General features: G+C 32.7%; 4 protein-coding genes across 7 annotated transcripts; 2 read left to right on the top strand and 2 right to left on the bottom strand.

Moving 5' to 3' along the window:
• Window positions 1-3,496: 3,496 nt before the first annotated feature.
• Window positions 3,497-14,616, bottom strand: LOC129222003 (protein LZIC-like). The gene is made up of 5 exons (XM_054856419.1): window positions 14,398-14,616; window positions 13,240-13,375; window positions 9,210-9,308; window positions 6,595-6,772; window positions 3,497-5,718 (listed from the first exon to the last, which is right to left on the bottom strand). Exons 1-5 carry the CDS (start codon window positions 14,496-14,498, stop codon window positions 5,666-5,668), a joined length of 567 nt encoding a protein of 188 aa, XP_054712394.1. The 5' UTR covers window positions 14,499-14,616; the 3' UTR covers window positions 3,497-5,665.
• Window positions 14,617-20,805: 6,189 nt separating this feature from the next.
• On the top strand, window positions 20,806-59,806 carry LOC129221870 (vesicle-associated membrane protein 3-like). 4 transcript variants are annotated; one of them, XM_054856230.1, is made up of 6 exons: window positions 20,806-20,936; window positions 29,346-29,451; window positions 41,338-41,416; window positions 43,924-44,003; window positions 49,758-49,809; window positions 55,462-59,806. In XM_054856230.1, coding segments are annotated over exons 1-6 (336 nt in total). In that variant the 5' UTR covers window positions 20,806-20,934; the 3' UTR covers window positions 55,479-59,806. The 4 variants fall into 4 exon arrangements, with proteins under 4 accessions (XP_054712205.1, XP_054712207.1, XP_054712206.1 ...); XM_054856232.1 differs by lacking the exon at window positions 41,338-41,416 and adding an exon at window positions 31,806-31,884 and having other exon boundaries at window positions 55,462-55,983; XM_054856231.1 differs by lacking the exon at window positions 55,462-59,806 and adding an exon at window positions 51,399-51,567.
• Window positions 59,807-61,062: 1,256 nt separating this feature from the next.
• LOC129221869 (mitochondrial genome maintenance exonuclease 1-like) lies at window positions 61,063-67,787 on the bottom strand. Its single transcript, XM_054856228.1, has 4 exons — window positions 66,846-67,787; window positions 63,424-63,640; window positions 62,560-62,692; window positions 61,063-61,487 (listed from the first exon to the last, which is right to left on the bottom strand). The coding sequence occupies exons 1-4, from the start codon at window positions 67,486-67,488 to the stop codon at window positions 61,344-61,346; spliced, it is 1,137 nt and encodes a 378-aa protein (XP_054712203.1). The 5' UTR covers window positions 67,489-67,787; the 3' UTR covers window positions 61,063-61,343.
• A 339-nt stretch (window positions 67,788-68,126) lies between these two features.
• Window positions 68,127-83,106, top strand: LOC129222665 (exosome complex component RRP46-like). Its single transcript, XM_054857196.1, has 5 exons — window positions 68,127-68,690; window positions 71,431-71,544; window positions 72,418-72,539; window positions 74,233-74,370; window positions 82,812-83,106. Exons 1-5 carry the CDS (start codon window positions 68,630-68,632, stop codon window positions 82,998-83,000), a joined length of 624 nt encoding a protein of 207 aa, XP_054713171.1. The 5' UTR covers window positions 68,127-68,629; the 3' UTR covers window positions 83,001-83,106.
• The last annotated feature ends 38,790 nt before the right edge of the window (window positions 83,107-121,896 follow it).

Here is a 121,896-nt window from a genome sequence, read left to right as displayed (position 1 = left end):
ATATTTGATTTACCCCCAGTTTTAAATTGTGAGCTGGATGTCCGCTTTGATAGGTAAAATAATGATATCCACGTGAAATTTACCGAAAGTAATCCTCCAATTCTATGTTGCATCAACTCTTTTTCTGTATATATAAGTGACAGTGGCGTATATATGTTTTTATTTTGGTGGGGGCCCATATAACCAAGATTAGCCTCCCCCCGCCACTTTTTTTTTGGGGGGGGGGAGCCAACAATGCCTTGACCTTTTCATTTTTTTTTTTTTCGAAGTGGGGCAAGGATTTCATACTGTTACCCAGTGGCCCAAACAAAAAAGTTTTAGGAGGGCACTTAAAATGTTCTCACTTCTGGTTGACGGAAGAGGGGGGGGGGGGGTACGGAGGTTCCCCCTGGAAATTTTTTGGAATTGTAGTCCAAAGAACGCAGTTTTAGGCGGTCTTTGGTGATGCTACGGGGAAAGATTCGGAAGGCCTTCTGCGGAAATTTTTAGAAATTGAAATCTTAAAAACGCCATTATAAGCTATATTTGTTGACGTTAGTGTAATGAAAGGAAAGAGTCTTTTTGAAGTTGCCCCTGATGGCCTTTTTAAAAAAATAGAGCGAAATTCGTCACCCCTCCGCCCAATTTTTCGAAATTGAAGTTCTAAAAACCCAATTTCAGACTAATTTCGATGATGTACGGGCAGGGAGGTTCTGGAACTCTCCCCAAAAACTATTTTGAAATTAAAGTCCTAAAAACCGCAGTTTTAAAGAGATATTCAATAATATTAGGTGGAGGGATGTAAACGCTCTCCATCTTGAAAATTTTTCGAAATTGTAGTTTTTCCTTTTCCGATTTCATACGGGAGCAGTCGGACCCTCATACAAAATTCTTTCGTAATAGAAATCTTAAAAGCGCGACTGTGGACTATATTTGGTAATGTTAGGAGTTCAGCCGTTTTTCAAAATTGAAGCTCCATAAAAGCAATCTTAAACGATTTTTGATGCTTTCAGAAGGCAAGGCGTTAGATAATTGTCCGTTAGAAATTTTCGAACATTGAAGCCCTGAAAACGAGGTTTGAGAAGCTCTTTAATGGTTTTAGTGGTTGAATGGGGCTTGCGAAGTATAGCATTTTGAAGACTTGCTTATTTTTAGACCGATAGGGAAAAAAAAAGGGACGGAGACCGGTGGAAGAAATAGGGGTAGTTGGCCGTAATTACCAAATCAATAGTCAGTACCTTTTGATTTTTACCCCGGACGGTGGAACCTAAGACTTACAGCTAAGTGGTGGGGTGTGTGAGGAGAAAAGTACCTTTTGATTTTTTTGTTATTTTAATGTTATTTTAAAAATCTATTCAAATTTTTTTCCCAACATCAGGCAATTTTCGGGAAGGAGGAGTTCGAAAATCCTCCCCTGAAAGGTAAAAAGCAATTCCAGGTCGTCTTTGGAGTCGTTTAAAGGTAAGGAACGGTTTTAGGAATCTTCCTCCAAAACTATTCAAAATTGAAATCTTAAAGGCACAATTTCAGATTAAAGGTTGTGGTTTCGGGGACCCTCTTCCAGAAATGTTTTGAAATTGATGTCCGAAAAAGGCCTAATAAATGCGTTTTTAGGACATCTATTTCCATTGTCACTCAACCCAATTAAAACTTATTTTAAATTTCTTGCAGGGGACGAGAGTTTACAAAAGAAACATTTTGAAGACCCTTCTTTTCAAACCGACTTGTTGTTAAAATTACTTCGCTTTCCCAAGACATGTTCTTTTCGTGAGTGAGGGGTAAAGATCCAATGACCCTTTCTGAACAACACTGCCTGGTGCCGTCAAATACAGGGTTCCCAAACTTTAACGATTCGCGGCACCCAGAGAAGAACTAAAATTTTCTCACGGCATCCTCGTCTAGTTTTATGTACATTGTTACCAAGGACACTTCGCGTCACCCCTCACCTCGCCCTGTGGCACCCAGTGCAGAAATCTCTGATCTAACATATTATAATTATTATTACCACTATCATAGTTATTTATTCATTATCATTGTTATTATTATTATTTTTTGTAGCTAAAAGTTTAGAAATTATTTGTGAGCAACTAAACCAAAATTAACTACCTTCATTTAATATTTTTCCAGATTTTGGAGGAGGCATGGGCCCCCTCAGCACCTCCCTTATATGCGCCCTTGATAAGTGATGTCGTTCAAAAACTTGAATGAGACTTATCCTCAAGGCGTCCTAGACGCCTTTTTGGAGAGTTATTTTTGTGGAAAGGAGTCGCCTATCAATGATGTCATGTTTCGAGAGTGGGAAAGGGGTTCATTCATGAAGTTGAGACAGCTTGTGACAGCGAGTGGGCGGGGGGGGGGGGGGAGAAATGGGGTAACGGGAAGTGTGACATAAAAATTTGTTCATAACTATTATGTTTATGAAAAACAGTCTGACATATGACAAACGGAAGGGAGAGGTTAGGTCAGGCACAGATACAGGGGAGGAGAAAAAGGGCGCTATCAAAAAGGAGCTCCGAAGACGGTCGCTCGCTACTGCTTTCCCACAGACTTATGTAAATCCTAAGCACTCAAAAATAATTTTCATAAAGGAAAGATAAATTAATAAATCAACTTTTGCTTTCAACAAATGTGGATAAAAGGCCAGACAATGGACAAGTGCACTCCCCTGAGAGTCAAGTATATATGAATAACCGACTAAAACTTTTTAAACAAAATTAATTATTGAAATAACGAATAAAATAAGCCGACTTGAGACAGCTATGCCAACCAACTTCAAAAATAGTTGAAACCATTCACAGGATACAAAAAGATTGAAATCACAGACAAAACACGCAATTTTCGGCAATGTAAGTGTTTTTGTGATGGCATGTTTCCAAAAAATACGTTTTTCAGCAAATATCACAGCGTTTGAAGTGAAGATTAAGTCGGAAAAATGAGATTCAAGGAATCAGAGATTAAAAAATAGAATTATAGGAAAATAGAAATGCTTTTCAGATTTATAGGAAAATATAGGAATATAAGAACACTGCAAATCATGAAAGAATTTAATCATTTTACTAGGGGGCACCGCCTCCTGCTTTGCCACCAGAGGAGGCTCAATGCTACCAGCAGTGGGTAACAATTGATAATTTTATTGCCTTTTGTCCGGATGTTTTGAAGACATCCTGGATTTCCTGTGGACTTTTGATCAATTCATATCTCTGGTCCCTTAAGATTTAGAGGGGTGAGACAGGGCAGATTGGCTTTCCCTGGGTGTCCTGTATCCAACGCTACCAGTATTTAACCTACTGGTAGACATTGACAGTCCAGAGGAGATAGAGTTACAGACAAACAGACAGATGGGCACAGATTTTAATAGTATACTATAGATTATCTTCTTCCTTATCGCCAAACAGTATAAACTGTCGTGCTTTCGATTTTCAGTTTGTAATAACAATCACAACTGCAGGTTTTTCCATTTACAGATCCCATTATTCGAACTGTCTTGATATTTACAAAATCAACACAAATGCTCCATGCAGACATAATATTTTATTTACACAGAATTCTAAGTATAAAAAAAATACACAGGTAAAAATTGTAAAATTATCTGGGCAACAAATATACATCTGAAATAATATGAATCAGTGGGTGCCCAACATTTTTTACTTTCCTCTAATAATTTAATATATTCAAGAAAGTATTGAATTGTGAAAATTTTGGAGTTTCGATTTCGATAGATTTGAACGTTTTGAGGTGTGTTGAGTCCATTTTGACCATTTTTGCAAATTGTGTGCGAATGTTTTTTTCTCTGGTCACTCTAGAGCAAAAACTACTGCATGAAATCAAACGAAATTTGATGCACATATGTACGCCGATGTAAATTGGTGCCCATTAGATTTTGCCGCTAATCCCTCTGGGGGGGGGGGGTTATCGAACATTTTATTTGTTATATGTGAGTGCTATACATCAGGATGAAATAGGCAGAATAAAAAAAAAGGTCCTCAAGTAGATCTTAATCGGTACATCTACTGATTCAATTTTTGTGTCAATATCTCAAAAGGGGTTGGGGGGGGGGGGATTGAATCATTTTCTAGCTACTTCTGACTGCTTTATCTTAAGAAGTAATAAATGGAATCAATCAAAAATTGGTTCACAGATAGGTCCAACAATCAGTTCTTAGGGTACAAGAGCTTATTGGTGCCAATAGCTTCAAGGGGTGCAGTGCAATCAAACGTTTTTCCTTGTTTATTGTGACTTCTATATCTCAAGACTATTTAGAAAAAAAGGGAACCTACACAGAAACAGGCACTAATTCAACTTTGCCGCTAATCACTCCAAGAGGGCTGATTTTATTTATCTTTTATGCTTAATAATATGAATATGAAAGATACATCACATTAAAATATTTTCCCTTGTATGCAAGCCTTTGATGAGAACCAACTGTTGCAGACAATTGGAGAAATCTCAATTATTTAAAATGAGGCTTTTAAAATGATTTTAAGTTTCCGCTCTTGGATTCTGCTTTTGAGGGGATATTTTGATAATTGGGAAGTTTGCACAGTTGTCGAATTTTTGTGTGAGAAGTATTGTTTTGATAACCTTGTTGTTTTATGGTAACTCAATGCAAATAGATATTTTATAATATTTGTTTATGTATGCAAAGGAGAAACATTCTTTGCACAGGCATTGGTGCCAAAAATTAAAACGCTAAACTAAGATCATCAATTTCCCATTTATCATAATCTTCATGTTTTCACCATTTTCATGAATGTTGTAGCAATTACATGAGCAGTTATATGTTAGATCCAAGAATTCATAATACAGAAGAAAGTTTCATGATGTTCACTACATGGTAGTTTTTATCTGAGGGTCACAAGTCATATTAAGATGAATCTTGCAAGTCAGAACATATCACATATTAAAATATACATTTTTTCGAACTAACACAGGAAACAAAAGAAAAATACTAACAAAGAATTGCTGTGTTATCGTTTCAACATGATTATTCTATGTTGCAGTAATCATTCTTAAAACCAAAAAACGATGGTTGGCTGTCTTGAAAGGTTCTATACGAGCCTAGATCTGCATATCCAGAACCCACTGTGTGAGAGGTGGGGGGGGGGGGGGGGGTGCACGTCTTTAAAAGGATTAAGAGTTCAAGAAATTGAACAAAAAAGTTGAAAAAACTAGTAGCATGGCTTAACATTGCAAATTTACACTGCTGGCCTCTGGAGAGGGGACCTACAGATTTTGTTGCAGGGGAGCCCAAATTTTATAGTTTCGGGCTTGGTTCCGGAACATACTTTTTCACCTGTAACATTGACTATAACAATGGGCAACAGGGAGCAGCTTTGTGGGTCTCACATGGTCTGCTGGTTGTAGGTTGGGTACCACTGAAAAAACCATTGCTACCATAAAAATGCAACAGATAATGTGTTTTCATAAAAAAAAAAAAATACAACTTCTAAGAGCATTTGAAATGGCAAGTATTTATGAAAATAGGCAGGGTAAAAAATGCTTTTCAAAAGATAAGACTATTGCAGAAGGCACTTATTGGAGATGATTTAAAAATATTATATAACAGTTTTATTAACATCATCTCAAAATTCAATTGTAGCATATTAAAATTTAAAAGGTTAAAAAAAAAAAAAAACTTAGAAAACCAACAGGTTGTTAGCAGTTTGTAAACATCTCATTGGTGAATTCACAAATTTTTCAACTGAGACGATACAGCTTCTAAAACTTTTTCACTTGTGCCTAGAAGAAAAGAAATCAATATTACAATGTTAAAAGTCATTATTTTATTTTTAACACTTTCAATCTCAAACAAAATCTTTAACATTGGCAATAAAAAAAAAAAAAAAAAAAAGAGTCCTCAGACATGGTGCGGTTCGACTCTTAAATGGGGCTGAAACTAACTGCGAAATACCGAAGCTTTGCCTTTAATTTTTGAGTTGATTTGCACCATGTCTGCGGACTCTTGCTGGTGAGAATAATTATATTTATAACTCAATCAAATTCCTATTTTGTTTGTTAGCTTTTGTCTAAAATTTCTATTCAGGCTATAAAGTTTTTAAGTAAACAGAAATTATACCAAATCTTTCATAAAAGACTACTAAAAGCTGGAGAAAAAAAAATCAAAACATTGTTGGAATTCGAGATAAATCTAGGAATTTTTTCCAATGCGCAAAAATACTTCTCGACATTTTTTTAAAGGGAAATTCCTATTGGGGGAATGAAATAGAGAAAAACAGTGAAGAATAATTACAACCAGTTGCATCAAAAAAAAAAAAAAAAAAAAAAAAAAAAAAATCTTTTTAAAGATAAAATGGAAAATTATAGTGAAAGAAGATATTTGAACTATTTTGATTTTTAATACTTAGAGTGCTTGACATTCTGTATTTTGAGGCATATTTCTGATTTTCAATGTATGAAATACGTTTGCAGAGGGGCTAAAAATATTTTTGACTAGAATAATGATTATTTGTCAGAAATGTAAAACAAAACATCATTTTACTCAACAAACATTATTTTATAGCAACAAAGCACAAAATCACAGTACAATAAATTTCAAAATGCAAAAAATAATAATGTAAGCTAAAAAAAAAGAACTATATATAAAAAACAAGCTACCTGTTTCACTTGACAGTTGTTCAAACTCACGCATAGTAGCGGTGGAGTAACGCTGAAGGAAATCCAATTCACCAGAACTTAAATCTTCTCCTAATTTTTTCAGTGCAAATAATATTTCTATTTTTTGTTCATTAAGAGTGCCTTCAGATATTTTCCCTAATTTGGCTTCCTGCTGCAACTAGAATTATAAGATGAGAATTTACTTTTACATCAAAGTGTACTTCAACTAAAAGAATGTAAAAGAGTTTATATTCCTATTTAGATTATACTAGTATCGCATAAAGCAATAGTATTACCTATTCAAATAGTACACTTCCAATTATCTGCGGAATAGGTTGGCACAGTAACTGCGGATAAGCAAATTCGGGGATAATTCGTTAACTAGGTAAAAACGATGCCAGATAAAAAATATCAATACCACACACACATTTAAAATATAGACAAAAATAACAGTTTGTGTAAAAATGCATGTAAAAGCTTTAAAAGGATTGCTCAGCATTGAAAACGGATTATACGCATATGGCAATAAATCGTGCAACCAGATAACCTGCAACAGATGAAACTAGGTTACACCAAAAATGCACAGAGGGGGGGTTGGAGAATTTTTTCAAGACTGGTCCAGTCACTTGTTTACACACAAAAATAGTGTAGATATATAATTCAGTAAGTGGAGTATACCTAAAATCAGTAAGTAGTGTAAACCTATAGTAGTATGTAGTCTGGGTTTAAATATCTGGTTTCAACTAGATAGATTTTGCTGATCTTGGAAGGTTTGATAATATTGGATAGGAGGGGTAATAATGAAATAGGAATATCTAAATCTAGATTTTGAACTTGTTAAGTTGAAATGTGTGCATTTATCTACATTTAGTCAATCATTGTCGATTTTTTTTTTCTTTTTTAAACAGTGCGAAAGGAGCGAAATATCTGGCTTACAGATAAATCGCCCGCAGATAATTAAGAGTAGAGTGATTCAGGGTAGATTTGAGCCATTCTGGTTAATTTTGCACCACTGTTAGTATATTTTACTTTAAAAACAAAAACATGAAGGCCCAGTGCTGCATTCACCTGGCACGGTTATGAAATAATTTTTTCTACTTGTAGTTTTACAAAAAGAAAGCTGTCAATATTGTACATGCATCATTATATTATTGAATCATTGTGAAGTAACTGTTTGGAAGCCATTGTTGAAGTTGTTGACAGAAGCACTTCTATGGGAGCCCACCAAGACCTCCCAAAACTGCTCTTATTCATAGATTTTGTCTGATGATTTGGAAAATTTGGAAACACTATTGAAACACTGGAACTGTGCTTTGTTTTGGGTATGATGCCTAATTTCTATTCTCATTACATGTTAGTCTACTCAGGTTTTTCAATTATCATTCTGCAAAACTCAGGTTTCATTCAGTAAATTGAGAATTCCCCCCTTCCCCAAAACTGAAGATCCGAGTTAGTTGAAAGTGATTTTTCTAAATTGCAACAATCTAGAAATATCATATACAATAGAACGCCAAAAAAATCCAAACTAATTGGGATCATAGATAGTTCGGATTTTGAAATTGTTTGGGTTTTTGAAAACAACCAAGAAAACAGGGTTGCCCACCTACTGCGCAGACTGTGACATTGAAATTCTTTGGGGGGGGGGGGACTCCAGGTTTGAGGGGCGTGTTTGTAGCATTTGGGGGTAGGGGTTGTACCCCTGAAGAAAATGACATTTGGGAAAAGAATGATTTCATCAAACAAAAAGATTACAAAATATGAAGTTTATAACGTACAATGGAGCATTTTTCCCTCTTTTTAAAATAGTTTATTTTCCGTGATATGTGGTAAACCATTAAAAAAAAACATTGTATGCATCACACCTGTTGTATCCACTGCATCTGCAATCTGAAAACTTCTTTCTTGTTAGCGCCGAGGCGCTTACGCCCGAAAATGCGAAACACTTGTTAACATGAAGGGACACATTTATTGCTCTGCAGATATATTTAAGAGAGGTAATTTTCAGAATTTATTTTCATGAAATACATCAAAGAGCCTTTAAGAGGAACAATAATGAACAAAGATTTTAGGTCAAACAATGGTATCACAAACTGAAAACCTTTTGAACAGAAATATGCAATTTTTAAAACAAAATTAACAGAATCAACAGCTATAAATGCAACCCTGATCCAATAGCGAGAGGCATGAAAAGGTTTTCAAAATACCACGATTGTGTTCGTCAGAGTGCTAACTGGTCTTAGAGAAAGTAGTTATGTAAACAATAGAATACATTTGTGGTGAATATTTTTTCATTTATTTTTTTTTCTAGAGAATTTTTGTATATTTTAATCATTTAATTTGGTAATTCATATATTAACTAGAAATGCATTCAGAAAAATTAATCACTGATGGGCAAGAGCAAATCAAGTTGAAAAAAATGTCTCCTTTATGTCTCACATTATGGTTCTACAATGCAAAGACTTAATAGAATTTTATGTATGAAAATTTATCGCAGATAAATGCATTCATATGAAACAGTGGAATTTCTTGTTGGTTTGACTGTTGAACTTTCAGTTTAAAACTCAAAATCTCTTATAAAAAAAGAAATACATTTTAAAACGGAAAATGAGTTGTACTTCTGTTAGTTTGTCCCGAAGCTGGCCAGGTTGTTTCTTTGCAAACATTCGAATGACTTCTGGAGTTTGAAAAGCGTTGCTGATAGCTGCTTGTATTGCCTTAAAAAAAGAAGTTCCTATTTAGAATACATTAAAATGAAAAAAAAAAAAAAAAAAGCAAATCATATTTTGAAAAGATAAATTATCTACTACTTAACAAGGTGTATATATAAATGTACTTCAATTTTCTTTCACATGAAATACATACTGGTGTCTGAAATAAGGTCACAGACATAAACATAGGTACTCATATGAGTAATTTTAATGGGGGGTGGGAGGATTAAGAACCTTTTTTAGGCTTTATGGCTTAATTGACAGATTTTTTAATTAACTTTCTACCCACTAACTCCCTTCTTACCTTACTTCATTGAGAACTTTTGGGATCTATATTCCTCATTATAATAATTATTTATACGGAGTATTGTCCGTATCCTGATGGGGATTTTAAATCCGTGTTGTCGTCATTACAATCTTGGACATATTTTACAATAGTTAGAGGCAAATAGGAAAATAATGCTTCCAATCACTATGTCGGAGAGACAAATTTGCTAACTAAAATGCATTGTTACAAAAATTAATTCAGTGTAGATAAAATTACATTAGTTTTTAAGTAAAGAATTTTTAAAAACAGTCATTTATTAATGGTTCTTGCTGAAAAGTTTTGATATCTATGCACAAAATTTATCTTTAAAATTGTCGCTTCTAATGTCTAGAGGCGGACTCGAGCTCCCTCTGCCTCCCCATGGGTGCCCACTATCCATGGATACAAAATTTGTGATTACAAAAGAGTGTTTGAAGTGACAGAGCAGCAAGTAGTACTTCCGGCAGATATATTCTTAGAGAGTTTTTACAAAGGCTGAAAATATTCCTTGACATATCTTAGTGAAATATATGGAAACAATATTGACCATTATAGTGACCCATTTCATTAAAAAAATCAACATTCTAAGGGTGATATAGAAGATGGTAGGGAAAGAAGAGGTGCATACTATTTTTATTTTGAATGTTTGACACTTATTCAAAACAATAACAAAACATTCAAGTAAAATATTATAAAATCCAATTACTTCTTACATGTCTTTTTCTGTGAAGATAAATTTTTATTTAGAACACAAAGTATGAAAATACACTTGACTAAATTTTAGGGCAAATTTAAGATTTTCAAAGCATAAAATATGTATGTAGAAGCATTAAAAATGTCTCAAAACTATGAGAGAAATCATATAACAATGTAAAAATGCAGAAAAGAGGTCAAGTGTTAGTTATGAAGAGTAAGAGGGAGTTGGCCCATTATTTAGGAGGACAGGGGGATTGATTGCCCCACCTGGTTTTGGAATATTAATATATTTACAAGTAAATGGGCATGGCTTTTGCAGGGATTTTACAGGTGTTGGTATAATTTGCATTGGGTTTATGCCATTTGGTCATGGAAAAATTTGAAATGTTGGACATAAGGAGGGGAGGGGAGGGAAGGGGGAGATGGAATAAAAACATGCTGCCACAGCTCATGATGGTTCTTTGGCTGAAACCCATTGATGAACTATCTTTTGCATATATATTTGGATAAAAAATATAAAGAGGAAGTGTACTACTGAAAGATTTACAGCTTAAAGGGGTTTGGACACTCATATCTTGTCAAGTTAAAATTAATCATGGCTTCAATACCTCAAGAAGCAATTAAAAGAATAGATTAAAATTTTCAATTATTATTTTCTACACATCTTTATACAATTTAAGAAAGATCTAAAATTCGAATTTTTGAGCAAACGGCATCTTCAATCGGGAGACCAAATATAAATCTCTTCCAAGATTTATATTTCGAGACAGGACCATGATTTAGGGGGCTGAGGGCCATCAATTATAACCCCCCCCCCCCCCCCTGGATTTGAAAAGTCAATGCTTTTACGTGTAAGTAGGAGTGCGTTTTGTTGTTTTCCGATAATATTTGCACTGAGGGGTGCACACTAGGGTGGAGTAAAAAGAATCAAAATTTGGCAAACGTGAAGTAATAGTGCAGAAAACTTGTCTTTTGTAGAGATCAAGGTCGGATCCAGAAAATGTTCAAAGAGGGGCGATTTATCTCAGATGCTTACCCTTTTATGAATTCCCAAATCTCCGCCTCCTAACATTATAAAAAATCATCTTAAAAAAAGTTTTTTTTTTGAACTTCCATGTCTTGAAGGTTTGTCATCAAAGGGGTATTATAATTGCCTCTTTCAGCTGCAATTTAAAAAAACTTTCCAGAGGAGAGCCCTTGAATTCCATCTATCATCTAGGATTGTCTAGAATTGAGTTTTTGGAATTTAAAACTTTCTGTACAAAGTTCCGATCCCTATCACGAAAGTATTAAGAGATGTTCAACTTGCTACAATTGCATTTTCAAGATTTCAGTTCTGAAAAAAATTTCAAGGGAAAATTAAAGGGAAAAAATGCCCTCTATTGCTTCTTACTGACACATTGCATTATTGATATCGTTTTTGGAACTTCAGTATCGAAAGTATACAGAGGGAGAGTTTCCTGCATCTAGGATTTTTATGTAGATTACACAGGGGCGTGCAAGGGGGGGGGGGGGGTGCTGGAAATGGGACACCTGTTTTCCCCGAGTTTGAACCTTAAGGGGGGCTGAGATTTTTAAAATGAGGGGGAAATATATATAGGTACGTAGGTCTAAACAATATGAAGGAGGCCAGTAAAAGTCATTTGTGATGGGCCTCAAAATTTCTGTGCATGCCCCTGAGATTACACACCACACATGATCAGTTCATTTCCCCCAAAACTAGACAGTAATTACAAAAGAGTCAAAAAGAGAAACCATTAGTTTCTCATAACATTATTTTAATAAGAATTTCAAAAACTGTACTAGCTATTGAAGTTAGATTCTCAGGTCTACAATTACGTGACTCAGCTTAAAATTTCTAGACACTAATGATCTGAAGCTAAGTCTAGATGTAAACACATCTTAGTTATAAATATTAATAAGCCTGAGTCTAAGAGTAGAGTGGATAAAAAGATATTTTTGAAAACTTAGCATTGAATGAAAACACATGATTTTATTACTTTAGCCTAGAGATGTATATTTTCTAGATTTTTTTTTTCGTTTTTGATTTTTTCTGGAAAAAAAAAAAAGATTTTTATGAGTTAAAATAGTTCAGTACTTATAATTTCTGAAAAACTTAAGCAGTGTTAAATATTTCAAAATAAATGCAGTATATATAATGCTTCTTAGAAATATATGCATAACACTTTTACACTATTAAAAATACTCTTTCTATTTTTATATTGCCAGTGTATTTCGAAGTTCAAAATACTAAAAACTATCCAAATTAGTCCAATCATCACTCAATATTTTATTTTTAGAGGGCGATATTTATATTACAAAATTAACTTTTTCACTGAAACTTGATTTTTTTTTTTTTTTTTGTAAATTGTGAGATTTTAAACTAATTATTTTTTTCACCTATAAAAATTTGGTTCATGCATTTAGATACATTGAAAGAAAATATATTAAAGCTTTAACTAAAAAATCTCTGCTGACTGTGATGTTATTGATATTATTATGTCCTATATATAAACTTACAAGTTATCCTTAAGTTGTCCAATAATATAAGTTAAGTTGTCCTATATAATACTTAAGTTATCCTATATTAAACTCATAAACCCTTACATAAACTTACAGTTTTAGTGAGAAAAGTAACATGTAATACTTTGGTGTACAAGGAACTTAAAGTACCTTTTAGCTTGTAAAATCAAAGTTAGTGCTTTTGTGTGGGCTACTGAACATGAAAAACAAACAAACATCGGGATGTAAATATTATGCCCCCCCCCCTCAACCATTCTCAGTTCTCATTACTACTTTTCCCCTCACTTACACAATATTTTTCTGAAAAACCAATGTTTTGTTTAGTGCAAATTTAGTAACCAAAGAATTCGAAAATACATGCAGGCTAAGAGCTAAAACAAATTCAAATTGCAAGAAAATTTTATGTCATACCAATTGCATACTTCCAAGTTCATCAACTAATGTCATATTGCCAGATATTATTCTGCTGAGAGATGCATTAAATTGTCGTAGCTGGTCCACAGTTTCTGCCTTGGTTTCTTCATATTCATCAGTGTCCAACTGATCTCTAAAGTGAATAGACAAACTGATTATTGAATTGAATTACATACAATATATTTTTGACTTTTGTATTTGGAGATATTTTGTTTATTTTCAAATAGTGATGTGAATTTTTAAAATAATCAACTTTTAACAATTGCTTTAAAAATCTCTGAATGTTTTGGCAGATAAAATAAACAAATAGTAAAGTCAGATCATTTTTTCTTCAAAATGTAAACAACTATTGCATTAAAATTAATAAAAAACACATCATCAAACACTCAATTATAATTGAACTTGGCTTACAGCTGAACTTGAACCGTTTGTTTCAGAAACCAGTCAAACGAAAAATTTGTTGCTTAGAGAAATGCAAGAAAATCTATTCAGCTGCACACTATGTTTCTACAAAGATGTTAATTTATTTCTGTTTAAAATACTTTATTTGTATACAATGCGGACAAAAGTTCATTCTCTTACAAAAACTTTTACATTTGACTTGCTTCTGCAATAAACAAACTGTTTAGATGCATTATTGGATTTTTGTTATCAATAACAATAGCAACAAATTTGTTTGAAGACAATTTTTCTGCAGAAAATATTTCAAGTACAAAACAGCAGCTAAATTTCAACATTTCAGATTCACTATTTTTTACACATAATACGGTATGTTACAAACCTGTGACATATCGCAAGGTGGAAAATCTTTAAAAATGTCAGACTACAGCTAAAGTCGTGTTGTCGTTTCTAAAATCTTAGTGCCACAGCCATTCAAAAATTGCACTAAACTGTAGAATTTCCTCCAACTAAATCAAAATGATCAAGAGTTCTATGAAAATTTAAAATTATCCACCAAATTGCTAAAACAAGCCATTAGATAACGTTGAAAGTTCCATTAAAATGCAAATTTTTTCAACCACATTAAACAACGTTAAATCGCAATTATCTACTATCTCCAATGTCTGAATCAAACAAACGTATTGCGAGTTAAAAATTAAGCTATAAGTTGCATACTAAAAAATGTATTTGTTTAATTCATCCGAGTATTCATACTTGCATTCTTCCAAATCAGCTAACTGTGCTACAAGACGGTCCAACTGTTGTTCTAAAATGTTTTTTAATTTATTCGTTTCTGATAATCCACGAGAAGACATATCAAATATAAACAGTGGATTACTAATTGAGCAATTATACTTTCCTAAATCAAGTAAACGAGTGATCACACTAATTGAATGATAAACAGACGGAAGAAAACATCAATTTTGATGATAAACAAACAGATACCGTCACGGTTGTGGCAAGCGAAGTTCCTTTGAGGGAACGCATGTTTAAAGGTGCGTTCAGAAACAATCACTAAGGGCCGCCATTCACGGGCGCTCCATCCATCCGAAAGGCGCGGCAACACTCCAAAATCCGCCCGTGAATGCCGAACTCCTCATCCATTTGGATGGCATGGCGCGGCTCGCTGGATATCCAACCGAGCCGAAATCCACCGCACCGCGCCGATTTTCGACCGCTCCATCGCATCGTGAATGTGATAACCCGTTGGAGTGGAGAGTCGAGATAGGAAATAGTGGTCGATGATAATCTCATGTACCTGACGCGACTAACTAATATCAACCAATTAGAGTATTTGGTTTGAGCTCCCTGGGTTTGAGAGAGGGAGAGGGGTGAAAATCGTGATGCAATGTTTGTTTTCGGTAGTGAAATCATGTTTCCTCGCGTAATGGATGTAATTGTTTTTTTCCAACTTTTAGCTCTACAATTGGAAAAGAAAGCAAATTGAATTTAAAAAAAAATTTTGCCGTTTAAGAAATGCATCATATGTTCTACATGCATATTGTATTTGTTTCGAATAAAACGCATGATGTTTAAAGAAAAATGACAATTTGAGAATCATCGGTTAAGAATGAATCTCTGACAAGGCAAAGATTTTCCAATAATTTACTCACAACAACAACTGAATAATACTTAAGAGAATTTTGAATTTAAATTGCAAAATAAAACAACAGTATTATTTAAACCAATTATTGTTTGAAAATGTGTTTCGTTAACAGAGAGGTAGGAGAACAAAAAATTGGAAATGAAAAAGATTAACTGGTGTGACTTCTACTCTCAAATATTAGAGCCTATAAAAGTAAGAAAATAAAGTAATACTTATATTAATAGGTTTTATTTACAGTTGTTAGGTTCAGTAGATTGTACTCAAGGTGTGGGTTTTTTTTATAAGGCTAAAACTTTATTGCGCAGCACATTATTCATACTTGTCAAAAAAAATAATAAAAATTTTGTACATATCTGTTTATCAACTTTAGTTAGTAATAACTAAACTGACTTTTTTTACACCATACTTTAAATATATTTTTCATAACTGTAATGTAAGCATTTTTTAGTGCAGCATAATGCAGCACTAAAAACTGCATATTCTGATATGTTTCAGTTTCATTAATTTAAAAAGAAAAAAAAATCCTACATGCCTAAATTCTTCAATTCAAAAAAAAAAAAAAAAAAAAAAGAAAAGAAAGTCAGTCTAATATTTTGAACCCAAACAAAACAATATGAATTCTTTTTTTCTTAGTGATAGAAAGATTTCATTGAAATTAATAGTAATAGCAAATATTAATGGTTCTTAGCGCTCAGCTAAATTTTCCTACAAAGACTTTATTTAAGAGGTTCTTGCAATTAAATGAATAATCAAGTGTATATTTTCATGTTAAGAAATACATATGTTATAAATTTTGCACTAGTGCAGATAGAATTTACCTTCTGCGGGCATTTTTTTGGTCATAACAGTTTAGGATTGACAATATACATTAAAACCATATGTTCCTGTGTGGGGGGGGGGAGAAGGGGCACAACTTTCTTTGCATCACTACAGTTATGACAAACCTAACCTGGCAGCATTGTAATAGTAGGATTGAGATTTGCGTAGCCTTTACAATGCTGCCAGGTTAGGTTTGCCCTAACTATTTGTCTTTGATTGATAGTGATGTGGCAGATAGATCCGAAAGAAAAAAGATCTGTATCCGTATCATGATTGGTAGATCTTAAATGGATTTTTAGTCATAAACTCTTATTACATATTTGAAATTCTACATGTGGATAGCCTATAAAATAACATACAATCAGTAACGTAACTATGGGGTCTAGCACCCCAGGCGAACTAAAGAAATTGCACTCCCTTCCCCTAGGGTGGCCCACATGGGAAGTCACCGTGACCTCCAAAAGAATTTTTTTTGGAACATTGATATATTGATTTGACAAGTAGGAGGCAGCATTGTAATTTTTTTTCTTATTTTCTTTTTTAGAATTGTTTTCAATGATTCCCAATATTCATTCTCAGTAGATGTTATGTATGTGTATACCCCTCTAATGCCGATACTAACAGGACAAATATTTTTATCCATAATAGAGGGGTGTCCGCAGGACAGGGGTTTAATGTTATTCGCATTGGAATCGGGGGGGAATTAAAAAAATGTCCGTATAAGAGGGGTGTCCGCACTTGAAGGGTGTTCGTTAGGAGAGGTTTTACTTTATATATATACCCACTCTAGCTCATTTAAGCTAAATTTAAATTTTTATTTAGCATTTTTTAAATTTTTATTTAGCATTTTTCAAATTCTCTGGTCAAAAAAAACCTCTTAATTTTTTTTTTTAAATAGTTGAAATGCCGCCCCCCTGGCAAGAGCCACTCCTGCTTACCCCTAGTTACACCACTACATACAATTAAAATTAAATCAGCTTCCCTTTTTTTATGAAATTATAAGGTAACATTTAAGCATTTTTTTTAAATATTGATTTAGGAATTGCATTCTTCCTCTTTTCGTCTTTTCCAGGCATTCTTCGAAAAATTGAGGCTAAATTCTCTGATTACCCTTTGTAAAGATGTTCTCGGCTGAGTAATTATGTCAGTAAAGGCAAGCCGAGAGGAATGGAAGAGCGGCATTTATGTGCCGAAATATTATTTCTAGCCAGCAGGTGTAGCAGCTACTACTATAGCGACAGAACAAGCAAGAAATAATTTTTCACATTTTATTTCGGCTTAAATGCAACGTGGTCTCATTCTTATCGGCTCACACCTACCACTCTTGTTAGAAAAAAATTGAAATAAGAAAACATCTCATAACAACGAAATAACTTTATTTGTACAGCATTTATATACATTCAATTTTAAAAGCGAACATTAAGGGCAGGTGGTGTTAACTTGCGCACATCAAATAGAAGACTATATTATTGACAGATAAATAGTGGAATAAATGTAAAATTTTTATTTAGAGTTTATCAATAAGGAATTAAATTTTAAATTCCAAATTTTACTGCAGGCAATTCTTTACTTAGTGAACGCAATGGTTTTATTTACTTATACAACATTTTAAAATCTGAACGGTATAATTTTCTCTCAAATTTTGTAGAATTTTCATTAAATTGAATGTGTAGAAAGCTTCACGTGGTACTTAGGACCTTGGGGGATGGAAAACTAGGGTGTCCTAAAAAAATTAAAGTAGATCTTTTTTGTCGCATTCCCTCTTATTTTCTTTTCTTTGATATCCAAAGAAAAGAAATGTTATGTAATTTGAACAACGACAACCTGTGCCAACTTGCATCCAAAAGCATGAACCAGTATGCCTTATGTACTACACCAACCTTGGGGTAAACCTTGCGTACTAAGCCAAATCGAAAATTTTTTTTTTGAAGATTCAAAATTCAAAGTACATAAAAAGTTACCCTTATAAACCCCGCATGTACTACAAAATCATTAATATCCAAAAAAAAAAAATTTAGGCATCTCGCACAAAGCCTAAAATTGATCATCTTCCTTCAAAATATTATTTCTTCCTATTTTCTTTTTTTTTAATCAAACATACTAAAGAAAATATCAAGTTGAAAAATACATTAGCTAACAAACTTGCGAATCAACATTTGCAAATGAATAATAAAAAAACAATGCGTTAAAAATGAAAAAATTAGCTGAAACTTACAGAAATCAATATTTTTGAGCACTATGTGGAAGACTTAAATACTGCGTGAGAGCAAAAGTTTCTATTTAACATTAATTATGTAACTGCAAATAGTCAAGATAATCAGTTACTACTCACTGTTTTTTTTTTTGGGGGGGGGGGGGCAATCACGATTGCTTATTGTTCTCATTTGACTGTCCTTGATGTTACGTTGATTTTAATTTTCCTCCAGCCTTCCTCTGCAGCACTCCCACCCACCGTCCTTTGCAGGCGTGGCTCCTCTGATCCTGAGCACTGTCCTTCAGAATCTGCTTCTTCTGGTCGGTGGCGTCCATGTCTTGCACACACGCACACTCGTACACATACACATACACCTACGTGCATACACATAGGTTTATGCACACACACAACTATACACATGTAACCACCCAGGGGCAGGCTTGGGGGGACAGGAGCCTTTTCTAGAAACAATAACTCCAATGAGTAGGGCCCAAAGGCAACCATATAGGGGGGGGGGATTCAAATTGTACTGAAATCGGTTTCCATGGGGAAAATATTTTGTAAACCATGGGGCAAATTTTTGAGCCCCCCCCCCCTTAAAATTTTGCATATGAGTCATTTTGCATGAGTATGTACATCTATTGTTTAACATGACCACCTTGCCCAATGTACCACTTCTTAGCGTAAAGTGGTCATAACTACGTATGAAAAAGAAAAAGAATAAAATATTTTTTTTCTTCCAAAAACTTAATGGAATGTGTTCTTAATGCAATGTTTCAAAACAACAAAACATATAATCTTAAATATTTATTATCTACATGAGTTGAAAAGCAGGATTTTATGACAATTCCCCATCCCCTCCTGATCGTAATAAATGAAACAATTTCATAGACAAAAATAATGAAGTACATACACTAAATTAATTTTTTTAAAAAATTAAAACCAAAATTGGCATTGCATAAAAATAGTTTTTGTAAATATCCTATTTTCAATCACAAGTGATCAGAGTCCTGCCACAAACTAAAGGAAACATAAAATTATAAAAGATAATTTTATGTGCAGAAATCATTAAACGAAGAAAAACTGTTTTCCTGGAAATTAAAATTGCATAACTTCAACATTTCAAAACATTAAATATAAAAGTAGTATGAAAGTACATGATAAAAGCAAAGGAATTATTGCAATGCAAAAATTATACAAACCGTTCTTCTTTTTTTTACTTCCACTACTGAGGGATATATCCTAAAAGCCAACAAAAGCGAAAGTCAAATTTTCATTAACAGGCAATCACCCTCATATGACCATTGGGACGAATTCCCTTTATGTTACTTACTATAAACGTGTTATGTATATTTAAAGTTACATACACACAGAGAACAATATTGTCCTTAAAAACATAATACTGCTGCAGACGGGAAGGCTCTGTTCACATAAATTTGCAACATTTTCATCTCAAGAAATCACCCACGTCGTCATTTCCACAAAAATTTGCAGCTTAGGAAAATAAATCCTTTCACAGTAATGAGAAGAACAAACCCCTGAACTTGAACCGAATTCATTCTTATTCGTGTAGCTGTATTAAATAAAAATTAATGAGCGCACACCTGGTTTAATCAAGAAAGCCTGCGTTTTCAGTTTGTTTACAAGAATAAAGCTTTTTAAACAATTTAAATCTTTGCGATTTGTGAAATAAGTTGTCAGAGTTTGAAAGGTTAATCTATCTTTTCGAATTTTTAAAAATACGAAATAAAAATCATAATTACTTAATGAAGTAAAAACTTTTACTTTAGTCGAGTAACTCAATATTAACAACTTATATTTTACAGCATTAAAGCAAATGTGACAAGCTGTTTGCTTTTTTGAGTGATTGTAAATATATATGTACATATGTGTCAGGTTTTTCAAATGGATAATAAAAGAAAGAGATGAATTTTTTTATGAAGTTAGCGCACACGATAAGAACTTAGAAAATGCTTCTCACTTAATGATAATTGTTGGTTGTTATAAAACTATGAAATAAATTATCGTAAAATCGGCAATATAAGATTTTTCTACCTTCAAATGACTGTTAACCAAAATTTTTGGTACTTCACGGTTACTATTCATTTCTAGCAAGCTTGAATTCAGTCCTCCATCCCACGTCCCTATGTAGTTTTGTAGGGGGTGTTTAACGGAAAGTTGGAGGAGGATGGAAGTAATTTTTAGGCTTAAATAGGGGGTATAGGATAAGTTTTTCGAAATATTAGTCCCCAAAATGAAACTTTGGTCTATATTTGGTAGCTTAAGGGGGTCATGGGGCTATAATATCCCCTCTGAATTTTCACCCTATTTCTAGTCTGATTGTAATCCAAGTCCTATGCCAAAATTAAAACACAGAATCTTCCGGAAACCATCCATAATCTCCGAAAATCATCAATACTTCAAAGGATTCTGCATTTTTGCCGATTATTTGCGGCATTTAAATATCAATTTTTTGACGATAGTATCTGGCAACAATAAATATGTCTTATTTGATTAATTTTGTGGGCGAAGTCGACCGCCATAGGAGCCGCGCAGTATTAGAAATATTATCCTAAAGTTGATTATTTAAAATATATTTTATCCTCAAGCACTTTTGTTCAACAGTCTCATCATGTAAGCTGAAAAAATAACTTGTTTTGTTTCCGACTCTTATCAAACATATGTTTAAAATGGGGGTTTGTAGCTGTGCCCTGTCATCGTGACTCATGGGAAGACTTGTCACCCGGAAACTTTTAGATTCGATAGCTTGTTTTGTGATTTGGGAAAAGAGACTGTTGATGTTATTGAAAGTTTTATTTGGATAGAAAGCTTCTTATTTCTGATTTGTCTTTTTTTTGAATTAATACTAAAACCTGTTTGGATATTGAAAATAATCCTAGATCGAAAAATTCAGTTTACAAGATTAATATTATGTAAAATGCGTAAATTTTGTTCAGAAGCGCTACATATACATTTATGCCCGTGTTTCTGTTCTTTCAACCAGTTTTTATGTAATCATTATCATTAAAATATTTGCGAGGAGTATAAGTCAGTCTCTGAATTGCTGATATATTTTCTACCTCCTATACAAGCATCACACTTTTATCATCATTTTATTACTGCTCACCTTTTCGCATCAATAGTTTAATGATGAGAGACTCACTGATTATAATACAGATCCTGCTCTTGTGATGCTTAAACATGAAAGGGTGGGGGGATTTATATAAACAAAGTACTTATAGAAGTACTATTGTGCATTTGTCATTTTATGAAGTTGCTTTTGGTTAAGTTCCTAATTTTTCAGTTGTATGAACTCTTTAGAGGACCAAAAGCTTTGCTGTAGAATGTAGGAGTTTGCAATGTTAAGATTCTGATGTCTGAAATAACATCAAAAAATATTTATGTATGATTAGTATTTAATGTTGTAAAATATATACCTTCAACTTGGGAGACGTATGTGCTGCAACAGTCCTGAGGGACTAATAAATTCAAAATACTATAGTAAAAAAAGGGGGGGGGGGCACATTTTTCTTGGACATTTTATTCTGAAATGTATTTAAATGAAATTTCAATATATTTTGAGCTCAAAATGCTTTTTTTGTGTAAAATGTATTTGAATAAGCTAGTATTCCAAGTTCATATAATTTGAAATAAGTTAAAGAGAATAATTAGGTACTTGTGTGTGTGTCCTAATTTATAAGTTAAGATAAAAGTGTGCATCACGTAAATTTCCATAAGTTTTAAATTTTTGAATGAACTGATAATTCTACACTTTTAGAACTATTTAAAAATTAACTCAAGCCTAACTAAACAAAATTTAAGTTCAGTTAAATTCAGAGATAAAAATCTTTGAACCAGGGTTGTTTGGTTTAAACCACGTTGATTTAAACCATAGTTTAAACCAATTGGTTTTTTAAAAAAAAACCATGCAATTTTTTTAAAAAATGTTTTTTTTTTTTTTTAAAAGCCAAAAAAAAAAAAAAAAAAATCCATTTAAACAGGTTTACATTGATTTCCCCACACAAATGTTGAATGAGAAACAAATTAGGATTGGAAAAAGCTTCAAAGCTAGTCTTTTTGTTCAAGGCTTTCAACTAAATGAATTTTTTCCAAAGACTGTTGGAGAAAACAACGGTTCTTTTGGTTTAAAGCAAAATATTTTTAATCTGTTACAAACAAAAACTGTAAAATTACATTTATAAATAAATATACAGGGTGTCCGAAAAGTCCTTGACACATTTAACCTAAAATACCATTGTTATGTGTCAAGGACTTTTTGGACACCCTGTATATGTAATGTATTCAACTCATTTCATAAATATGTGTATAAATCTTTTTACAATTACATAAAATCAACTTTACACCACAATACAGTAGAAGACCATTATAATGCACACCTTAATACCAGAGCTTTTGCGTTATACAGGTTTTTGCGTTATATAGATCATTTCATAAATTTTGAAACAAATATTCAGAATATATCTATATATTAGCACTTCAGAATGAGTATTAAAGCACCAATATTACAATTAGTTATTCACAAATAAATATGTTTCACAATCAAAATCCTGCACTTCTGCTAGCTTCATGGTTTGCATAACAGCTGCATTTTCAAGAGCCATCTAGTATTTTCTGTTTACTTTGAGTACTAATTTTCAATTGGAATAAGATGGAAAGATGAAAAACTTTCAAAATTTAATTTGCCTAACAATTTTTATTTTTGCAAAGCAAAACAGAGAGATTTTTTAAATTTCAAAACCTATTGTTTACTTCTGAAAAGTAGTGCGGTTTATAGAGAATTGCGTTATATAGGTCGGCATTATAACAATCTTCTACTGTAACATATGCATAAATACATAGCAACTTTTACACTATAAATTAATATAATTTTTATGTTATTTAGTACTTTGAACAAAAAGCAATTTTTGAAGTTTTTCCAGAGCCTAATCAATTTTTGAGTTATGAATGATATCTAAATGACGAAAATATATGCATTGCACTTTTCTGAAGCTGGTTTTAGTAATGTTGAAGACTTTTAAAGACGGTTGCATTGCATTTTTCAAATTCTTTTTCCTGGCTTTTCCACCACTCAGTCACTCTTGCAGAAGATATAACGTGTTTGGCAAAAAAAATTTCTTGAAATAGAATTTGCTACACATTTATTTGTTCTAAAGAGTTTGCATTTAATATTTTTTGAACTTCAATGCTGGATGCAACATGTATGTCAGTAAATAAGCTGTAATTTAAGCCATGTTACACCAATTTTTGTATTTTTGATTTGGTTCTTTGTTTTAGTGATAGTCTATCCAGGGGTCTGGCCAGAGGATATTTGGGTCCGTTAACGGACCCTTCACAAAAATCCGATCAACCAAAATGGACCTTTCACAAAATCCCGATCAACCAAAACGGACCCTTCACAAAATTCTGATAAACAAGATCCACAAAATTCTGTTAAACAAGATCGGATCTTTCACAAATTGTTTTTTAAGGAGCAAATCTGAAAGCAAAGTAAAGCATATTAAACCGATAATTTTTGGAACCTTTCTTAAAGTCAAATTAGAGGGATCAGCTTATACAAAATCTGCTAATTTTGCAAAGAAAAAAAAATTGGCACTCTTGTGATGCTCCTGCAAGAGATAAATTGCTACTGCCAAATAAATATAATGCTTGTTGTTTGCTTCTTGGAAAGAAATTAACAGCTGGAAATAAGTTTGGTTTCAAATAATTTTGTTTGTTTTATCACAGCTAATTAGCAGCAGTGTTGTTGTAAACTTTTCTAAAAAGGCATTTGGTAAGCACTTTTCTCCTCCCTGATGAGCTGATGATGTAACCTTTATAATGACTTGATTAGAAAATATTCTCATCATTTTACCAGCTTGTCAATATTTGTGTTCTATGGTGCAGTGGTGGGATGTTCAACTGTTATTTTGGGAGAAAATTATATGGGTTTGATTTTTCAATGCTAACAAGGATGATTAACTTTAAATAAACTGTTTTACTTGCCTTTTTTTTTTCTTTAGATGTCTACATTTTTAAAAATACAATCTTTTAACATCCGATATAAGAATCATATTTTGTTCATTTTTCAAGCTAACTTCGTTTTATTAGGATGCAAATAAATGAAAAGTCTATTTTTGTTAGAACACGCACTTCAAGTTTTTAAAGCAAAATTCCATTTTTTTATGAGTCAAATTAAAATGCTGAATCAATGATTTAATTTTATTTTTGCTTTAGCTGTGTCCACAGATATTAATGATATGTTTATCATAGGACTCTAAAATGCAATTTAAAAATAATTTTATCAAAAATATTTCTTTTACAAGCCGTTTTTATACCTTTGATGCCTTCACTTTGAGAATTGCGATCTCTTTGCATCCGCTATGGGATTCCGATTTTTTGAATTTTTGATGTTTAGTATGCTTTGTTAAGAAGTAAACAAATAAAATCTATTTTTATTTTTGTTAAAATCACGGAATTTATAAGTTTTAAACAAAATTTTGTGCAATTTTAAGAGTGTCTTGAGTCAAAAAGTTAAATGCTGAACCCCCTTGTCTGAATTTTATTTATTTATTTTTTTTTTGTTACAATTATTTTAAATGCTGTACAGAAATATTTCTAGTATAATTTAACATAATGTAGAATGGTAGATAAATATTGCTACTTGAGTTAGCGATGCCTCCACCCCCCCGCTAAATACTAGAAAAACACCCCAGAATGATATTCTCAACATAGAAGAGGAAAACACTCTACTTTAAGTTTAAATGATGTAGTTTGTGCCTGCTCTAAATTCTAAAATTTTGATTTAACAAAAAAAATTTTTTTTTTGCAAAATTATTTTATTTTTCACAAAAATAATTCACTTTTCACAAAATTATTTTATTTTTCACAAAAAACGGACCCTGTGAAAAATCCTGGACAGACCCCTGCTATCTTTTCCAAGTCTTTCCAAAATAAGAACGGAGTCGAATATAGAGCAGCACTTTTTTTTTAAACTTTGTCAGTACAACAGCAATCAATTTTTTGAATGTTCCATCATGTACTGTTGTACATTTTGCTTTACTTCAATATTTTGCAACATTGTGTATATAAAAATCAGCGTTATGTAAGATCAGAATGAAAAAATATGAAAATTGTTCTTTTGAAAAGATTATGCTTAAAAATATAACTTTTACCTTTATTCGATAATTATTCATATTATGTTGGTTTTATAAGGTTTTTTTCTTGGATCTTCATCATATTTTATCTTAACCCGCATCACAACCACTTCTTGAAGTATTTCGTATCATAAAGGGTCTATATATACATGCATACTAATATGTTAATCAAGTCAAACATTTCAATCAATATTTCCCCGCAGAAAGCTATTTTAATTATTTAATTTAGTTACAAAATTTTGTTCTTATCTCTTTAATTAATCAAGAAATTAGGTATAATGTGACTATTGAGTAACTGTTAATTACATGGAACCGTAATTACCTTCCAAAAATTAATTATTTTTCTCGCAAATAGTATTTAAACCAAAAAAAACCCGGTTTAAACCAAAAAACCTGGTTTTAAACCAAAAAAAAAAAGTTTTTTTTTGAAAAACTGTTTTTTTACCAACCCTGCTTTGAATCCCAGATTTTCCACAATGTTGGTTTTGACTTTTATTTTAGTGTTATTTCTCTTTTTCATCACTCAATTTTTCTCAAGCACTACTATTTCATACTAAGTTACCATCCTTAAGCCAGGACTGTCTGGTATAGTGAACGTGCTAATATTTGAGTTCAGTAAAACGGGTTGATTTTCGTTAAAACACAGGGTTTTTAGATATTGCTATCATCCTCTCCTGATCATGAAGAAATAGTAGAGCCTTATAATGTGGGCAGGGGAGAAAAAGTGTTTTTAATCTGCCCACGTTCAAGGTAGGCATATTCCTGAATACCTAACTCAGGTTGCTTTCTACCTAAATTCCAGAAGTTTGGGGTGGTTGCCTTACTAAAAGGGTTTTTGAAATGTCGTTTTATACTATATGCGAGGACAGATACAAGGGAGGGATGATCGCCCTCTCTTTAAGCTGAGGTACAGGAACTTTCTTCAAGTATATAGTATTAAAGTTCCAAAGATGCAATTTTACATTATCTTCAATCACTTTAAGAGAAAGGGAATTCTATCCCAAAATTCAAGTTTTGAAAATTGAATCATAGTCCCCCTCTTATTACTAGTCTAGAGTTAGGAACTGGAATATTCTACAGGAATTTTGTTTTCGAGATTCAAGTTCCAAAACCTTAATTTTTGACGATATTTTTCGAAAGAAACAGGATACCTTTGATTACCAAAAGGTAAACGATGGGGTTTTGTACACTCCTCCGAATTTATTTTAGAAATTGAAGTTCCATAGAGTAAAAAGTAAAAAATAATCGCCCCTTCCTTGAAAACTTTCTTTATCCGTCCTTGACTACGGTGCTTTTCCGTTATAGGTGCGTCATTTGTAGAATATTTAATATTGCCGACTGTTTTTAATTTGGTTTATTGCTATCATGTTTGGTGACAATTACAAAAAACGTAATCATTTGGCGATACCATACGTTTGGGGCCTTGCCCCCACACTTTCCAGAGTTATAAATTACTGATCAATTGTAAAATGATTTTTTATAGGATGAATTGATTTATTTCCCGAAAGTAAAAACTAAAAATTCTAAACAAATGAACCTTTCTCACCTTATTTCATTAGAATAAAACATCAGAGGTCTGTCCAGGGTTTTTCACAGGGTCCGTTTTTTGTGAAAAGTCAAATATTTTTGTGAAAAACGAAATTTTTTTGTGAAAAATCAAAAAAAAAAAAAAAATTATGAAAGATCGTTTTTTTTTTTTTGTAAAATAAAATTATTTTGTAAAAACGAAAAATTTTAATTTATAAACATTAATAAATGCGTTTGGGGGAGGGGGAGGCTCATGGAGCAAACTACGGCATTGAAATAATTTGTTGGAAGTTTTGCAGTATTTTTTGTCTTTTCTAGGGCATTTTCGAAGGTTATCATAGCAATAGGGAGGTATCATTCTCCAGCGGATGGTCAACCTAGATGTATCAGTATCTATATACCGTTCCATATCTTGTTAAATTGTACTAGAAATTTTTTCTGAAGATTTTGTATAAAGAGTAAAATCATAAAATAATTGAAAAAAAAAAAAAAATCAGGCAGTTGTTCAGTATTTAGCTTTTTGGCGCATGAAATTTTTACAGAGCACGAAATTTCGTTTTAAATTTGTAATTTTAACAAAAATAAGTATAAATTTTTTTTGTTTACCTCTGAATAAAGCGTAGTAAGCATTTAAAAAAAAAATGCAAAAAATTCCATTCCTGTAGTGGATGCAAAAAGATTGAAATTTTTGAAGTGAAGGCATCACAAGTATAAGAACGGAATATAAAAGAATTTATATTAGTAAAATCTTTTCAAATTGCATATTAAAGGTTAATGATAAACATATTGATAATGTCTATCGACATAGTTGAAGCAAAAATAAAATTAAACCATCGAACCGTCTTGACACTTTTAAAAGAACACGAAATTCTGCTTAAACTAATGATTTCACTAAAAATAATGAGAATTTTTATTTATTTGCCTCGTAACAAAGCTTAGTTAGCATAAAAATTGAGTAAGATTTGATTGTCACACCGGATGCAAAGAGATCGCGTTTTTCAAAATGAAGGCATCAAGAGTGAAAAACAGCAAATAAAAGAGTTTATTTAAGTAAAACAATTTTAGAATTGCATTTTAAAAGGTTTACATGATGAATATTATTGATAACCACCGACATTTTCGCCGAAAATTCGTAGTTACAAAAGAAAAAAAAAAGGTGTGGTAATGTAAAACAATGGACAATACCAGATTCCCGATACGGACATATAAAAAAAATACAGGAATTCCGGTTTATAACCGATACACGAGCACCCCTGTTAGCATAAAAAATTCAAAACTAATATAATTTCTTCTTAAGATAACGTTAAAACATCACACCATAAAGGCACAAAAATTGCCAAGCTGGAAAATGTTAGGAATATTTTCCAAGTCCCTGTGAAAGGTTTACTAGACGTTTATTTATTTAGCATTAATGTTAATTTTATAGTTGGTAACCATATCTGAAGCGATCACATTTCTTCCCTAACCTATAGCTATTCTATTTGTTAGCTGTACCAAGTTCAATTCGCTGATATGTGTTATTATTGTTAAGATTAAGAGCAGAGGGAGAAAGGTGCTGAGGCAGCAATATCAATATGCAGAGGCCATAACATTTTCAGAAAAATCTATAACAACAACATCGTTGCAGGCTATTTTTATTCTGTTGTGATAAAAGAAACAGTAAGCATCACAGAAATATGCAGACATTTCTTTTGAAAAATTAGCCCTTATTTTGATTTTAAATTTGCTTTTACAGTAAATGATTTGTGAAAGATCCTTTTTTGTTGATTAGAATTTTGTGAAGGGTCCGTTTTGGTTGATTGGAATTTTGTGAAGGGTCCGTTTTGGTTGATCGGAATTTTGTGAAGGGTCCATTTTGAGTAATCGTATTTTTGTGAAGGGTCCGTTTTGAGTGATCGTATTTTTGTGAAGGATCCGTTAACAGACCCAAATTTCCCCTGAACATAAAAATGGAAAGGGGAAAGTCTACAGTGGCACCCCTTTTCACAATTTTCGATGCCATATTTCACATTTTTAGTAGTTTTTAAACTAGTAATATTAAAAGCCCTACACTTCTTTTGACTCCCCACTTTTTTGGGGCAATAGCCATCTATGCACTATGTGTGGAAACAAGAAGTTACATTAAATTGAATAATTGCCAAATAATTAAATAAGGCCATTAAAGAGTAAACATTCGGCTAAATAAAAAAATAAGCCATTAAATAAAAAAAAGTTTGATTCAAATAGCAATTAAAGTACGTTTTTTGCTAAATAAAACAAAACTTATGTATACTAAGTATGTAACTTGGACTTTTGTAATAAATCATCAGAGTATCAGATATTGAATTTATTTTGACTTAATCAGTTTTTTTTTTGTAATTAGGTCTACTGAAGGAAATGAAGCTGGATCCCCTCCCACTAGGCAACCAAATCCTCAACAGACAGCTGCGTCCAAGAGGCTGCAACAAACACAAGCCCAAGTGGATGAGGTCAGCTCCTCCCATTACTTTCATTTGTGTTACTCTGAATCATAATGTGAAGTAAATCTCCTTCAAGCCGAATTTCAATGCTGCTAGATGTAACAATAATATTCCCATGATTCATGTATTATTATACGCTACAACATTGAAAATAAGAACGACATCGGTTATTAGGACTGTTTGAATTTTTGATTTTTTTCTGGATTTTAAGTATATTAATTAGAAAAAGAAAAAAAAAATCTTAATGTTGGTTTTAAAAGGTCCTGATGAAAAAACTCTTGATCTTGGACCAGTTAATTTATGTTCTGGTTGAAAGAGAAGCGGCACGACACCAATTGACAACACAAGCCGGCTCTCCTCACCCATATTTTAAAATGGAATCATTTCTGGCTTCGGCCATCTACGATTGTCTAAGCAGAGCCAGACTTTCCTCCCCCCCCCCTGATGTTTTCGAACAAATGTCTGGCATAACTCATCTTAGAGACTGAAATAATTTTGGTAAGAGCATAATTTTTGAAAAATGTAGTAAATGGGAAAAAAATAATCACAGTGAATCTTAAATTTTATTAAAGGTATTTTAGTCTGTCATGCTGGATTATCTTAAAAATAACAATTAACTATGGTATACAAAACTCAAATAGCTATGAACATTTAAAAGGACCAAATTAAAAAAAATACAACTTTTTGTATTTTTAAAAATAAATAATGAGTACAATTACTTTAGAAATCACAATTATAAAACTGGAATAGAAAACTCCAATTTGTTATGGAAATGATCATTTAAGTTAAATAGGGGATGAATAGAAGTCAAATTGTTTTTTGTTTAAATTTTTGTTTCAAGGTGTCAAATCCATGTTGTGACTAAAATATTTTATTTGAATTTCAATGAAAATTTTAGTGCATATGATTCAAACTCAAACAATTATCTAAAGACCCTGATAAAACTGTGTTCACATTGGAAAAAAGAAAAAAAAAAACTTCAAATAAACAGAAATCGAAATGTTACAGTTTATTGGAAGATTATAGAATGATAGACTGAAATTGAAATGAGAATGATGAATTGAATTTGAATAAAACAAGTTTAAGGAATTTGAAGTTTTGCTTCATGAACTGAATTGCATATAAGAAAAAAACAATAGAGTTTTTAGTAAATTCATCAAAAGCTTCAATGATACAAGAGCAAAGTTTATTAAAAAAGCATTCAAATATAAAATTTTAAAAATTCCAATTGTTCCGCCACACACCTTCCACAATGCCAAATTTAATTATTGTTAAAATATGCTTGATAAGGTATGGGGGTTTTTCAGAAATCTTACCAGCCGATATTCAATAATTTATAAACAGTAGAAAAGCAGTATTAAAAAATGTTAAGAATATTTTTGGTAGGGTAATGTGTATTTTATTTTCTTAAAATATATGGTTTTATAGGTTTTTTTTGTAGCTATTTATTGTTATTTTGATACTATTAGTATTTTAAAGTATTTCACGTTCAAATTTCACTTGAATGTTCACATATTTAAATGTTGAGTGCTTTTGTACAAGTGAATTTGTAGTTCAGGAAGATAATGTATACTCTATTGAAAACTTCAAGTAAAAACTAATAATCTGTGAAGATATGCTCAAAATATTGTCTGAATAAAGTTTACCAGAACTTCCTTTTTCCATTCATTTAAGAAATGTTTTTTTTTTGGTTTTAATTTGACGAAATAGTGCTTTTTTGAAGACCTTGAACTTAAAGTGGCATTTCACCAGTGCAGTTTTGAAAACTAAATCATGAGCGGAATTCCAACAATTCCGAGAATTCTTGAACTTACAATTCACTTGTTCTTTTCAAACTAGCTTTGGATCTTTTAAAACAGGAGACTTACACCTTGGTAAAAAATGAAAGTATAACTGGTGGAGGAGGGGGGAGCATCTAAAAAAAATTAGTTAACAGTGGTAAAGCATAATAAAATAAACGTCTAGAAAAAGTCCTTCCAATATTTTTGATGCAGGGTTTCCCTTATGTTTGGGGTATCATTATGTGGACAGTGCCCTTGCAACTTTTAGGAGTGTGATTATAGAGCTAGTTTTCTCTTATTTTGAGGACTCCTGGTATTTGGGGGGAAGGGTGCAGTGCTTGCTCCTGAGAAGATAGGCACCCCTCATTAGTATAAATATCAAAAATCAGTCAAACTTTATTCATTTGAAGGAGCATAATCAAACAGGTTTTTTGGTTCTAAGACCTATGAATATTCAAATTGTTATGAACTTACCAACTTCATTCATTCACTCGCTGTGTTGCCACCCAATTGATCTTCATTTCAAAGCAGCTAATTTATCTCAAATATATGGAAAAAGAACACAATTTTATTACTATGTAGGTTGTTGGAATAATGCGTGTGAATGTAGAAAAAGTTCTGGAACGAGATCACAAGCTGTCGGAACTGGACGAAAGAACAGGTGAGAGTACCGGATAATATTGTGTAAAAGAATGAACTTGGTTTTGATTTGGAAAAGATATGAAGTAATTTGTGAACAACAATACTCTCACTCAATTATTTTGAACACTTTTTGCAGTAATGATTTTGTACGTTATATTATGTATGTGTAAAAATGGTATAGTTTGTTTGTCAGTCTTATGTACCACATGAACGCAGATTTTTTTCTTTTTCTAGATGTGATTTAAGAATGAGAAAAGTCTTTGTAAATTCTTAATTGATATTGCACTGTACGTGGTAGTAGTTGAAGCCACTGATAGCTGAAGTTCCCATACATACTTGCGTATAAGTTGATTTTGCACATAAGTCAACCCCCCTACTTTTAGGAAAAAAATCGTGAAAAAAAATCTAAAACCCACGTATAAATACAAATATAAATGTGACGACCAGCAACAGGCTCTTGGCCCAGCTAGGCTGGTCCTAGTCAATTTATAAGTCCCCAATGGATATCAATGGCCGTCTTAAAGCTATACACCCCCTTGCTCATTACCACCTCTTCCGGTAAGCTGTTCCAAGTGCCCACAACCCTACTAAAGTAGTAGTTTTTCCTTATTTTCAGGTTAGCCTGATATTTGAATAGCTTAAAACAATGAACCCTCGTCTTGCTTTCAGTGCAAAAATGTAATACATTAACATTTTGATAAATTTAAACAACTGAATCATGTCCCCTCTGATCTTCCTTTGCTCTAGGCTATATACATATTAAGCCTATTAAGTCTGGTATCATAATCTAAATCTGAAAGTTCCCTTACTAGTCTAGCTACCTTTCTTTGAACCCTTTCCAATGCACAAATATATTTCCTCAGATAAGGCGACCAAAACTGCACAGCATACTCCAAATGGAATCTTACTAAACTCTATAAAGGCAGAAGAACCTTCTTAGATTTGTTTGAAATAGATCTATTGATAAATCGAAGCATTCTGTTGGTTTTGTTACTTGCAATGCTGCACTGTTGACTAGATTAAACTTGAAGTCCTGATTTATTAAGATACCCAGATCAATAACATTTTCTGCCTGAGTAAAAATTGAACCCTGTAAACAATAACTCATACGCTTATTTCCGTGACCTGAGTGTAACACTTGACATTTCCCTACATCAACTGCCATACCCCATTTATCTGCCCATTTAGTAATATGATCTAAATCCTCTTGAAGCTGTTTTACTTGTTCTTCATTTTCGACACTCCCCATCACTTTTACATCATCAGCAAAACAATTCATGCTTCCAGAAATATTATCATTGATGTCATTCATGAAAATAATAAACAAGAGAGGCCCCAAAACTGAACCCTGAGGAACCCCGCTTAAAACATCATTCCATTTAGAATGATTTCCCCTCACAACTACTCTTTGTTTCCTTCCAGTCAGCCAATTCTTACCAAAAGTCACTTTTTTCCTCGTATTCCTATATCGGCTAATTTGCGGAGAAGAGCAACATGCGATACCTTATCAAAAGCTTTTTGAAAATCAATATAAACATGCACACACTTTTTGTTATCTAAAGCCAAGGTAACCTTATCGTAGAAATGCAATAAATTAGTAGCATACGATTTACCTTTCCTGAACCCATACTACAAACTAGTCAACAGAGTATTAGTCTTTAAGAAATTCATATTATTAATTTTGATCAAAGTTTCAAAAATCTTGCAAACCATTGAAGTCAGACTTACAGGTCTATAATTCCCAGCATTACATTTAGACTCTTTCTTGAAGAGCGGCGTTATGTTAGCCAGTTTCCAGTCCTCTGGCACTGTCCTTGAGTTATAAGAAGCGTTGAAAATATTTAAAGTAACATCAACCAATTCCTCTGCACATTCAACTAAAATGTTTGGATAAATATTATCTGGTCCTGGCTCTTTAGTTGCTTTAATCTTTTTCAAATGAAATAAAACCTCCTCCCTGGAAAACACAAAATCCTCAAGCTGCATTTTCTTCCGGATTGGACAATAGCGATGTGAATCTTGAGTGGGCAGAGTTTAAGGAAAATCTAGCAAAAACAATTGGGTATCATGTTCCCTTTAGGAGAAAGGGTGTCAACACTAAATTTTGGCCAGTGTGGTTCTCCAGGGAAACTAAAGACGCTCTAAATTGCAAGCAAGCCGCTTTTCATAGGTTTAAAGAAACTGGTCACAGTGCAGATAGGCTCTAATATTGTAAGTCAAGGCGTAAATTTAAGTATTTGGTACGGATTCAGAAAAGAGAGTTGGAGCAGAGATGGCAGATAACATAAACAGGAATCCTAAGAGATTTTTTGTATACGCTAATTCAGGGAAAGTTCAAAATAGTCATATTGGACCACTAGTTGGTGAGCACAGAATTTTAATTCAGGATGATAGTGATATTGCTAATGTTCTTAATAACTTTTGTCGAGTGATTTTAATGATAACTGTATCTCAACAGTTGACACCAACAAGACACAAGCTATAGTACAGCTTGAGGACTTTGTATTTTCCAGGGATGACATTTTACTTCATTTGAAAAAAATTAAAGAGACTAAGGCTTCTGGACCAGATAATATTTATCCAAATATTTTAGTTGAATGTGCAGAGGAATTAGCAGATGTAATTGTAAATATTTTCAATGCTTATAACTCGGGGACAGTGCCAGAGGACTGGAAGCTGGCTAACATTACACCACTCTTCAAGAAAGGGTCTAAAGAGAGTGCGGGAAATTATAGACCTGTGAGAGTCTAACTTCGGTGGTTTGCAAAATTTTTGAAACATTGATAAAAATTAAGATAGTAAATTTTTTAGAGACAAATAATCCATTGACTAGTTTTTAATACAGTCGGACCTCCATATATCGAAGTAGCAAATTGCCGGAAAAAAATTCGATATATAGAAATTTCGATATATAGAAACACAATCTTATTTTATCATAAAAATATCCTAAAACATTAAAATTAAAACTAATTTTCGTGCATGAAACCCAACTTCTAATTTAAACGAGCATCGGATCAAATGAAAGTTAATAATTAAAAATTTAACAGAAATTACATTTTTGCTCCTTCATACACCTTCATTCTTCGGAAATTCAACTTGAACCGCCACATTAGGGGATTTTCGTGTTAACAATGTAATCGAGAGAAAAGTAAAATATCAATCTACTTAACTTGAATGATTTTTACTGCAACAGACAAAAAGGATAACTTGAAACCGATTTTACAGTGTTACTGGTTTCAACTAAGATTTGAAATAAACTTGAGGGAACTTAAGAACTCCAGAACGGAACAACGACCCTATCTACACACCCTTGAACCCCCTATTCCTTATGAATTTCGTAGCAACCTTTAGTGATCATAATTTGCTCTGCTAACCTTCATTTTTCATGAGACATACAGTCTAAAGTGGAAAAAAACCTACGAATGTCTCGCAAAAAATTTCGATATATAGAGACTTTTTCGATATATAGAAACAATTTTTCTATGTAATGAACATAGAAATGTGATGGGATTTCGATATATAGAAAATTTCGATATGTGGAAGTTCGATATATGGAGGTCCGACTGTATATGGTTTCAGGAAAGGTAAATCTTGTGCAACTAATTTATTACATTTCTATGACAAAGTTACCATGGCTTTGGACAATAAGAAACCTGTAGATGTTGTTTACATTGATTTTCAAAAAGCAATAGACAAGGTACCGCATGTTGCTCTACTTAGCAAATTAGCTGATATAGGAATAGGAGGGAAAACTTTCATTTGAGTAAAAAACTGGCTGACCAGAAATAAACAAAGGGTAGTTGTAAGAGGAAATTTTTCTAATTGAAGTGAGGTTTTAAGCGGGGTTCCTCAAGGATCAGTGTTTGGGCCTGTTTTGTTCATTGTTTTGATGAACGATATTCATAAAAATATTTCTGGGAACATGAATTGTTTTGCTGATGATGTCAAAGTTATGGGGAGTGTGGAAAGTGAAAAGCAAACAAATCAGCTGCAAGAAGATCTAGATCATATTACGGAGTGGGCTGATAAATGGGGTATGGCTGTTAATGTTGGGAAATGTCAAGTGCTATATTTAGGGCATGGAAATAAGTGTACAAGTTATTATTTACAAGGTTCAGTCATTAGTCAGGCAGATAAAGTTACTGATCTGGGCATCTTAATAAGTCAGGATTTAAAGTTTAGCCAACAGTGCAGCATAGCTAGTAACAAAGCCAATAATATGCTTGGGTTTATCAATAGATCTATTTCAAACAAATCTAAAGAAGTTCTTCTGCCCTTATATAGAAGTTTGGTAAGACCTTATTTGGAGTATGCTGTTCAGTTTTGGTCTCCTTATCTTAAGAAAGATATCAATGTATTGGAAAGGGTTCAAAGGCAGGCTACAAGGCTAATAAATGGACTTTCTCATTTAGACTATGATTCCAGGCACAGAAGGTTAAAAATGTACAGTCTTGAGCAAAGAAGAGACCGAGGGAACATGATTCAGTTGTTGAAATTTATTAAAGTGAAAGATGTTACGGGGCTGAAGTTCAGCACTGAAAACAGGACAAGGGGTCAATGTTTTAAGCTATTTAAATCTCAGGCTAACATGGATATTAGGAAAAATTATTATTTTAGCAGGGTAGTGGAACCTTGGAACAGCTTATCGGAAGAAGTGGTAATGAGCAAGGGAGTAGATAGTTTTAAGAGGACCATTGATCTTCACTGGGGATTGTAAATTAACTAGGACCTGTCTAGCTGGGCCCAGAGCCTGTTGCTGGTCGTCACTTTTGTATTTGTATTCTGAAATTTCCCAAATCACAATTGTTAAAATTACAACTCTTATAAGTAAATATCCGATTTTTATTCTTTTGCACCAAAAGGTTTCACTTTTGCGATCGCAATTTTTGTAAAGGGTTCGAATTTACTGTTATAATTTTTTTTTACTGGTTGCTTTTATTTTGATTTTATATCAATAAAATTTTATGTTGTAGCCATATTATATTATGTTTTAAAAAATGAGCAATAATTTGCAACTATCAGGAAAATTTGCAAATATGGCGATCCCAGCACTTTTCACAGAGTCTGCCTTTTACTTTAATTATGTATTCTTATATTTCACAGTCAGACCATGTTAAATCATAGCAGAATGTTTAAGTATTTACTTCTTAGCATCTGCTTAAAAAGGATGGACTAAAATCGGAAAAGTGTTAAAGTTTTCAAGTGTTTTCTTTTTCAAAGAAAAAAATCAGGGAAATTTTTTGGAAATTCTGCCCCATTTATAATTTAACTTAAAACAGAATTTTTTTAAATTAGTTTCTCAACTTATATGCGAGTGTATATGGTATGTGATTAGTTCAAACTAAATTGCAGAAGTTGTATTGAGTTTTAAATTTTCTAATCATTTGTAACTTTTTTACTCAGAAAGTGATTTTTTAGGTTGCTTTGTTTATATTGTTAGAAAAAAGGCCTTTTACAAAAAATATCACTTACTTTTTAATGTTTGCCTGGTATACATGACTTAAAAAAGGAGAAAATTTAGTGTTTGAATGCACAAAAATGATAGCATTTCAATCGAATTATAACTACTGTTCTCATTCTTTTATCACAAAATGTTTAGTTTAGAATATATGGAGTTTATTTTATTTTCTTCAATTCAAAATTTGTTTCAAATGTTTTTTAAAATTAGTGATTGCAGGGGTGCCCACTAGGGTGGGGCGAAAAATGAAAAGTTTTTCCGATCAACTAGTAATAGTTGCCAAAAGTTGTCTTATGTGATAGTTAGCTAATGTGCAAAATTTGACGAAAATCGGTTAATATCTGCAGGAGGCGCTGCGATCGCAAAGTTTTAACATTGTTTTTTTCCTATAATATCATGGTTTCAATGTAAAAATCATGCTTTTTTCTAACTTTAATTTCACCTTTTTTAATTCTAAAGGATATGTATGTATTAAGAACATATAGAATAGCTTCCAAAAGAAATTTGGTCACTAAACATTAGCATTAAAAGAAAGCAATGCATGGTTTTGTTGTAAAAACTCCGTAATTTGAAGAGACACTGCCGTCGAGCTCTTAGAATCATGTGAAATGCCATTTAAATACGTCATACAACCTTGAACTCTAACCGAGAAAAGTTCCAGACGCATTTCTACAGCATCGAGTGCACAGCACAGTGTATGTTATATTTTCAGTGCATTGAAACGCCATCTCTAACACCATAATGAGCGGAAAACATTCGAAGGATTATTGTGCTGGATCGAATGTAAAAACAAGGAAAATGTTAAAAGATTCCATTTTCGGAACACCAAAAAATTTGTCTGATTCTGTGTTACCTACACATGAAGATGTATTTAAGTATTATTTATTTCTTGCACACGAAAAGAAACAGTTTAGTTCTTCCAAGGAGCCCACAGTGACTGAGATAGGAGAAGACGTAGCCACGAAGTTAGAAGAGATATGGCATCGTTCCTCTATTCTTATAGTTTCACATAAATGAATCGTTCAAATGATTCGAAATTTTCACTTCAAATATAAAAACCTGAAGAAAACTATGAACAAAAAATCTGTTAAAACAAATGCGTTTAACGCAAAGATGCAGTTATTTTCATCCGAAGCTCGAGAAAAACTTTTCGACATCGCTTGTTGTAAATGCCGTTTCAGTGCGTGTAACTGCGACAAGACTCGCAAAGTTCCTTCCAAAGAACAACTTTTTCTTTTTGATCAGCGTGGTGATAGAAAAATGTTTATTGGAAACATTGATATTCAAACCACAAGAAAATTAAAACTGAGTTTTGAACGAAAAAAGAAAGAAGAATCAAGAGCGAAGAGGGAAAGCATAGTTAATACCCGTGAAGAAGGTTCTGAAGAAACAGAAATTGATAAAGAATATTCAATAGAAGGTACGGACGAAAAGGATCCTGAATTTATAGTTATAAATTATAAAGCAAGCACTTTGCAAGCAAGAGTCAGTTTGAACAAATTTTCTAAAACGTGTGACCGATACGGTGTTTCGAATAGATCAGCGGCCGCGTTGGCATCATCCATATTAGAAGACGTGGGCTTAATTTCTCCTGAAACATCTTCAAATATAATCGATCCAAGCAAAGTGAAACGAGAGCGTAAAAAAGTGAGAAAAAATCTGCAAGCTCATCACCAAGGGCCAAAATGTGCTGATGTACAAGGTCTGTACTTTGATGGCCGAAAGGATAGTACATTGTTCTTGGAACAATCTGTGTCCGGCAGTTATCATCGAAAAATAATTATTGAAGAACATGTAACACTGGTTATGCTGCCAGATAATAAATACTTAGGACATATTTCGCCAAATCGATCAAACGCAGAAGGAATTGCAAACGGCATATTGGATTTCGTTGTCGAAAACAAAATTGATATTACTCAGTTGTACGCCGTCGGATGTGACGGTACTGCAGTAAATACCGGAAGAAAAAGTGGCGTGATTTTACGCCTTGAAACATTCTTTCACAGACCATTGCAGTGGTTAATATGTCAGCTTCATGGCAACGAATTGCTGCTTCGCCATTTAGTAGAATACTTGGATGGACCAAGTACTAATCCCCGAGGATTCAGCGGTCCTATTGGCAAAATGTTGATAGGCTGCGAATCACTACCGATAGTGAAATATAAAGCCGTTGAGTGCAATATTCAAAACATGCCAACTATCGACCGAGGGGACCTAAATACTGACCAGAAATATCTACTGGAAATATTTGAAGCCGTTATTAGTGGCAACTGCTCCGTACACCTTTCTGAAAGAGTACCTGGTTCCTTGAGTCATTCTAGATGGCTCACGACAGCCAGTCCGATTTTGCGTTTGTACATCGGCACAGAATATCCAACAGCAAATTTAAAAATGCTTGTTTCATTCGTTATTAAAGTTTATACACCTTGCTGGTTTTTAATTAAGTGCAACTCAGCATGCAAGGATGGTGCACGAAACTTGTGGCACGTTATTCATCTGTCGCGTTATTTGCCAGACGACCTGTTACATGTCATCGATCCAGTCATTCAGCGGAACGCCTTTTTTGCACATCCTGAAAACATCTTGCTGGCGATGTTAAATGATGATCGAAGGCATGTACGGCAGTTAGCTGCTCGTCGGATTTTGAGAGTACGAGACACTAATTCTGTGAACAATGATATCCGTACTTTTACCATCCCTGAGCTTAACTTTTCTTCTTCCGACTATGCCGACTTGATCAATTGGCAGTGTGAAGAAGTGCTTATAACAAAACCTCCTATAACAAATATACTAACTGAGGACGAGCTACATGACTTAGTGAAAACCGGAGATGTTCCTCATTTTCTTCAAAACATGTGCAAATTTCCTTGTCATACTCAGTCTGTGGAGCGCTGCGTAAAGTTGGTGACGGATGCATCTCTGGCCGTAAGTGGAATAGAAGCCAGGGATGGTTTCATTCGTGCACGTTTAGAGGCTCGAAAGGAACTGCCTTTCTTTGAAAGTAAAAAAGACTATTTTCGTAAAAGCTCTAACTGTAACACATAAATTTGTATCACGTATGTAGTGTAAATTTTTACAGATTTTTAAAATTGTTTATTATTGTTTCAATAGGGCTGTTTAATTTTATTTGTCTAATATATTTGCATTTTCATAATTTTTGTGTCACATTTTGTAAAATTCATCAGTTTTTACTTAGTATTGTCCTAAAAGTCACTATTTTTTACTTTTTTGTTTCTTTTTAAGATGCTGGAAATATAAATAAATAACGTAAAAGAACTTTTATGGGTTATTTCATATGCTTTCAGTGCATAAATAAATCTTATGAGTAAAAAAATGCAATGATATAAGTTAACAGCATTATTTTTCGTATTTTAACCATGAAATCCGGGAAAAAATCTATAATAAAACTTTGTGACCACAGCGCCCCCTGAAGATATTACCCGATCTTCATCAAATTTTGCACTTTTGCTAACTATCACCAAAGACAACGTTTGGCAACTATTACTAGTTGATCGGAAAAACTTTTTATTTTTCGCCCCACCCTAGTGCCCACCTAATGGTGCAGACTGCGGCATTGAAATTTGGGGGGAGGGGGGTTGAAGGGTATTTTTCCCTTTTGGGGGATCTTTGGAATTTTTAAGGTGGGTGGTGGGGAGTGCACCCTTGCTCTTGGGAGGGGAGGCACCCCTGGTGATTCTTTATGTTAATGTTGATCAATTTCCATTAAGTTACCATTTCTAGTTTGTGTAAGACACAAGCTAGAAATAGAAAATAATGGAAATCTTGATGCTAAAAATTGCCATTGAATAGTAAAAGCAGTGAGACAACTTTTTGCAGATAAAGCATTATATTATGATGTGTTTTTGAACAGACTTCAAATATGGAAACGTTCTTAATATTGTATCTTTTTCTCTCAGTACCCAAGTTCATTCTTTCATATGTAATAATTAATTGTGTCGTCTTCTCTTTTTGTTTCTGTGCTGCTTGTGTTTGGACCCACTTCCCCTTTGATAGGTTGTGGATATCATGCGTACAAATGTGGAAAAAGTCTTAGAAAGAGATCAGAAATTATCGGAGCTCGATGATCGTGCAGGTAAACACTCCAGCAATTGAGTAAGAGATTGTTAGCCCATATTTTTTTTCCATTAAAAAAAAAAAACATATAAATTAGGCTTGTTTAAATGAAAAGGTACTAAGCAATACTCTGGATCTAAATGAAGATTTTGTTTAAAGTATATACCATAGGCCTAGCCACCACGATCTCACTGGTTAAGTGACTGAAGGATTTCTTATTCCCTGAATTTTTGTGGCCGATACGAGACTCGGTCTTTCGCAGTGTAATTGAGTTAGTCGTCAGACTTGAAGTGCTTCCTTTTCAAATGTTGTTATAAAGGATCAAACATATGGAAATCGCAGGGCGACTTGTACGGGTTGTTGGGCAGATGGTCAAGCTGCTCCCTTGGTGAATTCCTTGAGCACAAAAGAATCATTAACTCTGATGTGTACTGTGAGACACTCCAAAGCCTATGTAGGTTTTGTAGGCAAGAACAAAAGACCAGGACTGCTCACGAAGAGTGGTTCTGCTCCGTGGTGAAGCGGATCCTCGGGTCTCCAGGGTCACTTCTCCAGGATCAAAAAAGCACACCCAAATTAAAAAGCACAACCCTTTGTGCTTTTAAAAGTGGGATTAGCTTAACCATCTGCACTACTACCCAGACAAGTTGCCCTGCACTCTCCATGTGTTTGATCCTTTGAAAAAACATTTAAAAGGGAAGCGCTTTAACTTGGATGACGAACTCGAGAACACTGAAGGACTGGGTCCCGTCACGGCCACAAAAATTCAGGGAATAAGAAATCCTTCAGTCAGTTAATCAGTGGGATCGTGGTTCTCAGGCCTATGGTGCATACTCTAAATAATGTCTTCATTTAGACCTACAATATTGTTTGGTACCTCTTCATTTGAACAACCCTTATATATTAGTCAAAAAGTAGTCTCATATATTTATTTGGTGATGTGCCTGCAGTATAACTATTTGTTTTTAGGTATGTAATTCTCAAAAATTAGGATATATGAGAATTTTGTCATATTCATAATGCATTCTTAAAGTGTGCAGAAACGTATAATCAGATGTAGGTCCTCTTTAGCAAACTTAATTATTCAATTATATGTTAGAAATACCGGAAGCCATAACAGCTATCCCTGAACTATTTTTCAGATTATAACCTTTTTATTGTAGACTTTAGTGTTACTTTTTTCTGTGGTTTTAAAATTGTATCCTTTGTTAGTTCTATCCCTTGTGTGCAATTATCTTTAATTGTTTAATATGCTGCCTCAATTACTTGAATTACACTAAGCCTATAAAATACCTGGTTGCTTCTTGTGTTTTTAAAACTCATTTAATGGATTTCATGTCGGATAAAATAGTATTTAACTGGAATGAATTTTATCTTTCAACATATTTAAAAATATGAAAAAAAAAGCTAGTCTAGAAAGCATTGTATTAAAATATTAAATATGGACAATTTCAGAGGCTAGTCTTATGATGACCATGTTGCCAACATGTCTGAAATATATTATGGGTTTGTTGTTAAAAATCAACAAATTTACTATAAGTGCCCGACAGAGCACAGACTCAAAATTTTGGGAGAAATCATCTCAATATGTATATATAAAATTAATAAATAAAATAAAAATAATTGAATTACTATTGTTTCTAATGCTTTTGTGTAAGTTAAGGACTCCTAGTTTATTGTAGTCGGTATTAAAAGTGATTTTTTTTAGTGTTGATTAATTCAGTTATAATGTGCTTTGTATTATTCCAAAAAAAAAAGATTGAAAGCACCAGTTTTATAACTTAATCTTCTACTTCAATCAGTATCCTCATATTTTCTGTGGCATAATAAAAGTGTTCTATTGCAAAAATTATTTATTGTTAGTCTAATATTTTTCTGAAGGAATGTTCCCCCCCCTCCCCATGAGAGATCAATGTGAATTACTATTTTAATGTGATTATAAGCGAGTAACAAATAAAGTTGCTCGTACATGTCTGTTGAGACAAAACATACTTTGAGAACGTCAAACAGACAAATGGCACATTAGTAAATGTTTGCTATCTGCCTTCCAAATTCTTAGTAGAGGGCACTACTTTAGAGTCTGTCTCATTTTCATTTGACTGTTCATTTATATTTTGAAGTTTGCTTCTCAAATCTTCAAAATTTACTCAATTTTTTAATTGAGTAAATTGTGCTGATGTATCGTTTTTGTTGTAGAACAAATATAATTGAATCTCATTATTGTTCTAATTAGAATAATAAACTTCCCCCTTTTCTACTTAGAAGAAATATATTGTAATGACTGGGAATTTATACATGTTTCAAGAATTTTCATATTTTAGTTTAAAAAATATATACATAATTTCTCATGTGTAGAACATATGCATGTCTGTTCTTGAAGTGTATGATTTCATAATTTGTTTTTAAACAAAATAAAATAAAAAATAAATAATTTCCTTTTATGAGAGGATCCTTTTAAAGTTGCTATCAAAAAAATCATTAATTCTTTTATTTTTTAACTTATACTATGCACTTTTCTTGTTTTAGATGCCTTGCAGCAAGGTGCATCACAGTTTGAACAACAAGCTGGTAAACTTAAAAGAAAATTTTGGTGGAAAAATTGTAAAGTAAGCGTTTGTTCTTTTTTATTTTTATGAGTAAATTACAAGTAAATAAAATAATTTTTTTAGCAAGATTGTTAGAGTGTGTGTCCTATTATTAGCCAGAAGCAGAGAGAGAAAATCTTTAAAATGTTTCCAACATTTAAAAGATATTAATTGAATGTCCCCCAAAAATGTTATACCACCTCAGGAATGAATGTCTGTGAGATTGAAAGTCTTTGACTTTTTACTTTACCTTAAATATTTAATGCTAAATTTTAAACATTTGTAAAAAGTATGGTTAGAGGTTAAAATATGAGAAAAAAGGAGGGGAGGGGGAGCAACTGCTGTAGGTAATTTGACTGTCAGTATAGAATGAAACAAGCAGTCTTTACAAAGTTATGTTGAAACATTATAAAGCTCTTCAAGACTTCATTTCAATTTCCCTTTTTATTTTATTAGGTGCACCCTTGCTCTTGATGAGAAAACTTAAATCATTCTGGATCATTAATTCCAATGATTTTCTCAGAAAAGTTGATTTTTAATTTTGAAAATTAGTTACTATAACAAATCACCTCTTTTAAGAACTGCAGTAGACTCCATTCAGTGTGGGACAGAATGATTTTGATAACATCTACTGATTGATGACAATAAACAAATCTCAAAGTTACTTAAATTTACCAATTTTATCCACAGGTACTGAATTTCAAAACAAATTTAAAAGTACAAATCTTATGTTTAAGTGTTGTATCTTTTCAGCCAAACATAAAAAGTATACATTCTTTACAAAAATGTCACTTATTTACTGTCTCCTGTTTTCAAAAGTTTATTTATAAATTACTCGTAATCAAAGCTTTTTCAATCATCAGCGTAGTGATGTATAGTGGTGGAAAAACCAATTCTTTTTAGTGAGTTATGCAGAGTGACTTGCTCACTCGAGAACTGATACTTTTTAGCAATTCAGGGATTCACTTTAAAAAAAAAAGGTAATTAGAGGAATATAAAGAAAGTGGCTTCTTGAGCATCAATAGACCCCTGTGCCAAATTTGCAAAGATCTGCGGTAAACTGAATTTGTATCCAGAAAACTCTAGGGGTTAAGCCCCCATAGAAAAAGAGAAACCCTCTCTGAATTCCTGAGCATCAAAAGACCTCAGTGCCAAGTGAGGCAAAAATCTGACGAAAGCAGTTTTTTGCATGAGGAAAAATTCCAAGGGGGTGGAGATCCCCAAAAGAGCAAAAATCCCCTTTTATAAATTCTTGGGCATGAATGCACCTCTGGGGCAAAGATCCGACGTAAGCAGTGGATATGTATAAAGGAAACCCCCCAGAGAGAACAAACCCCTCAAATTAATAAAAACATCTTTATATTAATTCTAGATCACCAAAGGACCCTTGTGCTAATTTTGGCAAAGATCCGACATAAACTCAATTTGAATGGCAAAACAAAATGGAGAACGACCATGGGAGGGGGGCTCAAAAACCTACCTTCATGAATTCCTGATCTTCAAAAGACCTTTACGCCAATTTGACATAGATCTGACATTAAATCCCCATGTGGGTATATTAAGCCCGTCATGAGGTCAAAAATACTCCAATGTGAATAGATGTACATCGAAGGACCTTGGTGCCACATATGCCAAAGATCTGACATAAGCTGTGTATTCTTTATTAGTGAATGTTCCTAGGGGTTGAGCCCCCTAGGGGGACAAAACCACTTCTATGTGAATTTTGAGCATCAAAGGACCTCTGTGTCAAATTTGGCGAAGATCTGATGTAAGCATTGGCTTTTAGTAAGGGAAACCCCCTTGGAAGAAGGGGGCAACCCCCCTAAATCGGCAAAAACCTTCCCTATGTGAGTTCTAGAACATCTAACGACCCCTGTTCCAATTTTGGCAAAGACCTGATGTTTGTTGGATTTGTATGTGGAAAATCCCCTTGGAACCCATAAGGACGAAAAATCCCTCGCGTGAATTCGTGAACTTCAAACAACCTCATTAGGGATAGGCGCTTAGCTCAGAAATTGCTTAACAGAATTGAATCTTTTGACGAATCAATTTATTTCCTCTTAATAAGAGTCATGATTCCTTTGGTGAAACACCAAGTGAGTGAATTCACTAACTCACTTGGCGATTTACTAAAGCACTGAGTTCAGCAAAAGACGGGATCCAGAAATTGACAGTAGATTGAGTGACAGTAGAGCAACGATTTACGTTAAGCCTAATTATATGAATACTTTATCCCATCTTACTTGAATTATTCTAAAATATTATGTAAAATAAATACAGAAAGTTGCTAAAGAGTAAGTGTTCTTGAGACATGTAGGAAGCTTCCCGTGCCATCAGTTTGTTTGAAATTCACTTAAACAAAATTTCCCTGAGAAGTTAAAAGAGCTGTTTAGATTTTTAAGTTTTTCATATGCACACAAAATAATTTTTTTTACTAAATAAAATATTGGCAGTTGTAAAATTTTGTATTCAAAATGTAGTTTCTAACTTCCCTACTCTAAAATAAAAAATTTATACTTCTTTGAGCATTTATTTCCAAGTTACAGCTATTTATTTGATGTATGACCACTTTACCCCATTAACCACTTTCCCCCACCAGACCCTATGCTTTGTTTCTTTTATTTTAACCAGGATATTTTTGTTTTTTCCTTTAAAAAATGTTCTGTTTTTTAAAGTGCTCATGATTTTAAGGGGAAAAAATAACATGGAGGTTCAATTTCTTTACAAGAGTAGCTGCAGCGTAAACTTGTCTTAAGGTGGAAAACTTTTTTATAAAGTTTTCTTGAGCATGTGCAATGGTGAAATATTTATTTGCTTTTATTAAAAATACTCTTCCCAATGAAATGTTCATCATTAAACTTTTTTTTTTTTAAATCCAGACCTTTGATGGTTGAGTTTAAAATTTTAATCACTTTTCAAGCTACATAATTTTCTGAAAGCTCTGCATTAATCGGTTAAATTAGTTATCAATTCCTCAGTTGAATAAATAATGTTATTCTAAAGATTATATCTGTACCTGGGAGGTAAAGGGCACTATGTCCTTTTTGTTTCAAAAGTAGATTTAAGTACCATCTTACTTAAATTTTTATAACCTTATTTAGAGGTATAAGCAGGTAGCAGGATTGGTTGCCAACTGCTCCTCATTTTGTGGAGTTGCTCCGCAAAAATTGTTTAACTCCTAAACTCTACAAATAAGTTATTTTGCTTCTCATTTCTCACCAAAATTCAAGACATGATTGTTTTCAAACAGTCTCGTAAATATGTGTCTAAAGTTAGGGAAAATGTCTGCAAGCTAACATATTTCACAAAAAACTTGACCTTTAATTTCATTGAACTGTTAGTTAGGCATTTTTATTATGCTCTAATTATTGTCTCTTGTATTATTATTATAATTTTAAAATAATGCTCAAAACCTTTTCTATTTTAATTATATTTTGTTACTTAAACATTTTAATAAGACATGGGGATAAGGAGTATTAAAGTTTTTTATTTATACTCAAAGTATAACATAGATTTAAAAATTCTTTTACTAGTAAAAAAAATAATTATTTTTGTGATGGCGTTTAAGAGTTTATCAAAGTGCAAACACAGGCTTAGATAAAAAAAATTAATTTTCTTTGTGATTTTCATATACGGTAGTGAACTGCTTTGCGAAATTTCAGATACTCCTCAAAATCACCATAAATGTTCCTCATATTGTTTCTCTAAGGTTAGCAATCCTGTATAAAGCACTAAGATTTTGATATATGTTTCTATCTTATAAACCCATAATTGATGACCTATTAAGATTAATAATAATAAAAAAAGAACATTGAGCTTATGTCCTGGCTAATTTTTTGAGCAATCACCATTGCTAATTGTTTTCACTTGGCCGTCAACCCCACCCTCTGCAGGTGGTACTGTCCCCCGGGTAAGCCGCTTCTCTTGGTCGGTGGTGTGCATGTCCTACACACACTCACACGCACGCTTTTACACACATACGCGCCACCGTGCATTCACACAGGTCTACACACACACACAAGCCTAGGCATACATATACACAATTACATACGTGTAACTCGCAGCTCGTGGTTGCGAAAAACATAGGTTGAATTCAAAATTTCAGAATTCAAATTTAATTTAACCTTTTTTTTGTTTTCTGACTTAAGTGTCCTTTACATTCCAGGTCAATTGTTACTGGCAAAGTATGAAATTGAGCATTCTGTAGAATGTCGGGTACGAAACACCATATCTGGTGCTTTATACCCTGATTTGGCCAATGTATAGAATGCAGTAGAAGGTTGTATTTCATACACTGGCATATGTATTAAATGGACATATGAGGTAGTGAGAAGCAAAGGGATGCAAGTGACAAAATTAAAAATTTGGGGATAACCAGTAGAAATAATAGGTGAACCTCTCCTCTATCTTGGGGCGAGATATTGTACTAGTAGCCCTGGTAGGTGCTGCTGTATAGCATGATTTAGAAAATAAAATCAATGAAAGCCTACCTAGGATCTGATCTTTAAATGCGTTTTACTCAAAACTTAAAATAGTCCACTTGCATCCCTCCTCTTCTCACTGCCTCATAGGTATATATATATATATTTAAATGTTTTCCTTTAATTATTAAAGTAGAAAGTTTGCTTCTAGGGTTCTTACACTCAAACTCAACATCAGTTCTAGTTTATCTCATCTACCTCCCATAAATTTTTGTGTGTTTAACTTTGTTAATCTGTTATGAAAACTTTTAAAATTATATAACTTTTTCTTTCAAAATAAATGGAAAATGAATCAATTTATTTGAAAGTTATATTTAAACATTAGGATTTTTTTAAAAAATAGATCTTGTAATTCAGATGTTATTACTATTGGTGTCGGAAGTTATATTTTAATTTCCTTTACCAGAGAGAGAGAGAGAGGCCTAAAAAGATCAGTATAATTCTGGTCATATTTATAGATGACTAGTTCTTGTAATCTATACTGATTGGTCCACAACACGTTTTATTTGAAATTGTTGATTTGTTTTGGTTCTAGATGATTGCCATAATGGTTGGTATTGGCTTAATTATCGTTATCATTATTGCAGGTAAGTTTTCTAGACATTCTTACTGGTATCCTACTGCAGGCATGATGAATAACCTGTTTTGTTTTGGGTGTAAATACGGTGATTTCCAAGAATATGGTGCCATTATACTATTCTTGAAATAATTTTACTATGGCAAGAGCTTTTAAAAGAGATTGAAAAATCTTTCGCAGCTCCTTAGATATTACAAAGAAAGTGAATCTGCAAGTAAGCAGATTCACTTTCACCTTAGGGTAGCAGGTGTATAATTAAAACATTTTGTATCATTTTAAATATTATTACTATAAAAAAAAAGAAGCTTGAATCAGAAAGCTCGGCATTTGCATAATTTTTCCAGGACTCTCAACTGAAAGTTCTTTTTCTACATTGAGTAATTTCTTCTTCCTTTAGCAGGTATGCAAGTGTTTTTCGTGCGATGGTATGTTTCAGAGCTAAATTTTATTCATGAGCTTTATGTTTAAAGTACAGATATCTAGCATTCCATTTTATTTATTTATTTTTTTGGGGGGCGGGGGGGGATGTAAAATTATGCATTTGTAAACAAAGAATTTATTGATTGTAATTTTAAGTTCACTAAAGTTGATACAGAAATCTTTGAAATTATTTTTGAAAAGAAATTTATACCATTTAGTATACAGTATTATTTGAGTTTACTTTTTTCCTCATGCCTGTTGGATTTATGTATTAAATGTGTTTTAATTTCATTTCAGATGTGGGCAATCATAATTGCTGTAATTGTTGTTATAATTATTATTATTGTTGGTAAGTTTTATTTTGTTTTATGATTTGAGTATTTCATTTTGTTTTGTTCTTTTTGTGAAACTTAAATTTTACTCCTGGTTTCAATTTCTTTTATTTTGTTGGTTTGTTTCTTTTTCCTTTCTCTATATATTTTTTGCCTTTTATAAAATAGTTTTCTATATTCTTCAGTAGCAATTATTATAACCCACATTTACATTGACTTTGTGTCTAAGACAAAATAGTTGACATTATTTATTGTGCTCATTGTTATATGTTTAATGGTTTAAAAAAAAAACTTTTATTTTTGAAGTTTTGTAATAATTTAACTAGCAATTAGATTTTAAAAATTTAAAATATAGAAATTTTTTAATAAGTTTAACTATAGAGTATCATAAGCTCTTGTCTCTTAAAACCTTTAATATTATCAAATAACAGACTTTATCCAGAAGAATTGATTAAATCTTATAAATATATTTAATGAAAAACATAAATCAATAGGAAAATAGTTTTTTAGAAATAGTTTATTAAACGTAATCTTTGTATTGAGCGAAAACTAACGATAATGTAACGAAAGTTTATGTAAAAAAATAGAATTTAAATCGATTCTTACTAGCATGTCAGGCAGTTGCGTAATTTTCTTACTCATTTCGGGGAGGGTCTGTGTCTTTTTGCTAAAAGAGAGTTGTGGTGAAAACGTTTAAAAAAAACGAACTTATTAGTCTGTTGGCGGATTTTTAGCAAAATCTGATTTGAGGACATTTGTTATTGCCTATTCTTTTCTCCCTTTTTAAGACTTTATATACAATTAAACCTCCTTCAAAATGAAATCCTGACTACGTCACTGATGCCAGGGTGCATACATAGCTTCAGAACTACTTTATTTTTATTCTTAATGTCCTTGCTTTTAATGTTATTCTTATTTATTTTAATGTAACTAAACTAATATTTTATAATTACTAAATAAACTAAAATTATAAACACAAAAAAGTTTGTAAAGCATGTTATGTTTTAGAACTTCATAAAAAAGGGGGAAAAAATCAAATCTTATTTAGTTGTGGGCACAACAGTGCCCTCAAAGGAAAAAAATTTGCACTGGAAAATTATATTTTTTTGATGAGGATTACATTATAAAAAAATATAATCTCTATTGAATAATTTAATATGATTATATGAATGTTTATCTAAAATAAGACAGTTTGGCATTTGACTAGTTTCTGAATTAAAGATTTAATTGAGGCAATTGCTCTTTTAAAGATATCAGGTAATTAGTTTTATATTATGTTCATAGGATTTTTTTTTTGTTTTTTCAAAGTAATTTTTGAATTGAAAAAATTAAACACTACTCCAGGGGAAAAAAAGGGATATCAGTTGGTATAATTTAATATAATTTAAACAGTATATCAATGCTATTATTATTTTTAATAGTAAACCAAATTAGTTTCTTGTAATTTTTTTTGTTTGAATAATGGCTCTGGTAACCTTGATTGTAATCCTGTTTTACACACTAAGTTTTTTTAAAACTCCATAGCTTAAAAAAGCTTTAGACAGTTCACAAACTGTCGTTTTAACTCCATGTTAGTTTATTATCTTTTGTCTTTTCATTCTTTCAGCCTGGGTGTATTCGTAAGGTTACTGAGCAGAATTGGTTTCAACACCTTATGTGCTCACAGATTGTAACTAACATCTGCAAATCTTCTCACACCTTAACTTAAAAAGATAAAAAGTCATGATGTGTGCATGTCTGTTCTTTTTGTGTATTTTTTTTTTCCTTTTTCCAGAGATGCCAATTGACTGGAATTTCAATAACATACTTATTTTTTGTATTCTGAAATTCAGTTTAGCTCATACATTTTGGTATGAGCTTTTCCCATTTGTTGTTATTGCTTTTGAAAAATTTTTGTACATTTAAAAAAAGTTCATTGTTGAATTTAGGAGTCTCAAGTACCTTAATATTTTATCATAACCTGAAAATAAACATTAATTTTTACATTACATAAAAATGATTGTTTCCTCATTTTTTAATGGTAAAAATGCACCATAGGAAGAGCTCTCAAAGGACTTTTTTTTTCAGTAACAAAAAAGCTTTACAGTAGTTTTTTTTTCAATTTTCATTGAAGCATGAAATTTTTAATTAAACATTTTAAAATTATTTTTCAACCCACATATAAATGGTTTTGAAATTCCACTCATGTTGAATTGGTATCTCTCTTGCAATTTTCTAGGTATAAGAGGTATTGATGTTCAACAATGTTGCGATGGTATGAGAAATATATGCATAAATGACACATAGAATTAGTAAATATGTAAGAGCAAAATTAAAGCAGCTGTGCTGTAACAGTGTGCAGTGAATGTTAGATTAGGCTAGGATCTATGAATTAATATATTTAAGATTTCTAAAAGTCTATTTAGGTTAACACAGAATTATTTTGAGAATTGCAATTTTTGAATACATATCGTTTATGTAGCCATGTTATGGAAAACTATTATATGGATCTCTATAAAATTATATATTGAAAAACATTAAATTTTCGAAATTTTAATGCAAGCAAGCCTGTTCTTATGAATTAACAAGCAAGATTTATTTTTGGAAGCCATTCGTTTTAATGTCTTTTTTAATAAGGTAGATTAGATTTTTAGAAAACTCGGTGTGGCAGCGAAGTATTTTTCTGTAATAAATCTTTTAAAAAATTAAGATAATATTGTCTACAATTTACAACCTACTTTGATAAACAAATTGTATTAATAGTAAAATTCAATGAGTGGGCATGTTTATAATGGACCTCTTTTGGGCTTGATTTTTATATTAAGCGGAAGGATTGAAAATAAGGAGTTGCTAAACCAGTTGACGTACAAGGCTCCCATGAGATTTCATTTTTAGTACTGAGTTTTCAAAGCTGTCTTTAAAAAGCAAAATAGATTTAAAAAAAAAAAAAACTATCCTGCCAGAAGTGAAGATTAATATGCTCAGGTGTCACAAGAATCACTCTATTTTGAGGGTTTGTGATTTTTTCCTATTAAAGAAAAAATGAATCATTTTAAAGTATTTTAAATGTTTTGGGTAATGCCTATGTGGTTTTGAAAATATAGTACAATTGTGGATTTTATAAATTTTATTCCTTACCTTTGGGAGCCTTTTATTAGGCTGGTTTAAAGCAATGAAATCAAATACCTTTCCATTTCTGTATGCCATTAATGTGGAAAGAAAACGTTTGCATTTCATTGAATTCTTACATGAAAAACCCAATTATTTTGATAGAAAGTAAATTTTAGTATGTCTTTTTAAGATCAGCAGTTGAGTTTTATATAAATAGTTCAAATAGTTGAGAGAGAAAATGAAAGAAAAAGCAAAATGTCAAAAAAACTAATATTTTGGTACTCACATCTCAATTTGCACTTTTTAATAAATAAACTATTGAGTATTTTGTATGTTTTAATAAAGTGACTTTTTGACTTTTCCTTTACATTATGGACAAATATTGTACACTTGAGTAAAAAGAAAAAGTTAATTTTTTACCTTTCTGAAAATCAGCAAGTTTAAAGTGAAGATTTATAGACTTTCCTCTATGTTTCTATGTATCAGTTACTTTATATAAAATTCTAGCCAAAGTATATTTTCGTTTATAAATATATTTTTCAAGTCAAATCATACAATTAATGTTTTTTCTCTCTCCATAGTCAATTTATTGCATTTGCATTATTTTCTGTCTAGTTTTATTGTTCTTACATGTATTGGTAGCTAAATCAACTATGACAATACAATTAACACAATAGCACAAAATGCCGACAGAAAAATGTTAAAAAATAAAAAGGTTAAATTGTTTAAAAGTTTAAATGAGGCTTCATTGAACAAAATTTTCTTCAACTCTTTTTGTATTTGTAATTAATATCTGTTTGTAAACGAGTGAATAAGTTGATGGAAAAAATAAGGTTTAAGTTTTAAATAGTTTTTCTTAATTGCATGAAAAAGTACTAGGATATTTTTTCTGCTTTATCAGTTTGTTTATTTTCCTAATTTATTTTTTGAATCTTTTTTTTCTTGATAAATGCTATTATAATCACATTAAACTGACCTTGTTATTTTATTGATTTTTTTCATAACTGGGATCCCTCACTGTCGAATATGGTTCAGTGAGTTACACATTTTTAATAGTACTGAGTAATTCAACAGAGTAAGCAACACATTTTATGTTCATAAACATTCACTAAAACATGTTAAAATTGAATTAATAATTTTATGTAATGTAAAATTTCCTAAACCTCTAGCTTTGGTTTTTTAAAGTGGAAACATGTTACTTTTGTAAATTTTCCTTTTTGATGTATTTTTCCTCGCCCATCTTAGGGTACCATTAAACATATTTTTCAGAACATTTTAAGTTGTTTAATCAGAAATTGCTGGTACCGATCAATACAATTAAGCTCTTATGCTATCATTTTGCAGGTCTTATTTCAACATTTTACTTCACAGTAGCAAAAACATTGTTGTTTGATGTAGATAATGCTTTTTCTAAGTCTGTACAATTGCTTTTGTCAGAAAATTGCCTATTTGCATAAAAGTAAAGCAACTTTTGCAGAATCCTCCTTGACAACAAGCATTCTATAACAGCTCTGGTCCATTAGTGTTACTCAACATTTCATTCCTCGTATTAGCATTTTTTACAAATTATTATTGATTGCAAAGAAGGCATGTTCAAAAATTGTACTAATTTAAACTGAACTTTGTTAATTAATTTCATCATTTTAACCAAGATTTGCATGTATGTAAATTGCATGAAACACCAAGTAATTAATAAATTATTTATATTTATGCATATTATTTTAATCTTGCTTAGATGGGCAAATGCTGTTCATAAATTTAAAAAATACAAATATTTTTTATGCTCTCAATCGAATTAGAACAAAAATTATCAATCAAATATCTGAGGGCACCATAACTACATGATTTTTTAATATCTATATTTTCAAATTATATAATTTAATATCTTTTTTTTTTTAATTTTTGAAAAGCAACATTTTGTGCATTAATAAGTTTTCTACTTAATTTTAAGATCAGACTTAATGAGACCCCCAGAATTCTGTTCCTAGAGGCCCAAATTTCTAGTTTGAGCCATGCATTTCACTTATTTTCTAATAGTGTCTGCTATGCAAATGGAGTAAAATGTCGTTTTCCTATAGGTGTTTTGTATTGCATTTAATAAAATTATGACGACATTTTAAAATCAGTTTAACCATTTGCTCACCAATCACTCATTTTTCATTTTGAACTTAAATTCATTTTATTTGAGTGCAGTTTCCATGCACCAGAACTATGAGTATGTTTCCTCAAAAAGGAATCTTAGTATTTCAATGTCTTCTTAAAAGGAACAAAAAATTAATATCCCTTTATGAAGCCGGAAAAATGCCCTCTCTTACAATATTCAAAATTTGTATTTGTTAACTTATAGTTTCAAACATTTTCATTTGAAAAAAGAAATGTAATGTTGTTTTAGCATGACAAATTTTATTGCTATTTTGTAAAGGTATTATTATGTACTAATGTTGGATTAAAAATACAGTATTGATTTGTTGTCAAATCAAGAAAAGCATTGCCCATGCTAGGTTTTCTTATGATTTTATTTATTTTTTATGTTTAGGTTTGCTTTTTCAATTTGGTTTTCTTTTCATTTCTTTTTTCAGTTTCTAGTGTGAGTTAGAGAGAATGTTTTCTCATATCAATGCAAATTCAAATACAAGAGAAAGGAATGATGGCAGAGGAATTGCATGAATTTATGACATACTTTTCTGTTATCGAAATTTCTGTTTGCTTAATCATAATTGAAAGAACTGAATTAAATTTGCATCTGTAGTTATTATGTTTTTATTATTGCTTAAAAGTGGTTTAAAATATTGCTTTAAGTAGAAAATGGTAAAATTTTCCTGCATGTTTTTTAATTTTTACCTTTATGATTTTTAAAAAAGTGCATTTTTTAAATGATTGTGCATGTACAAATCTACAATACAATGATTTTTCTTTTTATACTCCATGCTTCTCCCAGGTGTACTAAAATGTGCATTAATTTATCATACATAAGTCAGAATCTGGAAAAAACCTTTTTTGTAGCATTTCATTTTAACCTTAATAAGTTGTCATTGAAAAATAAATACATGCTAAACAGTTTTCTTCCCTGTGTTTTATAATATTTGTGTATTCTATTGAAGAAACTTGTGATTTCACTTTTTATAAATGAGGCAGTGAGAAGCAAAGGGATGTAAGTGATAAAATTAAAAGTTTGGAGATAACCAGTGCAAATAATAGGAGACCCTCTCCTCTGCTTTGGGGCAAGAAATAGTACTAGTGGTCCTTGTAAGTGTTGTTGTACCGCATGATTTTGATTTTTTTTTTTAAATGAAAGCCTACCTAGGATCTGAACTTTAAACTTGATTTATTCGAAACTTTAAATAGTCCGCTTACATCCCTTTGCTTCTCACTGCCTCAAATGTAAATATTATGTTAAAAGAAATGCTGCATTTATAGAATTGTAATTTTATTTTCAACATCATTTTGTCATAATTTCTGAAATAAAAGAAACTATTATATTGACATAGACTTTCAAACGAAATGTCATTGTCTAATATAATTTACTTGTTGTGCAGCTTTTCTTAAGTATATAAAGTTTTTAATTTGTTAAAGTATCTTTAATAACTAATGCACACATAGCTAGCAGCTGTGTTATATTTTAGCTTTTGAAAGTGTTGTGTTAGATATATAATATATATAAAACAAAATGTTATTAAAAATAGTGTAAAATTACAAAAAATAAAAATAACAGATACATTCTTAACTATGTGCTTGAACAATATTGTAAAATTCATAATTTAATACCCTAAGCATCCATGGGCATTATGGTATAGTTGCATTAAATATTGAAAAGGTAATATGCATGGTAACGGTCCTTTTAGAAGATGTGGTTTGAAAAATAGAAAGTAGAAATAACTTACCATCACGATTAAACAGCTTAAAAAATTAACACTATTAGTGTGCATTAGTGTGTTCAAAAATGTTTTGATGAATAGTGCTCTTTTAAAAATACCATGCAATTTGTGACAATTAATCATTTAAATATATATATATATATATATAATGTTTATCCCAGTTGTAATGTCTTGTTGAGATTTTGTTTAAAGGCTATGTTGAAAATGGAAGTATGTTAAACATTCCATTACATAGATTTTAACCCTGATCCTCCTTCTATTGGTTAAAGTTACTACAAAGAATCTTTAAGTTAAGGAACATTTCATTCTATGTCTACCGCATGTGTCCGTTTGAGTTAAAATTTAATAATTTTATGCCCCCTTCATTGCATGTTCCAGGTTAAGTGCTTCAAACTTTAATCACATTTATGTTGAATGGATGATATATCTTAAATTTTTTGGCTTGTTTATAAGCACTTCAGTTTTGGGGGAAAAGCTATACTTAACATTTAATAAGTATAGAAGATGTTTAAAAAAAAAAAAAACTCTAACTGTATCGTACTATCTTTTCAAATTAGTTTTATGAATTATTGTTTGAAGTTCTCATATGATCCTAATAGTACAGATATTTTATAGTATTTAATCTTTTTAAAGTATCATGTGATGTGTTCATAATTTTAACTGCCGTGTTTTATTTTTAATTTTTGGTACTAAAAATGCAAATGCATTTTACTATCAAGTTTTTCAGTTCGATTTTTTTTTTCAACATCACTGAAAAACTTGTATAATTTTCATACTTGAAATTCACAAACGCCTAAAGCTTTTGAAATAGTATTTAAAAGTATGTTAATTTGTTCCTTGAAAATGTATGTATTCAATATTTTATCTCTGAATTACAAATTTTAAATGAGTTAACCCATCTTTTGCATATGCATACAATTTAAGAAGTTAGTACTCATAACATATTTTCTGTTCCATTTGATTTGCACTGCTTTGAAATATGAACAGTATATTAATAAATTGGGGATTGAAACTTAGGATTAAATTATTAGAAATATTACTTTGCACAATAATATTATACATATATAGATGCTGAAAAATTGCTACAAATTGATTGTGTAAACACTTGTACTGTCTAGAATTATTTCTGTGATAAACATAAAATTACAACACATAAATATAAACATTCCAGAGTAAATTATTTGATTAGTGAAACCAAAAATTGTAACATTTTGATTTTAATGGTACTAACATAAGCTGCTAATAAATATCTTTATTAGTAAAAGTTGAAATGTTTCTGATTAAAAAGAAGAAAAGATAGTATTAGAACATGTTCCTAAAAATGGGAAGGGGAAAAAATTAAAAGTTTTTTTCCCCTTTGATACCATATAAATGCAATTTTTGCTATTTTATTATGTAGTAAAGAAAAACGAAATTATAATAATAATAAAAGAAACATAATAAACTTATGTTCCAGATGAAATTGCATTTCGATAAACATATTTTGTCAGGATTGGTTAATTATTCACTAAAGGGGTCAATTTTCCACACTAATGAAATTTTGTAACTTTTAAGTAATTTTATTATTTACACTAGATGTTCAATTATTGCAAAAACAGCAATATTTCAAAAATTAAATCATATCCATTCTGCAATATCTTAGCATTTGATCAATGTTTCCAACATCAAATAAAAGTGAGTTTCTAAATTATGAATTCGTTTTTTTTTTCAAATTATTGAAAAATGTTGAAAAAAAAAATGACAAAACATATATATAAGTTTATGCTAACAAAAGATTCAGTCTTAATTTTATCAAATTTAGGTGTTCTGAAAAAAAAAAAAAAAAACTGTAAAACTAAGTTACTCCAACAATGAACAAATATAGAAAAATAAATAATTAATTAAAAAATATATGCAAATAAATGAATTAAAATTTCAATGACTGACCATTTAAAAATAGAACAGCACTAATATTTATTGTTGTTTGCATATACATTGTACTAAGAGAATTTTCTTTTCTGCTTGTGTATTTAGTAGTTTTTAGCTTGCGTAGTTTAATAGTTAAAGGCTTGCAAATGTTTTGCAAGACATTATCCTCCTTTGCAAGATGTAGTCTTCTCATAGTTCTTATGAATAAATAAGTTTTGCTGCTGAGAGGCCTGAGTGAACTCTCAGATTTTTTTTTCTCAACCTTAGTTTTGTTACTAATCCCAGATCTCCATTAAACAAAAATCTCCAAAAGAAATCCAAAAATAAATTTGGGTATCTTAAAATCTTAGGAACTAACCTAAATTTTACTCTGTATATTTCCTTGTTAGGACTACTTGTTGATAAGAGTCATAGAGTATTAAATTAACTTTTGTGGTACAATTTCATTTCTTAAAGATAATTAAAGGCTGGCCAAAATGTGAAGTTTTGCATTAAAGAATAAGATGATGCAATTCCCGTCAATAAAAACCTGCACAGAAGGAAAAATACTAAATCTTTGTGCAAGTAGACTTCTACTTTAATGAAATGTTGTGATACTCAAAATTTATTACATTTATATAATGCAACTGAAAAAACAGAAGCACTCGCCAAAAATGTTATCCTGCTTATATTAAATCTCATATATTTTAATTTTACAGGTACATTAAACATTTTCAATTAAAAAAAAGTACAGTACATAATTTGTATCCCACCTGATAGTTCTCTTTTTTGTTTGTCGCATTTCAATTCCTTTGATATTAGCATTTGAAAAGCCCAAAGCAAAGTGCTTTAAATTAAGGACAATGCAATGCATCTGGAACATGTCTCTAAATTGTTTAAATGTTTTGCAGTGGATGGTAAAGTTAAGTGTAAGACAAAACTCCTGTATTAATGGTTCTACTTTTATATGTTGAAGATTATTTTTTCCAGATTATAGTTTGGAAGAATATTCCTGTAAATTGTAAATATGAACATAGGTCCATTTTTTTCTTCAAAAAGGGAAAATGGTTCTTGCGGTTTGGTGTGTAAAGATGTCAGTATTGTTCCAATTATCTAATTGTGTATTATTTAATAAATGTTAATAAATGAAGTTTCTTGCTGATTTCGAATTCATTTTTTTTCAGCACTCTAATTTTCTATTTGCTAAAATTATAATTAGTAGGCCACTACAGTTCTTTTATGTCCCTGTTAATTTTATTCATTAGAAAGTGAAATGATAAATTGTGCACATTATGTGTAAATTTATAAATCTGAAAAACAAATAACGTAAAAATAGTTTCTCGTTGAAATAACTTTTAATACCATAAAACTGCATAATATTAATATTGTCTAAAACCGAAGTCATATTTATAATAATTTAGACAGCATTAATCATCGAGTATGGATTTAATTTATAAATTAAGGAAGCTGTAAACTAAATTATGTAGACTTAAATGCTGCATATTTTGTTAGTTATTAAGTAGAAAATTCTTAACAGAAGAAATTAACTTCAGTGCTCTTTGCTGGTAAGATGAAAAATATCCCAAATAATTTTATGCATATTTATATAACTAAGTTTCTATAACTAGGGAATTGAAGTATCCACCATTTTGGATCAAAATGCTCATCATCTCTTGTTCACTACCATCGTATAGATTTATAATGTCTACTTATTATGAGTAAACCTATAAGTTGATAAGGAAGGAGATTAAATTATAATGTTTTGATTATATATATATATATATATATATATATATAAAAGCAGATGATTTTAAACTCTGTGTACTTACAATAAGTATTAATTACTGGCTTATGTGGAATGTTGCTGTTATATTTAGGTTTAAAATTTATTAAAAGATTGGCAGTTCTAATTTTTAAAGGGAGACTGGAGCCTATTTTACTTACCTCCCCTATAGGCGCTCATGCTGCCAGAGGATATTAAAGAGCTTCAAATATTAGATAAATATCTCACACTTTCTGAACTATGACAAATTGGCTCCAAAAACATGTATGGAAAATTCTTAATAGTTTCTCATGTTTGAGCCAATTTACTATTCTAAATCCTTTTTTGAAAATTCTCTTTCAATCTTCAACCTGTTTGAAAAATGAGTATAAATTGTAAACTCCAGAAATATTCATCTTCTAGATATAGTGAAGTAGCACCTGTGTTTAAAAAGTAGTTTGTGGTTGCTACATTTAAAAAACAGTGGTTGTAGTATAATCTGTAATGCAGTAAGTGGATGTAGTTTACAAAAAAAAAAAGAAAGAAAGAAAAGTTTTCTAACCACTGAAGTTGTAAATATTAAAACTTTGATTTTTTTTTTGCCTGGAAGTAAATGAAATCTTGATTTTGAAATCTCTATCTAATAGACATAGGGAATTGTAATAGAAAAATGATATGGAACACCATTAGATTACTTTTGAATGGTGAAATATCCTCTACATAAAACTCCCATGTTTTAATACAGTCTTTCGGTTAAATAAATGAATATTGATATTGACAGTCATAATAATAATAATTTCAAAGCTCCTTTAATACAGAAAAAAAATGTTGGAAGTGTTGATCCCATTGCTAGGATTTTGACAGTCACACAAATAAATAATTTTACAGCTCCTTTATAATACAGAAAAAAAAAATGTTGGAAGTGTTGATCCCGTTGCTAGGATTTTGTCACACTTTCCCAATAGAGTGTAACACGATTCAACCACTGATTCCAGTATTCCTTCATAGCCTTCTCACTGATGAAGTGCACAGTTGCATGAATTCCAGTATCATAAGCCACAACAATAAGACCTTTGCTTACCTGGTAAGATAGAAAAAGTACTCTGTGCAAGTGTGAACAATTATATAAAACTAATTACAAGGCAACAGTTTTTTAAAAAGTTTATAATTTTTCAGTCAAGGTTTAATTTCAAGTTTTATGTATTGGGGTCCTATATCCTAACTGCTATAGATTACTGTTTGTTGCTTTAGAAACACGTTCATAAGAGCCTGAAAACTGAATTTGGGTCAGAACATAGATTTTTGAAGACTTCAAAGAAATTCCAAGTTGGAGCTCAATTCATTACAGGTGAAAGTTTTCACTACTATACTAAAAAATATGTCAATATTTCTGGTAAAACCCATGCTTTTTATGCTGTTTTTCAAATATTTTAGTTTTATGAAATTCTTATTTTTCCCAGATTGCCATGTTATGCGGTCAATTTTCTGAATCAGATAAGATGATTTGGCGTATACGAATCCACAAAATTCTAAGTTGAGCTATGTTTTATAGTTAACATCAGTGTGGTCCAACCTTTAGTCGCGCATGGATCAATGAAAGTTTGGTAGAGGAATGTGAGGGTCACTAGCAACTATATATATATATATATATAAAATTCTATTCAAAAACATTAACTCAATTTATATTAGAAGCAGTTTTTTACCACTTAATTTTACAGTTGGGGAAATCAATGTGATAACTGGCAATGCTTTCCTTAAACAAGTTTATCAATATCCTTTTTAAGTTCATGAAGGGCTGTTACTGGTGACAAGATTGGAAAGTGCTGCTGACTTAAAATAAAACTAAAATAGTATTACTTTAAAAAATAATGCAATAAGAAGGGTAAATGATTTTTTTCTTTAAATGTTAAATTAAGTGTTTTTCAGTAAAAATAGAGAGGGAGGGAGGTGGACAATAAAAAGGCTTAGGTTGACCACTGGTTTGATCACATTGATTGACATGAAAAGAAGAAAGAACTTGAAAGAAAACAATTTAAAAAAGTGGCATTGGAGAAGTGCAAAACATGAACATGAATTTTAACAGTAATATGTTTACTTAATCAGCATTAAACATAAAACAATATGAAGTGTACTTAAATGCAAACATTACTCACCAAGTACTGAAATCTCGGGTCAAAATTTAATGCTCCAACATAAGCTGCTATTTGAAGAGGCATGTCATATAAACTTTTGACATCCATCTTTGGTTTTTTTGAGGTTTTCCAATCAATAACAACTAAATGATTCCTGAAAAGAAAATAAAAGAAAATCTCAAAAGAAAAAATAAATCTCCAGGCATATAGAATAAGACAAAACTTTTCAATTTAATCTCTATTTAGAAATGCATAATTTTACTGTTTAAACTAATCATTTCTAGCTTTGCAATGAAGTAATGTAGTGAAATCTCTTCAATTGACCTTGTCTTCAAACAAATCCACTACTGAAAACAACTATAAGGGCCTTGAGGCGGTGGTACGTGACTATGCTAGGATTAGTGTTCTGCTGGGAGGTCATGAGCCCCTTTTTTCGACAAACGGCTTCTCTACTTAAAAAACAAGATTTTTTTCAAAAAATAACTAGTAATAAAGTCAGTTTTTGAAACATAAAAGGCAAAAAAGTGCATTTGCCTCAGGAGGGAGAATTTGTCCCCGAGAAACAACAGGCAGAGCAAGCAGCCCATGAAGAAAAAAAAACACCTTGAAAGCATTGTATTACATAAATCAATGCATTAAAAGGTTTCAACACAAACAATCACCTTCAAGAAGTACAAATAATAGATGTTTAGTTTGTAAACAAAACATTTTTCTATATTTGGCAACTGAAAACTATTTTTAAAATACTGCATTTTGTAATTTGTTCTTGAAAACTACTACAAAAGAGCAGAAAACGTCCCATTCCGTATCAAAGTAGCTGCTAAAGGTAAAGTTTTATTAACCAAGGAGATAGAGAGACTTTATTCTATTGAAAATTAATCTTACTTGTATGTTGCAAAACAGTCAATGACACCTCTGTAGCAGAGAAATGGATGAAAAATGTGTTCTTCGAGCAACTTCACCTCCTTGATTAAAGGTAGAACTCCTTTCAGACTTTTCCAGTGGCCAAAGTTTTCATCTCTGATCACTAAATCTGCTTCAGAGCCAACAGTCAAGTAGTTGTTGATAGTGTTATGCAAAGATGACCCATTTTGCAATAGTTCTGAAATGGAAAAATAGAATTTTAAGTTAAAATATGTTTACCATTTCTCCTTAACTTGCAGAATATCCCCAAATCAAGAAAGATAAAATCCTGATAAAAGGACTTTCTCATGGTAGTTTGAAAAGAAACTTTTATTTATGCTTTTGGATACTAAATATATGTAATGATCTCAGTGTGTCAAGGGGATTTCATCACACAACAATATGATGACATTGTATACGGATAAAACATTTAATAATTGAGAGCACAAGACAGGAACATAAATCGAAAAGACATCAACACATCAATGCTTCTTCCACTACTCATCACATCATTCTGCTTCATTCTTCCCCCCAACACTGGTTGCGTTGCGCACAATCTGTCTATGTGTGTAGGAATAATAAAAACATAGTTCACAAGAGTTCGAGTTCTTAATAAAATGTTTTAGAAAATACCACATCACCACATATATAGAGACCTATGCTTGCCAGATGTCCTGCTTTTCAAAACCAGTGCATATTACAGATCATTGAAGTTCAAACTAGAGTTACCGGAGGGAGAACAAAAAATATATAGGAAAGTGAATGAGCCAGAGGCATTCCAGAAAGAAAAAAAATTCTATATTTTATTCTATAACTTGGTTGAAATTTATAATTAAAGATATTTAATAACTAGTTTTTCCACTGCATTTTACAGTGAAGAAATAAATGCAATGACTGGCATTGCTACCAGTTTATCAATGTTCGCAGTAAGTTCACTAATGGCTGTCCAAGGAATTAATTGTGAAAAATCTAGTTTGAATTCAAGATCTCAAAATTACAACTAATTAAATTTTTTTTCCAAGCTAGCATCAGCAGCAACTTATGATCTTCATTCTTTCTTGGACATCGTCATCACACACGAGGGTCCCTTGTACTTGTCAAACAGTGACTTACCCCCTGGAAGAATTTTAATGAGGAACTCCCATCTGCAAGCTTTAAAAAAAAACAAGCTGATGTGTGCATCACATGACTTCCTTTTAAGCCAATTGGATGATAATAGTAATGCCTCGGAGTAAGCAAAAAAAACACTTTAAATATTTTTGCCCCAAGTTTGTTGGGAACTGAAGCAAAAAAAAACGTTTTATACAAATTAATTTTCCCAATATTGGACATTTTAAGCTGATTCAATGGTTAACTCTCTAAATATCACCACTAGACCAATAGTGGTCAAAATAAAACCAAATAATAATAATAATATAAAAAAAACGCCAAATTTTTTGTCGCCAGGCTAGCGAAAAACTTGACGACCAAAACTTTGCGATAAGTCGCCTAGTGTTTGCTAAATTACAACACCACTTGAGTTTGCATTGATATTAACAATGATTTCCACCCAAAAAGGTGTGAAAGGAACATCTGAATGCAACCAAAAGGAGGGGCACAACTAGATCCCACTAGGAGTCTACGTACCAAATTTCAACTTTCTAGGACATACCATTTTTGAGTCATACGAGATGCATACGCATATACATACGTACATACAGACGTCACGAGAAAACTTGTTGTAATTAATTTAGGGATTGTCAAAATGGATATTTTGGGTGTCTATATTCTTAGACATATATCCACAGGTGGTCAGTTTGAAAAAAAACTTAACCTTCATTCAAAGGCTAGCAAAATGGAAATTAAGGCCTATTTTTTGGTCAAATTTTTTTTTTGTAAATACAATACTTCCTTTAATTTGTAAAAGGAAGTAAAAGTTTGAATTTTGAGGCCTTGAATTCTCAAACTATGTTTTTCTGAATCACAAATTAATAGGACCTTAATTTTCAGGTTTCTTATTTCTACTAATGGCTTTTATTGCAACCATAATTTGAATTCAAGACGTCAAAATTTAAATCAATGCCAGGGGCTGGATATTGTGTGCTGGATACTGTTTTCACATAAAAAGGATTGTGTAAAGTCAAAAGGTTGCTTATAAATAATTCGATTCTGAGGCACATGGACGCCTGCATTGAAGAATAAAATCAAAGGACGACTTCATTCAACGCTCAACTGAAAACAAAAAGCAATTTGTGATTGCTCAAAAAAAAAAAAAAAAAAATAATTTGAATTCTGAAATTTTGAATCCAAATTATGTTTTTCGCAATCACGAACTGAGACAGGACCCTACTCATTGGAGTTATTGTTTCTAGAAACAGCTCCTGTCCCCCCCAAGCCTGCCTCTCCTCCTGGGTGGTTACGTGTGCATAGTTGTGTGTGTGCGTAGACCTGTGTGTATGCACGTAGGCGTGTGTGTGTATGTGTGTGAACGTGCGTGTGTGTAGGACATGGACGCCTCCGATAAGGAGATCGGATAGCTCAAAACCGGAGCAGCCGCGCCGCGCCGCCAACAGAGGACGGTGGGCGGTGGTGCTGCAAAGGCTTCTGGTTCAAGTTGAAAAAGGCACGGACGCCAAAAACGGTCAAATGAGAACAATAAGCAATCGTGATTGCTCAAAAAAAACCCCTGAAGTAAATAGATTTGTTAAAAAACTTAGAGCCGTAAGGGACCAACCACAAAAAATGTCATGTTTTAGGGGGTTGGGGGGATTTTTGAAACAGTTTGTGCGAAGGGGGAGAGTGGGGTAACAAGAATTGTGACATTACACATTTTGGTCAGAATAAAAGCATTTCTTACATAATATGTTCATGCAATAGAGCGTGACATGTGACAAGGGGAGGAGTTGAAGTGGAACAATTTGGGAAAAAAAGGGGTGGGGGGGGGGATCAAATTTGTTGAAGAAAGTGTGAGATCCTTTATGTGGGGAGTCCCTAAGAAGGACAAACAATTATGCTTTTGAATATTAAATTAAAATTTAATTTTTTTCCGTAAGAAGAGCAAAGAGCGATAAAAATAAACAGGTGAACCGCATGCTCGTCCACACTATCACTGATTGAAAAAAGCCAATCGATATCATAGACAAAAAACAGGGCCAAATCTTTCATTTCCTCAAGCCAGGGTAAAAACTTGAGAATGCTGCAATTACGGCATGTTCCTTCAAGTTTTATATTGAGTTTCAACTGAAAAAAAAAAAAAAAAACCCTCCGAAGTAAGGTGAATTGCCGCCATTCAAAAGTTGCCACCCTTGGTAAGGGTCTGGCATGCTCCCTCTAGATTCAGCACTGCAATCTAAAGAAAGCATTCAAAATAAAACAAGTTACATTATTGTAATTAATGATTGTATTTTCAAACAATGAAATCATACCACTTTGATATTTTTGGAAACCTTCTTCTCCTAGGGTATTAATCATCTTTTCTTTCCACTGTTTTAAAATGAGAGCTCTTTCAGAAGGCATTGTTTTTTCTAAAATAGATGAAACGCTAGGAGTTGTTGTCCTAGTACTCAAATCTTTCAAGTAATTTCTCAAAATATTTGCATTTTTAATTTTATTACATAAATCATCATTGGAATCTCCCGATTGATTTAATAATGGAAAGTCTTTAATATATTTCAAATAATTATGGTTGATGTGGTCTGGCTTCATGTTTGGTTCCACGATAGGAATTTGTGTTTCATGCTGTATGATTTCATTACTTGCGATTCTACGCTTATCTTCAGATTCTTTTACAATTTGAACAGGCCCAAATAAATGTTTATTTTCCCAATTTAACCTTTTAACAACAGATGAAGCTAACTTCATTTCTGTTGCAATGGGATTTTTTCCTTCAGTAGGAAAAGTTCTCTTAAGAATAGTCAATTTTTTCTTTTTGGGGAAAGTTTCTATTTTATCTTCCACTTGTTCAGCATCTTTTTTCAAGTTTGAAGCACTATATGCGATTAACCTTTCACACACAACAGCATAATTCTTAGCCTTTAGATGATGAGCCATACATTTCCAGCACACCATACTTAATAGAGCAGTGACAGGAAAATAAATTTTAATTAAATGTATTGTGGTGCATTTTAAACAAAGACTTCTTCTATACGTAAAACACGTTTATGTGTCAAGGTGTGTACAAAAACATGAAAAACTCTTCGTACATTGCTATGAAAAAACATTACAATTAAACTACATAAAATCAAGAATATCAGTTCTGATTGTGGATCCTATTTATATTTTTCTGATTATTAAAACTTTTTTTTTTACTTTAAACAAAATAAAAACATCGAAAGGTGCAACGACTAGTCAAAAACAACTGAAAAGCTTTTCCGCAACCGCAGGCGATCGATTCACTGGTCTTTTGTAAACAAATCAAACGGTTAACAGGTAAAACTACTGCCAACTGATTTCATTTTGGGCTGCGTTCGGAAACGATCCACCGGTTACACCACATGGTTAGTCCGGTGTGGTTATGACGTATTTGGAATTTTTCTAGGAATTCCGGTAGAACAGCTGTGTTTCCGAACGCTCGTGGTTAAACCGCGGTAGTTCTAGTTCAGCAGCAAACGACACTCCAATCAACGCGTAACTTTCATAATAGGCAAGTCACGTGCGTTACGATCAAAACATGAAACACGACCGGATTGGCCAACACAGACTTTGTGACGTTTGTGATCTCGCTAACCGCTTCCAGACAGCGGTGCCACAGGTTGCTACCAAGTCGACCGCCAGAAAACAACCGCAGTGTTTCCGAACGCGGTTAAGTGACGTCACCGGTTCCACCGCAAGCGTTTCCGAACGCTTGCGGTTGCACCGAGGCGACCGATCCGCGTTTCCGAATGCACCCTTGGTGTTGGCAAGACCTCATTACAACCATTTCAAAGGATGCAGAAAACTACATAAATGCTTTAAACTTTCCTCTAACTAATTATATTTGAATAAATTCTTTATATCTTCTGTACGTCTCCCTTTTTTTTCCCCCTTACGACTTAAATTACAAGTTAACTGCAGCTGCCAATGATGTTTACATACGAGCGGAGCGGGGATCAGAGTGCGTGTTGTTTGAGTTTCGTATAAAGTTTGAGAAAGTGTCGATCAAATAATAAGTAATTTGAATGCGCTAAGTGACTTTTATGCGAAGAGTTATTGTTTTTTCATACGTTTCGAAATGCATGCTGTTCAATTTAGTAACTTGTCTCGAAGTGACGGATCAGTGCTTATGTCTTCAGGTAATTATTTGTGTTACGTTATCATTGCATAAAAAGAGAAGTGACGACTAGCAACAGTATCTGGGCCCAACTGGGCTGGTCCCAGGCCCGGATCTACGTTCCCACAGACCTCGCTAATGGGGGAGGCACAAGCCACTAAAGGGGCTCGCGGCCCTTAGTGCCTTAGTAGCATAGAAATCCAGTTTAGGTAGTTAGGAGCCCTGCTGAATTTTTGCAGGGACCCAAAACTTATGGATTCTGGCCTGCTAGTACTACGCAATTTTTAAATCGCCCTCTTAGCAGTATTCACCCCATTTCAAATAACAGCAGATTTTGAACTAATCTATGTGCCTACAAAACCATGTTGAACACATAGTCTTGCAATTTCGGACCTTCCTTCTACCCTCCCCTCTTGACACAGACATACGTGACTAATTATTTTGCTATTTATGCAATTCAAACATTGTTTTAACGTTTCTAAAGTTATATAACTATATCAAGTGAAGTTTGTGTCAGGTTCATTCCATCTGATTATCTAGGTTCTATTCGAATAGAGTTACTGGTTAACCCGGGCGGTTAATTTCATGACGTTTAATGAAGTCGGTGGTTAATGCAGTGATTTACCATAGAATTTTCGTATGTAATCAGCTACCCAATCAATTACAATCAGGGTTGGCTTTTTTGCCGGCAAAAAGGTATTTTTGCCGGGACAGTAGAAAAAACCATGGCAAAAATGGAAAAAACCAGCAAAAATGGAAATAACGGCAAAAACCTAATTGCAAATAAAGTAGCATTATATTGTTAATCAAGAAATAGTGACAATATAATATAAACAATGCACTTTAATGTTTTAGTTATGTCTCTCCATGTTACTTTTTATTTATAAGGTGAAAAATAAATTACAAACAAATGTTGGATTGTAAAACTTAAGATTTTAAATGCTTGCTAAAACAATTTTTCAGAATGAGCCAACTTTTATTTCTTTTATTTTATAGTTGCATCTTGATTAAGTATACTTTATATAGATATTTAGTATTCTGTAAAAAATGCTATAATAAACAAGTTAATTACATTTTCATTGTAAGTTAATTATTTGTCTTAGATATTACTAATTGAAATTTTATGTTAATGTTTAAAATTTTAAAAGTAAAAATGTTCCATAACTTTAAAAGTAAGTTAACCCTTAATTTTTTTTAAGCTGTAAAAATAATTGAATTTACATTTTATCAAAATCTTTTCATGCTTTTACTTTTATATAAAAAGGAAAAAAACTGTCCGTAAGTTGTTAACACAAAATCTATTTTTGTCACTCTGGCAAAAACCTATTTTTGCCGTGCGGTAAAAACAGTGATTTTTCCATGTTTTTATTCCACTCCCGGCAAAAACTTGTCAACCCTGATTACAATGCTTCTGGTTAGTCACCAGTAAGCCCAAATTAGCCGGGCTCTCTATTCAAACGCAGCCTGACTTTGCAAAGTAAAATTTTCCATCTAAAAATCTATCTTTGACATTTGATAAGTCATCTACTTCTTGCCCTGGTGGAAAAAAAAAAATCTATAAAATTTGAATTTTTGGCATTTTAAATTCAAATTATGTTTTTTGCAATCATGAGCGTGTGTGTGTATGTAGGCGTGTGCATGCATGTATGTATGTGCTCATTTGTGTACTGTGTGTGTGTGTATAGTGCGACAGTGTGTAGGTGTGCGTGTGTGCAAATGTATGCAACAGTGTATAGACATTCATGTGTGTAACTGTGCGTGTTTGCCTAGGGGGGGATATGGATGCAACCTGTAGACAGTTTTTGCTAGAGGAGCAGCATCGGGAGGGGTCGGTCGATGTTGGTGCTGCGGATGAAGGCAGGGGGGGGGGGGGAATAAAATCATAGGAATGTCATTAATGGTAAAATTAAAACAATAAGCAATTCGTGATTGCTCAAAAAGCTTACCATAGTTATCTGTCATTTTGAAGCATGATATCTTGCATTTCAGCACTTTATTTGTAAACATCACTTGTTTAATGTTGGAGCAATGATATTTTTGACGTTATCTATGAAGCTTCCTGTATAATGGTGTAAAAATTTTAATTCTTCTTGAAAATTGCCTATTTGGTGATACAGTTGAGCTCTCTTAATACAATCACATTTAATTCATTTACACAGATCAAATTAACATTTTGTTTGCTAAGTTTGGTTTTCTATCTAATTACACTAAAACTTTCACATATAATGGGTACATTAAATTGAAAGTCTCGGCTAAAATGCAAAAATTTCTGATCTCCTAAAATGTTCTTAGTTGAAGTCCCATTGTGTAAAGAGAAGAAAATGTTAATATTTTACATTAAAAATAAAGCCCGTGCATTTGTTTAGATAAAACCAGTCATCTTCCATTGAGGGTGGATTACAACCTATTCCGCGATTGTCGATTAGCATTTTCCTTTTTCAATATTTTCCAAAAACATTAATTTATAAGAAATTAGTGATTTGTTTCTGAATGTACTAATAATTAAAAATTACAAGGTGTTTAAGTAGTAGTGTTTTTCTTAAGTATAGATAATCATTCCTTTTTGTCTTTTCACAGTATCAGTCATTCACGGTTGTTACGAATAACGGCTAATGTGTACAAATTCGTGGATTTTTGACTTTTCGTATTAACCGAGTTCAACTGTATTTTGATGTATCACCAAATAGGCAATAGGCTTATTCAGCTTTTTAAGTTTTTATCATATGTTATCTTATTATTATTATTATTTTTTCAATGTTTAGGTGATGTTATAGTGCAGGCATGCGTTTATGGCCCAACAGAAATCAAAGTGAGCAAAGAACTGTGTAATAAAGCTGCTGTTGAAGTGTCCTTCAAGCCCAAAGTTGGGCAATCTGGTGAGAGTTTGTTTTCACGTTCTTGGATTTCATTGTAATTCACTATTTTAAACATGATTGTTTAAGCGTGGTATTTGTAGATTAAAAGTAATGTATGAATATTTCAATCAGTGGTCGGAAAAACTATTTTTTTTTGTAGCAAACTACAACTACTTCATTAGAAATGTAGTTAACTACAACTATTTTCTTCAAAATGTAGCAACTACAAACTACTTTTTTTCTTGTAACACTTGTTTTCTACTTTTAAAAAAATAATTAAATTAAAAGCATACATATACACTGCTTGAGGATTAAACGAAAAAATTCAAAGTGGTTTCGATAATTAAATGGGCTCATTTGACCATGAAATATTACTAAGAATTATTTATTATTTCTTTCCTTTTCTGAGCCAATTTGCTATTCCAAACATTTTTTACGATTTTTACAAAAATTCGCTGCAAAAAAGGATTTAAATATTGAAAGAATTCAAACTTTGAAGTTTTAACCCTTTCCTGACAGTGAAGATTTAATTCCAGAAGTTCAACTCAGATACTTGAAAATTTGGATTGATGCTGTCATGATTTTATTCAAGTTTTACAAAGACGTATAGCCCGTTTGGAAGTACAGTGCCACAATACGAAATTTTAAATTTTCCTCTTTTTCTCTTAAAGGTCTTCAAAGGACCTTATCTTCTTTGGACTTTGCCTGTAAAATTTCATTTTTCCGTATTGTGGCACTCTTCTTCCAAATGAGCGATATATATACATAAAATTCATTTAAATGATAAAAACCTTTTTTTTTTTAAACAAAAGAGAAAAACTTGGTTACTGAAATTATTTTGTGTTCAAATCAAAACTTGTTACAAACATTGAAAGTGTTTTTTTCTCCTTCTAGATAGTGAAGAAAGACTGATGGAACATTTCATCAGAAATGCTGTTGAACCACTCATTTTGACATCCTTGCATCCTCGTACTTCCATCAATATAATCATTCAAGAAATACAAGATGGTGGAAATGTGAGCTTAACTTTTATGTAATTACAGTGGACTCTCTATTCTAGACACTCATGGGACCGAACAAAAGTGTTCAGATTATGGGGGTGTTCATTATAGAGGAAGACTGCATAATGCATAAATGTATATTCTATTCCTTTTTATGGACTGTGTTCCGTACTTTACCAATGAGCTAAACCAGTTATTGAGATAAAGGTGCTTAATTTTGGATTGGAAGCCAGTGCAATGTCTGATTTAACTCAGTAGGACGTAAACTCTTGCATTCCTTTCTTTCTTTTTTTCATTTAAAATGTTCATGTTACAAACAAATATAATATATTGAAATACAGTTATTGCTACAATACCTTTAAAAAAGAATAACTTAAATATGTTTTTGCGTTGTGTATTCTCAGCAGCTTATGATAATTCAGAATTATCATAAGCTTATTCATATCAGCTTATGATAATTTAGAATTCAACATAGCGCTCTACGCTTGCTGTCAACCATATCGTTGCCAGTACACATGAGTAAAGATGCAAATTATAAATTGTATTGTGCTCTGTGCTAATGGCATTAGTGAATGACGTATCATTATTTGGGATTTCAATGTGCAGAAGTGTAAACAATAAAATTGCTCCATTTAAAATAACTGTTAAACAATTACAATATTAAACTTTTTCAAATTGTTTCAAAAATGGTTAAATCTTATGATTTTAAGCATGCTCTTTCAGAAAAAAATACTTTTAAAATTTCGGAAGTGACCCCATTTTGGTTGTGAAAACTTAATCATACATTCAAAATTTTTGTACTGATCGAAAGAACAATTTTTCTGCATCTGGTGGAGTTTGGGACCATTTGGTAAGCTTTAAAATACAATTCTAATACTTTATTCACTTTTTTTGAGACAATTTCTTTGTTAGCTGACAAGGAGAGAAGGCGCAATGATTCAAAATTTTTATCTGTTGCCATTTTCTATTTGGTAACAAAGGGGGGAAAAAACTTGTAGTTGGTTTTAGTAAGCATGGCTTTTGAAGCGATTTTCAGTTTTCTCTCTTGGTTCTAATTTTGGGCTCTCAAAACTTAGTAGTTCTGATTTTATCTGCCCTTTTCTGTTTTTTTCCCTTGTCATCTAGAAAACATTTTAATGTATCCAAATTTTATATGTGTTTTGACCCGCAATATTTATCTTGATATGAGGTTGGCCCTCAGGGTAGAGGTTTATTATATTTTTTAAATTTAATGTTAGTTTTTGTTTTGTTTTGAAGTGGAAAAACTACTGGGTTTTCAGACATTTTAAATATTTTATATATTTAGTAGTGGATAAACCAAACTTTAAACTTTAAACCATTCAACAGTTGCTCCAAAACTGTAAATTATTTTTCCTTCAAAACTATTTGGTTGAAATATATTTCATCCATAAGCTCATTACTTTTTGCATTGAAAAAGGCGTTCCTTGTTACGCCAAAACAAGCGTCTGCAGTAATCTGCAATTTGTGCAATTTGACGTTGTTATTTCTTGCCTTACTTTACTGAACAATAGTTTTATTTTATTCGACAAGAATAAACTTACATTTATAAACATATTTTTTTTTCATATATTTTTAGCAAGAAGTATTTAAGAAGTACATTATTAAATATGGCATTGTAGGAACTTGATTATTTGGGAGTAAAACTATTCCCCTTACTGTGAATTAATAAAAAATATCCTTTTATTAGCTTCTAGCATGTGGTGTGAATTCAGCTTACTTAGCCCTCTTAGATGCTGGTATATCTATGACTGGAAGTGTTGCAGCAGTTCCAATTGCTGTATTTAAAGACAAATTGATTCCATTTCCAACTGGGAAGGAAGTAAAGGTAATCATGGTTACTTTCTTTTGTTTTTATTTTTAACACAAATTTTCATTAAAGTGTGTATTTTCATAATGTAACCACTTGCATTTATTTTGAGATAGGAATCTGTTGTTTGAAGTTTTAAAAATTTTTAAATCCAAACTTTTGCATACTTTGTAATATTGAAGAATGTAAATTTTCTATTTGTGGCAATCATTTATGCAATTTCTTAGTGTTTCCCCTCTTGACAGAAAAAAGAGGCAAGAGACGATAAAAGGGCACTTCAATGCAGTCAAAAGAATTTTGTTACAGAAAAATTACTTATTTCTTTCTTATATGAATGACACAAGGCTAAAATTCTAGGTACGATGATTGGTCGAATTTCCCAGATCTGTTCCTTAAAAATTGTCTGGGGGGGCTTAAGAATTGGTCTAAGTACTTAGAGCATAGCCCACCTCCAAATGCTAAAATTTAGCCCCTCACATACATTGCAAAGTCCAAATGATTTTAAATAGTTACTTTTTTTAATGTATGAAAAATGCTTTTATTTAATAAATACTGCCAAGAACTTTAAAATCAGATTCATATTGAAATCCATCTGTGAGAAAATCGATATCTTGCAGCAGCAAAATTTAACTTTGCAAATTGATCTTTATTTGAAATGTCAGCAAGTATTATGTTAAAAAATAAGTTCTGAAAAAATTCAATTTTTGAAGAGTATTGAATTAAGTGTAAACTTCCAAAACATTTCAGTTTTGATTCAGTTAAGTGGCTGATTCAATAAAGCTGGATTTTTTCCCCGATTTGATTCAAAAAAGTTGTGGATTATATTCATTCACGTTCACTGTTCAAACTTTACCGGCCACTCACAAATGAGGAGGCACCAATCAGAGCCACACAGTCCATTCTAAACTTTTTGGGAATTCAGGTAAAACGTGTTTCTAAATAATCTGTTATGAAAAAATGTACTTAAATATTTATATAGGTCGATTCAGTCACATTTATATCCTTAAGAGAAGACATTATAACCTGTCATAAAATTTTTGAATTAGGACATATCTTCATTTGACTGAGTCTGATAGATATGCTTTTCAAAAACTTAAATCATAATGGACATGTTTGTTTTGAACAAATAAGAACCTAAAATCATTCACAGATGTTCACCATAACCTTAAGAGCAAGTAGCACAAAGCTTGATTGTGTAGATCAGCTCCAAGTCACGTGACTAAAATGAGCCTCTTGTTGGTTGAATGGAATTCTTGATTGAAACAAGCCTATAGACATGTTCTTGTTTGATTTAGGATTCTTAAGTTTCAAAATAGAATTTAAAAGGAACAGGATTTGCTTTGAGTAAATTTACAATACAGTATTATCAGGGTTTGCTGATATATATCAGTTGATATATATCATTTATTTTGAAAATATCATGATATTTTGATATTTTCGATATTTATTTTTTCAACTATGGTGTTTTCAATATAAAAGATATACAGTGAAATTCCATTACAGTGAATGCCAATACAACAAAATTTCTGTTTCTACAAACTAAATTTTCAGTCCCTATATAACTTACATTACATTATTTGAATTCCATTACAACGAAATTCCCTTTACAACAAACAAAATTTGCGGTCCCTTGAAGTTGGTTGTAACAGGATTTCACTGTATTAATCACAGTAATATTGTTCATTTATTATTTAAAAAAAAAAAAAAAAAAACAAGTGATGTACTATATTTTTATGATGTATTAATATATCAATAATATAACAAAGTGATACAATATTCCTTTTTTACTTGTATTTTATATTCCTAAAATTATTACTAATGAAACAATTTGAATTCATATTAAAAGTGCCCAATTAAATATTAAACATTGCTCAGAAAAAAAGTAAATGTCTTATAACTGCACTGACTAATGCATATTATTTATTTCTAATGAATCATATAATTGTAAAAGTAGCTAACAGAAGAAAAATTAGTAAAAAAGCTAATGCTAAATTAACTCCAAAATATTAGATATAAATAATGAAAGAAACCATAATTTTAAGTCTACATATTGTAATTATAATATAACAAAATAAAGAGTGATTTGAGGATGCATTTACTAATTTGAAGACTTTAGTTTGTGCTAATTGAAAATATCGGATATTTTCAATATTTTCGAAAATATCATGATATTTTCGAACCTTGGAGGACATTTTATTACTATTACAGGAACCATCCTGTAATATTATAATCCAGCTGCTAACTCAATTTTTGTTGAAACTGGATATGAGTTGTTTTGATGGGTATCTCCTCAAATTTTACTTCACTAATTTTTTATTAACAAGTGATTTCTATTTCATCGCACTCAGTTTGTGACATAAAAATGATTCCAAGTTCTCACATGGTATTCAATATTGCCAACAGAAAAGAAAAGGATCATATGAGGCAGTGAGAAGCAAAGGGATGGAAGTGGACATTTTCAAGTTTCAAGTAAAATGACTATAAAGATAATGTTCTAGGTAGACTTTCACTAATTTTTCCCCCCTAAATCATGCTGTACAGCAGCACCTACCAGGGCTAATAGTACCATCTCTTGCCCCAAGACAGAGGAGGAGTTTGTCTACCATTTGTGCTGGTTATCTCCAATTTTTTAAATTTTGCCACTTACATCCCGTTGCTTTTCACTGCCTTATATGTTATTTGGAGAAGTTGATGGTTGAAGCACCATTATTACAATTTTTATTCATAATATCAGGTTGCAGTTGGGTCCCCTACGCTAATGTTTTCATTAAAAGTAGGTCCCAGATAAAGTGACCCCAGAAAAAAATTTTGAAAAAAAAAATAGAACCGACTTCAAAACTGCTCTAAAAAGTGAAAAATAATTTTATTCTTTAAACACCATCGATAATGCTTTTAAACATAATTTTTGCAGTTGGCGCAAAAACAAAACGTTAAATCTAGTGTAACCATGCTTCTTTCATATTTTTTTCAGAAAAGCATCCAAAGTTACGAACGAAACATTTATATCGTTATTCAAATATGTTGTCATCAATGCATAATTTATGTGATAGGAAAGAAACTGGGCCTGGTTAAATTTATAGTTGTAGTTGAGTTATGGCTGTGAATGATTTTATCTATCGTTTTTGTGCCAACTTCAAAAATTATGTTTAAAAGCATTATCGATGGTGTTTAAAGAATAAAATTATTTTTCACTTTTTAGAGCAATTTTGAAGTCGGTTCTATTTTTTTTTTTTCAAAATTTTTTTATTTCATTCTTTTTAGTGTAAATGTAGGTATTTCAGAAATAGTACACGAAACTTCACCTTATTTTTTTCATAAAAATGCTCTATACTAAAAAAAAAAAAAAACTATAAACACGCTTTAAACATTAAGCGATTGGCACTAAAAACTGATCTTTGCAGAGGCGTAGCTAGACCCGACTTTCGGGGGGGGGGGGGGGGTTCTTTTATTCACACACACACACACACACACACACACACACACACACACATATATATATATATATATATATATATATGTGTGTGTGTGTGTGTGTGTGTGTGTAAACTTTTTTTAGTATTAAAAAAAAGAAGAGGGAGGTGAATCTTACATACTTTGGAATGTAATGCCCCAAGTCCGATACTTGTGTCAAACAAAACAAAAACAAAGAAATTTTTTTATATTTTCTAATGTTATGAAAAATTCAACTTTTTTTTCTTTTCCCTCCATTTAATTTAAAGTGAAATTTTCTAGCAACGGTCTTGTCAAAACCAGTCAATCCAAACCAATGAGCGTGTTCCGTTCATTTCAAAGTGACTGCTTAATTTAGAAGCTAGCACCAGGGTTGCCAGATTCAAGAACAGTAACTAAGGGACTTGCTTCTAGGAGTGAAAAAGGGGTGGGGGGTATGTTTGAGGTTTGGGGCAATTACTGGATATGGTGCATTCTTAAGGGGTGCTTTCCGAAGTAGAATGTCTCTTAACGATAAATCTGAAAAATTCAATCGTTACAAAGCAATAAAATTCAAAATATCGCCAATCAGAGCATGTATTAAAATCGTTTTTATTGCGATTGACGACGCATGCGCAGGATATATTTCCAACATTAGTTGGTTGGTTCATTTAGTTTTAATGGTGCAGGAGCCCTTGAGGGCTACACTGCGCCATGCAGTCAATGAGAAAAGAGGAAGCAATCAATCGGATACTTATGGTCTGCCGCCAAAACAAAAACCAAATTAAAACAAAAATAATTTTTGCGTTTGCAACCACAAAATTTTCTTATTGCTCTTTATTTCAAATTTTTTGTTTTACTTCATTTTTTCCCTTAAAATAATGTTTCGTTTGGTAAAATATTGTTATTAACTAGAATACGGGATTTTATCCCGTATGGAAGTTCCCCGGGATGCAGGACAATTTTTCAAAATACGGGACTGTCCCTTGAAATCCGGGACGTCTGGCAACCCTGGCTAACACACATCTACAAAAGCTGGCATCCCTGAAAGCTAATAGATACTTCCATTTCCGCCTGTAAACTGGATGCTTGACTTTCAATCTCATCGGTGGTCGGACTATAAAGACTATTTTTACTAACTTAGTTTGCACTAAAAGTTTGAAAATATATAAAAAAAGACTTCTTGAATTGTAACCTGCAAAAAATGAAATTGCTTTTCATATCGTTATATTCATATGTTGCTTTTTATGTATTTACATTTATGCTAATTTTAAAGCAGTTAATAAAATTTGAATTAAAAAAAAAATAGGGAAGAAATATAGGCGGTAGAAAGTTGTTCGCTCATAGCTGCATACCATCTGTTCTCCTCTCAAGTTTCAGTTTTAATTTTATTATCTGCTTTAGAATTTACACAAATATCTATTTGAGAGAGCAACAGCAATTTTCGAATGTTATAAAGAGAAGTCTTTTTTATTTTCTACTTTTTAATGCGAACCAAGCTAACAGAAATAGTCTAGATTCATTTCGTTTTTTAACATTTTATTCGCACACTTTCTTGGAAGAAGAGTAAAGGGGTGAAATTCACAGGTTTGACTTTTAAGATGAACAGTTCAAGTTCATGGTTAAAGATCATTCAAGTTAAAAGCCATTTCCCTCTGTTATCTGGATTAGTACTGTTCTTTGGTTGATCTCTTTCTTAAAATTGTGATTCCTTAGAAAACCGAAATGATAGGAGTAAAAAGAAAGTATATGATTTTTTTAAGTGATGAAAGAAAGGAAAATCGTAGAATATTGGTCAAGTTAGATTTGCAGCAATTGCTAACCTGAAAAGGATAAATAATAAATCCAAAAAAAAAAAAAAAAAAATCGGGAACCAAAAAGCAATAAGACTTTTTCTTGAAAAAGATATGTTTAAAGTTTCTTTTACTGTCAAAATGATTCCTTAAACTTGCAATAAAGCACTTAATAATGTAATAATAGAATAAATACCTAACAAAACTAATACAGAGAAATTTTAATCAAGAGCCCACATTGTCTTTAGTATCGATTTCAAATTTTCACCATCATGTTCCAAATTTCTATAAAGTTTCTTAAAGCCCCTGTATCTCAAAACCTTTTTATCTCGATTTTTTTCTTTCCTGTGAAATTCGAAATATACAGATTTGATTGTATGCGATATTCCCACTGCGCCACTCATAAAATTAAACATATTTAGCAATTTGCAAAATCGATGACGAACAAAGGCTACATATACGTGGGTTTAACAATTCAATCTCATTTCTAAAGCAAAGTGTCAAATTTCAGTCAATTTTTAAAAAATTGTCGCAGCAGAGGGAGGCGTCTTTATGTTTGAGGAGCAGATTTTCAATGTCATGGGGAGGGGGGGGAGCAAAGTGAATTTTTGACCTTTGTTATTCAGAAAAAAGTCGTTTTGATTTTTTTCTTTTTCTTCTTTCTCTTCTCTTTTCTTTTTCTCTCTTTTTTTGAGACACACGTTTCGGGGGGGGGGGGGGGAGTTGTCCCCAAAACCCCCTCCTTAGCTACGCCCCTGGATCTTTGTTCTTCTTTAGAATTAATGTGTAGTTAATTTAATTATAACCATTTAAGTATTACATTGTTCCTAACTAATTTACATTTCACAGCATTTAAGTTGCTCATGATGCAATTCTGTATTTTCTTACTTAGCTCCCATCATTTGTTATTAGCATAGATGATAACGAAAAAAATACTACTGTAGTTGAGGCAAACCTAATGGTAGCATTGTGAACGCTAAGCAGATCTTAATCACTGCATCACCTTGCTTCCAGGTCAGATTTACCCCCACTATGGAGCAATAGCACTGAAGAAGGGAAGATTTCGATAAGTCACATAGGGTTCTATAAATCAGCAAGGTTACCAAAATAAAATTATTTACGCCAAAAATGAGACGACAGCGCCAGATTCCCGATTATTATAGAAATATCCACCCTGAAGAAACTTGATGCTTGCTTCAGAGAAGCCTTCATTCAAAATTATCATTACAATTACTATTAATATTACTGTCATATGGCACCAAACTTTCATAACAATGGGTTTTAAATTTAATCATTTAATCGGGAAATTGCATGAAATTTATTGTTTTTTGCCCATAACTTTTTTTCTAAAGGACGAATATGGTCAAACAAAGTAATGGGACTAAGTTGAGCCATCCCCTATCCATTAAAAAAAGAATCATCAAAATCGGTTCACTAGGTGAGATGCGGTGAGTGGACAAACAAAAAAAAAACATACATACGGTATGAACTGATAACTGCCTCCTTTTTGAAGTCGGTTAATAAAATTAAAAGTGTCCATTGGCGACTAACTAAAATTTTAATTTTCAGATTTATATCTCTGATATCAATGCCTTTCTTTTTCAGAAGAAAAAGTTTGCCTATATCTGGTGTGACATCTAGAGTTAGGGCATAAAGTGATGTGTAACTCCTCCCTTCAAAGACAGGAATTAAGATTTTTTATTGGTTCTTTAAGGATTACCTAAAACTCAAAATTTTAAACGTCATCCTCATATATATAATCACCAAAATCACTGATGAAGTAACGATCTGATGTCACCAATGATGAAACTCGCGGTATGAGGGAGAGAATGTCCAGGGCCGGCTCTAGTAGTTCTGCTGCCCTAGGCAATATTGACAAGTGCTGCCCCCCTCCCATTGAATAATAATAATATAAAATAATAATATATTAGTAAAATAAAAATAATTGTAAAGTGCTTAAAATTAGGGTGAGTTTCTAGTTAAATTCCAAACTAGGTTTTGCATATTCAAGCACTGGTATGCACTTTAAATTATCTTTTTTAACATTAAAGAAGTGCAACTTATAGCACTGAAACAGCTTTTAATATTTTAAAGACCTTTAAGTCATGTAATTTGCCAGCTCTAAAATTAAATTGAATTTCTTGTTAAATTCCAAACTATGTTTTGCATATCCAAGCACTGGTACAACTCTTAAATTTTTTATTATTATTATTTTTGGCATTGAAGCATTGAATTTTATGACGCTGAAACATACATTCATACTTTTAAAAAATTGTTTCAATTTCAAAATTTGCTGCCCCTAATATTTGCCTCCCTAGGTGACTGCCTAGGTTGCCTATCCCAAGAGTGGGGCCTGGGAATGTCAGACATAAGGTTCAAAACCAAAATGTCCACAAGCAAAAGATTTATGCCCGAAAAGTTCGACGGACATAATTTCATTGTTGGAATGCCTAAAATTATCATTTTACAATGTAGAATGTTATGCTTGCCTGAAAAGTAATGAAAATGTCACTGATGGTAGTCAGACTTTGAGGTACAGATATTCATTGGAGTGTGTCAAATTTGACTCCCGTTCTTTCTAATAAAAAGGCAATCTGCTCCCGTCATACCATGACGGATTATTATCTTGTATCCATAATAATGTAGATTGTTAATTCAAGACAGTAAATTGTTGGGTCAAACTGTACCTTGGAACAAGAACAATCAATGTCAAAAGTAGCAGTTTAAATAAAAGTGATCATGAGGCTTAATGTTTTTACTGGCCTTAACTTTCATAACCGAGCCCAGCAATGATTTAAATACTTCCAAGAATTTAAAATTATATTTATATTGCTAATGTAGCATGAGACAGTAAATTATTTCACTTATACTTGAATTAAAAATGAAATTGGTTGGTTTAGTTCTAAGTAAAAATACTAATTGTTTAAAAAACAGATTGTTAGACATAGATAAATGTGATTCTTATAACCCAATAACCAAATACTAGAGGACTGCATCACATTGTTGCACCAGAAATTTGACTACTTCCTAGACAGATTTTATTACAGTGAAGGTGAACTAAATTTAGCAAAACCTGATATTGGTTGCTCTTGCTCTAAGTTACAGAATTCTAAAAAAATGTTTTTAAATTTGCTGCTATCCCTTTTCGGAGAAATTTGTTTCAATAATTGTCAACTTCATAAAGTTTTGTAAAACAAATACAAACGTGTCTTAATTGGTGTTTTGCTTTTCTAATAGGCAGCCAGGGGCGTAACTGTAATATGCATTGGAAGCCCTGGACAAAATATTCTTGGAATCAAAAGTGGATCATTTGTTTCATCCGAAGAATTGCAAAAGTGTATCTCCATAGCAAGGAACTCTGCTGAAAATTTATTTCAATTTTATAGAGACTCTGTGAGCAAACAATATAAAGCATCAGTTGCATAAATTAAAGTATGGAATGAAGTATTCCCACTTTTTTAAAGAATCTACTGTGACTTTAAAAAATACTATTTGTACAAAAGTTGTATTCATAGAGGAAAAGAAAAATGAATTTTACTTCATATTCCTTCTGTTTTTATGGCTTGTCAAGGTCAAAAAACTCACAAGATAGAGGTATGAGATATTTTGGGGGCATTTGATCAAAAACTGGCTCATATTAATGTGTAATTAATCTGCTCTCTCACTTTTTCCCTATGTAGGGAAGAAAAAGCAGAGGGCAGAGCCACGCCGTCCCTATGTGCGAGGTTGTGCGACGCACACCAGCGCCAGAGTCAAAAAGGCGCCGAACTCTACCAATCAAAAATGCTCCAAATAGGGGGAATTCATTTGAACAGATAAAATCTTTGTATATTAATAGGCAAGCCGTTTTCTTTCGGTACCGATTCCTCCTCTATTTGTGAACCGATTTCCTTCATATTTTTTTGTTCGGTAGCTATTGCCGAGTTTTAGTGTCATCAGTAAAATTTTTTGAAATCGAACATTAATTAACGGAGATATTAAAAAAAACGCATTTTCGTCCTAAATGGCTCTTTCTACGTGAACGGCTGGTCCAATTTTTTCAAATTTGATATGGTTGGAAAGGTCTTTAAAAAACACTCCTAACAAAAAAATTGTCACGGCGCCCAAGGTCCAATAACCTAAATCCACTAGGAAAAAAGTTATAAGCGTTTTTTAGTTAGCAAAACTCAAAAATTTTAATTTTATCTCTTTTCCATTCTTGAAATTCATTGTTGGAAGCGTGAAACATTAAGCGTTAATTCATTTTTGAAACCGCTTTTTCTACACGAAAAAAGCATTTTAATGCTTCGAGCTTGGTATGGTTGGAAAGCTCACGAAAAAAGCTTTAAAACACATTTTACCTGGTTTACTGCGCGAAAATCTCAACCGGCTATGTTGGCTAGAAACAGCGCTAGAAGCAATTAAAAGTTAGTGAAAATTCATTTTTATTTGCTTTTTCACGCGACATAGCGTGAAGAAATTGCTGGATAATATTGTGGTGTTGCCAATTCTCGCTTGAGCATAAAGAAATGAAATACTTGCATTTGTGTTTATTATTGAGGCTTTTTGGGTAACTACGGGTATTTAAAATTTTTCATTTTGATTATGTTTTCGCGATTTTAATATTTAAAGAAATTATTTCACGGAGTGAGGGATGACTTTCAGTTCCAGCTCCCAATAATACCTGCATTTGCTATCACCAGAAACAGATCTCAAGGTGAAACTTTTGATAAAATTGGCGTATAATTAAGACGTCCAATGCTTTTGCATTCACATATTATGTTGTGAGTCGAGTTCGTTCATTTGACTGTTGGAAATTTTATATTTAAGGGCAAGATCACGCCTACTTTAACAAAAAATAGTGTTTGTACGACGTTTTACATATTAAGGGAGTTTTGCGGCATCATTTCATTCAGAACGACTTCCATAATTGTGAAATTGGCGAACTTTATCCATTTTGGCACCAATGCCAGGACAAGAAATATTTTTCTTTTGCATTCATAAAAAACGAGTACAGAAATGTCTATTTGCAAGGAACTGACTACGAATGAAGTCCCTCTTTAAGGTCGGGTTCATTAAATTGTAACCGTTTGTGACAAGGCGGAAAATTTCACGAGGAACATACAATGGGGAGAAAGGGACATCAAGCTTTTTTTGATAAGAACGTTTATGAAAAACAGTGTGATAAGTGGTGAAGGGATGAGGAATTATGGTGAAGTGTGAAACTTTGCGACGGGAGAGAGATCAAAAATTTTGAAAAGTGCATTTGTCAGTTTTTCCCTAAACCGTAAACAAATCATGAATTCTTTAAAAAATTACACTATTATTGTGACGTCGAGTGTTTTGAATGGACAATTTTGCAATGTAGCAAGTAGGATTCGTTCATTTGACTGTTTGGAATTTAATAATTCTAATGGCAGAGGTCAAGGCAACTTACTCAATAATATTAAACTTATTAAAAGAAGCATTGTTCATGCAGAAGTTTTTTTTACGTATAATCTGAGTTTTGCAGGATCATTTCATTCGGGAAGATTTCGATAATTGTTAAATTGACGGGCGCTCTTCATCTCTATTGGCGTCAAATTTTTGGCACCATTGCAGCTCGAGAAATGTTTTTACTTTGCATACGAAAACAAAGAGTAGGGAAATGTATACGCATATTTACATACGGTTGCCACAAAATAGGGTCTGTCCACGAATGAAGTCCCGCTTTAAGATGGGTTTCACGAAATAGTAACAGTTTGTGACAAGGGAGAGGAAAGACATGACAAGAGGAGCATACATTTTGGAGAACGTGACAACAAGTCTTTTTTTAAAAGGAACATTTATGAAAAACAGTGTGACATGTGACAAAGAGAAGAGGGGGTATAGTGAAGTGCAAAACATTGTGACAAAAGGGTGGGGGAGAGGGTCGAAAATGTTGAAACGTGTGACATCAGTTATGCACCGCCCTTAACCATAAACAAATCACAAAGTCGACCTTTTTTAAAAATTGTACTATTATTATAACACCGAGTTTTTTTTAAGCCGACAGTTATATGTTGATACGAGCAGAATTCGTTCATTTGATACTTGGAAATTTTTATTTCTAATGATGAAGAAGTAACTTAAATAATAATCATAGACGTTTTATAAGTATCGTTGTTCACACAGATGTTTTACGTATAAGTTGAGTTTTGGTGCTTCATTTCATACGGGAAGATTTCGAAAATTGGATAATTGGTGCTTTTATCCATTGGCGTCAACTTTTATATTTCCAATGCCAGAGCAAAAAATGTTTTTCCTTTGCATACGTAAACAAAGAGTAGGGAATTATCTACTTGCATAGGGTTAGCACAAAGCAACATGATATCCAAAATAAAATTATTCAAGCCAGCAATTTGTCGACCACACTAATTTCTCAATGGGGTTGTTTCCTTCAATCAAAAGTACCACTTTTAGTCACTGAAATAGATAGAATAAGAAAAAAAAATGTTGAATCAGAAAAAACTTTTATTTTCTCAACAGTTCTTTTTTTAAAAAACTGTTTTGAATGTCCGATTTTGGAAGTAAGGCGTGGTCTTTATGACATTATAAGTGATGTACTTTGGCGGGCGACTCCATTGCCGCACTAAATATTTACGGTTTGCTATAAACCCGCGTTTTAAGGTTATGATAATTTGCGCTGTGCGCTAAATGAGTGGCATTTTATCGCTTTTGATGCCAAAAAATTAATTTCAATGTGCGCACCGATTAAAATAGTTGTTAAAAAATATTAAATTTATTCAAATTATTTAAAAAATGGTTAAACCCCTTGTTTTTAAGCATCCTCTTTCAGGGTCGTTCCATGTCAAATCAACGAAAAAAATGGCATTTTCAACCTGACCTTCTCAAATTTTTTTGATATTTGGCTCAATTGTTAGGTTTACATAAAAAGGAATAAATACACAATAATAAGTCTCTATCTATTTTAGTTTCTGAGATAATTCGATCCAAAGATAAGCAAAAAATGTAAAATTTTGCATTTTGCTAATCATATAATGAGTCATTATTTGTTCCCGTATTGTCGCAGAACATTGCTTTTGGTGTTTTTAGAAAGTGCTTGAATGGACCTTTTATTTGATATGTGACATGCTTATATTTCTTGATTTTTTAATTTCAAGGTCAAACACTTTGACCTTTGACCTTCTATATTTCAAAAAGTGTATTTTAATTTTTCTTTAAAAAAAAATATGTTATTCCTACATCTATTTTTTACAATATACGAGCATATAAACATGGGATTGCCATGGGATGCTAAGTTATAAAATAAAATGTAACTTACCATTTCAGTACAAAATCGGCATTTAAGTTTTATTTTATATACATATTTTTTTAAAAATCAACCATACTGCAGCAAATATTTATTTAATGATATATTAAAATTAACACATTATTAAGGGTTATTATATACTATCGATATGTACTGAACATAAATTAAAATTAATATCAATATTAAAAAAAATAGTTTTATTATATGAATTTTAAAGAAAAAAAATTTTTGCTGGCATATTTATTTTTGAAATGGCATAACATTTTTTTTTTGAATGAAAAATATTTTTTAGTATCATATGTATATCTACTAAAAATAAATTACATGGCTTTTTCATTCTAAATTTTTCACCTCCAGTTCCTTTTCATTTTAAATATTCCTTTGCTCTTTCTAAAATCATGCACTAAAGAAGAACAACACTGTGATCAAATAAATATGTTGTTGGTTTTTGAAGTATACTAGAGTTTCCCAGTCAACCACATGGCCCTATAGGGCCATGTGGTTCACTCAGCCATGTGGTAGGTTTATTCTAAGAAGTCAATAAATCTGACAGGAGTCCCTCCCCTTAAGGAATGGACTTGTAAACAGAGAGAAGAGAATTCAGTCTATGGTCAGCTCTTGAAGCAGAAGTTTCAGTGATCCACTGCTCAACAGGATTTAATTTTCTTTACTTTTTTCTACTTAAAAATTTTAAACTTTTGCAATCTATCACAGCTTTCAGTCAATTTAGAGATGGAACCCTCAACTTCTACAGCTTCAAGTAAAACATATTGTTGCAACCCATTTGAAAAATTAGGCCATAACTGTTACAAGAAAAGCTTGAGAACTATAAGCAAAAATTGGTGCAAACACTTACTTTTCTCAAAGAAGGCTACAAGATTTGTGATTCTTGCCGCAAGGAAATTCAACTATCTTCGAAAGAGCAGTTGCCTAAAAAGAGGGAGTTGGAATCTAGTTCTGATGATCAATCTGAACAAATAGATCCTTTATGTACCCCAGAAAAAGATGAAGCTTTTAATGCTTTGAACAAAAGTTAGATAGCTTTAAATGAATCACCTCTTCAGAAAAAACTGTTAGGTGAGAAGAAAAATCCCCAAGAAAAGTTTTAAAAAAAAGCAACAGCATTCATAAGCAAAGTATTAAATATACACCCAAAGATCCTGAACAAGATGATATTCCTATGTCCCCCTCAAGCTACAATTCACCCCTTCACCATTTATTTTCAGGACCCTTCCACAAAAGCAGTAATGAATACATCTCTAGTAATAATTTCTGATTGCCTTGTACATGACACAACAGCAATCCATCTTTTTCAAAAACATCTAATTTCTTTCATGCAATCTCATTATAATACAAAACCAAACTTAATTTATTACTATAGTGATGGTGCTGCTTCTCAGTACAAAAATCAATTTAATTTTCTGAATCTCTGCTACCATGAGTCAGACTTTGGTATCAAAGCACAATGGCACTTTTTTGCAACATTACACGGCAAAAGTGCATGCGATGGTGTAGGAGGCACTGTGAAAAGACTAGCAGCGAGAGCTAGTCTTCAAATGATACATAATGACCAAATTATGACTCCTCGACAGCTGTATGAATGGGCAAAAGATCACATTGAGACAATACATTTTCAATATTGTACAACTGAAGAACATAAACAAGAAGAGGAGACTTTGAAAAACAGGTTAATGACTGCAAGAAGAATACCAGGTACTCAGATACTCCATTCTTTTATTCCACTGAACATGAATCACATGGAAGTCAAAGTATTTTCATTTTCAAAAAATTTAAGAATAGAATATGTAAGAGCTGCTCGGGATTATATTGAATTCGCAGAAATGGTCGGGTTTTTAATCTGCAGGTATGATGGACATTGGTGGTTAGGTTGTGTTTTAGACTCTGATGAAGAAAATCAAACACTTAAGATAAAATTCTTGCATCCACATGGACCTTCATATTCTTTTTACTATCCAGACGTAGAGGATATTCTGAATGTACCTGTAGATGATGTAATATCAAAAGTGGATCCCAGGATAAATCCCACAGGAAGAGTTTATAACTTGTCAAAGGAAGAAATGGACAGTGCTAATTAAAAGTTGTAAAAATAACTTGTGCCCTTCTGTAAATATTTTCGGAAACGCTACAAATTGCATTTAATTAGTAAGTAGATATATGTTCACTATTTTATTTTACCATGATCCCATTGCAATCCCATCATGAAATTTTTTCCACATATACAGGGCATTAGTAGGTAAAAAATAATTTTTTTTCAGATTTTTCAAAGATACACTTTTTGAAATATTCAAGGTCAAATTATATTTTTTGTGACCTTGAAATATTAATGACCCCAAACCTTATAATGTGACATATCCTATAAAAGCCCATTTCAAAAGCTTTAAAATAAAACCAAAATGAACTCTTTAGCTCCAATAGAAGCTGAGAAAATTAACTTTTTGTAATAACCAAAACCTCGTTTTTTGTATTTTCCCCCCTTTTTTACATAGCCCTACACAAAAAACCGAGCAACTTAAAAATCTGAAAAAAATATTTTTCTGTATCATTTTATATATATAATCAATCCCCTGAAATTTGTTGGAATTCGTGATGGTCAAGTTGTGAGGCTGGTTGATTTGACATGGAATGACCCTTCAGTAAAAAATACTTTGAAAATTTCGGAAACGACCCCATTACCGAAATATCCCCTTTCATCCATTTATTTTGAGATTATTGGTAAAAAGAAAATTAGATTAAATTATTACTGTGGTATTGTGTGTCCGTATAAAAATTATATCTTTTCAGATAAGCAGTAAACATGAGTAAGAGTTAAAAAAAAATGTTGGTAATAGTTAAATTCATACAAGTTTTCTCAAATATTCATTTATGAATATGGTCGAATTTCGACCACTGGGCGAACATTAGTATAAATAATTTTTTTAATATATCAAGGGCCCGATCAAGCCAAAGCAATGTCCAAACTCTGCAAAATTTGGTGCCCCTCTCGCAAGAAAATCTGCACATTTTTTACATTACAGTTTCCCAAAAAGGCAAGAAATAAAGAAATTGACTCTGATTGTAATGGTGGCGGTGAAACTGCACTGCTCATTGAAACAAGCACTGCCTATATAAAAGGAAAAATTATTGCCTTGTTGTGCCAAAACATGCTATTCAAAAGCGCAATCTTTTCCACTGAAAACACGTGTTGTTAATTAATGCATACATTAGCAATTTTCTTACTAATGTGGAGCCGTAAATGCTATTTTGGTGTTTATCGTACACAAGGCTGAGTATATAATTCACAAGAAATTTTCTATTTTCCATTATCATTTTAGAGTTGAATATATTTTATTGTAATTTGTGCAATATGCCTTTTGTAACTATTGTTCGTGGTAATTCGACTATTTCATGTTATCATACATAAAAATATACTGTAAGCCCATTTGCATTATTCAACTTGTGCATAATATTTGTATATTGTAGACAACAATTTTGGTTAACTTTTTAGTTCCAAAAAATAATGACTTTACCATAATTATTCGATTCCCCCCCCTTTTTTTCTATAAATATTTGTGTTTAAAAAAAAAGAATTTTGGACAACGTCATTGTTTCAGGTATTATATTCAATGCCATTTTATCGATTCTGTATTTTAGAATCACTGGTTTTACCGGAAAGGATTTTAATCCCAGATTTTTAGGTGGAATATCTTCTATGCTTCAATTTAGAAATATAATGAGTATCCTGTTGTTATGTTTTATAGGCACAAAAGTTTGATCAATTATTCAGGAATTAGAGATTAGAGATATGGTTAGAGCAACGTTAACTTTGAAATTTAAAATATTTTCTTTCTTCAAAATTCGGTAGTGTATCAGAGGTTTGAAAAAACTGCGACATATGAAGTAAAAATGTAGGCTGTAATGCAATCCAAAATTAAATTATAAAAACATTTTTGCACATCGTTTTTTTAATAAAGTTAATGCCAAACGTATTTTTTTCCCACGTCATATTTGTCTACCAAACTTCATTCTAGGTGTAAATTTTTTTTTTTGCCAAACGCCAATCCATAAAGGCACTTAAAAGACATTTTCACGATGGCGCCGATCAGGCTTGGCGCGGGCCTGCAGTAGGGGAACCCGGTTGCATAGGGACAAAATTGCTGGCTTTTCTATTGCCTTTATAAACAGCATCTTTACGAAACTTAAAGGGGAAAAGCATTTCCTATCTTGACTGAACTTGGTAATACAGTGAAGTGCCACAAATTCACCTACCAGAAATCTGACAACTTTCTTAATCTGCTTTTATTTTTCCAAAACTGATTTTGCAATAAAGTTGCTTTTGCAAACATAAATCACCATATTTTCGGACCGTAATCCACTGAGGACTAATTTTGGCATATTAAATCCTCAACCATGGCAAACTATTTTTAGGTTGGGGAAGACAAAAACCTGAAATTTTTAAAGAAAAAAGATAATTTCAGTTAATGAAGATTTGTACCATTTTTCCCGGGGATATATTTCAGAGGTTGTAAGGTTGTAATAGCAATTTATTTATAAGCATTTCTCAGTGCTGATTTAGATATTGTGATTAAGCCAGCATCCGTTTTCTTGCAGACTATTTTTTAATTTCTGATTTGCATCGCAGACTGCTGGAAAAAATTCCGCTTTTGAGCTAGTTTGTATGGTTCTGTTTTGTAATTCACAAATTTTAATACATGAAACTACATGATTTTATGGAAAATGGGATATGATTTTATGTATTTTGAGCAGGTTTATCTGGAAATTGGCTTTCCAGGTGATAGAAAATTATGGATCTTTTACTGCCTAAATTATTTTTTCCTATAGAAAAAGGCTTTATATGCACAAAATGTGAAAGAATAATGTATTTAACACATAATAGGAGAATTTTTGTTTTTAGAGTTTTTTATATTTTCAAAATTGGTTTGTGACTATGACTGAACTTATGTTAGTGTCAACAACCTAAATGTAAAGCCACCATATTGCATCACCCAAATCACAATGGTCATTCTTCAGCATGACTCCCCTCCCCCTTTAAATGGTTTCCTGTATCCTCCCCTGATCACAACATCCCTATTGATCTGAAACACCAGTAACTAGAAACCAAAACAGACCTATTAAAAAACTGCTAGTCCTGAAATACCATCGTATATGCTCGTTCTGTATGCATATACAATGATGAAATTAAATCACATAGATTTAATATAAGTTAAGGTTGGTAAACTGGCTTTTGCTTTTACTCTCTCACATCGCTTACTTCCTGGTCAATGGAAGGTTTCCCATCTTTCTGTCTGCTCTGGTGATAGTTTTCGAGACTAGGCCTGTTTTGGTTTTCGAGTATCTACTGTTGATGATGTGGGTCAATTAATAAGTTAATGGGGATGTTGTGATACACATCTAGGGGGGATGTTTTGAAATTTATCTCCAACAATACCCAACCTTTTAGTATGAAGCCCTAAGTTAGCCCTTGAAAAAAGCATGGTAGAGGTGTTGGATTCATTCCCATTACCAATGCTATGACTCGAATAGTGTTGTCTTGGGGGAAAACAATGGCCCTTTAGTTCACGGCTCGAATTACTGCCACTTTGACTTGAAAAATTATTGGATACAAGACTTACAGTTTTCGTTACCTAAATTCCTTTACCATTTCAAATACCAGAGGGAAGTAGACGGAGAGGCAGGCAACGTACAAGATGATTAGAGAATGTAAAGAGAGTTGAAAGAACCTTGATGTAAATATTGGAGAACATTGTCACCAAAAGATCAAGATGGGGTTAGCTGACTGAGAACCTTGGCCGAAAGTCAACTGCACTGCTTATGAAGAGGAAGAAGAAAAAATTCCTTGACTCCATGAGAATTACTCAAAAAATGTCAAAATTTAAGAAAAATGCATTAATCTTGTGATTAAGGGTACCATTCACTGATACTTTAAATAATAATATCTACGGATTATTTTCAAAGCTGTATCCCATTGTTGGTAAACCTTCAACAAAAAACATCCAGTGTAATTTGTTGGTAACTGATGGAGTGAGAGGGTATGGGGATCAAACCCTCCTTAGAACTCTTGGTTTTATCGTATATTGCTAATCTAAATTACGTAAGGACTGTTCCAGGGCAGAACCAGCTTCTGGTTTTAGAGGATCAGAATTTTAATTTTCCGAGAGGCGGGGGGGAGGGGGGGTATAAGTAATATTTGGGCACAAAAGAGGAAACTGGATCGATTTTTCCGAAATGTTGGTCCCCACATATCCAAATTCTTCAAATTTTAATTCACTAGTTTTAGGTTCAAGTATTTACACAAGAGAATGTGAGAAGCTGAAATATTAGGATTTTGGTGAAATTGGAATTCTCAACATTCAGGTTTTCGTTCTTTTGAACGAAAGGGCACATATCCAAAATTAAGATAGCGATTCTCTCCTTTGTTTTTTTTTCATACAAACATTTCTTACTCTGGGACATAATTTGCTGTGCTTTAATGCTCAATTCTGTACCCAGAAAGAATGATAAAACTATTTTGCTTTAACCCTAATTCTTTTTTTCACCTTTGGCACATTTTTGGAAAATGGATATGTTCCCTTTCGGTAAATTAGTCCTCAGATTAATAACTCGTAAAAGCTAGACTCTTGAATCTATGGCTTGCACACCCTTGTGCACATTAATTGAAACCAACTCGAAAAATTGAGAAAACTAAGAAGAAATGATATTTTATTTAAATTTATATAAAATCAAAAGTTTTTAGTGCATAATATGATGTCCAGGACTTCTTACTACATTTGGACATGATTCGGGGTGTGGAATCCACCATCTTTTACAATCAATGTAATGTTTTGGTTCTTGTCCCAAACAGCAGTTTTTGGCTTCTCCATAGTTGAATAGTTCGTATGTAATAGACGATTCTTGCCTATATCCCAAAGATTTTCAGTTGACTTGATATCGGGAAAGTTCCCAGACCATTCCAACGTCTCAATTTAGTTCTCAGACATGAATTTCTTGACCATTTTGGAGGAATGGAAAATATCTAAATCCTGCCGGAAAACCCCGTTCTATTTGGGTATCGTTTTTACTTCCTTTTACAAAAAAGGAAGTATTGTATTCGCGAAAAAATTTTCACTCGAAAATCGGCTTTAATTCCCATTTTGCTCACCCCCACATGAATGTTGAGTTTTTTTTCGACCCGACCATATGTACCTAAGAACGAAATATCAACTTTGACGTTTCCCGAGTTAATTTCAACGAGTTTTCTCGTGACGTCTGTATGTACGTATGCATGTGCGCATGTGTGTATGTGTGTATGTATGTCGCATAACTCAAGAACGGTATGTCCTGGAAAGTTGAAATTTGGTTCGTAGACTTCTAGTGGGGTCTAGTTGTGCACCTTCCCTTTTGGTTTCATTCGGGTGTTTCTAAAGGGGTCTTTTGCCCCTTTTTGGGCAGAAATCATTGTTAATTTCGATGTAAACACAAGTGGTGTTATAATTTGTCGGACACTTGGCGATGTATTGCTAGTCTTTTTGTCGCCAAATTAGCGACAAATTTGGCGATTTTTTTTTTTAAATCTGGTTTCAATTTGCCTATTGGTGGTGATATTTAAAGAGTAAACTATTGAATCACATTAAAACTGCCAATAATGAGAAAATGACATTAAATTGGAGTAAAAGGAAGTAATGTGATGCACACATCTGCTCGTTTCAACTGAGGTAAATCCTTTTTCTCCATAATGGCAATATGTTGCTCAAAGCGCATCCTACTCTAAACAGGCTGCAAAGAACCAACCCCATCGTAACCGAAACATTCTTTTGAGTGTGTTTTAAATTGGTTTGTTCATGTTCTTTCACCTTGAGTTCCTGGACATCTCTGCACTTTTTTAGTTCTTTGGCCTAGGATAGTAAAATTGCTTTCTTCGCTAAAAAAAAAAAAAAGTACTTTTCTCCAATATTCAGCAGTCCAATTCTTATATTTTAACTTCCACAAGTATCGCTTTTTCTTCATTTGTTGGTCAGAAGCTGTTTTTTCATCGCCCGATAGGCTGCAAAAAGGCACCTCCGAGCAATGGATGAGCTAATATTTATTCCATTCTCTTGAATCTCCATTAATTGCAGCGCTAGTCTTTCGAGGGTCTTTTTTACTATGAATAAGTAGAAAATAGTCATCTCTTGGCGTTAATTTCGATTTTCGGCCACATTTCCCTCTCCGCTTTGGAAATATGGATCATGTTTCTCTATTTTGTTTTATAATACTGCTCACAGTTGCAATACTTACGCCAACTACTTTTGAAATCTCTCTATATAGGCGTTTGGAAAGAGTAACATTCTTTGTACGCTTTCGCAATGTCACATCCATCGCAGATGGTAGTGAAATCTCAACTGACGTGATATTAGCTGCAGCTTTCACCTTCGGAAATTCCTGCACATGCGCTCTCACCTCTCAGAACCCCCTGAGTTATGTAAATTGATGTCAGGTAAAGGATTTATTCATCTCATAAATATTTTTACAAATTTTAGTTTGATTGGTGAAGAATACTTGGAATGATTTTAAAATTAATGGAAAAATATTTTGTTTCAATTCATTTGCACAAGGGTGTATGAGATAGTTGATATAATAGGGTTCTTCCATTAACTAAGAAGTTTTCATGGAACTGTGGCTGGGTTGATTGTCTATCATAAGCAAAGTAGGATCTGCTTTTACTTTTATTGGACCTATATGTTAATTCTGAAGAGACATTCTCAAGTTCGGAGATATAAACTTAAGAGGAACGAACCGTTGGGGAACCAAATAGTTGTTTAAATGGACATCATTAACGATTTTTGAAAATGTTGCTGTACATTAATTTTTAGTTCAATTATAAAAGCGTAAAACTCAACATGAAGCGGTATAGAACACAGAAACATCATAAAGAAAAGAGACCGTAAGTGAAAAATCTATTTAGTAATACATGTAAAAAAAAGCAAAAGATACATGGATCCAAGTAGTGTTCCATTTTTTTTTCAACCGTCCGCAATGCATAACCTCACTAGGGTTTCCAATCCTGCGTCAATCTCAGTCCCGCCGCGGGATTCCGCAGGATTGACTTTATTCTCCTAAAAGTTAAATTTTTACGTCAAATAGAAAAATTTCTGCTTTTTAAGAAGGACTGCTTTTGTTACATAACTCTGTAGTTACTTCGAATTCAGTACATTAATTGTAGAGTACTACAGAGCGACTATCGTTTGATACATAAAAGTGTGCTTTAAAAAAGTTCAATGCGTCTTAACAAAACATCACTCGTCGGGAAAAGATTTTTGCTCAAAAAAATAATGGGCTTGATGAAAACGCGTGATGCATCCACTGCAGTTGGTTTTACTGACTGTGTAGCAAAAGATCCCTATAAACTTCACCACCTTCGAAAACAGAGTTTTCTTTTTTATGGGAGTCATGTTAGGGGTTTTTGATCAACAACTTCAAATTTCAGACAAAAACGATGTCTGTTTAATTTGTGTATTACTCTATCCAATTTTTGTATATTATTTATCCAACTTTTTTGTTGCTTGTTGCTTGATTAACGTTGGTCATTGCATCAGTGCATTTGATTCTTTACAGCAGGGGGTGAACGCTGATTGGGTCGCAGTCTCAGTAAAACGTTTTTGAATGACTTCGCTAATTTAACCTTTCACTTTAAAAAGACAATAAAAAACATGGGCATCTTAATGTACTGCAGTGTCAAGCGAGATAGTCATCTATTTTTTCATCCAAGTTTCTGTCACCTCTTTTAGAGTCGTGTAGAATATTGAAAATTGCTCATTCAATTCCAATATAATTTTCATCGTACTACACACATTTATAATACTACAGTAAAACCTGTAAAGTTGACCACCCTTGTAAGTTGACCACCTCTCTATGTTGACCACTTTTGTCGGGAACAAAATTTTTCCTATCTCATATAGCGAAGGAAAACCTCTGTAACTTGACCACCTCTCTATCTTGACACCACCTGTCTATCTTGACCACTAATGTACGCCAAATTTGGTTTGGAGTATTGTAAAAAACCCTTTGTAAGTTGACCACTTGGTTTATTTTTTTCAACTTTCTTCAGCAAATTATTTTATTATTTATTAACTTATTTATTTATTTATTATTATTATTATTTTTCTTTTGATAGCTTTCTAAGAATGTTTTTAATGCTTTGATGACAGACTAGCATTTTACTAACTAAACAGCAGCTTAAAGCTTATGCTGCTCTTCAAAACTTGTTTTTCATTTGTTGTTCTACTTGAGATAGCTGTTCAATGAAAATACGTGTCAGTAGTAAAGTTCAAAATCTTTCTTTCAGTTGCAATATGCTGTGGCAACACAGGAATTGTGCGAAAAGAGCTGGCCTGGATCTATATATTTTGGGTCCCCCTGCAACAAAATATGTAGGCCCCTCCCTCCTGGCCAGCAGTGTCTATTTGTAAAGTGCATAAGTCTTAGTGCTAGTTTTTTTCTATTTTTTCTTCAATTTCTAGGGCCGTTAGCCCCTTTAAGGACGCGGGTCCCTCGCACTGCGAGTACACAGATCTGGGCCTGCTAATGAGTAAAGTTACATGTTTCTGGTCCAAGGATTAAGAGATAGGACATTTTAATTTTTCCTTCATGAACTGGGAGAGTCGAGCTTGTTACTCTTTGTGCTATACATAAAAAGGCTTCAAAAAGAAAGTTATTTGAACTTGAGATTAATAAAAAGTATGAAATATTAAAATTAATTGAAAATGGATTAAACCAGAGAAAATTAGCTGGTATATATGGAATTTCTAAACCTACAGTGTCTAATATAGTAAAAACAAGAAAAAAATAACAAAATTATTTGAATAGTATTTTTAATTATTGTTTCACTTTCAATAATGTTAAACACTGAAAGTGAGTTGAACAGAAAGAGTAAGGGTGAATTCCTCAAAAAATGAATACATGGTGCAAGAAATGAGAAAAAAAAAAAAAAAAAAAAAAAAAAAAAAAAAAAAAACGCCCTTTATAAGTTGACCGCCAAAGTGCTGCACATCACCCGTCATGGTATGACAGGTGAAAATTAACTTCTACATTTGAACTGAACGAAGCAATTGCCTGTTTTGAAATTTTAACCCTAACTCCAGTGGATTAACACTAAACTCCAATGGATAGCGTTAAATGTTTACGTTTCTTCATTCATTACTTCATAGGTGCTTCATTCCCCTGAAAGGACACAGTCTTACCAGTAAAACTGTTAAGTTACCGGATCGAGTTCAGCCTTGTCACAATAAAGCATTTTCCTGCATATTAAACATTACCAAAACATATTATCAAATTATCATGCTGTGGCGCGAGTTTCATTGTTGAAACACCCTAGTTACTTCATCATCAGCTTTATTTATATGAGGATTAGCTTCACAGAGACAAAAAATTCGGAAGGCACTTTCTACAGATTAGAGAGCATAAAAAAAACATGTTATCAGGTTTTTCATTGCTTTCTTCTTCGGAAAAAAAATATTGTGCACTTTTAGTGAGTTAAAGGACATTGCATTCAGGCCACTCCATTGGATTTTACAATCTGTAATACAGTTTCTCACTTTCTTCTAAATCTCAATTTTCAGGTTTTCAATATTTAGAGATGGTTTTCGAAAAGGTTTATATTTTTTTACGCATTTTCACAATTGCTGAAATTATGAACACTGAAACCTCAAATGAGAATATCGATTCATTCTCAGAAAAATATGCTCGATTTTAATGTTTTCTTGCATGGTAAATCCACCTTTCATAATATGAGACAAAGTTTTTCTTGCTCTTCTTGCAGATATACAGGAAGGTGATTAAAACTTCAGATGATACTTGTAAAAATATTTGTTTTGTGCGCATCAAAAGCTGGAAAACGTTTGCATGGAAAACTTTTGCGGGATTGGAAATCTCGCTAAATATCATGCGAGATCCCACGGGATTCGAAATCAGGATTGCGAGATTGAAAAGCCTACAACTCACATCTTCGGCGAATGGTATCAGGGTCCGATTAAGACCTCAGAAGGCCATAGGCCGAGTATTATCTTTGAGGCTCCTCTGAAGTCAAATTTTACAATTTTAGCCATTAACTAAAAGAGTTTTATTCAAAATTGGGTCCCCTAAAAGCTTAGGGGCGCTAGGCCACGGCCTAGTTGACCTCAGTTATTAGACCCTGCATGGAACTCCGAGCAATTTGGAATGCTGGCATATCTCAAATTTCTCGGTTCTGGAAATTATTTTCGACCCTGCATTGGTATGTAATTTCGAGTCGTCACGATGCACCCTACCCTTCTTAGGAGTTCTGATACAGTTAACTGAAGCATTCTGTACTGAAGCAGTGTAAAAACGAATTATACAGAAAAGCACTAACTGCCGTCTGTAGTTGTAACAGTCAAGTTTACTATGCAAGTTGCTTCGAGTGTGCCTTATAATTACCTCTATAAAAGCGCAACAGTAAACAAACGATCAGAATGAAAATTTGTGTAAATTTAATGAATTAAAACTTCCTATTGCCCCTCCCCTTTTTTAATAAATAGAATTCTGATTGAGCAGACTCAGGTTTTTCCCTCCATAACGATAATCACCATATCCAATCCAACCAAATTCCGTTCGTTTGCCATCAAGGATAAAAAATTAATTGGTCATGAATAAATGAAGACATTAAGACCGACTGGCCATGAATAAATGATGACAATAAGACCAATTCCTGAAAAAATGAATTAGTCCTAATGTAATGGCTCGATTCATTTATTTGCACTTTATTCTCAGAGTTTTAAATTTTGGTTTTTAGTTGTGATATATTCGAATAAAGGAACTATCGACTTTTTGAAAAAAAAAAGTACTCGAAAAACAATGATTTGTACGTGATGCGGGTGTGACCTAACGATCACGCCCGTAACACATACAAATCATTATTCTTCGAGTGCGAAAAACTTTTTAGAAAGTTGATACTTCACGTAAGATACATAATGGTTTCTTACATTCGAATAAATTCAAATTGGACCCCGAAATTCCGGGAATAAATTAAAACTAGATGTGTAAAAATGTCTTATTTGTGTAAATGGATTGAGCATAACGCGACTGTATATCACTAAAAGAATAATTTTTCAAATGTTTTTAGCCAATATGGTCGTTTCCGAAATTTGGAAAGTGTTTTGTTCTGAAAGAGCATGCTTAAGAACATAAGATTTGACCATTTTAAAAATAATTTGACAAAATTTAATATTTAAAAAAAATTATTTCAATCGGTGAGCAGATTCAGTTTTCTTTTTTACGCTGCACATGACATCACAAGGATGAAATGCCATTCACTAATGCCATTAGCGCAGAGCGCAATACTTAATTCGCTTCTTTACTGACATGTACTGCCAACGATATGGTTGATAGCAAGCGTAGAGCTCAATATTTAACTTGATTCTGAACTATCATTCCCTGGAAACGCGGTAGACAGAAAGTGTAAACATTCAGGGCGCCGGTGGATTACGCGTTAAGGTTATCACTGACGTCATAAATACCATGTCTTATTTGAAGATTCGAACATTTAAAAAAAATAATTAAAAATTAAACGTTTTGAAAAGAAAAAAGATTTTCTTCGCTCCATGTTATTATTATTTTTTACTCATTCTATGAACTTCAGAGACTAAAAGTAGTACTTTTGACTAATGGAAACAAGCCCATCTAATGACATTTCTAATATATTTCCATACATTACCAAACTCGCTTCAAAGAGAATGTTAAATACTTTTATTCTCATTTCTAAAATTTAGTACACATTATAGTGAAAAAAGTTTTCATAAATCAGCTTCTGACACATTTATGCACGTGAACTTAAATCATGTAGCCTTGTGTCCCATTTTCCATTGCATTTCTAGGCACATGGTAAATCGTTCGGAAAATAAATATCTGTGCAGATAAGATTCAAGCAATTATTCTTATGTTTCCGGGTAATGGACTGGAATTCACATGAATTCTTTTGCTAAAATAAATCTAATTTTGACTCTTATGAGTTAAAAATTACATCATATTTATCATCTGAATAACCATATATTTTGCATCATGTTTTATTTCGTGAATTTATATCTCAGTATCTATTTTTTTCTCCCCAATTCAAGTTTTCAAGATCAGAGAAACTATTAATCTTCGTTATGGTTTTCAGTCTTGCATTTTGTGACTAAGAGTATAATTAAGTTAATTCTCGAAACATGAGCACGAAGAGACCATAATATTTGAAAACTCGTAAAACTTCATACATACTTGCTTTATTATTTTCTTTATTTCTGTAGAGTTAGTCCAGTCAATGAGTGCTCAGAAAGGGAGTGTAGCGTGCATGGAATATGCAAAATTTTTTGACTTCAGAATATTTTTTGGGGTAGTTAGTAAGTAAACATACTAAAAGTCCCCACCCCTAGGGGGTGAGCTAATGGTGGGTGCGAGGAAGAAATAATATTTTAGGTTTTTAACAGTACATGTCGAAAACGGTGGAAAAAATGCGTTCAAAATAAATATTCAGGCTAAATAAACTTCCTATAAAATTGTTCCAACACATATATGTCAAATTTCCAATAATTTTCCAAGTACCTATATGTTATGAAAAATAGATAATTTATGAAGAAATTCTCTCTTTCTGTCAAATATTTGCTCCTAGTGCCTCCCAGAATCAGTATTCATAAAAATTGTCATTGACAAATTTGTAGAGATTTAAATTTCCTTCAATTTGATATGCTACTTTGTTACATTTCATTTAAACAAGAAAAGGTCATAGAAATTCAAACATGCACTTTCATGGCAAAAAAAATGGATGCCATTCACAAACATCAAACTGAATCGAAAGGTGGGGAGATAACATTTCCGGGCTTATTGGCCGTGGTCGAATTGGAGTAGAAATTCCAGATGTTTCGGCTTGCTTTGCTGCAGCCATCATCAGTGGTTTGAGTTTGGTGAGACTGATTCCTGCCTTCGGTGGCTCCGGTATTGAAGCAAACTGTTGCTGGGCTGATTGGGAGGCGTTCTCAAGTCGCTGGTGGAATAAGGTTCCTGATTGGATGAGATTCAAGCCGCTGGGTGATCCTGGTACCGACCCAGCGGCTTGAATCTCATCCGATCAGGAACCTTATTCCAGCAGCGGCTTGAGAACGCCTCCCAATCAGGACCAGCAGCCCAGCAGCAGTTTGCTTAAATACCGGAGCCACCGAAGGCAGGAATCAGTCTCACCAAACTCAAACCACTGATGATGGCTGCAGCAAAGCAAGCCGAAACGTCTGGAATTTCTACTCCAATTAGACCACGGCCAATACGCCCGGAAATGTTATCTCCCCATATTGACGCCGGCCGTGAAAGCCTTTTGAATCGAAAGGATCGCGCACTTCCTCTTTCCTCAATGAATTCGACAATTCTGATTGACAAAGAAGTATGCGTGAATTATTACAACAAAAATGATGTAACACTTCCAGGGGGAAGGGGGGTTTCTGACAAGGGCACAAACCCCATTGAAAAGAGTAAAACGAAGTGTGACATCAAGCATTTTTTTAATAACAATATGTTTATGAAAATTAGCAAATGAAACGTACTTTCTGACAATGGGAGAGGGGGTCCAAAATGTTGAAAACAAAATTTATAACATCATTTATGGACAGCCCCTTACCAAGAAATCGGACGAAGATTTTGCAGAATTACGTATATGCAATATGAATTAGCTCCATGCATTATGTAACAAAAGTGGACTGAGGAAGTGCAGAAAGTGAGCACTTTTTTTTTTCTGATTTTTTGACGTAAGAAATTTGTTAGAAGTAATCAGTGAAAATCCCCAACCATGGGGGGAGAGGGAGCTAAAGGTGGAAAGGGGAGAGCCAATTTTTGTTGTTTTCGATTATATCTCGGAAATGACAGAAAAAATGTGTTCCAAATACAAATGAAAGTTAACTAAATTTATTGTGAAATTGTTTTCATACTGTATGTCACTTTTCCAACGGTTTTCTAGGTATACGTTCTTGAAAATCAATAATTGTCGGGGGGGGGGGGGGGAATCGTTCTTTTTTTCTGAGAGTGTGTGCCATACAGGCACTCAAGGGATCTGTAATGTGCCGCAATCATGTGACATGGACACTGACAGTTTTCTGCGTCTCGAAAATCGACCGGCTGAGCACTTGAATTGCGGATTCAAACCTCATACCAAAGAAATACGAAGCCAATGCCTAACCACCGCGACACCCAGCTGAGAAGCAATCTCAAACTATGAAATTCTAGCATGTACTCAATTTCTTTACTCTTATGGAAATGAATGTGACGCTGTACCATGATAAGGAAAATTTTAAGAATAGAAATTATATAACTGCCTGTCCCCTAACCATAGATAGCCTAAAGTCACAATTTTAAGACTTCAATATCGAAAATTTTCCGAGGGAGACCTCCCGAATCTCTTCTCTTCCTAACATTACCACATATAGTTTAAAACTGCGTTTTTTTACTACTATTTGAACTACTATTTTGAAAACGTTTCCGGGGAAAGTCCCCGAACCCGCTCGCTCTCCCTTACATAACAGATGAGTATCTACAGTTGCTTTTTTGATATTTCAATTTCGAAAAAAATATCGGAGAGGGACCACCGAATCGCTCCAATTGAAGCCACCGAAGCTTCCCAATTAATGTCTAAAACTGTGTTTTTATAACAACAATTTCTGAATTTTTCCAGATTAGAAACCCCCCGGAACCCCCCAATCTGACTGAATATTATACTTCCGACAAGGTTCAATTTGCTTACATCCTGTAAATGACTCCCTCCTAACACAAGAAAGATGAATCCACTCTCTCTGTATTTTTTCACAAATGCGATTGAAAAAAAAAAAAAATCTCTAAGCTTTTTTATTCAAGGGCCATTTCGTAAAGTTTTGGGAGATGAGACGTGTCAACAATCCAACAATATTTCGGTTCAGATGGCAGTAGTTAGCGTTACCCCCCCCCTTTAATTTGCTTGGGAATTAGAAACTCTAAAAAGTGTTATCTTTAACTTTATTTGAAAGCGAGAAAAATTTGGGGGAGGGGAGGGGGGAGAATTGCGCTACTGAGCTTGGGGGGGGGGGATGGGCACCCCTGGCCTATGCCTCATTTTAACTCAAACTACCCACTTAAAGAATCGGTAAAAGTATGGGTTGAGTGAAAGTTTTGATCAGTATTTTTCGCATGAACAGCAGAGAAAATACTAAAATTAGTTATGCATAAATAAACGACAGCATGCCTCATAAAATTTTCGCTTTCAGTTGATGCTACTTTTTCTGTAAATGCTTGATTTTTCTGTGCTTCTAAAGTTCTTTTGAGTGTTTGTATTTGGAAACAATTTCTTTACGCCCATGTATAGTTGAGCTCTGATTTTGACTATGTTTACCTGTTTTCGGGGCGTTTAGTGAAAATTAGACGTGTGATTGACTCGGATTTTAGTTGGAATATTTTTGAATAGCTACTAAGAAAGTTTTTCAACTCAACTTAGCGCCAATTACCCTCCCTATTTTCCGAAACAGCGGTAAACATCGTCAGAGTCGGAGCTCAACTTCTCAGAGCCTCACAATAGAATTCATCCATTAAAGTATCTAAGAGATATGGTTACACAAAAGAACCCGGGAAACAACGAGTAGCAAGCTAATGAAAGTATAAAATAGCACGAGAGTGAAAAACAAATTATATTAAGTTGAATTTTTGGCATCTTGAATTCAAATTATGTTTTTCGCAATCACGAGCGTGTGTGTGTATGAATGCGCGTGTGTGTTTGTGTAGGTGCATGTGTGTGCGTGTTGTGTATGTAGTGCTGTGTGTGTACGATCGTGTGTGTAGGCGTTCGTGTGTGTGTGTGTATGTAGGCATATGTGTTTGTGTCTGTGTGCATGCTATGAGTGTGTGTATGTGTATTGCACAGGCATGAGTGTGTGTATGTGTGTGTATGCGTGTGTGTGTATGCGTGTGTGTGCATGCGTGTGTGTGTGCATGCGTGTGTGTGTGTAGGATATGGACGCAACCTGGAGAAGGTTATCGCAAGAGGAGCAGCATCGTGAGGCTGGTCGACGCGACGGTGGCACTGGCAGAGGGAGGTGGTGCGAAAATAAAATCATAGGAACTAGTCGACCTGTGCGGAACTCCGCACTGTGCTTCGAATCGTTTCATAAGGTATTTCGCCCTTTAAAAATTTCAAAGGAAGAACATTATGAAGAAGAACCGAAGAAAAAGTAAGCGCAGAAGAGAAGGCATGCAATTTAAAGACATCAGTAACAAAACCTCGTTAAATACAACGTTGTGATAATTTGATCATCGCTCACCTTTTGGTCGTACATATTTTCAATTCAAACATAAATATCATTAAAAGTGTGGCTGAGTAGTGACTCGTGAAAAAGCAATAATTGTGCTTGTAAAAAAACAGGTTGTGGCAAATACAGTCCTGCCCATGTGAGCATCTGACGGGAAAAAAAAGAAACATTAAAGAGATATTTATTAGCACGGATTCGAATTGGCGCCATTCTGATTAACGGCCCGACACCCCAACAAACCTAGCAATTGCGCCTTCCCTTTTGAAAGCTATTCATTGAAGGAATGCGTAGTAAAAAACAGCAAAAAAGCTTTTTGCCAAAAAAAAAAAAAAATAATAATATCATGCTTCTATGTTTTGTCATTAACCAGCATGATACGATTTAAAATTATTCGCAAAGCATGGAATTTGATTAAAGAATGACAAAAATCTCACGTAGCAATTGAAACGAATATTCTAGAGAAGTAATAAATTAGATTGAAAATAAGTGTTTTTATCTTTGAATATTGAACTATTTCACATAGAAGGTTGCTTTAACCGTTACGGCTTAAATGCCCGCACATGTTTCTCTTTTAATTGAACACTTAAAATTCAAAACCAAAACCAGTTGAACTGAGTCCGTTTTTTAAGTGTAACACTGTAAAAACGATTCAGAAACGTTCCTGGAAAATAATGGGCAGCTGATGTGCCCAGTTTCTGCCAGTAACATATCTTGGAAAAATCAGGAACGCTTTCCGCTAAAAGTCAGTATTCTTTCTGAAATTAACCTTCAAAACTTTATGAAGACGTGCGAAATCTGCCCTGTTAAAGCCAGTTATGTCTCTAGAACCTTCCTAATCAATTATAGAAGGCTCCATAAATATCAGAGCGACCACAGTTATGCAAGAAGGAACCAAGCATATTTCTTGTCTGCAATTCCTGCCTTGCAAAGCTGTAGCTATCCATTGACATTTTTGCTCTCATTGGGAGCTTAGTCAATCTGGACACGCCGCAAAAAACCCAAGGCCGGTACACTTAATAAACACGCTCATTCAGTCTTTAAACTGGTTGCTAAAAATATTTTCCACAACAGTGAAAACTCTACACGTGTGCAACTTTGTAGCGATCCAGGAAACTTTTTTGTGATGATATTTGTTTTTACGGGGAAATAGGTGAAAACGTGTGAAATCCCGAGACGTTACACGGAAATAACCAGTAACGTTTCGGAATTTTTTTACAGGGAATTTTATTGAACGTAGACAAAAATTTTTTTTTTTCCGCAGAAAGCAGAGAGGTAGAAGATGATTTCTTGCTAATGAAGTTGATAATAATTTTAATGCTTTATATCGTATTCGCGTGAATAAAAAATCAAAGGTTTACTGGGTGAAACTCGTAGTTTTAATTTGGCGTAGTATTTTTTCATTTGTACAAAAGGTCGAACACTGCTATTAGAATCATCTATATTTCAGCACACAATGAAAATGTTTTTCTGCACAAAAAGGATTTCCTTTAGGTAAATCTAATACTTTTTTTATGCTTACATTATGCTGAGTGGTCTGGATGTAGTCTAAGACGAAACACCAAGTAGCATTCCTACTGCATTTATTTTATTACGTTTGTATGTTATGAGTACATGTAATGCGTAATACTAATATAAATTTGATATTATATCGGACAGCCCAAACTTGCCCGAAGTTCAGATAGTTTATAGCCGAACGCTCTACCGAAAAAAACTTATCAATTTAACCGAACAACTAAGTCCAGTGCTTTTAAGCTTTATTAAAATATGAACACACACACAGGCTATTTTTTTCTTTTTTGCCGAAAGCGACGTAAAAAATGGAAAACTGCATTAGAACTTTGCTTTTAAAAAATGCATAAGAACTACAGGCTGCATCGAGGTTTTGAAACAGCAAGGGGCGTTTTCAAAAACTTGATTTTTCGACCGTAAGTCTATTTTTCTTCATTAGCCAGCCTGATAAGTTTTAAAATGAGAAGGGAATAATATATAAGATAAGATATTGAAGAAACATTTTTTTATTCTTGAAAATTTTTACAATTTGTTACCGCAGGCTGCTTGAACCGTTATGACTTAGATGGCAGCACGTGTTCATCAGTTAACAGCACGGTTAAAATACAAAATAAATTGAACTATACTCTTTTTTAAGCGTAGCTTTTCGAATGTAATAAAAATGTGATAAAGGAATTTGTTTGTTTTTTTTTTTTTTTTTTTGCAAAAAGAAGAAAAAAAAATATATTTTACCCTTCAAATTGAGGTAGTAATTTTTTTATTTGTACAAAGAGTCAAAAACTCATTAGAAGAATATATATTTCAATATACGATTTATTATTTTTTTTTTCTGAACAAAAAACAATTCTATTGTAGTCTGAAATCTTAAACCTGTTACTTATATTTTCGCTTACATTATGCTTTAATTTTCTTACCAGAGCCAAAGCTTAAAAAGAAAAAAATACGTACAATTCAGAAGTAATTTAAGCACAAAGTCACTTCAAGTTTTCATATCAGCAAGGAGCGTTTCCTTCTCATTTACTCTATTCCTTCATAGTTGTTATTCACTTAATTAAGTGTTCATGTAATGCGCGATATTTCTCTAATTTTTTGTTGCAGATTGTCCGGACGTGGGCCCGAACACGCATTCTCCTGGTTACGAAGAGAACGCTCTGCCGATCAAGCTATTCAGCTCTGTCGGTCGTAGCGCAAATTCAAGTTATAAGTTTAACCGAAACCCTCATTCTGGTTCTTTAAAACAGGTTTTTCGGCTGAAAAAAACAATTTTTAGACCGTGGGTCTATTTTTCGTCAGTAGCCAGCACCATAAGCTTTAAAATAAGGCGTAAATCAAAGAAATCGATCAAGAATTGAGGAAAATCTGGCGTAGAAACCAAAAACAGGCTACAGAAATAATATATAAGGATTCAAAACAGTCAAATGAGAACAATAAGCAATCGTGATTGCTCAAAAACAAAAAACAATGCAATATAATCGTTGTTTGCATTTTTAGAAAGCCAAAAGTACAGCTCAGGTTATCTAACATTCTACTTACTGCAGCTTTGCCTATGTACTGATGTTTCAGAAAAGTCAAGATAGAATATTTCGCCTATTTAAGGAAAGAAAACGAATTTTTCTCATGCAAAACCCTCGTTTCTCGTAACGAAGAGGCATTATCCAACACGTTATTGGAGAGAAGTTCCAATTCCATTTTCCACTAAATCAATTGTAAAGATTGAATTTAGGCATGGCGCATATGGAGTTTCGAATTGGTACACTTAAACGAATGGCTTTCCGGCTTTTTCAATTGGGCATGGTTGTGTCGTTGGACCCCCCCCCGCTTTAAAGATAAGCAAAATATTACTGTTTTGAGCTCAAGTGCTTCACATTTACAGGCAGTTTACTCTAACGTGTCATAACATTTTTATTCTGTATGGTAAAAATGAAATTTAAATCCAAATATTTCAATTTCAACCTTTTTTTCCGGGAAATTACTGCTCTAATCCAACTTTATTTTATTGCAAAACAATCATTTTAAGTTTTGAGCAAACATTGTACAAAAATTTTACTTGAATTTTGCCATTCACATAATTAGTATTTTTCGTTCGACATATTTATTTGCTTACTTACGCGTTTTATAATCAATAAAAAAATATTTTTTTAGTTAACTACGATCCAAAGAGAAAGTTAATTAAAGACAATGTTTGCATGATTAAAAAAAATGTAATGGCATTGAAAGAGATAAAAAAAATATAATGTAAACGGTAAGATTGTTTTGTCTTCTACACATTTTGCTCAAGAGGAATAATTTGAATAATTATAACGCATACGTTTATGATATTAGATCGCTTCGTCAATGATTACGTTTAGTACATCTAAGCTTACAAAAAGTTATACTGTTTCACTTTTAAGTCCAATATCTGACTTTAGCGTTGCGTTGTTTTCTTTTTATTAAAGTAAAATATGTGAAACCGGCTAAGACTTCGACGACTAAGCAATACACGTTTTTGTTTAATTAAAGACAAGGGTTTGCTATGAAGGACACTTCGCGGCGCCCCAGGGTGCTACGGTACCTACTTTAGGAACCTCTGATTGAGTGTAAAAAAAGGAAAATTTATGCAGGGATGATGAATTTTGATTAAGAAATAATTTCAATTTAATACAAAGCTTAAATAACCCAATTCATAAATTCAAGAATTAAGTCATTGATACAGATATTTTTTGAAAACGTTTGGGTTAGACTATTTCGCTTTTTGTTGACCATTTTTGTATCACTGCACAAAATTGAATGATAAATGTTATATAAGCAATGTGTGGTTTTAAAAACGACATTGTTTCACTGACTGAAAGTACACGCAACTATTCCCTATTATTTCCCTTCAGAGAGTAAACTTTCAAATTAAGTGTCTCTTTATTAAGTTTCCGGCATCAAGAGCTACTTATAAAGTGCATTTGTGGAATGAATCAGCCTTAATTTCAGGTCATTTAACCTCTTCGGCGAATTTCAGCTCTCAAATTTCGCCAATTCACAGTTGCAGTCGCGAACTGAATTTTAAATGCGATCGAAATTGACACTCATACAGTGGAAAGCAGGAACTTTTGAAATGTTTGGTTTGATGGAAAGGAAATATATACGCAAGAGGAGAGTCGGGGATACCAGTATCGGATGTGGAACATGAAACAAAGTAAACATTTAGCGCAATTAATTAGTTTCAAATAAAATGCGTTGTTTTTATTCACGCGTGATGTACTTCTTGCGGTTTATTCCCAGTTTCGCCGACATTTAAAGTTTCCTCCTCCCTTAAAATATCAAAAGGTATGATTGAAACTGAAAACCGGGGGTGGGGGGATATAATTCATGTCGGTGAAACGGAGGATACACCCTTCATTCTATGCTTAAATGCTACATTCTCAATTGAGAGTGATTGTTGTAAATATAAGGTCAAATTGTTAGAATTGGGTTTCTAAAAAAATCATATGTAAACTTTGTATTAGTATAATCTGCATGTAGTAATGGTAGCAAGAACTCTTGGTTTGTAATTGTCTTTCATTTCCCTTGTTTTCTCGTGCTATCTGGAAAAAATTTAAATAAATATAACTAAATTTTATATTTTGTTCTGGTCTAGTTCTGTATTGTTCTTTCTCGTACAGAACCTCTATCCACTTCTAATGTTACAATTAAACTTTGGTCAACACAAAAATAACCAAAGTTTTGGGGTCAGTTTTTTCCTTAGAGCATATATTTTCGCATTATAGCCGATGAGGTTGCTGTAGTATTTTCAGCAGAGATCAGAAGATTGGAAGATTATAAGAATTAAGTCATTGATACCAATTAAATACATTATAAACAATTTTCACAAAGAAATTTAGACAAAAGTCTTGCTTAATTTATTATTAGAATTCTTTAAACTTAGGACTTATGAGTATTTACCTTTTAAAATATCTATGTAGCTTCACATAGGGTTTATATAGGAAATCTTGCAATATTTCTGTAGCGCTGATTTATTAATCTGACTTAATTTTTTTAATGAAATATCTAGGATAGAACGTTTTCCACGCAATCTTTTCAACAGAAACTAGAAAGTCACCCGTCAAGGTATGACGGGTAAAAATTGCTTCTACATTTGAACGAAGCCGTTGCCTGTTTGGTGATATTTTGATAGTTGAAATTGTAACCCTGACTCCAGTGGACGAACCCTAAACTCCAACGGTAGCGTTCATTGTTGACCATTTTTCGTTTCTTCATTAATCTGAAATGACTGTCTTACCAGTAAAACAGTTAAGTCACCGGATCGAGTTCAGCATTCTCACAATAAATCCTTTCTCTGCATGTTAATGATTGCCAAAACATATTATCAAATTACACTGAAAAACAAATTTTTAATTAAAGGAAGTCACAGTGACGCCAACTGACGAACGTTTTCGCCAAGGAACTACAACCCTTTTTTCAGTATGGTATGTTGAGTGTGGTAGTTCTTGTGGGCGATAGGTTAGTAGAACCGTGTATTTTTTTTTATTTCATGTGTATTTTTTTTTTTTTTTTTTGATTTTGATTACTGTAATGACATCTAGGTGTGTGTGAAAAAGAACCAAATCACAAACAAAAAGGTTAGTGATTTTTTTTTCTTTTATCCTTAGATTTTTGTGATAACATCTCAGTAGAGACCTGTAAAGGACAGTAACTGCAAACTTTTAATTTTTTGCTTTTTTGACATCTACTTGTATACATGAAATACACCGCCAGCTCAGTCAATTCCAGCCGAGGACTGCAGTTTCGTCAGTCCTCGGCTGGAATTGACTGAGCTGGCGGTGTATTTCATGTATTTCTGCCTTAGCCCTGGCTATAGGGCGGTAACTTACTGAATCTACTTGTATGTTAGCTTTATTGTACAAGCTTGTTTTTTTGGTTTCCGCTAAAAAAAAAAAATTGAAAAAAAAAAAAATATATAGAACCGACTTCAAAATTGCTCTAAAAAGTGAAAAATAATTTTATTCTTTAAACACCATCGATAATGCTTTTAAACATAATTTTTGAAGTTGGCGCAAAAACAAAACCTAAAATCCAGTGTAACCATGCTTCGTTCATATTTTTTTCAGAAAAGCATCCAAAGTTACGAACGAAACATTTATATCGCTATTCAAATATGCTGTCATCAATGCATAATGTATGTGATAGTGAAGAAACTGGTCCTGGTTAAATTTATAGTTGTATTTGAGTTATGACTGTGAATGATTTTATTTATCGTTTTTGCGCCAACTTCAAAAATTATGTTTAAAAGCATTATCGATGGTGTTTAAAGAATAAAATTATTTTTCACTTTTTAGAGCAATTTTGAAGTCGGTTCTATTTTTTTTTTCAAAATTTTTTTATTTCATTCTTTTTAGTGTAAATGTAGGTATTTCAGATAATAAGAAGTTACCATCACGAAACTTCACATTTTTTTTCTTAAAAATGCTCCATAATAATAAAAAAAAAAAAAAAACTATTGACACTCGTTAAACTTTAAGCGATTGGCACTAAAAACTTATCTTTGTTCCTCTCTGGAAATCATGTGTAGTTAATTTAATTATAACCATTTAAGTATTATGTTTTTCCTAACTAATTTACATTCCACAGCATCTAAGTTGCTCATGATGCAATCCTGTATTTTCTTATTACTTAGCCCCGATCATCTGTTATCGGCATAGGTGATAACGATAAAAATACTACAGAGTAGTTGAGTCAAACCTAATGGTAGCATTGTGAAGGCTAAGCAGATCCTAATCACTGCATCACCTCGCTTCCAGGTTAGGTTTACCCCTACTATGGAGCAATAGCACTGAAGAAAGGAAGATTTTGATAATTCACATAGGGTTACTATAAATCAGCAGGGTTACTAAAATAAAATTATTTACTCCAAAAATGAGACGACAGCGCCAGATTCCCCATTATCGAAGTATCCCTTGAAGAAATTTGATGCTTGCTTCAGAGAAGCCTTCATTCAAAATTATCATTACAATTACTATTAATGTTACTGTTATATGGCACCAAACTTTTATAACAATGAATTTCATTTTGTCGCGTAGATGAAGATAGCGAAGACAATGTGAAAGCCAAATGAAGCGAATACTTGTTAGTCTCAACTTTCTTTATCAGAACCACGAATAAACGTTATATCTCCTTATATACAACTTGAGAAAGTGCTGGAACTTTCCAGACTTGGAAAGATACAGAAATTAATAGAAGATTCGAGAAAATACGGGAAACAGTAGAAACGAAATTTTAGTAAAATTCACTTTGTTCTAGTCGAGATTTGAACCCGGGTCGCTTGTGTGGGAGGCGAGAATTCTACCACTGAGCCACCGTTATCCACGGATGAAAAGTGCGAACTTCGCTACAATATCATTTTAATCATTTAATAGGGAAATTGCATAAAATTTACTGTTTTTTGCCCATAACTTTTTTTCTAAAGAACAAATATGGTCAAACAAAGTAATGGGACCTAAGTTGAGCCATCCCCTATCCATTAAAAAAAGAATCATCAAAATCGGTTCACTAGGTGAGACGCTAAGAGTGGACAAAAAAAAAAAAAAAAAAAAAAAACATACATACGGTATGAATTGATAACCGCCTCCTTTTTGAAGTCGGTTAAAAAAACGAAGAGCGACACGTAAAATTTCAATATTTCCATATTGTTAGTATAGAGCTACTGTATGTATACTTGTATGTATACTCCAAACGCGCATCTTCAAATATCTCGAAAACTCATTTCTGCAGATACTACCATTTACCTGCACACGAGTGTATAGCACGAAAATATTGTATGGAACATTTCGTTTCCTTACTTTTAACTGATTTATATACAGTCGGATCCTGATTTAACGAACTCATCGATAGAGAAACGTTTACAAGTTAAATCGGGGCTATTCGTAATGTCGAAGTGAAAAAAAAAAAAAAAAAAAGCGCTTACCTTATCTAAAAGCCCTAATGAGCAACTACATAAAAATATCCATGATTAGAAAGTGCACACTTTTTATTCAGCATTCCACGACTTATTACACACTATTTAATTTGAAATTTTAAAGTACTGAGTTGTAAATGTTTGACAATTTCCTTGATACTTGACTCGAAATAGTTATCTTTCGACTTTATGGAGAGGAGAAAATACTGTGCCATTTAAAGCCTGCTACATGAGACATGTTATTTTTTTTGAAAAAGTAACAGTTTTCTGCATCAGAATCGCTGGTTGCCCCTTCGCCCGTTGAAAATGGCCGATTCCAAGAAAAGTCTTTTTCTGCTTCGGACAAGATGTATGTATGTATAATTTGGAAAACAATCCAATGTTTCCCAACTCAAATTTAAAAAAAAAAAATGGCTGTTAAAAATATTTGTTAATTCGGGATTTCTTATTCGGTAAATAGGGATTTTTGCCTTCATTTTAGTCGGGGGAAACAAATAATCGCTAAATCATGAAATTCGTTCGTTGAAACCGGGTCCGACTGTATTTACTTGTTGGTTTTTGTACTCATGGTATCTGCCCTATGATTTTCTGAAAGAAATGTAATATAAAAATCCTGGGATCTTAACAACCCGTATAGTTTTTCTAGCTATACAGGATCATAACGTATCAATTATTTACGAATTGACCGGTTGAGAATTTTACTAAGTCGCCTAATTTCAGCAGCCTTTTAGTCGCCACGAGTGATCATTTCTAGGCTTACAATATCGTTGTTACGTACTTTAAAATAAATATATAATTTAAATGTCAAACTGTATAAAATGATCCAATCAGTAGCACGATATTTGACGCCTTAACTTTGATTCATTTTCTTAACTTACTGTTTGACTGTCAACAATTTTAATATTTCATTTCAGTTAATATCCCTCTCTAAACGAGTTTTCATAAATTTCCATTTTTCACCTCTTGAATAAAATGAATCAATGAAATAAAGAAACAAAATGATTTATTGAGTTTTTCGAGAAGAAAATTTGTTGATCTGTAACATAGCATTCCGATATTATGTGAAAAGTCACGAACTATTTCGGAACTTCATCTTTTTATATTTTCTATCTTATTCAAAATGGCAGAGTTTTTCCGTTCTGAAATTGGAATCGATTTAGCCGTTTTAAAGGCAACAAAAAGAGGAATAAGAATTTTTTGAGGATAAAAAATGAAATAAGTTGTACACAAACTGTAGTGGCTGACATTTTCAACTTAGGTGACAAGTTCAAATTTATTCTTCTTTCGAGTTTATTCGATGTAGGACTTTTTCAGCCAATGTGTGAACTGGAGATAATTTATGTATTCGCTACGTTCGACTTATAAGGGGATGTGTATTGAGGAATTATTTGAAAGATTTTTGCATTTATATATTTCAAAGAAACTTTATGAACAAAAATTAATACTTAATAGTGTTCACCCAGTGGTCGAGATTCGACCATATTCATAAATGAATATTTGAGAAAATTCGTATGAATTTAACTATTTATAACATTTTTATTTCTACAATCACTCATGTTTACTGCGTATCTGGAAACATACACTTTTTGTATGCACACACAATAACAAACAGTAATAATTTATTCCAATTTTGCTTTTTGTCTGTTAATCTCAAAATAAATGGATGAAAGGGGATATTTCGGTAATGGGGTCGTTTCCAAAATTTTAAGTGTTTTTTTTCTAAAGAGCAAGCTTAAAAAGATAGGTTTTATCCATTTTTAAAATAATTTAAAAAAAATTAATATTCTTTAATAATTATTTTAATCGGTGCGCAGATTGAAATTCAGTTTTTACGCTTCTGCACATGACATCAAAAGCAATGAAATGCCATTCACTGATGCCATTAGCGCACAGCGCAAATTATCATAACCTGGAAACGCGGTTGACAGCAAAGCGTAAACATTTAGCACGGCAATGGAGTAGTGGGACAAATTGCATTACTTGTAACGTCATAAAGACCACGCTTTATTTCCAAAATCGAATAAAAGTTTTTTTTCTGACTCCACGTTTTTTTTTTTTTGACTTATTCTATCAATTTCAGTGACTAAAAGCAGTACTTCAGAATAAAGAAAACAACCTAGTCGAGAAATTGGTGTGGTCGTCAGATTCTTGACTTGAATAATTTTATTTTGGATACCATGTTGCTTTGGACTAACGCTATGAAAAAAGATGTTTCCCTAACCTCTGTTTACGTTTGCAAAGGAAAAACATTTTTCGCGCAGGCATTGAGAACAAAAAATTTGACGCCAATAAATAAAAATCGCTAATTATCCAATTTTTGAAATCTTCCCGTATGAAATAAAGCATCAAAACTCAGTTGATACGAAAAACTTCTGTGTGAACAATATTACGTATAAAACGTCTACTATTACTGAGTAAGTTGTTTCTTCGTGTTTAGAAATATAAATTTCTAAGGATCAAATGAACGAACTCTACTCGTGGCAACATATAACTGTCCATTCGAAAACACTGGACGTCGCAATAATAGTACAGTTAAAAAGAGAAAGTTGTCTTTGAGATTTGTTTATGGTTAATTGCGGTGCATAATTGATGTCACACTTTTCAACACCCTCCTTTGTCACAAAGTTTTGCACTTCACCATACCCCCTCTTCCCTTTGTCACTTGTCACGCTGTTTTTCATTAACGTTTTTATTAAAAAAAGGCTTGTCACAGTCTCCCCATTCTATGTCCCTCTTGTCATTTCTTTCCTCTCCTTTGTCACAAACTGTTACTCTTTCGTGAACCCCACCTTAAAACGGGACTTCATTCGTGGACAGCCCCCATTTTGTGGTAACCGTATGCAAGTATATATTTCCCTACTCTTTGTTTACGTATGCAAGGAAAAAATATTTTTCGCGCTGCAATCGGTGCCAAAAAATTGACGCCAATTTCGCAATTATCGAAATCTTCCTGAATGAAATGATGCCGCAAAACTCAGATTATACGTAAAACTTCTGCATGAACAATATTTCTTCTAAAAAGTTAAATATTATTGAGTAAGTTGCCTTGATCTCTTCCATTAGAAATATAAACTTTCAAATAGTCAAATGGACAAATCCTCCTTGCTACATTAAAAATTGTCCATTCAAAAACACTGGACGTCGCAATAATAGTGCAATTTTACTTGAAAAAAAATCAGTCTTTGTGATTTGTTTACCGTTTAGGGAGTAATTGACTAATACACTTTTAAAAATTTTTTTTATATCTCTACTTTTTGTCACAAAGTTTCACGCTTCATCATACCCCCTGCTCCCTTTGCCATATGTCATACTGTTTTTAATAAACGTTCTTATCAAAAAAGGGCTTGATGTTACATTTTCCCCATAGTATGTCACTCTTGTCATTTATTTTCTCCCCCTTGTCACGAACGGTTACAATGTAATGAAGCCCGCCTTCAAGAAGAATTTCATTCGCAGCCAGCTCCTTGCAAATAGACATTTTTCTACGCCTTTTTTACGGATGAAAAAGAAAAATACTTCTCGCACTGGCATTGGTGTCAAAAATTTGAATTTCACAATTATGGAAGTCTTCCTGAATGAAATGATACCGGAAAACTCCTTTAATATGTAAAATTTCGGCATAAAAAATATTCTAGTAGGCATGACCTTTACCGTTAAATATAAAATTTCCAACAGTCAAATGAACGAACCCTACTCGCGGCAACATACAATTGTCCATGCGAAAGCACTGGACGTCGTAATAATACGCCAATTTTATTAAAAGTTTCACCTTGATGTGTGTATTGATGGGTGATAGCAAATGCAGGTATGTATTATTGTGAGTTGTTTTATTTTTTTGTTTCCAAGAAGGTAATTTTGTTGAAACTGAAAGTCCCCCCTTCCTTCGTAAAATGATTTATTTAAATATTAAAATCGTGAAAACATAACCAAAATGAAAATATTTTAAAAGCCCGTTAGTACCCAAAAAGCCGCAATAATAAAAACAAAGAATTTCATTTCTTTACGCTCAAGCGAGAAATGGCAACCCACAAATTATCTAGCAATTTCTTCACCCTAAGTCACGTGAAAAATCAAATAAAAATTAATTTTCGCTAACTTTTGATTGCTTCTAGCGCTGTTCCTAGCCAACATAGCGGGTTTGCGTTTTCGCACGGTGAAACCCGGTAGAACGTGTTTCAAAGCATTTTTTGCGAGCTTTCCAACCATACCAAGCTCGAAACATTAAAATGCATTTTTCGTGTAAAAGCGGTTGAGAAGTGAATTAAAACTTAATGTTTCGCGCTTTCAACAATAAATTTCAACAATGGGAAAGAGAAATTGAAATTTTTGAGTTTCGCTAGCTAAAAAACGCTTAAAACTTTTTTCCTAGTGGATTTAGGTTATTGGACCTTGGGCGCTTTGACAATTTTTTTGTTAGGAGTGTTTTTTAAAGACCTTTCCAACCATATTAAATTCGAAAAAAAAAAAAAAAAATGGACCATCCGTTCGCGTAAAAAGAGCCATTTAGGACGGAAACGCGTTTTTTATTAATATCTCCGTTAATTTAGTGTTCGATTTCAAAAATTTTTATTGATGACACTAAAATTCGACAATAGCTACCGAACAAAAAAAGAATGAAAGAAATCGGTTCACAAACAGAGGAGAAATCGGTGCCAAAAGAAAATAGCTTGAATTTTTATTGATAACACTAAAACTCGGCAATAGCTGCTGAACAAAAAATAATAAAGGAAATCGGTTCACAAACACAGGAGAAATGGGTACCGAAAGAAAACAGGCTTGCCTATTAATACAGCCGCTATATAGATAGGCCGACACATCAGCTTAAGTTTAGCCAATTTATATCGGACTAGTCGACCCGTGCGGAACTCCGCACTGTACTTCGAATCGTTTCATAAGGCATTTCGCTCTTTAAAAATTTCAAAGAAAGAATATTATGAAGAAAAACCGAAAAAAGTAAACGGAAAAAAGTAAGCGCACAAGAGAAGGCATTTAATTTGAAGACATCAGTAACAAAACCTCGTTAAATACAACGTTGTGATCATTTGATCATCGCTCCCCTTTTGGTTGTACGTATTTTAGATGCAAATATAAATATCATTAAAAGTGTGGCTGAGTGACACGTGAAAAATCAGTAATTTTGCATGTGAAAAAACCGGTTGTGGCAAATACAGTCCTGCCCATGTGAGCATCTGACGGAAAAAAAGAAACATTTTATATTTAGTGGCACGGATTCGAACTGGCGCCATTCTGATTAACAGTACGACGTTCCAACAAACCTAGCAACTGTGCCTTCCTTTTTGAATGCTATTCATTGAAGGAATGCAAAATAAAACACAGTAAAAAAGTTTTTCGCCGAAAAAATATAAGATCATGCGTCTATGTTTTGTCATTAGCCAGCATGATACGATTTAAAATTATTCGTAAAACATGGAATTTGATTAAAGAATGAGGAAGATCTCACGTAGCGATTGAAACAAACATTCTAGAGAAGTAATAAATTCGGTTGAAAAAATAAGGGTTTTTATTTTTGAATATTCAACAATTTCACATAGCAGGCTTCTTTAACCTGTACGGCTTAAAAGCCCGCACTTGTTTTTCTTTTAATCGAACACTTAAAATTCAAAACCAAAACTAGTTAAACTGAGTCCGTTTTTTAAGTGTAATTTTTCAAACGTAGACAAAATGTTTTTTTTTTTCCCAGCCGAAAGCAGAGGAGTAGAAAATGATTTCTTACTACTGAAGTTGATAATAATTTTAATGTTTTATATCGTATTCGAATAAATAATTAAAGATTTACTAGTTGAATCTCGTAGTTTTAATTTGGCGTAGTATTTTTTCATTTGTACAAAAGTTCGAACACTGCTATTAGAAAAATCTACATTTCAGCATACAATGAAAATGTTTTTCTGCACAAAAAGGATTCCCTTGAGGCATATCTAATACTTTTTTTTATGCTTGCATTATGCTCAGTGGTCTGCAAGGAGTCAAAGTTTTAAAAAAAAGGGAAGAACACCCTTCGATTAGCAGTCAACTTATCTGAGTGATAACTGTAGCCTGCATAAAGGAGTCGAAACACCAATAAATAGCATTCCCACTGCATTTATTTTATTACGTGTGTTATCTGTTTTATGTTATGAGTACATGTAATGCGTAATATTACTGTAAATTTGCTATTATGTCGGACAGCCCGAACTGGCCCGAAGTTCAGACAGTTTATAACCAAACGCTCTGCCAAAAAAAAAAAAAAAAAAACTTTTCAAATGTAGTAAAAAATGTGATACGCTATTTGTTTTTTTTTTTTTTTTGAAAAAAGAAGAAATATATATATATATATATATATTACCCTTTAAATCGAGGTAGTATTTTTTTTTATTTGTACAAAGAGTCAAAAACTCATTAGAAGAATCTATATTTCAACATACGATTTATTATATTTTACTGAACAAAAAACAATTCCAATGTAGGCTGAAATCTTAAACCTGATACTTATATTTTCGCTCACATTATGCTTTAATTTTCTTCCCGGAGCCAAAGCTCAAAAAAAAAAAAAAAAAAAAACCTTACAATTGAGTATCAATTTAGCTCCACGTTGCATCAAGTTTTCATAACAGCTAGGAGCGCTTCTACCTAAAGAATTCCCCCATATTTGTTATTCATTGTTCATGTAATGCGCGATATTTTTCTAATTTTTTGATGCAGATTGTCCAGACGTGGGCCCGAACACGCATTCACCTGGTTACCAGTCGAACGCTCTACCGATCAAGCTATTCAGCTCTATCGGTAACAGTGCAAGTTAAAGTTATAAATTTAACCGAAAACCTCATTCGGGTTCTTTAAAACAAGTTTTTTTCCCCGAAAAAACAATTTTTAGACCGTGGGTCTATTTTTCGTCAGTAGCCTGCAAGATGAGCTTTAAAATAAGGTGTAAATCAAAGAAATCGATCAAGAATTGAGGAAAATCTGGCGACCAAGAACAGGCTACAAAAATAATATATAAGGATTTTCCACTGTTGCGCTGTTAGGGTTACCACAGCCAAGCTTCGGCTTTCGCCGAATTTGCCGAAAATAATACTTTAGTTCATAAACAATTCACGTGCCGCTAATAGTCGCTGGTAGTGAACAATCACCAAACGCGATTACTCGCCAGAAAAGACAACCACTCAAACACGCGCTCCAATTCAAAAAGGCTGATCGTAAGCTGATGCCCCGGTTCGTATATAGAAGGGTCTTACCTATTAATATATAAAGATGAGGCGTATTGCAAGATCGAATAATATTTGAGATAACAATAAGTCCTCATCAATCCTACTACTATTAAACAGGACTTCACTTAATCCGAACTGCCATTTACGTGTATATACTGCGTAAATAAAAGGCTAGTTAGGAGCAATAATGTATTTTTGTGGGCCGTTTTTCAAAGTTTTAGAATGCATTTTTGTATTTTTCACGCATGTAGTTTTATATTTCATTCTCTTGAATTCAAAATACAAGCTTTTCTGCACAGAAGTTTATTTATGCACCTTGGCTCAATTTATATGTTATTTTAGTTAACCCGTATTTTCAATAATTTTTGACGACCAGGACTTGATTTGTCCGGAATAATGAGGTTCTACCGTACTTGACCTGGTTATGTACCTTGGCTCCATTTATGTATTATTTTGGTTAACCCGTATTTTGAATAATTTTGACGACCTGGACTCTCTATTTGTCCGGATTAATGAGGTTCTACCGTTCTTGACCTGGTTTGTACCTTGGCTCAATTTATATGTTATTTTGGTTAACCCGTATTTTCAATAATTTTGACGACCTGGACTCTCTATTTGTCCGGATTAATGAGATTCTACCGTACTTGACCTGGTTATGTATTTTGGCTCAATTTATTTGTTATTCTGGTTAACCGTATTTTCAATAATTTTGACGACCTGGATCCTCTATTTGTCCGTATGATGACGCTCTACCGTACTTTACCAACTCATTTTTACCCAGTGGACAATCAAATTTTATTTCAAAAATTCTATGTATATTGAAATTACATTGAGTCAAAATAACCTGGGCTGCGAATTCGGGGTGGGGGGGGGGGATGAATAACTTCGATCGACTTCCAGAGTTTTAGTGCATTTGACTCAGACGCCGAATTCGACTACTTCACCCCGAAATTAGTCCGATTCCAACTCTACGACTCTGACTCCTCAGTCCTCGCATTCTTGGAGGGAAAATGACCTACGCCGACTAGTAGAATTTTAAAACCATCGACTCCATAACTCCAACTTCGTCACCGCAGCTAGAAAATAACTATAGTTGAGGCAAACCGGGGCCTACGTGATAAGCCCCGGGCAAACCAGGCAG

This window comes from Uloborus diversus, chromosome 5 (assembly GCF_026930045.1).
Source record: "Uloborus diversus isolate 005 chromosome 5, Udiv.v.3.1, whole genome shotgun sequence".
Taxonomy (NCBI): Eukaryota; Metazoa; Arthropoda; class Arachnida; order Araneae; family Uloboridae; genus Uloborus; species Uloborus diversus.
The sequence above is the reverse complement of the archived record's forward strand: the minus strand, read 5'-3'. Positions and strand labels throughout refer to the sequence as shown.

What these genes read in the sequence shown, in the direction of transcription:
- LOC129222003 (XM_054856419.1), bottom strand. Translation starts at nt 14,498, where the DNA reads ATGTCTTCTCGTGGATTATCAGAAACGAATAAATTAAAAAACATTTTA. An exon ending in TTCGGGACAAACTAACAGAA is followed by an intron (nt 6,773 to 9,209) that starts GTACAACTCATT and finishes TTATAATTCTAG; the next exon opens with TTGCAGCAGGAAGCCAAATT. An exon ending in ACAACTGTCAAGTGAAACAG is followed by an intron (nt 5,719 to 6,594) that starts GTAGCTTGTTTT and finishes CTTTTCTTCTAG; the next exon opens with GCACAAGTGAAAAAGTTTTA.
- LOC129221870 (XM_054856230.1), top strand. An exon ending in CACAAGCCCAAGTGGATGAG is followed by an intron (nt 29,452 to 41,337) that starts GTCAGCTCCTCC and finishes CCCCTTTGATAG; the next exon opens with GTTGTGGATATCATGCGTAC. An exon ending in TTTGGTGGAAAAATTGTAAA is followed by an intron (nt 44,004 to 49,757) that starts GTAAGCGTTTGT and finishes ATTTCATTTCAG; the next exon opens with ATGTGGGCAATCATAATTGC.
- LOC129221869 (XM_054856228.1), bottom strand. Translation starts at nt 67,488, where the DNA reads ATGGTGTGCTGGAAATGTATGGCTCATCATCTAAAGGCTAAGAATTAT. An exon ending in TTTCCAAAAATATCAAAGTG is followed by an intron (nt 63,641 to 66,845) that starts GTATGATTTCAT and finishes TTTCCATTTCAG; the next exon opens with AACTATTGCAAAATGGGTCA. An exon ending in GACTGTTTTGCAACATACAA is followed by an intron (nt 62,693 to 63,423) that starts GTAAGATTAATT and finishes TTTTCTTTTCAG; the next exon opens with GAATCATTTAGTTGTTATTG.
- LOC129222665 (XM_054857196.1), top strand. Translation starts at nt 68,630, where the DNA reads ATGCATGCTGTTCAATTTAGTAACTTGTCTCGAAGTGACGGATCAGTG. An exon ending in GCCCAAAGTTGGGCAATCTG is followed by an intron (nt 71,545 to 72,417) that starts GTGAGAGTTTGT and finishes TTCTCCTTCTAG; the next exon opens with ATAGTGAAGAAAGACTGATG. An exon ending in CAACTGGGAAGGAAGTAAAG is followed by an intron (nt 74,371 to 82,811) that starts GTAATCATGGTT and finishes CTTTTCTAATAG; the next exon opens with GCAGCCAGGGGCGTAACTGT.